General features: G+C 39.6%; 3 protein-coding genes and 1 pseudogene across 6 annotated transcripts; 3 read left to right on the top strand and 1 right to left on the bottom strand.

Moving 5' to 3' along the window:
• The first annotated feature begins 1,687 nt into the window (after positions 1-1,687).
• On the top strand, positions 1,688-23,241 carry VIL1 (villin 1). The gene is made up of 20 exons (XM_081143431.1): positions 1,688-1,730; positions 5,422-5,506; positions 5,813-5,887; positions 6,644-6,840; positions 8,124-8,232; positions 8,396-8,506; positions 10,131-10,333; positions 10,476-10,554; positions 10,696-10,794; positions 11,482-11,635; positions 12,198-12,298; positions 12,387-12,524; positions 13,145-13,303; positions 14,137-14,316; positions 14,814-14,959; positions 15,697-15,841; positions 16,238-16,426; positions 17,894-17,962; positions 19,083-19,223; positions 22,360-23,241. Exons 2-20 carry the CDS (start codon positions 5,432-5,434, stop codon positions 22,471-22,473), a joined length of 2,484 nt encoding a protein of 827 aa, XP_080999557.1. The 5' UTR covers positions 1,688-1,730; positions 5,422-5,431; the 3' UTR covers positions 22,474-23,241.
• A 4,475-nt stretch (positions 23,242-27,716) lies between these two features.
• Positions 27,717-92,078, bottom strand: USP37 (ubiquitin specific peptidase 37). 2 transcript variants are annotated; one of them, XM_081143429.1, is made up of 25 exons: positions 91,881-92,078; positions 87,576-87,671; positions 85,992-86,215; positions 80,944-81,115; positions 79,675-79,775; positions 76,611-76,789; positions 75,918-75,992; positions 72,004-72,101; positions 71,171-71,255; positions 68,301-68,459; positions 61,165-61,296; positions 60,609-60,732; positions 59,923-60,113; positions 56,223-56,340; positions 54,859-54,938; positions 52,302-52,466; positions 50,451-50,516; positions 47,614-47,755; positions 44,102-44,357; positions 38,390-38,556; positions 35,150-35,210; positions 31,407-31,522; positions 29,710-29,779; positions 29,283-29,421; positions 27,717-28,574 (listed from the first exon to the last, which is right to left on the bottom strand). In XM_081143429.1, exons 3-25 carry the CDS (start codon positions 86,145-86,147, stop codon positions 28,487-28,489), a joined length of 2,940 nt encoding a protein of 979 aa, XP_080999555.1. In that variant the 5' UTR covers positions 86,148-86,215; positions 87,576-87,671; positions 91,881-92,078; the 3' UTR covers positions 27,717-28,486. The 2 variants fall into 2 exon arrangements, with proteins under 2 accessions (XP_080999555.1, XP_080999556.1); XM_081143430.1 differs by lacking the exon at positions 50,451-50,516 and having other exon boundaries at positions 27,723-28,574.
• A 164-nt stretch (positions 92,079-92,242) lies between these two features.
• Positions 92,243-118,808, top strand: CNOT9 (CCR4-NOT transcription complex subunit 9). Of its 2 annotated transcripts, none has more exons than XM_081143185.1 (8): positions 92,243-92,669; positions 103,476-103,655; positions 104,872-104,987; positions 107,085-107,194; positions 113,777-113,886; positions 115,978-116,076; positions 116,292-116,383; positions 117,924-118,808. In XM_081143185.1, the coding sequence occupies exons 1-8, from the start codon at positions 92,646-92,648 to the stop codon at positions 118,090-118,092; spliced, it is 900 nt and encodes a 299-aa protein (XP_080999311.1). In that variant the 5' UTR covers positions 92,243-92,645; the 3' UTR covers positions 118,093-118,808. The 2 variants fall into 2 exon arrangements, with proteins under 2 accessions (XP_080999311.1, XP_080999312.1); XM_081143186.1 differs by lacking the exon at positions 117,924-118,808 and adding an exon at positions 116,687-116,861 and having other exon boundaries at positions 92,279-92,669.
• On the top strand, positions 108,821-109,554 carry LOC308559884 (developmental pluripotency-associated protein 4-like; annotated as a pseudogene). The gene has a single exon. The product of its transcript is annotated as a developmental pluripotency-associated protein 4-like (transcript).
• Positions 118,809-122,041: the final 3,233 nt, after the last annotated feature.

Genomic DNA, 122,041 nt, shown 5'->3' with positions numbered 1-122,041 from the left:
TAAGGTTGGTGACGTGCCTGTCATTTATGGGATTCTCTAGTCCACTTTGTTGCTTGCCTTTAATTTAGCCTCATGATTTGGGGGGGAGGAGAAGAATGTATGCTTTTAAAAATTGTTTCCAATTTCTTTATTATTCAAAATACCAAAAATAAAAAAGTATAAATAATAGTAAAATAGTATAACAATAAACACCAATGGACTCAAGAATTCTCATTTGCTGTGTGTGTGTGTGTGTGTGTGTGTGTATTTGGAAGTAAGTTGCAGATATCATGATATACAGGACAAAATATTTAGTTTATCACTCATCTCCTAAGAATGAGGACATTCTCCTTCATAACTGTAATACGGGGCCTTGTCCCAGTAGCTCAGTTGGTTAAAGCATGGTCCTGATATGCCAAGGTTGTGGGTTTTGTCCCCAGAAAACATACAAGAAGCAACCAATGGATTGCCATGGGACAATTAAAATGAAGTTGTAAAATAACATATAACATGCCACAGAAAAAAGTACATATATGTAGATAGATCAATCAATCGGTCGATAAATATTATAGACACATACTACACACCCAACATATGTCCTGGACAATGACTTGAAAGAAATGCTACAAAATAAATCACTAACAGTGATTTATCTGTAGATTACCTCTGTAGTGAAATTATAGATGAGTTTTTCCTTTCCTTTTTGCCTTTTTGCATAATTGAGTGAACATATACTTCTTTTTATTCACATAAAAAGGGTGTTATTTTAAAAAACAAAACTCACTTGCAGTGTGTTTACTCCCCTTAACAGACTGTGGGTGAGAGCACTCACATGTGCACACACAGGCACATATGTGCACACGTAGAACATTTGGTCTCCAGAACTCAGGAAGGCGTGGTCAGGAGGAGGGGCAGCCCACTTCGTCTCACCCTCCAAAGGACCAGAGTTCAGAGGTAACAGGAGAGTATCTGTAGGGATGGAGGCTGGAGGGCAGCGGCCCAGGATGCTGAATGTGTGGGCAAAGCCAACTTCCACACTTGAGACGGTTACCCTCCTTTCCCACCCTGAATGAGACGGGCCCCCTATCATCAGGAGTCAGAAATGGAAACCGTGGCTGCTGGGAGAGGGTGGCAGACAGAGTCCAAAGGCACTGGTTTATGGCAGCTCATAAATACTCCAGGTGGAGCCTGAAGGGAGGGGGGGGCAAGAGGGATACTTGTGCCCCTTCTGAGCCAGTGTCATGCCAAGTATAAGAGACCTCTAGGGGTGCCAGGGTCCCATCTGTCCTGAAGACCCCCCAGTGTGAACCCCTGGCCCTGCATCTGTGGATCTAAGGGGTCCCTTGCCTCATGAACCATCCCCCCAAGGAAGGAGGGAGGACTGTTGAGCCCCCTCATCTGGGTTGGTAGGAGGAGGCGCCTTTCCAGGTCAGTGTTATCCACCTGCCCTGAGGGCCTGGGCTTTGGGCAGAAATGCACACTATCCCTGGGAGCTCTCTTGGGAGCCCAGGGTGAGGCACATGGGCTCTGGCTGTCAGGCTGTCGCTGGGCTCCTGGCTCCCAGGGACCTGGAGGGCACCTGCTTCCCCACCCCCTCACCCATTCTCTCTCATGGGGCCCTATCTTTCCTTATATGGTGAGGGCAGTTCCTAGAGGAGGGGGGGGTGGGGACAAAGGTCGCTCTCCTGCAGCCAGCCAGCTTGCCACAACTCCCTGAGATTACCCAGGTGGCAGCTGCCTTCTCCAACCAGGTAAGGAAACCCTGCTGGGACACACGGGAACCATAGGTGGTGGGAGAGGATAGGGTCCCCTGCTTTTCTCTGGTAACGTGGGGCCTCCTGGAGCACCTTGGAGCTACAGCATGAGGGGGAAGCTTGGCACTGTGGAGCCTGGGAAAAGCCCGTGGCTTCCTTGGTTTCCAAAGAAAGAATGGTGCAGGCTCCACCATGGACCCCTGCCTCCTGCTAGTCTGCACCCAGCTCCAGGTGTCAACCATCCCGATTGCCCTGAACTGAGGAAATCCGGAGATGCAGAACTTTTGGACTTAAAATTCCCACAGTCCTGAGCAAACCAGGACTGATTGGTCACCCTGACCTCACTCCTCCCGTCCCACCTCTTTACCCATTTCTTTTTAATCTGAAATGGTTTCTTTCTCTGTGCCACCATTCCCCTGACACTCCTGGGACCTCAGGGCTCTTGTCTCTTGGATCCTAGTGTGTGAGCCACAGACATCAGGGACTGAATGGGCAAAGCAGAGGCAGGGGGCTGGGCACTTGTCCCTGGTCCACGCCCTGCACCTCTGCCCCATCTCCTCTCCACCAGGACCTGTTGTTCCCTTGGCCTCACCATACGCTGTGGCCCCATTCAGCTGAAATGGGGGGAAGGCAAGAGACAAGTCCAGACTGGAGTCTTGGGACATACTGACCACCCCCTTCCCAGGAAGCCTGCTCAGGCATCCTCAGGTCCTGGGGGGCAGAGTCTGCAGGCTGCGGGGCTGGGGTGTGTCCACTCCCTCCGTTGTTATGGGCCTGGGGAAGCAGGAAGGCGTCCTTGTTTTGGGGACTGCCACATCGCTGTCCAGCTCAGACCGCGTAACTGAGGGCTAAGCGCAGTGACAGCACCCCGGGCTCTCTGGAGCCCGAACTCTGAGGACAGCAGGGCAGCAGAGGAGAAGGAAAGATGGGACCCGGCCGGACAGGAACCCTAACTCCCTCCCAGGCCCCAAGAAGGTCAATCCCCTTCCATTCCATAGTTCAGTCTTTCAGCTTCATATATGCTGAGTACCTACTGTGTGCTAGGAGCTGGGGGCTGCACAGACAAACATGTCTAGATCCTTGGCCTAGAGGACCTCAGGCTTACAAACAGGTCATTTCGTCACCGTGTGGTCAGGCGGCCAAGACAGACATCTGTCCAGATGCGCTGGGGCTCCTGATAAGGGGCCCCGAGCTAGCTTGAGGATTCTGAGACGGGCTCCTGGGAGAAATGAGACCTAACCTGAGTCTAGAAGAACGTGTGTCAGCCAAGTGAAGAAAGGTCTGGAGGGCTATTAGTAAAGGGAACAGCAGGAGCAGGACGCGGAGGGGAGGAGGGGAAGCAGCAGGGGGGCTCTCAGAGCCCCCTCCCCATAATCCCTTTGCCCCCCCCTGGCCATGAGGAGGCTCCTCCTTATCTGTCCAGGCTGCTGGAGATCCCCAATCCTGATTTTTCTCTAGGGAGGGAGAGTGCCGGCTTTTTCAAGTCCCTGCTCCCTGGAATCTCCTCTCTGATGAGCAAGAAGTGCCTCCTCGTGTCTACCCTCTATTCCTCTTGCTGTTCACTCCTAGAATCAGAGCATGTCCCTGGCATCTAGTTGACTCCCCCCCACCTCATAGATGAAGAAACAGGGTCCATGTTCACACAGCTAGTGAGTGTCTAAGAATCTACCTTGGAGAAAGGGGGATGTTGACAAAGGTGGTGATTAAAATAAAACAAACATTCTCTTACTTTGTACTCAAATTGGTTCTACTGAACCAGGAGTCCTGGGAGCCCTGGGGTCCCTGTGGGTTGAACTCATGGAGGAGGTCACAGCCAGCAGGGACATGAGGCAAGACCCAGGCACAAGAGGCTCCTACAAACTACCCTGGAAATTAACAGGTGGCCCTGCTCTGCTGGAGGGGAGCTAATCAGATGCTGGGCAGGGAGACCTTGCCCCCAAACTCCAGAATGCCAGGCTAGGGGTCACCCCTCAGGACCCAGAAGAGGGAGTTTCTGAGCAGTAAAAGGCCAGGTCATTGTCCCAAGAGGTGACTCAGAATCAAGGTGCAGAGATTAGATAGAGAGATTCCAGGCTGTCATTTCGAGGCTGGATCTGTGGGGGCCACCTGACCTTTCATTCATTATGAATCAGTTCAAGGAGTGCTCACAGAGGCTAAGTCCGTGCCAGGCTGCATGGTAGGCTCGGTGGGGAGGGGCAGGGATAAGAACAATTGGGGACAAGTGGTCCTCCGCCCTGGCTGGTCTGAATCACTGGGGAGTTTTAAAAGCACCCTCCCACCTCTCAGAGGGCAGAAAATAAAGTACCCATGCTTGGGCCCTACCATGGTCTAATTACATCAGAATCCCTGAGGGGGGGGCATCATTATTATTTAAAAGTTCCCCAAGTGCTTCTGATGAGCAGCTGAAGTGGAGAACACAGCTACAGGTCAAAACCCAAAATGCCATAAACAGTACCATAAAAGAAGCTTGGGGAGGGGAGGTTTCTTCCAGCTCAGTGGGTGGAGGGTGGTTCACAGTGGGAGGCTTCATCATTCATTCATTCATTCATTCATTCATTCATTCATTCATTCATTCATTCACGAATCCATCCATCCACCCACCCACCCAGCAAAGCCTGCACTGGGCTAGATGCTGAGGACTCAGTACTGAACAAATAAACCTGACCCTGCCCTTGTGGAGTCTACATCTTGTCGGCACCAACAGTGATTGAGGGATGTTGGGGATAGCTGGGAAGGAACAGGAAACTGCTGCATACACTTTTTTTTATTGTGGTAAACCACACAACATAAGATTTACCATTTTAATCACCTGAAAGCATACAATTCGGTAGCATTCAGCACAGTCACAACATTGCACAACCATCACCATCTATCTAGTTCCAAACTTTTTCAACATCCCAAGTGGAAACTCCATACCCATTAGCAGCGATTCCCCATTTCCCTCTCCCCACAACCCCTGAAAACCATGCTCTCTCTATGGATTTGCCTATTCTGGGTATTTCATATAAATGGAGTCATAGAATACAAGCCTTTTGTGTCTGGCTTCTTTCACTAAATATAATGTATTCGAGGTTCATCTACATTGTAACATGTATCAGTACTTTTTATGGCTAAATAATACTTCGTTGTGGGAATATAAAACCTTTTGTTTATCCATTCACCTGCTGCTGCTGGACCCGGGGATGATTGTACCTTTCGGGCCACTGTGAGTAATGCTCCTATGAACTTCATGTACAAGCACTTGTTTGAACACCTGTTTGTCGAGTGTTTTGGGTGCACACTCTTTTCAGCCCTTATTGTTCTTTGCTTTCCTTTTTTAAAAAACTGTATGATTTTTTTTAACCAAGCATGGCTTTGATGAAAAATTTTCATGAAGATAAATTGTTTGGGCCAGATCAAAAGGGCCTTGAGTGATAGGCTCAGGAGTGTGGGCTTTACTCAGAAGGTGATAAGGGGCCAGGGTAGATGTTTGAGGAAGAGAGTGACAAGATCAGAAACGGGTCTCGGCCCTGCCCTCGGCCAGTCAGGGCCCAAGTAGGGAGCCAAGCCCTGTCTCTTCCCCCAGGTCCCTGAGCCCTGGCCTCCTGGCACTGTTGGAAGCTCTCAGGGCTGGGCTGGAAGAGCAGCACCTGAAGCTCAGGGTGCCCCCGGCTCCTCAGTCCTTCCTCTCACACCTCTTCCCCCTTAGGCTCATTGCCATGACCAAACTGAGCGCCCAAGTCAAAGGCTCCCTCAACATCACCAACCCTGGGGTACAGATATGGAGGATCGAGGTAAGGTCTGCGTGGGGGTGGGATGGGGGGAGGACCGAGGAAGGACCTAGGATTACTTTTACTGTCCCATCCTTGCTGGTGTGGGAGCCCCTGGTGCCTGTCCCCAAGTGCCCCTCTCCTCAGGCATCAGCCTCTTTCTCCTGCTCCTTTGCCCCCTCCCCCCCTCACATCCCTTTTCCTCATCAGCTTTGTCATCCCTCTTCCTCCTGGCTCTCCGCCTCTCCCAACTCCTATGCTTCAGGGAGGAGAAAGCCAGGGGTCCTGGGGGGCCCAGGGCAGCCCCTCTGACTTCCCTTCTCTCCCTAGGCCATGCAGATGGTGCCTGTTCCTTCCAGCACCTTTGGCAGCTTCTTCGATGGTGACTGCTACATAGTCCTGGCTGTGAGTGGGGGTGGGCAGGGGAGCAGAGAGCAAAGCCCACTGTGGTGTCAGGGAGGAAACTTGAGGTGGGGCGGTCAGAAGAGCTGGCCTGGCTTCAGCCCAAGACAGCCCTCCTCAGGTGTGCCCAGGCGCCCAGCTTAGTGGCAGCTCGGTAGGATCAGAGATGTAAGAGCCTTTCCCTGCCCTTGGGTCACTGAGCTCCCAGCTGAGGCGACCTTCTGCGGATTTATAGTCCTGGGGACCTTCTGAACTGGTGGAATGTCACCCTACCTTGAGTTTACATTTCCAAAATTCACAGTCATCTTCCTATCACCTTCTTGGTTTGGGCCACATCCTGGTACTACCTGCACTATTAATGCATTTGTATTGTTTCTTATATCACTCACTTTTAAAATTTAAATACATTATTATTTTTAAAAACCCCTCTGTATCATTACTGTAAGTCAAAAGCAGTGTCCTGTTCCCAAAAAGAAAGTAGCTATACAATATTTACATAATAATTTTATATACACATTTGTTTGTATAGCACCTCATTACCCCATGAACCTCTGATGGTCCATGCGCATCACTTTGGGAAATGCTGCTATAGTCCAGCCAAGTTATTCCCAAGAGGAGATGAGTAAGGCCCCGAGGGGAAGCCACTTGCCCTGTCTCAGAGGCTCACCTGTGGCCCCAGCAGCATGATGCAGAGCAGGGAGGCAGGAGGCGGCTGTGGAGCACAAGGTCTCGGGGGCATTGGACATCCCCTCTCCCTAGATCCATAAGACTGGCAGCAACCTGTCCTATGACATCCACTACTGGATCGGCCAGAACTCCTCCCAGGATGAGCAAGGGGCGGCTGCTATCTACACCACGCAGATGGATGACTTCCTGAAGGGACGGGCTGTCCAGCACCGCGAGGTCCAGGGCAACGAGAGCGACGCTTTCCGCGCCTACTTCAAGCAGGGCCTTGTGTATGGAGGGGCACGCTGCGGCCTGGGGAGTGGGACCAGGGCAGGGGAGGAACACCAGAGGCTGAGGACAGAGCTGGAGTTGGGTAGGGAGCCCGAGGCTGTGGGGGAGCCCATGAAGGTGATTTGTGTTTACTTTTCCACTCCCCCAGCCCCATTTCTGCTGCTGCCTTGTCCTTGGTCTTCATCCTTTGGCTGCCCAAATGCCGTTCTGAAATTCTGTAACTCTGTTTACCATGAATGTTTGTAAATCAGCCTTCAGGGCATCACATCAAGTCTCCCCTCTAACTAACCTGCAAATGATTGCTCCTTCAAAGCAGTCTTTTCATACTAAAAACCCCCATTCCCAGCTTTTTTTGAAAAAATCTGACGTTCTAGCCACTGGACTTTTCCCATGGAAACACATGGTCAGGAACCAGTTGCTACTGATCTGTAGTATAGAGTTGGAGCTCTCCAGTTAGCCACAGTCCCCACCCCTCCCTTTTGCCTGGCTGCTTCCCTTCTTCCCACATTTACAACAGCATTCACTCCTTTGGGCATTTGAACTGGCACCTCTTTTATCTTAGTCTGCTTGGGCTGTCATAGCAAAATACAGAAAATACAAAAAATAAAAAATAGATTAGATGGCTTAAACAACATAAATTAATTTCCTCACAGTTCTGGAGGTTGGCAAGTCCAATATCAAGGTGCCAGCTGATTCAGTTGCTGGTGGGGGCTTTGCTGCTGGCTTGCCGATGACCACTTTCTCACTGTGCCTTCACCTGGTGAAGAGAATGACATTCTTCTTACAAGGGCACTAATCCCATCATAAGGGCCCCACCCCCATGACCCCATCTAAACCTCCTCTAAATCTATTACCTCCCAAAGGCCCCATCTCCAATACCATCACACTGGGTGTTAGAGCTTCAGCATATGAGTTTGGGAGGGGACACAGTTCAGTCCATGGAACCTACCTTCTTTTCCTTCACTTCAATCCCTGCTCTCAGAGCCCTGTACTGTCCTTCCACATTACCATGCACCTGTCTTTGAAGGCCTCTCAACAGGGGAGAGGCTAGAGTTCAAACTTCCTGGAGGCACTCACTGCCAGGGTCATGCACATGTAGGTAATGCACCGACCTTTCACTTGCATGACCCCGAGAGTGAATGTGTCCTTAAAGCTTGCACCTGAGGTGCCTCATGCACCTCATCCTTGTCCCAGCCCCAGCTGTCAGGTGGCCCTGCCACAGCCAGGCACCTTGTCACACTTCCCAGCCCACTCTCTGGGGTCACATCACCTCTCTTCTCAGAATCCGGAAAGGGGGCGTGGCTTCCGGCATGAAGCACGTGGAAACCAACTCCAGCGATGTCCAGCGGCTGCTGCATGTGAAGGGCAAGAGGAATGTGATGGCCAGAGAGGTGGGCATCAACCAGAGCCCTAGGGCATGGCCTTCTGCCCCCTCGCAGCCTGGGTGGGGGACAGAGGCTGAGGAGGTGTGGGGGGCTGGGAGGCAATGGGGAAGAGGTGACAGAGGGTGGAAGGGGTCTGAGTGGGGTCTGTGTCTTCCCCATGGCTCTCCAGGTGGAGATGTCCTGGAAGAGTTTCAACCGCGGGGATGTCTTCCTCTTGGACCTTGGGAAGCTTATCATCCAGTGGAACGGGCCGGAGAGTAACCGCATGGAGAGACTCAAGGTAAACCCTGCCCATGCAGCCCCCTCCCCCCAAGCCCTGCTGCACCCCACCTACTCCTGCCACCAGCCCCTGGCCTCTCCCAGACTTCTGCGGCCCCAGCCCATCCCCATTTCCCCAGGCCTCTCCCGGGCAGGTGTTTGAAGGTGGAGCTGAGTCTCCATGTGTTTGGGGACAGGTATGCATGTTGGAGTTGGCGTTTGTGCACTTGTGGCTAATCCCCTGAGATTTAATGGGTTCCTGCTGTGTGGCACACCCTGTGCCAAGTGTTTGGGATCCAGTGGTGAAAGAAGTGGGCAGAGCCCTGCCCTGGCTCTGGCCTCCAGCTGACCATCCAGTGGAGGAGACAGACATGAAAGGAATAACAGAGAAGTGAGGGGTGGGGCGTACAGCTCTGGGGATTCTGGGAAGACTCCTGGGAGTTGACAAGTGTGGGGAGAAGGCCCTAAGGCAGGAGAGAAACGGCTGGTGAGGGGGTGCTGCCTGAGTGACCAGAACATGAGATGGAGGTTCAGGGAGCTTGGAGAGGAGGCGAGCAGGTCTCATAGAGGCATGTTATGTGGCTAGAAGGCTGTGTAAGAGAGTTGGGATTTGTTCTCAGTGCCCGGGAGGCTGTTGAAGGCCACCTGACTTCTGAGTGACTAAAGAGGGTGAAGGGGCTACGGGGACACAGGGAGCCATTTGTCCATCAAGTGAGGAGTGGGGCAAGTGCCCTGGGTCCTTGGCCTGGGAAGGTAGAATCCACTGGACTTGCGTGTTGCTCGGCGTGAAGAGAGAGGGGTGAGGCAGAACTCAGAGCGTGCGCTTGAGCGATTAGAGGTATGGACGAGTCCCATTTACTGAGCTGGGAAAGATCAGGAAGCAACAAATTGGGGAAGAAAATCTAGAGTTCGTTTTTGAACATCTTAAAATGCGGCTCTTATAGAAGTTGGGTAAATAAGGTGAGAGCAGACAACTGGGCTGGAGACAGAAATATGGGCCTAGGTGAGATTGACGGAGGGAGAGAGAGGGGACCTGGGACTCAATGCAGCAACTGAACAGTTGATGTTGGGCTGAGGAGAGTGAGCCAGGGTGTGTGTGTGTGTGTGTGTGTGTGTATGTGAGCACATGAGACTGTTCACCCTGGGGGTGTGTCTGTGTGTGAGGATGGGAGAGATTGTGCTGTCTGGGTGTGTGTGTTTGTGCATATGTGTGTGTGCACATGTGAAGCTGTGTGTGTATGTGCACATGTGAATCCATGTGTGTATATGTGTGTGTGTGTGTGTGTGCACATGTGTTTGAGCATGCTATGGGGCAAAGAGTCTGAGTGCTACGATCTTCAGAGCTCAGCTTTGTCCAAAACTGTGAAGTAAAATCACAAATTTGAAAAAAATATCAAAAAAGAAGCCCCACCAACTCCACCTGAAACACCCTTCACCAGTGAGGAAATCTGCCCTCCCAGCAGGTTTTCAGCTGGTTTCCTCACATATACCCTAAAAGCCTGGTACCCTCAAAGGAGAAAAGTAGGGAGGTGCCTCGCTCCGTGGGGCTGCTGCAGAGTGGGCTGTGGTCTCCCGGCCTGGTTTGGGGTGTGGATGCTGCCCTGTCTCCTGGCAGCTTCCATGGGTCACTCGGGGCTTCCCTGCAGGGCATGACCCTGGCCAAGGAGATCCGAGACCAGGAGCGGGGTGGGCGGACCTACGTGGGCGTGGTGGATGGGGAGAGTGAGAAGGCGTCCCCAGAGCTGATGGACGTCATGACCCATGTGCTGGGCAAGCGGAGGGAGCTGAAGGCAGCCGTGCCTGACGCGGCGGTGGAGCCCGAACTCAAGGCTGCCCTCAAGTTGTACCAGTGAGTGGCCACCATCCCAAACTTGACACCATCCCAAACCTACTGCCCGGGCTCCTCCTGGGTGGCGGGGGATGTCCTGGGGGCAGGGTGCCAGGCTGAGGGTGTGAGACCTCCTGGTCTATGCTGTACCTTTGTCCTGCAGTGTGTCCGACTCAGAGGGAAAGCTGGTGGTCAGAGAGGTTGCCACGCGACCACTCACTCAAGACCTGCTCAATCATGAGGTGAGAGGGTCTGGAGGCCCCCAGCCCCCCACACCCTGCCCAGGCGGGTATGGGAGGGAGGCTCTCTGAGCCAGCAGCTCCTCAGCCCAGCACCGCCACGCCATCAGGCCCTCATTCTGGGTCTCCCTCTCCCACCTTTAGGACTGCTACATCCTGGACCAGGGGGGCCTGAAGATCTACGTGTGGAAGGGGAAGAAGGCCAATGCCCAGGAGAGGAAGGGAGCCATCAGCCAGGCAATGGTGGGCATGGGGTCGGGGAGGAAAGGGGAGAGAAACAGAGTCCAGCAGGGAGAGGGGAGCAGGGTCAGACTAGAGGCCTGAGGCGGCTCCAGGCCTGAGCCAGCTGGGGGGGTCTGAGGGTCTGTTCTGTAGGCATCTTGGGGGTTCTATAGGCATCTTGGCACCAGGGAGCCAAGCACCAGGCAACATGGGGGCCTCCTTAAGATTGAGCTCCTACCTCAAGCTGGGTTCTGAGAAGGGAGGGAGAAAAATGGAGGCGGTCCTTCCCACAGAGAGGATGGGGCCAGCATGGGGCCAGGTCAGAGTTTGGGGTCATTGTTGGGCTGGAGTCAGGAACCCTAACTGGCTTGGGGTCAGTGCTGGATTGAGGATTGTGTTCAAGATTGACGATGGGCTGAGGGCCAAGGTTAAAATTGAGGTGGGGTCAAGCTTGGGGTCAGATTTAGCCTTGATGTGGGAGTCAGAGGCAGTAGGTTTGCGGTGGTGTCAAGTTTAAGGTCTGGTTTGGACTTGGGGTTGGGGCCAAAGCAGGGTCAGCACTGGGACTGGGGTTGGGTTCCAGTTTGGGTTTGGGACCAGGGGTAGGTTTATAGTTGGGTCTGGTTGGGATAAGAGCCAGGCTTTGGCTTGCACTGGGGGGTGAGGGCTATGGGGGGACACAGCCCCAGCCACCCCCTCTCTTCCCAGAACTTCATCAAAGCCAAGAAGTACCCCTCGAGCACGCAGGTGGAGGTGCAGAACGATGGGGCTGAGTCTGCTGTCTTCCAGCAGCTCTTCCAGAAGTGGACAGTGCCCAACCGGACCTCAGGCCTGGGCAAAACCCACACTGTGGGCTCCGTGGGTGAGGGCCAGGCGAGGCAGGACAGGCTGGGAGCTGGGAGTGGGGCCAGGAGAGCACCCAGACCTGCCTCCTGCCTTCCTTCCTAGCCATGCCTCTTCCATGTGCACTTTTACCCTGGTCTGGGCTCCCCAGCTGGTGTGGGGACACGGGGGGGGGGGGGGAGGGTCTTGGATAAACTCAAGAGTTTTCACAAATCGGAGCTGAGAATGACTTGCCTTTCATTTGGAATGGGGTTGGGTCTCCCTGGCAACCAAATAGCTCAGTCTCTCACCAGACAATATTGGCTGAGGGCAAGCTCAGTGCCAGGCACCTGGGGCAGGATAAAAGGTTGTCCCTCTCCTGCCTCCCCAGGGGTGTCCTGGTGAAGCATGAGTCTTAGGGACAGGGAGCTATGGTCTGTATTATAACTGCCATGTGTAACCTTGGGTAAGCTACTAACTCTGGTCTTGGTTTCATCACCTATAAAATGGGTCTAAGGATTATAGCTACCACTCAGGGCTGTTGTGAGGACCTGGGGGACTTGAGCTAGTGACACTTAGTGCCACGATTTCCTTCACTCCAGCCAAGGTGGAACAGGTGAAGTTCGATGCCACATCCATGCATGTCCAGCCTCAGGTGGCTGCCCAGCAGAGGATGGTAGACGACGGGAGTGGGGAGGTGCAGGTATGGTGAAGGGAGGGAGGCCTCCCCTGGGTGGGAGGAGCTGGTGGAGCCTGTCCGGGACCTTACACTAGCCTGGTACTGGCTCCAGATGTGGCGTATTGAGAACCTAGAGCTGGTGCCTGTGGAGTCCAAGTGGCTGGGCCACTTCTATGGGGGCGACTGCTACCTGCTGCTCTACACCTACCTCATTGGAGAGAAGCCGCACTACCTGCTCTACATCTGGCAGGTCAGGTCCTGCCCACCCTGTCCAGAACTCATCCAGCTCAGCTCCAATCCTACTATACCCTTACCAAGTGGCCTCTTTGTGTTGAATATTCCTGGTGATGGGGAGCTCACCCCTTTTCCATTTTGGGACTGCTCTGGCTGTGAGACCCCCCTGACACTGAGAACCCCCATTCACAACAACCCTTTTTTCTTTTGTCCCTTTCAAGTCTCCTTTCCCATTTCCATGGCCTCTTGCACTTTCCCTTCACCTGCTCTGACTGTGGGTTTCTGTGTCAAGATGTGAGGGAGCAAGAGATGCTTGGGTGCTGGGGGTGAGTGGTGTGGTAGCCGTGGTGCTTCTCTGAGAAAGGTACAGTGAGGAGGAGAGGTTGGAGGTCAAGGCTGGGGTTGCAGGTAAGTCAAAGCTGGACTGGGTCTGGGAAAGGATGGGGTGTGGGCTTGGGATCAGGACTGAGATCCGGGTCAGGTTGGGTTTTTGGCTGGGACAAGGTGAGGCTTAATGGGAAGACAGTTGGGTTTGGGGCCAGGTCAGAATTGGGGATGGAGTTGGCGCTGAGGTCAGGGATGGGTCAGATTCAGGGCTTGACCTCATCCCACCCCTTCCATTCTGCTCATCTCCAGGGCAGCCATGCCAGCCAGGATGAAATCACAGCCTCTGCCTATCAAGCCGTGATCCTGGATCAACAATACAACAATGAACCGGTCCAGATCCGAGTCCCGATGGGCAAGGAGCCACCTCATCTCATGTCCATCTTCAAGGGACACATGGTGGTCTACCAGGTGCTGGACTGAGGGGGCCTGGCAGCACTGACAACTGAGGCGGGGTGGGCATCCAGGAGATGGGGGGTGGGGATCTGGGATGGGGGCAGGGCTGTGGGTGAAGCTCATTCTCCTTAGGAGGGGACTGTTGAGGCCCCTTTACTGATGTGGAACTGGTAATAGAAACAACCACTCGGTGCTTTTAAAAAATCCACGTAATGAGCACCTAGCGTGTGCAAGCACTGTTTCTCTCTACACCCAACTCTTCAAATCTTTTACATGAAAAAGGAAGTTATTTTGGCTAGATTTGCCTAAACTATGGAATCTGTCCAAACTGCATTGGTGCCTTCCAACATCATGAAATAAATTCCACATTCATTTAAGCAGCAATCTGTTTATTGAGCACCTACTAAGTGTGCAGCCCTCTGCAAAGCACCAAGCAAGTGGGTAGAAGAATGCTTAATACTGTTTATCATCTTGTTGGGAGAGCTGTGAGCTAAGAGCGCGAGGCACCATGGTTAAATGCCAGTAATACAAGTTGAGTTCCAAGGGGGATGTGAATACTGCAGTCTGGGAGTAGGCATGGAGCTCCTGGCAGAAAGAGGGTTTGAAAGAAGCCTTGACACTGGGGTCAGCTGAAGAGCTCAGCAGAGGTATAAAGAGGGCATGCAATGCAGGGGGCACAGCAAGGAAAAGGCCAGGAGGAAGAGATCTGTGGGGAACAGTGATGTATCAGCAGACCTGGAGGGCAGGCAGGCCCTGCCCCAACCTCTCTTCCTCTCGGATTCTCTGCACCCCTCTAATCCCCCCTAATCTTTACTAAGTTGCTCCTGCTTTCTCCTCACACCCTGCAGGGAGGCACCTCCCGGGCTAACAACACAGAACCTGTGCCCTCCACGAGGCTGTTTCAGGTCCGGGGAACCAGCGCCAATAACACCAAGGCTTTTGAGGTCCCAGCCCGGGCCATGTCTCTCAACTCCAATGATGTCTTCATCCTCAAGACTCAGTCCTGCTGCTACCTGTGGTGTGGGAAGGTGTGTGCAGGCCCCCAGCCTCAGAGCAGACCTGGGTCAGGGTGGGAGCCTCTGGCTGAATAGGCCCAGCTGCCTGTAGCCCTGTCCCTTCCTCCACAGCTCTGGGTCTGGCCATCCTCAGATTCTCTGCCTCTGTCTGAGTCAGTCTCTCATCGTTTGTCTCTAGCCACCCCTGTCTGTCCCAGTATTGATCTGCCTTTATGTCTCTCTCACTATCCCTGTCTAGCTATCTAGCTCAGTAATGACTCTCAGCCTCTTGTACTCCTTCTCCTGCCTTGTAAGAAGAGAGAAACTTCTATTGTCTCTTCTGTCATTCTTTGGGGTGTCAAGGACAGAGGACGGGAGAACTGTCCCTGAATCGGCAGTGGGCTGTGTGCTCGGGGTCCCGATCCGAGAGCCCTTGCAGATCCGGAGCTCAGTGAATGTGGCGGAAGGGTGGGGGTCAGCATGGCATTAGAGATGGCCTCCCCCAGCACATCCACCTCCCTTTTTCCCAGGGCTGCAGCGGAGATGAGCGGGAGATGGCCAAGATGGTCGCTGACACCATCTCCCGGACGGAGAAGCAAGTGGTGGTGGAAGGGCAGGAGCCAGCCAACTTTTGGGTGGCTCTGGGCGGGAAGGCACCCTATGCCAACTCCAAGAGGCAAGTAACTATGGGGTCCCTCTGCCTCCAGCTCACTTTACAAGGCTGGAGAGCCTCCAGCACCTCCACCCCATGGCCCAGAGCCTGCATCAGGCATGGACTGAGGGCCCCCTGTGCCAGGCCCCCAGGGCCACAAGATGAGTCAGGAGCAGTCCACGCCCTCAGGGTCTCTTAGGCACAGGAGCTGTGTCTATGCTGCTTACCACGGTCTGCCTGGGGCCTGGCGGGGTGTTTCCCTGGCATAGAGAGTTCACAGCCATAGCAGGTAGCTCAAAGAAAGGGGCGAGGCTATAAGTTTGCCCTTTGGGAAGAAGATCTCAGAGCCCATCCAGTTCCTGCCCTTTGAGGTTGACATGGGACCTGATGCTGAGGAGCACGAGCTGTAAACCCTCTTTCAAATGTCTTTTCTTAAGATCCATGACCCCCAGTTCAAAAGCAAAGGGGCGTGTACTGCGGTAGCAGCAGGAGGGATAGAGGGAAGGTATCAGAAAGAACTGCCTAGCAGGACTAGAGAAGAGCCACTGAAATGCATGTCCTGGAAAATCGTTGGGAATTTCTCCTGTGGAGCCATCTCAGGCTCTTGGGTGGAGGGGGAGACTTTTGTGTGATCAGAAGAAAGAGCATTTTCCTAGGAGGTGGGCTTTCCAAGTTGGAATCCCTCCCTCAGGGCTCTGTGTCCTTCATTCCCCTTCCCCACACCTTCCTCCTGCCAACACAGCCTTCTCTCCACCCCTCAGACTACAGGAGGAAAACATGGTCTTCACCCCCCGGCTCTTCGAATGTTCCAACCAGACTGGGCGCTTCCTGGCCACAGAAATCCCCGACTTCACTCAGGATGACTTGGAAGAAGATGACGTGTTCCTGCTCGATGTCTGGGACCAGGTAGGACCTCGGCCTGGCCAAGAAACAGCAGCATTAGGGACAGGGAAGATTTGACGTTTCCTTGGCTCCTGGGAGTGGCGTTACGAACACAGGAACCTAAGAAAGAAGGGGGCCCGAGGGGCTGCTGTGTGAGATGTGTCTTTTCCCAAATCCAGTTTATTTCACATGGCAGAGCAGTGTTTTTGAGGGGCTTTGGCTCTGAAGTCACATAATTGTAAAATATCCAAGTAGAGAGCGTCTGTCCAACCTCCTCATTGCCCAGATGCAAAGTCAAGGCCAGATGGGCCTGTCCAAGGTCAGGTTCCACTGCTGGACATCTGAGCCCGGGGGATCTGAGGCAGAGCCCTGTGGGCCAGGAGGGCTGGGGGGACTGGCAGAGCTCCCGGTTCTCCACAGGTCTTCTTCTGGATCGGGAAGCATGCCAATGAGGAAGAGAAGAAAGCTGCTGCCACCACGGTGCAGGAGTACCTCAAGACCCACCCCAGTGGCCGGGACCCTGAGACCCCCATCGTTGTGGTGAAGCAGGGACACGAACCCCCCACCTTCACGGGCTGGTTCCTGGCGTGGGATCCCTTCAAGTGGAGTGTGAGTGGCCCCCGCGCATCCTCCTCTGGGTGGCTTCTTCATGGTTCATCCCGAGGGCAGGGCCGACTCCAGGCCTTTCTGTTCCGTGGTGATAGACAGTGTGTGATGTATTTGTAAAGGGGTTAGAGGGGCCTTAAAATGAAAAGTAATGCTGCAGTAAGATTAAGACCCCTGGTGAGGGTGAGGGAAGGAAGTCTAGCAAAACCATGCTAATGACAGTACCTTGCTCGTACACTACATTCGGCTAAAAGCTGTTGGACCTTATTGGTAAGAGCTGTACTGACTACTTAAATTTAAATTAATTAAAATTAAAGATTCCATTTCTTACTAGCCACACTTTAAGTGCTCAATGGTCACATGTGGCTAGTGGCTACCATATGGAACAGCCCAGAAAGAGAACTTTCCATCATCATAGAAACTTCTATGGGACAGCATTGGTGGGTCCTCATGCCAGATGAAGAGACATGTCACTTCTAAAGGACAGACAGACATCTTCATGGCACTAAGTTCTAAGCAAAATGGGTCACATGTGTGGTTCTTACCTGAGAGACAGTGACTCAGACTTCCCCAGGATTTTCCTAAACTGGCCCCAGATACAAGCAGAAAGCAGGTCCTCAAGATGGAGCCCCAGCAAAGGTTTCTGCAGGAAGGAGGAAGGCTAAGGTTAGAATGAGTGCTGGCTTGGTGGCTTTGGGTATGCTAAGTTGGCACAACAGATGAGGTTAGGGAAACAGAGAGCTTTGATTAATTTCCTCAAATACATTTAAAAAATTCAGTGGTTGATGGGCTGAGTTTAGTCTTGAGGATGGATTAAAACAAATCTCAAAGCTGCAAGTCCAGGAGCCAGAATTTCTTAAATTCACATCATCAGTGTCCCAAATCAACAACTCTGGCAGGCTTTCCTCATCTCAGGTCTGTGCTGGTTTCTCTCTCAGACTTCATTCATTCATTCATTCATTCATCCATCAAACGGAAGCTCATAATGTGCCTTGCTTGGGGCAGGCCCTGGGGATATGGAGATGGGGCTCCTCATGGAGCCTTGGTCCCTTCTACTGCCTTCACTCCTCTGTGGCCGGGTTCCCTCCAGGCTCTAAGAGGAGCCTCCCAGTTCTCTAGGACCCCTGAGTCCCTCAGCGCCTATACAGTGTAGGCAGGGTTCTTACAGCTTTGAGGGGCTGCTTGCATGGGCCTCTGAGGGCAGAAAAAGATCATACTCCTCCAATCCCATGTTGGGCTGAGCAGGGGCAAATAACCCCGTCCCAGCTTTTTCTGACCTGTCAGCTCCTTCAGTGCCAATCCTTATCATCCCATCTCCTTTTTCAGGGACCCCCCTCCAGCCTTCTCCTAGTCCCCTCTTCCCTTTCTCAGCCCCAGGCCTTAGCCAGCTTTCTTTCAACTCTTGAAGGAAAATGGTCTTTCCTCTCCTCTGCTAAGAACCAGCCTAATTGTTACTTGCTTTATGTGCAGAATGCCAAATCCTATGAGGACCTGAAGGCAGAGCTTGGCAACACTGGGGACTGGGGCTGGATCACTGCTGTGAGTATGGGGCAGGTGATTGGGCCCTGCGGTGGGCATCTAACCATGATCAGACCTGTGGGGGCTGAGAAAGCTCCAGAGAAGATGCCAGTGTCCTGTGCTTTCTTTCCACCATTTCCTCCCACATCTCATGGAAGTTCTTGCTGTGTCACTCCATTGTCTCTAGCTGTTTTGTGTTCTCTATTCCCTAATGAAGTGATTCCCACATTTTATAATGCATAAGAGGCTGGGTGATGGGGAGCTAGGGGGTGAGGGAAGCATATTAAACTGCAGATTCCAAGGTCTCACTCCCAAAGATTCTGGTTTATAAAATTGGGTTGAGACCCAGGAATATGTATGTTTTTCTTAAGGAGTCCAGGAAATTTGATGGAGTTAGTCCGTAGATGACATTTGGAGAAACAATGACTTCTCTACTATTGTCACCCTTAGGATCCCTTCTACAGGCAGAATAACTGCAACCCCTTCAATATCTCAGCTAGTTACAGAAATGTATGTAGCCTGGAGGCCTGGGATACGGAAATGTGAAAGCAAAACCTTTCCTTTAAGAAGTTCATCAGGCTTGCAGGTGAAACAAGACCAAGTAGACTCTGCAGAAATGTGTCCAGAACAAGGGAGCGATTTCCCAAGCTCACCAGTGTAATCAGCAGATAACATATGGCTCCTCAGCCCCACCACAGGCTGAGAGAACCCTGTGGCATTCATAAACCCTTTTTACTAGATTGATGGTATAGGCAGGAAAGTATGGATAGGTCAAGGCTATGTGACTTTCCAGGTGACAAGTCCACAACAGATAAGAGAAGGAGGGTCATAAATATCCAAGGTAGACTTCGAACATCTGGGGGAAGCCATGGAGAAGTTCATATGTCATAGAACAAAGGAGTCATCATGAACCACTGGCTTTGGTTGGATACACACCACCAAGCTTGAGCTTGTGGGTCCAATCCAATGTGCTGTGTTCTTATGAGTGTGTGTGTATGTAAGTGGGCTGGTGTGGGGTGTGGGATATGGAAGGCATCTTGAAGGAGGTGCCCTAAGATAAATGTTGACTTCAGAGAGAAAGGCAGCCTGGGAGGCAGCCACAAACCAGCCAAAGTAACAGTGGTTTCCTTTTCTCCCCTAGGAGATCACAAATCCTAAACAGGACGTGTTTAATGCTAACAGCAACCTCAATTCTGGGCCTCTATCTGTCTTCCCTCTGGAGCAGTTGGTGAACAAACCTGTGGAGGAGCTCCCTAAGGGTGTGGACCCCAGCAGAAAGGAGGTGGGTTAGACTTGAGGACATGTTAAGGCCTCTCCATTCATTGGACAACACTGACTGACTCCGATTGCACCCTGCAGATGACCAGGTGCTGGGGATGACCTGGTGAACGAAACATCCCTGGTCTCTACCTTCAGGCGGAGTTGCATCTCAGTGCAGGGAGAGCTCAAAGGAGCCTGATTACATTATTTAATTTCAGTGGAGATGGTGCCGTGAAGTGTTACAAAAAGGAAACTGGTTTAGTCAGAGAAGATTTCCTTCTGAAAGGTGAACAGGAATTATTCAGGCGGAGCGGCTATTCCTGGAGAAGGGAACAGCATGCACAAAGCCCAGAGGCAGGGAGTAAGCACAGGGTGGGGCAAAATGCTAATGCTGTGTGCGAGCTGGGGTGGGGCAGCGGGCCAGCTGAGCAGGGGTCAGGAGCTGAACTCAGCAGTGCCTTCTATAACATGTTATCGATGGTGTGTCATCCCAAAAGTGGAAGGGAGTCATCATGGTTGAAGCAGGCAGATGGCAGTCAGGTGTATGCTTTTAAGTGGCCACTATAGCAGCTCAGTGAAGAATGCATTGGAAGGTGGAAAAAGCAGCAGCCGAGAGTTAGGCTGAGAGGCAGATGGGAGCTTAGAATAGGTGGTAGTGAGGAAGGTGATGGGAAGGAGACGGTTTAGAGAAATATTAGGAGGTAAAATTAATGACACTTGGTAAGTACCAGATAAAGGGTATGAGAGAAAGGGGAAAACTGTTATTCTCTGAGATTAAAAAAACAATCAAAACAAACCCTGGGTCAGACTGATCTTAGAGGGTGATCATGAGCTCAGTGGAAGCCATGTAGTTTGAGGCACCTGGGAGATATCTGGGTTGAAATATGTGCTCGCTGGGCAGGCAATTCAAAGGAGCTCCAGGGCAGACCCATCTGGTAGCTGCAGCTGCAGCCTGTGTGGATCCCTTGAGAGGAGTTTGGCAAGAACTTGTTAAAAACACATTTCTAATATTCATTCCCACTTCATGGAGATCCAAAATAGACTTCAAATCTAGCTTGATGGGGTACTGAAAGAAAATTTACTGTGTGTGTTATAAACCATAAAGAAGCCTTACAAATGACTTAAGAAATCTACAGAAGAGAGGTGCCTGATTTCTCTAAGAATATCCAAGTCTGTTAGGGGTTTGGGCCTGATATGCACGGGAGTGTATTGTTCCCAGAGCATGTGCAGCCTGCCCTTCACCTTGGAGACCACTTTCATGCATTCTCTTGCAGATATGCCCATCTGTGTCCTTACTGTAATGCTGGGATGATACCAATATATTATTTGTAATAATAATATTACAAATATTATTTGCCTAGCCCCTGGTACATAAAAAGTGCTCTACAAATGTAAGCTGTGATTATCACTGCTCTTCTATTCCTGAGAAAACTCAGGTCCAGAGAAGGGAAGTGACTTTCCTAATGTGACATAACCATTTAGTAGCAAAGACAGACCAAGAACCAGGTCTTCTGAGTCCCACCGTTACCATGGTATCATGTAGCATAAAGAAAGGATTTCTAAAGGGAAGGACAGCCAGTGTTACTGAACCAGGTGACTGGCAGGAGGCTAAATGGATTGCTAATTTTGAATGAAACAAATAGAACGAACACAACCCCAACAGAGTAGAAGCAGTCTAAGAAGTCTTAGAGCCTTTTAAAGAAATCAGTTGTTTGTTGCTGATTTTTTATCATGGGAGTAGCATACATTCTTGTGGGAGAGCTGTGGGTTCAATGCCAAGTGGGGAGGGTGGAAGAGGTCTTCAGACCTCTGGCTGCTCCAAATTCAAAAGTGGAGCCAGTGACAGTGAACAGCGGGCTGGTGGGTCTGACTGCAGGCAGTAGCAAGAGCGTAATCTAAGTGTTTGAACACCAGTGAGTAAGCCACAGAGAGGCGGATGTGGGCATGGGTGAGGCCGGCAATCAGCTGGTAAGACAGCAGGGTTCAAGAACAGGATCAGTGGAAAGATACAAGTCCATTGGGATGGGCAGTCTCTGCTATCTAGCCCAGGGTCAAAGTCCACGAGTCTCCACCAAGCTGCAGAGCTGGCCTGGGTGGGACAGAGAGGGCACCTAAAGCCACTGGCGAAGAGGACACTGCAGACAGTTGTGAGGGACCTGGAGGGGAGGGCAATGCTACAAACAGTCTTGGGGTGGGCAGCTCTTCCCTATCCACTGATGCCCAAGCCGCTCATATTTACCCTTCTTCCAAAACAAGGCACTCCACTGCCCTGCCTGGGGGAGTGGGGAGGGCTCCCAAGAGCCTTGAGGAGAAAATGCCTCTAGGGGCTGGAGGCAAATCTAATGACAGGTTAGAGAACTGGGGCATCAGAATCACCTGAACTTGAAACCCAGGAGCAGGTGTTTGCCATACCAAGCTGTTCAGTTCAGGGCTCTCTGGGGGAGTAGCGAAGTGTTCCCCAGAGCAACTCCCCATAACTGAAAAGAAACCCACTTCTTTCACCCCACCCTGTTTCCTCCTGGTCCCTGGGGGAGCAGAGATAAAGGCTGGTGGGTGATGTTTTATAGCAGCCTTAATTTGGGGTTCTTGAGTGTGCCTTGAGGCATTTAGCTTGCCTTAAACAGTATCACTGCCATATTAGCTGGGAGCAAGGTCATTTCAGGCAATCCCCTCATCTTATGGCTGAAGATACCCAAGGCCCAGAAAGGTGACTCCTAGCTGGAGGTCCACTGTTTGATAAGGAGGTAGATGAACAAGAGACCGTTTCCACTACCCTTTCATATATATTATTTTCACCTCCATAAAAGCATTATAAAGAAGTGAAAATTGACTTTTAAGAAATTTCTCCCATTTTATAAAGAGGAAAACTAAGACCTGGAAAGCAACTCTTTAACCAAGATAAGTAATGTCCCTACTTATTTCAGGGTTACTGTGAACTTGACCCTGGTCAAAAGCTCAATCTCTCTCATGTTTGTTAGTGTCCTTTTTATTACGTTCCCAATTCAGGGATCAAATTACTTGGACTTCAATGCCACTGCCTCTGCATCCCTTCCCTGGCTCTCCTAACACTGCCTGTTTTTACTCATCTGATTTTTATACCACACCTATGTGACTCAGTGAGTAAGAATGTGACTTTTGGCCTCTGGTCCCTGTTCTAGGAGCACTTGTCCCTTGAGGATTTCACCAAAGCCTTGGGGATGACTCCAGCTGCCTTTTCTGCTTTGCCTCGATGGAAGCAACAAAACCTCAAGAAAGCCAAAGGACTATTTTAAAAGTAGCTGTGGCTGTGAAGCAATTTTGTTTTGTTATTACTGGTATTAATACTTTACTAATTGAAAATTTACACTTGTACCTGTGAACAGCAGTCTGTGGCAATGCTTCTGTTTACTAAACTGTTCCTCCAAGGAGGCTGTGGTCCCAATTTCAGCTCTCAAGGTGGTGGCCATATGATTTTACTCACATGTGGGATATAAAGCTGAAATTCAGACAGAGACAATAGTATTTTAGTTACCAGAGAGAAGGGGGTATGGTCACAGAAGATGACTTGACTTTGGGTGGTGGGCACACAATGCAACATACAGATGATTTATCATAGAAACATACACTTGAAACCTATATAATCTCATTAACCAGTGCTACCCCAGTATATTTAATTTTCAAAAAGTAAACTGAAGAAATGAACCTAATTTCACGTTCTAAAGGTATCTGTACCTACATGCTAACTAGGACGTTCACTTACAGAGGGCACAAGGAAATGAAAGTGACTCTCAATCCCCCTCCTTAAAGAAACTGAATCAAATGTTATGATCATGGGCTCTGGAGTAAGTGCCCCTCCATTCTCTAACCATGTAAACATGTCTTTATTTTTCAATTACAGCTCACATTCAACATTACATTGGTTTCAGGTGTACATTATTGTAGACATATAATTTATGAAGTGATCCCCCTGATAAGTCTAGTGCCCACCTGGCACCACCCATAGTTATTACAATCTTACTATTTTCCCTGTGCATGTAAATGTATTTTAAAACTGACACTCCAAAAAAAAAAAAAAAAAGATGGCAGTTGCATTATTTCTATTCTGGAGTGTGGCATTACTTTAACCATCCTGTTTTAGAGCTTCCCCTTCTTAGAAGAGCAGCCAAACACTCCAGGGAACACTTGGTCTAGTCTTCCACAGGCTTTTTATCAATGACAGATGGGCTGAGGCATTTTTCAATTTTACATCTTTCCCAGAGGAACGGTTTTTCCTTTTCACATATGCTTTCCTCATTACCCTCCTCGGGTGGAAAGCTGAAGGGGATCCCTTCTTTGAAAGAGTTCAATGGCCTTAGTAGGAGGTTTCAGAACTCACTAACCTGTCCCCAGTGAGAGCACCACATACATTCACTGGGTCTAGGCTTGAGGCTTAGACAGGTAAGCTACGCAATGCCATTTCACTCCCTCTCTGGTACTCTGAATAAGGCAGAGGAAGAGCATAGCCAAGGCCAATGCTGGGTTTATAAACTATTATTCAGAACCTCTGCAGTTTCCCTGGCTCCTCAGATGAAAACAACGGGAACTCACTGAGGGCACACGTTGGTTTACCATCCCATTTCCTTTCGGGTTTAACAGTGCTGCATGGAAGTCCAAGTTTGAAGGCCAACAGAAAGTGATTCCCACAACTTCAACAACTGTTGTTAAGTGTCTGCAAGAATATGTCCTTTTCAGAAATAAGTTGAACCAACACAAGGTTAATAAAGGCTTTAATTTCGCACACAAAGAAACTCTATGCATAATTTAAAAAGGAAACCAAAACAAGAAAAAACTGTAAAGGATACAGAGGAACAGTTCTGCTAAAACACAGATAAAGTGCCGCTCCATACAAAACAAAACATAAAGAATTAGAATCAGAAGTCACTCTGAACACAAAGAAAATCACCTCACAGATAATATGGCCCAAGCTGCCAGCAAACCTGGTAGTGGCTCAATTAGGCAAAGTGTAGGAAGCTTACTTCTGTTTTCCTTTCTGTAGCATAAATAAATACTAACAGGCCAGAGCAGTCAGAGGGAAGGAAACCTGGGGACCAGAGGTATGTACAACCACATGCGGTCACTCTTCGCACCCCCTCCCCCATTCTTGAAACAGAGCAGTCCAGTTGACTGCTCTTGTTTTGGCATTTTGGCCTAATGAACTTGGGTTCTGATCCAGACCCTCAATCCACTCTATTTCTTACGCCAGTGTACACTCCTATTCTTTGAACCTCTATACTTTAAATCCAATGTTACCTAAATCAATTGCTTATATTCATCCTGGCACACTTTTTATTACAACTTCAAAACCTCAGACACTTAGCACACATGGAAAGGAACACTTACTGTTCATAAATATGATACAACCAAAGAGACTGCCTGAAGCCTAGTAATCAACACATGCCATAGGAATCAATGATTGTGGTGTGAGACACAGCAAAAGAATTGTCACACAGCTCTCAAGGCCTAACAAACTATAGTTTCCCAATTAAAAACAAAATTTCTTCAGATGCTAGTAAGACCTATTACTAGAGACAAAATTAGGATTTTGAAATAATGCGTTAGAAAGATGTTAGAGGTCAGAAATCTGGTTTTCGTACACATTTAAAGAGAGCAATTACTCAGTGTAAAACGATGGGGGAAGGAAAAAGACATCTGTTTTCGGGGGACACTTTTATGTGACTTGTAACTGGTACTGGGTTGTTGCTTTTTCTAAAAATCTCCATATAGATACAAGATCCACATGTACTTGGAGATCTAGCTGTTTTCCTGACTTAAAACACTGCCTAAGGGGGTCAATTAAATCAAACAGGGCAAAAGAAAGACTGGATGACCAAAAGCATCACTGTGTCATTTCAGAGGAGAGAGAAGAGTGAACGAGAAGGGTAATGTTTTCATTTAATATAATCTCTTTTCAGATCACAAATGAGTTTATAAACTACCTTCTTTCTGCGTTTCCGCCCCATCCCCCATGCTCTCTCTACACTCACAACGATCAACTAACTATATATGAGACACTGCCAAGAATTTCTTTAAGTGTTTTCAAAGTTTTCATTATACAACTATATCTATAGCTGTAACTATATTTATATAGTTATATAATGGTAACCACAGTATGGAAGGGTAAGTCAAGTCAGGAATTCACTTGCTGAGGTTTTAATTCTTAAAGCTTCTCTTTTAAAAGAATTTTACACTAGATCAAAGAGAGAAAGAAATGTGTAGTTTAATGTTTGCCTCCTAGAGTTAGCTGATATTTAGGTATCACTGCACACTTCTTAAAATGTAAACACATTTACATTTGTTACATTTGCTACTGAGCCATTAAATCAGGCCTCCAATTAACAGAGCATGGCAAGTAAACAAATAGTGTTTGGAATAAAAATATAAATAGAACAAGTCATCATGGGTTTGCTTCTTTTCTAGCCTGTTGAAACAAAACTTGTGAGTGTGCACACACACATAAATATTTTGCCCACAAAACAGTCTATCTTCTCACAGGCTTAAATTATAGCCATGGCTACTAAAGTGATGAGAGAGAGCATCTGGCTACATGCAACCTTCCAATTCTCCGTTATATCATTACCTGACAAAAATCAGTATGTTTGAATTTCAGTTTTCCCTTTCAAAAAATCCAATTAAGATCAGTTGTGTGCAGAACTAAGTGCTGTCAAGTTCCAATTCAATGTCCTTTAGAGTAATGTAACCACATGTGCTATTTTCAATAGGAAAGTTATTGTGCAGGCTGCCTGGGACTGAAGCACTCTGTCCCTATTTAAGTTGTCCCTTCTTGGCACAACATACCAAATGCTCCGCCCTCCCGATTCTGAGCAAACTGATCATACTGCACAAAAAATATTACCTACTTATAATTTTTAAATATATACAGTCAGCTCAAAAACAAAAACCAAAACAATGAACTCCATCAACATGGTCCAGATAAAATCTCCATCTGTTTAGTTATTCCTTCACTAAACCAAAACAAGAAAGTAACTTTGAAAAGGAGTAATAGTTAAAGGAGTAAAGGGAGAGGAGAAGACTGAGCAGCTATCAATGAACAGCTATCAAGGAAAATTCAGTGAGATAACTCATCTACCCCAGTAACCTGTATTCATTCAACTAACAAGTCCTGCCCAAGGCATGAAGATGAAATTGAATTAGGTTTCTGAGCCAAGAGTGCTTCTAAACCGTACACCACACACAAGCTATGAAAGGCAAGTCAACGAGGGAACTTCATGGGCAATCTAGGCTTATGGCATTATTTCTCATTTTTTTTAAGATGCCCGAATGTACCCCTCACTTCAAATCATTCCCAATCATTTTTAACATCGCCTCTCAAAGCTCCCAAATACAGACACAGGGAAGAGAAATAATAAATAGCTAAAGAATTTGATCACCACTTCACTTGTATGAGAAAAACCAGTTATTTTTGAGGGGAAAAAAAAAGGCTCCCCAGTGGAAATAAAACATAAGCAGTTAATTTTTAAAAGAAATATTTTCCTCTGCTTGACACTACTACTGCATATCCTACCACCGCACCATTTGGAATGTTCACTAGAGTAACATCTAAGTAAATGGTAAAAGGCAAAGCTTTTATCGGTAGTTAAGCAAAAGTACTGGGGCTGTTTATAATCTAAAGATTCAAAATTTTAGAAAAGGTTACTACATCAGAACACATCCAAGTTTCAAGAGTGGGGCTGGAGCTCTCTTAATGCAATTTTCCAGAAAAGATGTTGCATCTTCTGTGATAATGAACTTTACAATGTTTTCTCCCCTTGAAAACCAGATATGGTTTTCTCTCTACTTCCAAACGCTAATCTTGTTTACAACAAAAGGAAAAAAGAAAAAGAAAAACAAAATAGTGAAGGTTTCAGATTGCTGTATTTAACTCTGTATGATCCTAATGATCCCTAGGCTTACAAAATTATTTTTTGGACAGAATTCTACTCTCAAACTCATTCTTTATATGGTTTCAGAAGCTGCTTAACCAAGCTGATTATGTCAGCTAAGTGACTAATGCAGCAATTAATGCTGTACTTCCACTAACCTCAACTCCAAGCACCTAAAAAGTAGGATAAATACATTATGCACCTTTGTTATGTTAGTTCTTGGGATTACCTAAACCAATCACACTTTAACTCTCACCCTGTTTTAAGGGCAAAGCCAGACAGCGAATGGTTAAACGTTCAAGCTCTATCCTCTAGCTCATGTATTTATTTCACACTGTAGTAGGGCTTTTAGCTATAGTGGTCCAGAGCTTCAGCTTTTAACACAAGAACACTCCTCTTGACCACTCTGTTTGAGAGACAGAGATCCTAGCATTCTTCCTCATCCTTAAGGATCCTTGCTGGGGAGTCCCAACTGGGACAATATTATTTTCCTACCTCTTAAAGTTTTGATTGAACTCAGATAGGATAATGCTTGCTCCAGAGAAGAATGATACAGGAAAAAAAAAAAAAAGATTCTATCTTCTCCACTATAATGTAAATGATATACAATGAACATAGTGTGTGAAAGAATCTCTTTAAAGAAAATACAAAGTGTACAATAAATACCAATGTGGGACCTTAACACATTCTAAGCACCAACAACAATCCATCATTTCTTGGGACTGCATGTAAACAGCAAAAGCATTACAAATCCATGAATTTTTTTTAAAAAAGCCCCCCAAGTCAGGTGGCAGAAATGCCCCTCCTTTGCAAGGAGGACAAGCTGTCATTAGTGTAACACGGAGAGCTGGTTTTCCAGTGAACTTTACTAATAAGAAACACACATGAAAGATTACACAGACTTGAGTGAGACTACTCAAGGAACATAAAAGCTAAATGCCAACTGATATGTATATCTGCACACATTTCTCAGGTGAATGGGCTCTTGGACAACTTCATTTCTTCTCCAAACTGCTGTGCTACTGATTTTGAGCAGGTATACTCTGGTGGCTCATCCTAACTCTTTAAGGCTCCAATCATTCCACATATATGTGTGTATGTACATATATATATATTTACAACAAGAATTTCTAAGACAAAAGGAAGTGCTACTCTCGTAGGAGAAAAAGAGGATAATCAGCTATAGAGGTGAGACCAAAGTTTCCATAAAACAGTTAGCATGGAGCTTTCCACATAATTGCAATTTCTGTCTTTTGGTTTGGCCCTGAGCTGTTTGTTGCTCCTGCATCAAGTAGAGTTCAAAACTCTCTTCAGGCGGAGGAAAGGTGAGATGGCTGACAGTAAGGGAGAGTATGCAGTGCACACTGCCAACCCCGGGGTTTGTTCCTCATGAGGCCTGACGAGTGGTCTTCCCCACTTCCATGCTGAGTGCCTGAGAGTTCTTTTCTGTTTCCAGCAGCTCATCAAAGATCTCCCTTAAAATAAAACAAAAAATAAGCATTCAATGAGCAAAGCCAAAGAACAGACAGAAAATACTGATAAAGCCTGCATAATCCCATTTGATCACCATCTTAACCCTAAGTGCTAATTGTTTTTTTTTTTTTAAATGTCTTTACTGATTTCAGAGAGAGGAAGAGAGGGGGAGAGAGAGAGAAACATCAATGATGAGAGAGTCATTGATCGGCCGCCTCCTGCACACTTCCTACTGGGGATCAAGCCCGAAACCCAGACATGTGCCCTGACCAGGAATCGAACCTCAATCTCCTGGATCCTAAGTTCGATGCTCAACACCTGAACCACGCTGGCCGGACCCAAGTACTGATTTTTGAGAACACTAGCAAGAGCCAGCTTTCATAAAAATATTATGTAGTTTCCATCGATATAACTCAGATCTTCTAGTTGATACAACTAGAAGACCAAAAAGGTTTATGCTAAGACACAGCTTCTATCATAAACCAGTCTTAAGTTCCATACCTAGATGCGACTATGTGATGAGTAATTAATGCTGAGTTAAGAGAGAAAATATTCTGGACTTATAAGGAAATAAGACATGAGCCCTAAGCAAAGATAACAAAACCAAAAATTATCAACCAATTAAGTGATGAGAACATTTTATTTTTAAAGGAAGAAGAAAGAGTTGGGTAATTTATAGCCCACGGCTTCAGACTGGGAAAGTTTCTTACTTGTGCATATAAAAGAAGATGTAACCACTCCGATCCCGATCGCTCTGCACGGAAGCCTCTTGGATTTTAGATACCTCTAGGTCATTATAAGTAAACCACGTCTGCTTCTTAATGTCATACACATCACTAATGTAATGACCTGAAATAAACAAACTTGAATTTTTCTCAGGTACAGGAAGTTTCAGAGACAGAAACAGCCACCCTATCTAACTTACTCCCACAGAAGTTTCTAAAAATCATTCAAAAAACAAGTGTGAACATTTAAGGGAGAAATATACTACACCAGGACAACTTTTTGACAAAAGACTTCAAAGTTTTTCTTGAAGATTCAACTTTTACCTCACAAAGCTAAGCACAGAGCACCCTAGTAAGGAGGAAATGCTGGCTACTTCACTTATTAAATGCTGAAATAATTTTGCCCATTTACCTGAAGAAGAAGTGCTACCAATGTGACTGACCACGCTGATGAGCCGATAGGAATGAGGAAGATATCCTGTCTGGAAAACAGAAGTGGGCATGACTTTTAACTCCTCATTGGAATAAAAAGCAAAACACTACATTTAAATGATCAAAGTGGACATGGTTGAGAGTGTGTGTGTAGTCAGATTCAATAAAATATACAGTGGTTGGTACTGTTCACATCTTTTGACCCAAGGATTCTACTCTCACTTAAGAATGTATCCAAAAAAAAATAATTCAAAAGAAGAAAAGAGTACATGTATAAAATTTTTTACTGTAGCATTATTTTTAATAACAAAAAGTTAGAACTAACAATAGGCCCAATAATAGCTAAACAGTTAGTGGTATAGCAACTCAATACAATACAGTTATTTAAAAAATACAGTTCAATTCAGTTATTTAAAAAATCATGTGGGTCACCAACATAATAACTTGTTTTTCAAACCCACATAAACGCACATAATAACCATAGATCTATAAAAATAGGTATGTTAATGGTTAAGTACTGAAAAACAGAATGAAAAGATGAAGAGATGCTATGAGGCTATAGGGGTTATGGGTGAATATTTATATTTTAAATATTTCTAAAAATGCTATTAAAATATTGTCAGTAAAAAAATAAAACAAAACTGAAAGATATTCCTGCACTGATGCAGCACTATTAGCTACAATTTGGGGAACAAATATAGCTATATGTAAACCAGAAATCATTAAAATATTCATAAAATTAAAATAAATACTATATTCATTTGAGGGATATAGCACAGCCATTAAAAATAAAATGCTTATACTTAGTCTTTAACAAACAGGATAAAAACTGTACTAATGTTATGGCTTTTTCATTAAATTTTTTTTTTTTAATCCTCACCCAAGGAGCGAGGATATTTTTTCCATTGATTTTAGAGAATGGAAGGGAGGAGTGGGGGTGGGGGGAGAGGGTGGGAGGAGGGGAGAGGGAGGGAGGGAGAGAGAGAGAGAGAGAGAGAGAGAGAGAGAGAAAGAGACAAACATCCATGTGACAGAGACACATCGATTGGTTGCCTCCCACACACTCCCCGACCGGGGCTGGGGATCGGATCTGCAACCCAGGTACGTGCCCTTGCCTGGGAATTGAACTGTGACCCTCCGGTGTGCAGGCCGACACTCTAACCACTGAGCAACACTGGCCAGGGCTATTATGGCTTTTTAAAAGCATATGTGGGGGCATAGGGATGAGAAAAGAATACAGTAAAACGTAAAAGTAGTTTAGTTAGGACAGTTGAATCCTGGGTAATTAAAACTACAAAAAATTTGAAAAACAAGAAAAAAGATAGATGAAAGATTCCAATGTGTTCTAGTTAACATTATTAATTCAATAGTTTTTACAGTTTCGGTAGAACCTGTAAGGTGATTTAATACACATATGACTTTGAGAGCCATATTACTCAGTTTTACCTAACTGCACATAAGGTGGTCAGGATGTATTTCTGTTTTTGTTCCATTTTGTTTTGAATCTTGAAAGAAATGAGGAGCAAAGGACAAGAGAAAGTGAAGACCACTTGATGGCTGCCGAAGGGGCAGAAATGCACCTGCAATGGAAACTGACAGTGGGGCCTGTGAAGATGAAGAGCAGGAGCAATATTGACCATCTGACCAGTGCTACTCAGGGAACAGAATGTCACCTACCTCAGCATTTCTCTTCAGTTCCTCAGCTTCAGCTTCTGTGTACTCCATATCCAAAACATCCTCATTCCCAGAGTCCTCATCAGAACCCAATGAATCCAGAAACGAGTTGTTAAACTCTGAAGAACACAAAGACAGAGTTTTGTAAAATTTCTTGGAATAGACATAAAGAGATGATTAGGAAGGGGAAAAAACAACAGCTTGAGTACACATTTTATCACCCTACGAAAACAACACACATTATTATTAGGGTTCCCATTTACCCAGCCCACCCCGGGGACCAACAATTCAAGTACCAGGTATCTGGAAAAGAACTGCTCCTTTTCCTTTTAAATATATTTATATGAAAGGAATGTAACTCACATAAGAAATAAAAGTGAAGAGGAGAGTATAATTTTAAAGATAATTCAATTTTATTAAACTCGATATTATATAAACCATTCTGAAGTACACGGTGCATATTGTAGGCAACACCAGCAAAAATAAATTATCTCACAGAAAAGAGACTATAAAAAGGTCAATATCCTTTCATTCCCTTTAATATTAAATAATCTTTTTTTAAAAACATATCTTTATTGATTTCAGAGAGAGGAAAGGGGGGGGAGAGATAGAAACATCAATGATGAGAGAGTCATTGATCGACTGCCCAGCCCGCAACCCAGGCATGTGCCCTGACAGGGAATCGAACCCTGATCTCCTGGATCCTAGGTCGATGCTCAACCACTGAGCCACGCCCAGCCGGGCTTAAATAATTTTTTTGAAATTTAACAAAACTAAAGAAAATTCAACCTTTAACTCTTAAATTTCACACAAAATACATTATACAAACAAATCCAAGATCCATTTTTTTTCTTTAATAATGTGTTTCGACTGGAAGAATCATCTTTATAATGGCTTTAAATAATCACAGGAGCATTTGTACATAAATGGCTCTTTGCTTTAAAATATAGTTAATTCCAATAAAATCACAATATAGAGTTGTTTAAAGGAAATTAACATCTAAGAATGGGAAGAACAGGAAAAAATACTATGGCCTCAAAATTCTGAATTTGAAAGTAGATGGGTGACAGACTTAGCAGATCCGAGAAAGCCAAAGCCAAATCCTAAGCCAGTAATAGAAAAAAATTGAGAACCAATCCAATTTACATCAACGAATCTTCAAAAGACATACAACTTGGAAATACCAGGTACCTCTGAAACCGGAGGCTAAGCAGGGGATAAAAATAAGGATTAGGTGAAAGTTATTTGAGAAGCAGACTCCTAGAATCCACTCTGCCCCTTGCCATGCTGCTAGGATAAATACAGTCTGGAGCTTTCTTCCGTGGAGAGGGTACAACGGTCTCTGGATTGGGGGTGCCAGGCACGGGGACGGCCATGCACACCATACTGAAAGCAGGAGTAAATGACAGCCTGCACAGTGAAGAAGATGCACACATATCCTCCACCGCAGCCCTAGTCCTGTACTTGGCTTTCAGAACTCTGGCAGCCACATCTTTTACCTCCAGGCAAAGGCAAGAGATTAGAAAACCCTTCTTTAGGAATCTGACCAGCCCAAAAGAAAGGATAAAATATTAACCTCATCCCCCAAACAGTCCCACCCTATAAACTCAAAAGTTGACTAGCCCAGCTATGCATGTGTTCAGTGTCCAATCATCTTTTAGTCCCCTGTTCTTAACCATGAGCTGACAGTCAAGGATTACTAGACACCTGAGGAAAGCCTCTAACAAGAAATATAAAGACCATAATAAACAGAGGACAGAGCAATCTGGAGGAGAAAGAAGCTATTCAACGATAGTAAACTTGAAATAAACAAATGAACTATATTTAATATCCTCAGAGAACTGAGATGGTATTATTTCCGTGAACAAACCAAGCCAAAACAAACAAAAATATAAAAAAGGAACATTCACAAAACAAAGCAGTTTTTTAAAATTAGGAATATAGAAATAAAAACATTCAAAAGTAGTTTTGGAGTTGGAGATAAGGTTGGAAAAAATTCTCACAGAGTAAAATGACAAAAAGATGAAAAACTGAAGAGATACGAAAATTTAAAGGACTATACTAGGAAGTCTGGATAATAGGAAGAGAAAGAGAAGAAGGGAGGAAATCTGTGAAAATTCCTTAGAATTCAAGGACATGTTTCTAGATTAAAATGATTCATCAAGTGCCCTGCAAAGCAGATGAAACAGATCCACATCAATGCATATCACTGTGAAACTTCACCACAGCAAAAACAAAGAGAAGATCCTCCTAGCTTTCAGAAAAAAAAGAGGTCACACCAGGATAAAAAACGAACAGCTTTAGACTTTTCATACAGCAACCCTGAAACAAGACTTTTCCCATTGCCCAGCAGCATGAAATTGGCAGGAAACAAAGCTTTCACAATGACTGCAAATCTGGAATTCTATAGTTAGACAGACTATTAATAAAATACTAGAGCAGAATAAAACTTGCACAGTTCCAAAAAAATCTAAGTCAAATCCCATCTTTTTGAAGAAAACTATTAGGGGTGGTCTCTACCAAAGTACAAGTAGACCAAGAATGAAGAAGAGTGAGAGGAGGAAATGGGGAATTCTAATAGAGGAAAGAATCAGAGGGAATTCCGAAGAGAATGATTAGGGAGCTCTTAGATGGCTGTGCATGGTGAAGAGGGGGCAACCAGTCCAGACTGGAGCAACAGGACTTGACACAGCCATCATCACCACCATAGTACCATCTGCTTCCTGCACGCCCCCTACTAGGGATCCAGCCCGCAACCCAGGCATGTGCCCTGACCAGGAATCAAACCTCGATCTACTGGATCATAGGTTGATGCTCAACTGCTGAGCCATGCTGGTCAGGTGATAGTACCATCTTTTTAATCTGAGGACAGAATGCCTGGGTGAGCTTAGCTTGAATTCTTATTTGTAGTTGTCTCAACCATGTCTCAAATTCTTGCTCTTTCCTCCCTGTCATGGTATCTAGACCAGCCTAGAACACTCATTTTATATCATCAAAATATTCTGCTTTGATCTATTTCTGAAAGTTGGAGGAAGACCACAATAATCTTATAAACAGAAAATAAAGAGTTAGCTCACTTCCTGTGATTACATGTCCCTGTGGATTTGCAGCGCCTGGTTCATATATTAATTCTGCCAAATTCCATGACTATGATGAACCTTATGCTTCTGAATACTCACTCATAACTGCCCACTGACTTCCCCAGAGTGAGCTCTTGTAAATTCACAGGGTAACTGAAGCCACCTTATCTTTTCCCAGGAGTCTTAACAGTGGAAGTATGGCTCTTTCGTCTAGATGGGTTACAGACAAATACTACTTTTTTTTAAAAAGCAAGCTACTAATGAATACAAACATTAGAATAGTGGCTCCCCTCCCTCCTGGGAGCACCTCCATGCCTTTCCCTCCTCTTCCCACCAGGTGCTTTACTATTAGCTTCCTCACTCCCAAGCTCCAAGGGTCCTCCCTTTGCCTCTATAACTTGTTTCCTAAACCCATTTCTTCTAGGAATTACTTCTTCCACCTTTGTAATTCAACCAAATAAATGTTCTCTTACAACAACAAAAAAAAAGAATAGTGGCTCCCTCTGGGAGGGAAGAGGAGGGAAGGGGCATCTAGGTAACTTCTAAGGTTCTATTTCTTTACCTGGGAGGTGTTCAAATTTGTTGTTACTAAAAACAAACATTTTACATGCTCTTCTCTATATGATACATTTCACCATTAAAAAAAAATTAAAATAATCTGCACACCTTGAAGGCTTAACTCTGTAGCTCTTTTGAGGTCGTCATCTTCTTTCTGTTCCCAAGCCTCCTAAAGGGACAAGAACGAAACTCAGGTACTTAAACAGGTATTGATTAAACTTACTTAGTGATGATAAAATCAGTTCCTCTAGAAATAGTTGCTAATATGTTCCATAATTTTGTGGATGCTTGGAATATGACCTACTGAAGGATGTGGAAAAGTTCTTTACTTTTTCCTACAATGTCCTCCTAAAACACAACCTTGGGGGTTAAAAGAAAGGCTTAAATGCCATCTCTTCTAGTCAGTGACATTTGGCTTGCAACCAAAAGCCATTCAATGTGACATTAAATCCCCTTTCTTCTTCCATGTATGAAATACCTGGCATATATAGCAGATACCTTGCAAACTGCTCTCTTTTCTCTCCTCTGATTTACAGTATTTACTAATATCCATGGTATAAGTGCTCCCACCGTGGCCAATTTAAGCTACCAACAAGACACTGAATGTAGTGTTGGAAAGAAGTATGTATGGCCAATCTTTTTTTTTCTAATCCTCACCTAGGACATTTTCTCCATCAATTTCTAAACAGTGGAAGAGACGGAGGAGAGGTGGGGGGAGAAGAGACAGAGTGAGAGAAAGAAACATCTATGTGAGAGACACATCCTATTGATTGCCTCCCTCACAGGACCACACCAGCTTGGACCAGGGTGAGGAACCTGCAACCAAGGTATATGCGCTTGACCAGGAATCAAACCTGAGATTTTTTTTTTTTTTTTTAATTTTTAAACATATCTTTATTGATTTCAGAGAGAGGAAAGGAGGGGGAGAGAGAGAGAGATAGAAACATCAACGATGAGAGAGTCATTGATCGGCTGCCTAGCCCACAACCCGGGCATGTGCCCTGACCGGGAATTGAACCCTGATCTCCTGGATCCTAGGTCGATGCTCACCCGCTGAGCCACGCCCAGCCGGGCAAACCTGAGATTCTTGAGTCCAAGGGTCAACGCTCTAACCACTGAGGCAAACCGGCTAGGGCTGTATGGCCAATCTTAAGTAACCAAAATGTGCTGAATGCAGAGTTGGAAAGAGGTGTGTATAGTTGGCTTTCCTGAGCTGACAGTGAGCTGTGATTCTAGTATACCACTGACCTGAAGTCTATGACAGCAGGAAACAATATTTCCACAAGATATTATTCACAGATTTCTACTTTTGTTCTTGCTGAAGAAACCAAGACACATTAGATACTTGGTAAATACTAATGAATGCTATTGACTGTTACTTTTCTAATACATCTGAGGTTCTCTTAGAAAAATTAGTACCTCTGAAAATGTCTCAACTAGAGGAATAATTACAAAAATAGAAAAATGTTTACGATAAAAATTTCCCTCATCTTCGCATAAAAGATAACTTATAAACAATACATGAATAAAGAAAAAAATATAATTTAAGCAGAATTATTTTATACTTTCCTCAATTCTGGACTTGTTTTTAAAGTTACTAAAGTATATGAGAAACTTAGAATGAGCTATTCTGCATAGTACTGGGAGCAATAAATACTGTGTTTAAGAAAGCAATAGATATTCTCTAAGAGGAAATAAGATTACTAAAATTATCCAAGTATATAAAGTCTATGCTGAAACCAAAAAGAGAGTCTTCTAGTTATTAATAGAATATACAGGCATACCAACTAAAGAAACTTCATCTTATAATCCTAGCCTCACACCTGAGGAAAATACAGGGTTGGGTAAAAGTAGGCTTACAGTTATAAGTTTGAGAAACACAGAGTTTATTCTTGTATTAGTATTTATTAATTATTGTATTATTTTCCATATGAACAACTGTAAACGTCTTTTGCCCCACCCTGTAAGTTAGTTTTAACTGGGTCAGCTGACAGGAAATACTACCAGGTACTAGTCTTAAGAAATCAGACCTCACCCTGGCCGGGTGGCTCACTCAGTTGCATCGTATCATACACCAAAAGGTTGCAGGTTTGATGCCTGGTCATGGCACATATGGGAGGTAACAGATCGATGTTTCTCTTTCACACTGATGCTTCTCTCTCCCTCCCCCTTCTTCTCTCTCTCTAAAAAAAAAAAATCAATAAACGTATGCTTGAGTGAAGATAAAAAAAGAGAAAGAAATCAGGCCTTGGTCTTTTACATTAAAACTAAGTTTTCTAAAACAAATGATCACTACATATTACTTGTAAAGTAGTTGGGCATATATATATTTTGATGACAAGGTAGCTAGGGAGGTACTTCTTAAATGGTTTTAAAGTAGCAGTTTTCAACCTTGGCTGCACAATAGAATCAAGGGATGAAGTTAAAAAAAATCCTAATTATTAAAAAAAAATAAGAAAACTAAGAAATCTAGATGCCCAGATCACAGCCCAGATCAATTACATCAGAATTTTTGAGAGGCAGAACAAGCCAGGCATCAGTATTCTTTAAAACTCCCAGGTAATATTAATATGCAGTTAAGCTTGAGGCCCACTGTTTTAGAGAAATTAGATTTCTTACCTGATTGTTTATAAACACTAAAACTGTGCATTCATTCTAGGGGGTCTTGGTAAATTTTTATTACTAACATGATTTGGATTGCCTAGGATTATACAAGCATGAAAACATCACATTTTAGTCAAATACCTTGATGACTGCAACAGTGCAAATCAGCCAGCTTTAGCAAATAACAAACATAAAGAACTAAAAATTAAAGAACAGATTACTACATAAAGAAAAGAGCAGATAAATGTTAACTATATGGCTAAAATCTAAATTTTGGGTAACATTCCTAAGAATTTTATATTCAAATAATTCATAGGAAAGGACTCATATTGTGAGAAAATGACCAAAACAAATACTTTGCCTTAAAATATCAATGATAAAACCATGGTATTATACTAGTTGTTTCTACAGCTTGCAAAATAAGGTTGGACTAGGATAATCTCTAATAACCCATTTTGCTTTAGCATGCAATGAATTATTGTAATGGGTGGTAACCAACAAGATATTTTGTTGCATTCGAATTTTCAAAAACAGAAAGACTATCAGTGTTTCTGTTTCAAACCCAATGCAAAGCCCCAAAGAAGTTCTTATTTTGTTTTGGTGGATCAATGACACTGTATTCAAATCACCTGGAACAATGCCTGACACATAGTAAGTGCTTAACACATATTAGTTATTATTATTACTATTCTATTTCTTGGGAAAGGTAGGGATGGAGAAAGTAGCAATATAAATCTCTCTTACTTGCTCCTGGAGGCTCTGAGCCAACGCCTGTTGAAGCTCTTGTTCTTCCCTTTCACGGTCCATATCATACTGCTGAAGCCAATCAACCTCTCCTTGAGATCCTTCTGGGGTTTTGTTTTCTTTATTCTCGTCACAGTCTTTAGTTATCTCAGTAAATCTGGCTGGATCTGAGAAAACAGAACATAACATAACTGGGAAATCCTCTCTAATAAACTGAAGTCTCTGGACTTAGAGTGACATCTACTGTTCAGAGAGTAATTTACCCCAATCTCATACACAGCTCGCTTGGGACATACAATTTCATCTTACTACATGTAGACTAGGATTTCTCAATCTCAGAACTATTGATATTTTAGGGGGGACGGGAAAATTTTTTCATAGTTTTGGGGGCTGTCCCATACATTGTAGAATGTTTAGCAACATTCCTGGTCTCTATTAACTAGATGCCAGTACCACCTTCCCTCTCTAGTTGTGTCAACCAAAAATAGCTAATGAGATTTCCTCATTTATTACAATGTATGTTAAATGAGTGTTTTTGCATTAATAATCAAGTAAGCCTTGTACATATTCTGAATCAAGAATTCTATAGCACTGGTGGTACGGCTCAATTGGCTGACCGTCGTCCCATGCACCCAGAGGTTGCCAGTATGATTCCTAGTGAGGGCACATGCCCAGGTTGTGGGCTCTATCCCTGGTGAGGGCATGCAGAAGGCAGCCAATTGATGTTTCTCTCTCTCCTCTTCTCCTTTCCTCTCTAAAAAACTGAATAAAAACATATTAAAAAAAAAGTATATATATGTAATATGTAATAAACACATGTACCACACAAGTATATGACAATGTATGTTTCGAACATTTGTCCAAGGAGATAAGAAAAAATTAATCATCAATTTCTTTTTGTTCGTTCTCAGTCTCTAGACTATGGCTAGCTGGGATAAACAGTACGGTCATGATTTTGTTCTGGTTATTTGAATTGTGAGTGCAACAACATTATCATTTTTTTTTAAAATGAGGCTTTTATTTATTTTTAATTGATTTTAGAGAGGGAGGAAGGGAAGGAGAGGGAGAGAGGGAGGGGGGTGAAAGAGAGATATAAACATCAATGTGAGAGAGACACAGTGGCTGCCTGACCCCCGCATGTGCCCTCACTGGGGAGCAAACCTGCAACCTAGGTATGTGCCCTGACTGGAAACTGAGCCCTTGAGCTTCTGGTGCATGGGACATTGCTCCAACCAATTGAGACACATTGGCCAGGGCTCATTACAATTTTTAATACTGGCAAGTATTAAAGTTATGTGGGGAGAAGAGGACTTTATCTACCTACCTACCTATCTACCTAATCTCAAACACTTTACCAAAGCAAAAATTTTCAGCTTAGCAAGTTAAGAAAATTCTTGTGTTAAAAAAAATAAAAATTTAACTGATCAACAATATTACCTTTACAGGTTCATTTTATATAGTTTTAAAGTCAGTACATGCTCTTTACCTGCCCCCAAACTGCATTTTAAGCATTTAAATGATAGATACTTTTCTACAGCACAGACAACTCTGAAGCTTACAGCATCTTGGTTTTAGACTCTTTAATCAGCAAATAGTCATCACTTTTTAACTGTATTGAATAGCTGACTAAATATTTACTACTAAAACTAACTCAATATTCCTTAAAAGAGGACAAGAAACTCAGGATATATTAAATACAGAAAGCAGTATGATCCCAATTTAAAAAAATTATACTAGAGATGAGATGGCAATACTTTCTTCCTGTCCTCCATTCTGGGAGAAATGATCATTTCCATGGCCAGAAAGGGGCAGCTCTGAAGCCTACATGACTCTGCCCATCCCTCTGGCCTTAGCTTACTGGACCAGGAATAAATATTTGAGTCAACCAATCAGATTACTTCTAGAAATTTGGAACTGAGACATTCAAAGTTAGATGATGTTGAGCATTTTAAGGGGAACATAGATTTGGGAGTTGAGGCTTCTATTTTAAGGCATAAGATGAGTATTACTACTTTTATTATCAAGTCATATAAAAAAGGTGACGGGTACAATTTTTCTTAACCAATAACTTTCAGCGTTCAATGTACTAATGTACCTCACACAATCCAGGAATTATACTACCAATTAATCCATGTGATAGCAAACAAATCAAGAAAGTTCACACTGAGATGCTAAAATTAATATATATTTGTCTTTAGGACATATTACCAGATGAATACAAAAACTACTTAAGATCTATGGGAACAAATGTGACCATAAAATATACTTAAAAATTCCCCACCTGAGGATATTTTTTCCATTGCTTTTCAGAAAGAGAGGGGAAGAGGATAAGGGAGAGAGAGAGAGAGAGAAAGAGAAACATCATTGTGAGACAGAAATCAATTGGTTGCCTCCTGGAGCACAGGCCCCAACCTGGCTGGGGATGGAGCCTGCAACCGAGGTACATGCCCTTGGTCGGAATCGAACCTGGGACTCTTCAGTCCACGGGCCGACACTCTAACCACTAAGCAAAACTGGCTGGGGCATGAAAAACACTTTTAAGGAATTTGCACAATGGATTAAAAGGGAACTACGTGCTAAAACTCAACATTCTCATACTAAATATTTCATCTGCCTCTGCCCCCACCCCAACTAAAATCTGCTCCTTTACTACATTCTGTATTTCAGTGAATGGGATCACTGTCCACACAGATGTTGTTTTTAGACAGAAACCTAGGAGTCATTTTTGACTTCTCATTTACCCCTCATATCAGATAAACATTCTTTCCTGTCTCTTGAATCCATCAACTTTTTCTTTTTAATGCCAAAACTTTGACTTAGGGAACCATTGACTTTTGGTCTGGACTACTGCAATAACTTACTAACAGGTCTCAAGATTACTTCAGTTCTTCTCTAATTTATAAGCTATGCTGCAGCCAGCATGATCTTTTTCAAATACAATTCTTTATCAAATACTTGTTTGCTTAAAATTATTCAATAACTTCCTAAGCCTTTTGAAATAAAAATCCAAACTCCTAAACATGGCTTTAAGCCATGTAAAAACTGGTGACTACATAACTCTCTAGTCTTATCTCCTGCTTTTCCCCCTTGACACTATGCTCCAGTTATATAGCTCACTTTGAACTTTTTTTCTGTCCATTAACTTGCCACGATCTTTCTCATATCTGGGCCTCTGCACACATTCTTCCCTCTGGCTAGTGTTTGGAGACAGTAAAACCTTACTTAGCCAGTATTCAGTTGATTCATGAGCCAGCCAATCTCTTCGGTCTCAAATATTTATTGGGAATCTACTATGTGCCAGGTACCGTTGTAGAAGTCAGGGATATAGTGATAATTAAGGCAAGAGGGCCCTTGCATCTAAGGAGCTTCAGTGCAAAGGCTCTCAAATGAGAATGAGCTTATCAGCATATTTGAGGGACAGAGTGTGTCAGTATGGCTAAAACAGTAGAGTGAAAGGGAAGAAAGTGAGATAGCCTATGTAAAAAACTTGGGTTAAGTGTAATGGGAAGTCACAATAAGTTTTTGTTGTTTTTTAAAATATTTTATTTATTGACTTCAGAGAGAGGAAGGGAGAAGGAGAGAGAGAGAGAAACATCAATGAGAGAGAGTCACTGATTGGCTGCCTCCTGCATGCCCCCTGTTGGAGATGGAGCCTGCAACCTGGGCATGTGCCCTGCCTGGGAATCAAACCTTGATCTCCTGGATCATAGGTTGATGCTCAACCACTGAGCTAAGCCGGCTGGACCACAATAAGTTTTAAGCAGAAAAGTGACAGTGTGGTTTATGCTTCAGAAAGATTACTTTAGCTTCTTTGTTCATGAAAGAAGGTCTGTAGGGGGTAAGAGTGGAGGAAAACACATTAGGAGTCAGTTGTGGTGGCCCAGGTGAGAGATGGAAGACTAGAGTTGTAGCTATGAAGATGCTAATAAATGGCTGGGTTCAGAACATATTTTGTAGGTAAAGCTGATTGGACTTATTGATGGACTGAATGTGAGGTATAAAGTAAAACAAAAACTCAAGGGAGACATATTTTTTGGCCTGAGCAACCTGATTTATGGGAAGGCATATTTGGAAGACGGAGATAAAAATTAAATAGCCAAACGGACATTTCAAGTAGGCATTTCAACATATAAGTTTAAAGCTCAGGGGAGAGATCAAGGCTAGAAATATGAATTTGATATTTCATCAGTATGTGAGGCTGTGGTACCATATGAGATCACTTAAGGAGAGAGCTTAAGTAGAAAGGAAGACACAGCAAAGGACAGTGTCCTGGAATACTCCAACAGTTATAGTTCTGATGATGAGCAGCTGGTTTAGTAGGAAGAAAAAATCTCCAACAAGCATGGTATGATGGAAGCTCACAGAAAAACATTTATAAAGTTTTAAATGTTAAGAAGGGAGTGTTAGATTGTGAAATACTGCTAATGTAAACTTGATAAACACCATTTTAGTGGAGTAGTGAGGATGAAAGCCCATTTGGAAAGGGTTGAGGAGAGAAGGGGAGGCGGTAAAAAAGTAGAGAGCATGAATTAAACAATTCGTTCAAAGAATTTTGCTGTGAAGGGAGAAAAGGAAGGGGGCAGTAGCTGAAGTATAGCTGAAAGGGGGCACATAACATCCTAAGAGGGTTTTTAAAAGATGGGTGAAACTAAGGCACAACAGAAATAACTTAGAAGAGAAGAAAGACATGATGCAGTAAAGAAAGAAGGTAATTTCAAGAGGGAAGGTCTTCAGAAGGCACAAGTGAATGAGATTCTAGATATGAATGGAGGGACTGGCCTTAAATAGGAACAGGGATGTTTCCTTCATAACACCAGTGAAGGCTGAGTTTTCATCTGATTGCATCTATTTTCTTTGAAAAGTATACCACTAAGTTATGAACCTAGAGTCTGTGTGAAAGGAAAACTGGAGACTAGAAGAAGAGATCATGAAGACTGTGAAAAAAAACTTACTAAGGAAGTATAACAAAACTAGTAGCATTTGGTGCCCATTTAATAAGAGTGTACTCATGAATTTGAGAAAAGTCTAGTCAGCACAGTTTTGTGATTTTCTCCAGCCATCTTTAGCTGCTTAGGTGCAGGCATAGAATAAGAAGCTAGCTGAGTTGGGAGTTGGGGTTTCATCAGGTGACTGTGAAGTAAGAAAAGAGAGAGAAGATAAAAGAGTATCACGATATGGCATATAGACTGGGGAAGGACCTGATAATAAGAGTGAGGTGATGAAGAGCAAAAAAGTAGAAGTCAAAGGACTGGAAGTCTTAATAAGATCAAGTAACTCTTGAAATAATATAACAATAGGAATCTGCAGGAGTCCTGGAACCAATCTCCCATGGACACTGAGAGACGACTAAACGCTAAAACTTGGTACAAGTTCAGATATAGAAAAATGAAGACTTATACACATTTCTGGGAGAGCAATGGTGAGAGAGAAGTGACCAAAAACTGATACAAACATTTATTAAATGCACGTAAGAACACTAACTTTTCTTTTGATGTACACTTAAAGGAATATGTCATATTTTACTGTTAGCCTCTAGGTACTACTCACATTTCTTATTTTTTAAAACTGTTATAAAAAGGCATCAAAATATTAACTCTGTTGTTATAGATTATATAGATCCAGCTCGCACCTCCCATTAATTAGAAGTCATTTGTCACCATAAAGCTTTGGAATACAGTTGTCTCCGTTAGCAGTTATGTTCATTAAACCTACCTGGCTCTGTGATTGCTTTGGGTTTCTCAGTTTCCATAGGTTCTGGATTTTCAGGCATTTCTTGAATATCATCCTCTGCAAATCCAGTATCTGGGCTGCTGGTTGGTTTATCATCATCTTCATGACTCAGAGATGGTGAAGCTTCTCTCTTACTTATCTCTAAAACAGCTGCCAGAAGCTCTTCTTCATTCATTCCATCAAATCCTGAGTTTTCTAATTCAGACTTATCAGGCTCTATTTTGCATGATTTTGAATCCTGAAGAAGAGTGTTACTTTTAGAGGAAACCTGAATACTTACAAATATAGCAATCTTAGAGTTTAAAGTGAGAAGTTTATTTTATTTCTAAAAAGTTTCCTTTCTGTGATGCTTTTGGTTATTTAATAATCAATAACCAGTATATAAACTCACTGACAAACCTAATATTCTTTTAATAATAAGTACGTAAGAATACATGTTTCTTGGTTACAGTAAGTGTTAAGTACATTCTTTGTAGAAATTTGGAAAATCCATAAAAATAACAAATTCATTCAAAACCCATCAGAGATAATACTGTATTTTCTTTCAGACATATGTGAATTATACTGTAAATATTCTGTCACTACATTTAATATTCCTTTTAAATGTTGGCAGGTCTTATTCTTTTTAAATAAATGAGTAAAATAAAAAAATACATTATATAAACATTCAGAAGTTATTTTCACTACGGGGAGAATTTCTGACTTTTTATGATTTCTCATTCAAGGTGATCAACCACAAACTACCTCTAGCTTTATTCTATTTTAGTTAATCCTCACCTGAGGATATTTTCTCCACTGATATTTTTTAAAGAAAGCAGAAGGGGAGGGAGGAGAGAGAGAAAGAGAGTGAGTAAGTGAGAGAGAGAAACATCAGGTGAGAGAGACATCGAGTGGTTGCCTCCTGAACGAGCCCTGACCAGGGCAGGGGATCCAGCCTGCAACAGAGGTACGTGCCCTTGACCTGCAATTGAACCTGAGACCCTTTAATCCATGGGCTGACACTCTAATCACTGAACCAAACAGGCTAGAGCTACCTCTAGCTTTAAAGTAAGATGGGAAACAAGTTAGAACAAAAAATTACTAAAATATCTTACCAAAAGAGAGGTTTAAAATCAAACAGTTGCACAAGATGATACAAACTCCTAGAAAAGCTTGTATCTCCAAAGTATTAACAATCATTTTGTGTCAAGACAGAAGATAATGTAGCAGCTATGCCTTCACATACATTATTTAAACCTTTAGTTTATGTGGTTAGCTTGTTGATGTAAAACTTTTACTCTGGTTCCACCATATTAACAATTCGCACCAAAATAGACAAGTAATTATTTGAGGACCAATATGTAAAAGTAGCTTTGAAGGAAGCCCTGGCCGGGTAGCTCAGTTGGTTAGAGCACTGCCCCAATATGCCAAGGTTGTGGATTCAATACCTGGTCAGGGCACATACAGGAATCAACCAATGAATGCATAGATAAGTGGAACAACAAATTGATGTTTCTCTCTCTTTCCCTACCTCTCTCTCTCTAAAAAATCAAGCAATAAAAATTACAAAAGAAAAGATGTAGTATGTATATTATTCAGCCATAAAAAAGGAAGAAAATCTTTAAATTTTCAAAAACACAGATGGACCTTGAGAGCATTATGCTAAGTGAAATAAGTCAGAGAAAGACAAATACCACATGGTCTCACTTATATGTGGAATCTAAAAAAACTAGCAAACAAAAAAACCCCAAACTCACAGATATAGAGAAGATAGGTGACTGCTAGACAAGGGTGGTGTGTGTATAAAATGGGTGGTGGGTAGAAAGGCAAAAACTTCTAGTTATAAAATAAATAAGCCCTGGGATGTAATGTGCAACATGGTGACTACAGTTAATAACACTGTATTGTATATTTGAAAGTTGTGAAGAGAGTAAATTTAAAAGTTGTCATCACATGAAAAAATTTCTTTTGGTAATTATGTATAGTGATGAATGTTAAACAGACTTACTGTGGTAATCATTTCACAATATATACAAATATCAAATCCTTATGTTGTATACCTGAAACTAATGCAATATTATGTCCATTACATCTCAGTAGAAAAAAAAGTCTCAATCCATCTTTAAACAGACTGGTTTTGTGGCTACAGAAAGCACACTCTAAAACTAGTGTTTGAGACTTTCGGTCAAGATGGTGGTATAGGTAAACGCGGTACTTGCATCCTCCCGCAACCGCACTGAAATTACAACTAAGCTACAGAACCACCATCACTCAGAACCACCTGAAATCTGGCTGAATGAAAGTGCTACAACTAGGGAATTAAAGAAGATTGATAAGGGTGGGGACGTGGAATGGGCTGGTCCCACATCCATATGTGGCAGGTAAAAATTGGGATGGATATCGCGGCTACAGAGGTCCCTCAAGGAGCGAGGGGTCCCAGTCCTACACCAGGCCCCCCAGCCCAGCATTCCAGTGCCAGGAAGAGAAGTCCCCACAACTTCTGACTATAAAAACCAGTGGAGATTGAGGCTGAGGGAGAAGGAAGCTGCTGAAGTCCCACGCAGTTCCTTTTAAAGGCCCAAATGTGGACTCAGACTCACTCTTGCTTGGCAGCAGCTTGAAAAACACAAGAGACATACGGGAGGAACTAAACTGGCTGGCATCAGGGCGAGAGCGAAGGGGGCAGCTTCCTCCCAGGCAGAAGTGCTGGCAGCGGCCATTGTTCCTTTGATGAGCCCTCCCCCCACGAAGCAGGCAGGCGGGCGCAACATCTGAGACTCCATCAACCAGGCTCACAGTTTGGCCCACCACCCTGGTGATTCCGAGACTCTGCCCTACCCAAACTGCTTCCAGTGGCTCTTCTATACGAATGGTCTGTCTTGGCTCATGCTTCAGACTGTCCTAAAATCTCTCAAACATGCAGCATCTGGCCTCAGAGTGCCCTGTACTTCTCACTAAGTGGCCCCAGATCCGGCACTAGCAGCAAAAATATGAACAAAGTGGCAATAAATACATACCTATCAAAAACTGAATATAAAATCAAAATAAACAAACAAGCAGAACAGAAAGAGACTCACAGATACAGAGAATACTTTGATGGTTGCCAGAAGGCAGGGAGGTTGAGGGGCTGGGTGAAAAAGGTGAAGGGATTGAGAAGTACAAATTGGCTGTTAGAGAACAGAAATGGGGATGTAAAGTACAGCACAGGGAATATAGTCAATAATATTCTAATAACTATGTATGGTGTCAGATGGGTGCGAGATTTATTAGGATGATCACTTAGTAAGTTATGTAATGTCAAATCACTAGGGTATACATCTGAAACTAATATAATAATGTATGTCAACTGTAATTGAAAAGTAAAAAATTAAATAAAACTAGGGTTTGAACAGATCCACTAAGTTTATGATCTATCTTGTGTATTAAGTTTGCTGATGTTGGTGATAAAAGTAATTTGTTTGGACAGTAAGAGCTACACAAATCTTTGTCAGATAGTCTGATAACAAATCACTTACCTTTTCCAGGTCTTCCTGCTGTTGTTCACAGCCTGACACTTCACAGAGTCTCTGGCTAAGGGCCACAGAGCGTTTTAGTTCATCCTCACTGTCTGAATCAAGGCTCAAAGCCAATGAGCTCTTGGATTTGAAGGAGAAATTCCTGTAATTCAAGGGGAAATTAAAAACCTATGTAAGTTCGATAAATAAACATTGTCCTTGTTATTCTTTTGATACATAAATTCCAACATAAAACAAAAGGCTTTTCCTATATGGAAAATAATGTAACAGAAAAAAAGAGAGATAAGGTATACTTAAGCATTACCTTTGCCCCACTTCAAAAGAGTCATGCTTTGAAAATTAGCTCTTATATTATTATATATCATCAGTAAACCAATCACTCTGTGCCTTTTTCCTTGTAATGATCAGCCCCAAAGATGTTTGTTATTGTCTTTATAAAGCAAGTACAGTACTGAATGCATGCAGGCATAGCAATGAATAAATGTTTTTGACAACAGAGCATGAGAACTAACTTTTGATCTTTCAATTTATGATCCATGTACTTTAAAATTAACAGTAACATTCCACTTATCCACTTGTATGTAGGCTAGACTTCTGGCAACCTCTACCTTCCAAACAAAGGGATTCAAAAGTAAGAAAAAAAGGCTTATGAGGAAGGCAGCAGTTTCAAAGCCCAAGTACTCTTTAGACAGGGGCCCTTCTTTCCCAGGAAATGATGTATAAAATGATGTAGCAAGTTCATCAAGAAATGAGAGCTAAGAAACGAAAGAGAATAACCACAAATAGGGCAATAAAGAACTATAATGTCATTTAATGTAGAGGTAAACCGTCTTGTAGGATAATGCCATCTGAGGGCATTATCATATTAAAACAGTGCAGTAACTGATACTTGTAATATTGATTCTAAGTCATTACAATATATTCAAATTATCTTCAGTATAGTTTACTTAAGAATATAAGGAATTCTGTAAGGTTACAGAGTATATAACCACCTAAAATGGTTAAAAAAAAATTTAACATTAATGCTTAAAAAGGCAAGCTTCAGTTATATAAAAATTCATTTATGTGAAATATCAAATATTCTTCAATGATGCTAGATAAGTAAGGTGTTACTGTGTTGGCTTCCAAGTGAGCTGAAAATAAATTAAAGAAAAAAGTGGTAAAGGTCAAAGAGCACAAACTTTCTTTGATGGAGGTTAACATAAATTCATATGCTATACTAAAAAAAAAAAGTAAAATGGAAATCAGAAAAAAGGCCATCTAAATGTGAAAACTATACATAAACATATAGAATGATGGTACCAAGAAATAAGAGGCCACAATGGAAACCAGGAGAACTGCATAGCAATGTAGATCAAAGAAAAGAGGCAAGTGGTCAGTGATAAGCCCAAACATAGTCTGTGGCTGAGAGCAGCCAAGATATCACTGCACTCCAGCCTGAACACTTGAATAGCCTCCCATTATGTCTTCAAAAGGGTTTTAAAGTATAACTTAGAAATAGCCAATTAACCATCTTAATTTCTCATTTCTGATTTCATGCTCACCAAGCAAAACTGAACATATTAATTTGTTTATCCACGTGAATACTTTGCTGAATGAGGGTGACACCTGGCTACCAATATACCAGGGTCAAATGTGATGACAAAGGACACTGTAGAAGAACCAATGGTATTCTGGTTCATAACTCAGCCTCTTTTAAGTTTGATCGGCATGACAGGTCTTCTAGGGCCTAATCATCCTTTATTGACCAACTCTCAAATCCTCACATCAATAGACCCTGGAGAACAGATGACCATGCCAAATATAATGACGCTCAATAAAACCATCTCTTTCTTGAAACTACAGTGATCTGGTACATAAAGAGTGCATTCCATTAATAGTTACTATATTCACAGAAGGCAGCTTGCCTGTAGTAATGAAAAATATTCATCCTGTAAATGCATCACTTGCTCACTTTCTAAGCAGCCAAGTGGTATTGCTCATTTGTATCTTGAGAACGGGCAAGAGTATTCATATCGGTACCATTTCAGATTTCTAGTCATGTTAGTCATCTGGTTTTAATTGCACTGAAAAATAATTAACAGGAGGGAAAGAAAATAGCAATTCCCAAATGTCATTTTATGGTTATATAAGCCCCCCCAAAGCCCTTAAACAACAAAAGTGTCTCTTTTCTAAAGGTATGTTGGGACATCAAATTTTTAGAAAAACTAATTTTAAAGACCAATGACAAGCAAGTCATTTAGAATTGCCTAATCAAGAACTATGGTTCTAGTTTAATCACAGAGGAGGTATATTAAAAAAAAAAGTAATTGCTTCCCTTCTTGGACAAACTTTTGGTCTTAAGCAAAAAAATAAAATAAAACATTTGTAAAATAGCTACATTCTATGTGTGTGTTTGTTTTTCTGTCTACTTTCAGAATAGCTTCAGTTCAGTGTCTAAGACAAGATGTCCCAGATATTTTGGGATCTCCATGTGTATCTTTGAGGAATGGTGCTTTACACCAACAAGGGTTATTGCAGCCCTTAAATCCTTAAAATTCCTCATCATCAATTTCTAGAAAAGTAGGTTGAAAATATTACATGGTAACAGATGATTTAAGAAGTTTTAGAACAAAATTTTGAGAGGATCATCTGAAATTGCTTCACTGTTAAAAACTTGTTATATCCCAGGTTATAGTTTAAAGCAGATTTAGGAAAATTCCAAAGTATAGAAATACCGAGCAGTTATCATGCAAAAAGAGAAACAATAAAGAAAAGGGGAGGGGATAATCTTGGGAATTAGGGTAAGCCAAATCCTTAAAAATACAAATTTTGGGTACACAAGAAATATAACTCACTTTGAAGGTGTAGAAGGGCTGGTGATGCAGGAATTCACCATTTGAGAGGCTTTCAATGGTCTAGAACTATCAGAAAATTAGAAAATATATAATGTATACAATTACATTATAATAAATATATATTTAACTTATAAAATGAATTATTTTGTACTATAGATCCTTATATATCCTCTTGAAAAGCAAACAATTATACTACTTTTACTAGCAATAGAGGCCAAAAGAGAAAACAAAATACTATCTCTGGTCTCTCCTCGATCCAATGACCTAAATACACAGCATTGGAAACAAAGTCAAATATAAATGAAGTCACATGTAACACATATGAAAAGAACTTGGGAAAAATTATCTTGTCTTAGTTCTTTACTGTTAAGCAATAAGATAGTAATAGCTCTCATTTTTTGAGGACTTACTAGATGTCAGGGACTGTAGTAAGAATGAGTGTATTTCACATCATTTAATGTTCACAACCACCTTATTGTTTTCCCTACACATAGGTCAAGGAGTTTGTCCAAAGTCTTTAATTTATATTGCAGAGTCAGATAGCCTGGTTTCAGGCCTGTGATCATTCATAAAGAGCCTACACTGATAGTTTGAAATAGTACTACTGCCAGAAAGAGTAACAACTCTACCAGCAGAGGGCAGCTGCATTAAGCAAAAAAACAAAACACAAAAACAAAAAATAACCCCCCCTCCAAAAAACCCCCACATCTATTCCAAAGAAAGGCCACAAGACAAAATCCAGAAACACTAAGAGTGTCTGGGACATGTCTTTATTAGTAGACCTGCTAAGGCCTTTAATATCAACTTATATGATCTAGTATACATTTCAATTATTAACCCAAGGAGAAATACATTTTTACAAAACTGTATCAATTCACATTAGCAAATATTCATTCACTTTCTCAAATGTCTATTATTCCACTTTAGCCAAGAAACCTGGCTCTTCCAGTTACTAACCATGCCTTTAAGAAAATTAATCTCCTTGGGTCTCCTCTGTAAAATTAAATATTTAGACAAAATCTCTAAAATCCTTTTCACTTTTAAAGTTTTAAACTTTATGACAAAATCTCTAAAATCCTTTTCACTTCTAGTTTTAAACTAGAGTTCGAGTATAAAAATGAACAACAATATATGGCTCCAAAGTAATACAAGTATGCAGAAGAAAGAGCAATATTCAGAGAAGTCCTAAGGTTTCCCAGCATATATGATGAAGCAAAATCAAAATTAAAGGTTACTTCTTTTCTCATGTAAAAATTTCTAGGAGCCATTGAAGTTCTTTACTCCCACTGATAACAATACATTTATGAAGACACAATCTATTTTTGGACCCTAGCATGACATTCAATATACTGTTTCCCAAATTTGGAAATCCTAAAGAGCCAGAAAGGCATTTATTAAAAATATTGATTCCCAAGTCCTACCTTAGATCTAATGAAACAGAACTTCTAGAGGAAAGAACACAGGAATCAGTATTTTGGTGTTCGGGTGATTCCTATGAGCATGCAAATTAAGTTTATATTCCCAACATGTATCAAACTGTCTTCTAGTGATCTAAAAGCTAAGAGCATTATCTAAAATGTAACTTACTGTGAAAGGCAATTAATGTACTTGGAAGAATTTTGTATAAGCATTTTATTACTTCAATTTATTACAATTACTTCAATCAGGCAGTAATTTAACACAAAATCCCAAAATAAAAATCTCCTTCTTGGTCTGATTTTACCTGGGAGCTGTGTTATCTATCTAGCTGAGTCATTCTTTTGATCAATACTAAAGCCTTTCTACTTTATTATCATTTTAAGCCTTTCATTTTAAAAATGAAGGCAGAGAAATTCTCTCTTAAGGACTTACATTGCCATATGTGCGCTCCAACCGAGGGTGAAGGGTGGTTTTGTATTTTCAGTGCAATGAGATGACAGGGTCAGGTATCTTGGAATGATGACTTGCTGTCCAATCTTGTTGTTAAGTGAGAGAGTGATATTGAAGCTATATCGCTTCAAATGAAGAATGAGGATCCTGAAAACAGGAGATGATGGCATTACTAGTTTGTACATAATAAAGGTAGCTCTCTTATATGTGAGAAGAGGTCGCAGCAACTAACCATGTCAAATAGTTCTGATTTAAAGAACACATTTGACTAAACTAAAGATTTGGCCAAAGAACATTTACTGAATACCTGCCATGTGCTAGGCATTGTGCTAGGTACTAAGAATACGAATAAAAATAAAACACTGACATTGGGTGGATTTAGGTAACTTATAATGTTCCTAGTAAAACAAGATACACCAAAAGAATCCCACATCAGAAAAGAACACTAAATTTTTAAATGCTAATACTGATAATTGGGTTAAGTTCTTAAGTTATTTACTTCAATGTTATATAGTTTTAAAAAAATAAGCATTATATAACCACTGATAATTTTAAAGTGTTAAAACAGCCCTATGTTTTATGGTAAACACTGATTTTCTTCAATATGATTTATGACAAGAATTATTCTTATTTCAGTAGTACTTTCTCTGAAAAAAGCTAAGAGAAATAGAAAAATTTTCTCTACTTAAAAGTTCTACAAAATTTCACGGCACATCTGGTTTGTGGGTCTGAAAAGGCTTTTAGATCTGTAAAATCACCTCTTTTTAGTTACTATTGTGGCAACCTTTCACCTCTGATACAGAACATACTCTTTGTCTGTTGGACTAGATATACTTCACAGTGCACAAGAACACTTGAACTGGATTTCAGAACTCTAATGGGAATAAACCTCAATTCTAGGCAAAAATAATGTCTGATTTACAGAAAACTGTTTCGTTTCTTACCATATACATATAACTTCATCACAGAAACCACAAACTCAAAAATCTACAAATTAAAGTTATCAACTGTATTTTTCTTTGAAAAAGTATGCTAGAAATCATAACCTTTAAAATCACAACTTGAAAAAATACAAGGATACAACTGATATGAAGAGGTTAAAAGTGATAACAGATGTCAAATATTCTAAGTTTTCAAATAATCATACCAAAATAAAAGGTTATATGAAAGAAACAGGTGATATAGTTAAAATCACTGATTTAAAAAGATGAGGTGGACTAGAAATGAACAGATTTTATCAAGGTATCAGACCCTTCAAGAATAATAGACTGGCTTTAATAGTAAAATGAACAAAAACAAAGCAAGTCCAATATTAGGGTTTATGATGCAAAGGCTTCTATTTTATGTAAGTTTGGAATAAATTAACCTTTAATATATGTGACCTACCAGACAAAAACCAAGGAGGAAAATTCCCCTCCATATTTATTTTTTTTTCCACTTGAAAGACCAAATAGCTAGACAACTGGGAAGGGAACAGACATTCAGCTTGCCAGGTCAAACAAGCATTTTTAACGGTACACCAGTTTCCTTCGTTAATGACAGCTGGTAATAATCTTTTGCTTTAATATTTGTTCCCCCACCCTCCTGCTTCAAAACACTCACAAATAGCAAAGAACAAGTCTCTTAAAAGTAAGAAATATAGACTATGGTCAACATAATAGTGTTATGATTTAGCAAGTCATTTCTTTTTAAAAAAGTTCATTTTCTAGAAAGAAGCAGATTATAGATTATAAAAGAACTGGTCTCTAGGGGCTAGGTTCCAGAAACTACACACTTAAGTCTTAGAAAAACTGAAGCTAATAAAAGAAAGTAAAGCACTCTCCAGGCAAAGTGCCATATAAATACTTAATGTTAATAACAACTTTGTTTGTGGTTGAGATTTATTCTTGGAAAGAACTAAAAGCTGTCCTATAATTCACATAATTTTTTCTAACTACTTTGGTTTTACATTTGTTTATAGAAAATTAGTATCATTCCTAATTCAGAATTAGTATCATTCCTAATTCAGAATTAATTAAATTAGTATCATTCCTAATTCAGAATTCTTATTACAGAAAACTTACCTTGTAAGATCCTCTGAATAAGTTGTAAGAAAACTTACAACTTATAAGATCCTCTGAATAAAGGCATATAAATTGCAGAAAATTACTCTTCCTATTTTATTTTCACGCACACATATATGTGTCTGTAGAGACTTTTACTAAAAGTTTGGGCAAGAGAGGGAGGGTCTACAGCACAACACAGGACAAAGAATTATAACTGAATGTTATACATTACTGAATTAAATAACTACTAGCGATTCCCTATCATTATTCCAGAGTCTCACGAGACAAGTCCTCTTGTTGCCATCACTTGGGACTCGGAAGTTCCTTCAACATTCCAATCCTCCTGTCTTCTGCATTCTAGCTTTCGATCCTCTACCCTCTTCATACCTCAGCTCTGCTGATCTCCTTTACCAATCCATTCTGGTAAACCTCACTTATTCAGTAATATTTGTAAGTACTTTAAAGAAGAAAAATGAAAGAGCAATTAATTTTACCTGGGTAGCCTGTTAAATTTGTGTCTGACAAGAGCACACTTCCCACTACACTTCTCACAGGAATACTCAAGTTCTTCTGCCTGTAAAAAGACAAGAGCAAAAAATAAAGAAACATGAAGTTGAATTAACATTATCCCATTAAATGCTACTAATCTTCTCTGGTCATACTATTTCAGTGGAATGACAACTCCGACCAGTTTAATTGTGTCTAGAGTCACAAACCTTACTAAATTAAGACCTAATCCTCAAATATAGTATTAATATCATGCCCTATTTCAGAATTCCTTTTTTTTTTTCTTTTACAAAGGAAACATCTCAATTTATGACAGTAACTAGATTCTACAGTAGCAGATTCTCAACCTTTTCCCCATGAATACATATATAAGAACCACTGCCAAGAGTATATCTAGACTTAACATTTGGCCATAGCAGAGATAAGATCACCTTCAGGTTAGGCGGAGTTCCTGGTCTGTTAGGTGTAACTCTACCCCTTTCTTATAATGGAACTCAATCTTCTGGTAACAGCCCACTAAGAACAACTGCTCTAAAAGGACCAAAGTTTGGGGTAGATATCATTACCTAGAGAAAACTGAAACAAGAAATCCTTAAAAAATGGGGGTAAAGGTACATAAGAAAAGCTTCAAATTCTACGATAGTAATAGGAATAGTAAGGAATGATTAAAACAAAAAGAAAAGCAGAGTATTTATCTTTGGGTGGAGCTAAACGTTCATCATTTAAAGAACAGAAGTTTTTTTAACCTTAGGAAGACAATTCTGCCCATTTGCTACAACAAAACAAGAATCACTATTATAAATACAAAGGGTGATCCTGGCAAATTTTCATCAGTTATAAAGACTGCTACACAACAGGTCCAATTATGCCCCAGATCATCTGTAACAGTGTATGACAGACACAAATATTTATTTACAGCTTTGGAAAAACATGACTCTTCCGTGTTGTTTCTAATAGGGTACATACAACCTAACGAAAGCAAACAGTATGTTTTATTCCTCAGACCTTAGTATACTCACTTATAGAGTCTCCGATTTTAATCCACAGTACCAAATTTTAGCATGTGTCACTTTCTATGCTTCAAATTAATAGCTGTTTACAAATAACTGCTTCTAAGGTTGTTTAAAACACTTGCTGTTGAGTCAAATGTATAATCTACTTAAGCAATCAATTTTCTTCTTCAATGAGTTAACAATTAGATTTATCAAGCTTTTAAAAATATCATTGATAAATATTTCTCATATTGCAAGTACTTTTGTCCAAACTCTGCCTTAAAGAAACGAACTTCAAGTATAATTATCTGTGATATATAAAATTTAGTTATGTAAAAATACCAAAAGATATTACTTACCCTAAAGAAAAGATCAAGAGAATCTTGAATTGAACGTGGAGGAAGTGGCTTTTTCCTTCGAGGAAGGTCGATGGAGAGGTCATTAAACTGTTCTCTTTTGGGAATAATCTCTCCACATCTGTAAGAATAAAAGATAACAAATGTAAGCATGCAGAAGCCTAACTGCAATACAAAATAAATACAAATATACTTCAGAAACACTGTTCCCACACAGAACTTGTCAAGTATGGACAGACTATGACTAAGCATAAGAAATGTACAACATTTAAGACATGCTTATTTTAACACTTATTAAATCAACACAGGTAAAACCTCACTTGCAAGTATTTAAATACTTTCTTGAAGTGTAAAAAGGCCCTGAGGTGCCAGGATCCTGGCATTTTTTTAAAAAAAGGCAAGAAGCTAGTTTGGTTAGAACAAAATGAGCATGGAGAAGAGTGGTAGGAGATGAAGCTAGAGTTAACTGGGAGAGAGGGGTTGTTCAAAGGCAGATCATAGGAAGTTTTATAGATCATAGTAAGGATTCAGCTTTTATTTGAAGAGCTATAAGCAGAGCGCTGACATGAACTAATTTCCATTTAAAATGGATTACTTTGACTAATGTGTTTAAAATAGACTACAGAGAGACAAAGACAGAAACACAGACCAGTTTAAAACGAACCGCAACAATCCAGGCAAGAGATGACAGTAGCTTAGTCCAAAGTAGTGGCAGTGGAGGTGGTAAAAGGGCTCAGATTCTGGATGTATTGTGAAGAGCTGAAAGGATTTGCTGACAATTAGATGTAAGGGTACAAGAGAAAAAAAAAGAGTTAAGAAATACACCACATTTCTGGAACTGTCATTACTGCGATAAGGAAGAGTGCAGAAGGAGGTTTTTTTGTTTTGTTTTTAAAAAAACATGTCTTTATTGATTTCAGAGAGAGGAAAGGAGAGGGAGAGAGATAGAAACATCAATGATGAGAGAATCACTGACCGGCTGCCTCCTGCACACCCCATAATGGGAATGGAACCGGCAACCCAGGCATATGCCCTGACCAGGAATCAAACCACAATCTCCTGGATCATAGGTCGACGCTCAACCCCTGAGCTATGCTGGCCAGGCAGAAGGAGGTATTATGGGGATTATTAAGTACTTAATTTTAGATATTTTAAGTTCTTCAAATGAAGAATTCGTAATTCTTCATATCTGAGAATATATCAGTATATTGAGATGCCATGTAATAACTGAAAACCAATCAATTTAAACTATAATAGTTTTAAAAAATAGGTACATTTGGTAAACTGGCTAAACTAACTTACAGTCAGAAGGGACAGAGGGAGGCTATATATGGAAAATTACAATATGAGGAATAAGGTGTATGGAGTCTTTCTTCAGCCAGAAACCACTTTGTGGTTAAAGAACTGTCTTAAAGAAAATTACTAATAAGTTAACTAAGGCAAGGCCTTCGAGGAGATAGTTGTACCACTGCAGCTGTGGCCCTATAGAACCTTTTTGTCTACAGACTTGCCAAACTCCTGGGGCACTGTTCAACTTGACTGCCTGGTGTGCCTACATCTTGTGAACCATGTTACTTCATGCACTGGTGCTCACACCTCAACTGCACACCTGACATTTGGGTGTTGCACAATTGGAGTGATTGAATGATGCTGTTTGCAGTGCAGCAGCCACCTTTTTGATATGGTCTTTTTTCTTCCTGTGGCCATCTCTATCAGAGGCAATGGAAATTTTCCTATCAAAAGAAATATGGTTACCCTGGCTGGTGTGGCTCAGTTGGTTGAATGTTGTCCCGTGCACTGAAAGGTCACTGGTTCAATTCCCGGTCAAGGCACATATGGGAGGCAACTGGTGGGTGGACGTTCTTCTCTCTTTCTCTCCCTTCCTCCCTCTAAAATCAATAAAAAAAGTATCCTCAGGTGAGGATAAAAAAAAAAGAAAGTGCACTGGAAGAAAGGGCAGGATGGCTGTCTATCATATTATTAATTGCTGATGGGCTCTCTAGCTTTTACAACATGAGCTGTATTAGTAAGACCTGGACGTTTTCTTTAAAAAAATAATTTATCCACTGGAGGCAAAAGGCTGAAGAAACCATCAAGGTAAGAAATGTCACAGACCAGTGATGCAAAACTACTGTCTTTATAGTGTCCACATTCCACATGGCTGTTTAAAATTCTAGTAAAAAATACTAGAAAATGTTCAAGTACTAAAAAATGTTCAAGCTGAAAGAGACCTCAGTGAACACTACCATTTTGAGCAACCTAAGAAAAACAGACAAATATGGAAGCCAGAGAATGGAGAGCCAATATATAGGTGTTGAGTATTTCTAAAAAAAAAAAATTCCAGAACAAGCGGAAGAAAAGCACTATTTAGAGAAGAGTTCCCCTGAACTGAAGAAAACCCCAAATCTTCAGATGAAAAAGCTCCATCGTGTTAAAAGCAAAATTAACATCAAGTGTCTATACTTAGATGTAAACTAGTGAAACTGTGAATTCCCAACAAATAAGAAAGATTGTCAGGAAGAAAAAGATTACTCAGAAAATCAGGTTTCTCCTAAGTGACAGAGAGTAACAAGATACAATGAAACAGTATACATAGTATGTTGAGGGCTAAGGCTTTATGTGACTGAATAATTCTGTGTTAAGTCATGTATGAAAGCCACAGAACTAATTCTCACTTATATAGACGCTGTGAAGAATTCCACAATCTTTGAAAAATTGTATTCAGAGATGTACTATCAATAACTGGAAGATTAATCAAAACAGAACCTCTTGATCTGATATACTGAGCATGGAAATTAAATATAGAAAAGAAATGTGAATAACTAATATAAGCACGGTTAAAAAGCATTGCAAAAGTTAGAAATAATTTAAATTTTGATCTATTTTGTAAAAATCCATTTTTAATTTTTTTTTTTTAAAATATACCTTTATTGACTTCAGAGAGAGGAAAGGAGAGGGGGAGAGAGAGAGACAGAAATATCAATGATGAGAGTGTCACTGATCGAGCCCACAACCTGGGCATGTGCCCTGACCGGAGATCAAACCTTGATCACCTGGATCCTAGGTCGACACTCAACTGCTGAGCCGCGCCCAGCTGGGCAAAACCCATTTTTAATCAAAACAGTTTGGTTCAACAAAATAAGCAACTAATAAGGAGTCTTTTCAAGGTAAAAAGAACAAGTATTCCCAAAGAACTCGATGTTCCACAGTGACTAACACACACACGTAGATCAAAATTAACTGCTACCACTAAGGCACATGACAAAGCATTAAGTACTCCTTAGTTCTCATCCCACCAGGTATTTTTACAGAACGTAACACACAAAAAAGATGTTTGTTTTTATGTTTTCCCATGACATAGAAAGGAAGGTAAGATAAGAATTAAAACCTTCAGAAGAGTTTCAATCACTTGCTGTAAATAATTAAAAGGAGCCCGGCTGGGCGTGGCTCAGTGGTTGAGCGTCGACTTAGGATCCAGGCGATTGGGGTTCAATTCCCGGCCAGGGCACATGCCCAGGTTGCGGGCTCCATCCCCAGTGGGGGCGTGCAGGAGGCAGCCGATCAAGGACACTCTCATCATTGATGTTTCCATCTCTCTCTCCCTCTCCTTTCCGCTCTCTGAAATCAATAAAGATATATAAAAAAAAAAAAAAAAAAAAGAAAAAAATTAAAAGGAAAAAGAGGCTTCTTGGGGACTACTTACGCTTTACAGATAATGGAGTGCTGAACCTCAAACTCCAAATTAGTAATAACAGGGCAAGTGTATACTCTAGTGGCTGAAATATCTGGTAAATTTTCTTCTCCAGGAACAGATTCAGTCTTCCAAGTTTTATTTAATTTTTCCATATCCTCTTTCAGCTGGTCTAAGCACTGACTTAGAAATTCATGAGCATCCTAAGAAGGCATAACATCTTTAATCAGACCAAAATATATTTTGTCACAATAATAGCTATCAATATTGTGATTTATAAAACTAAGCACTTGGAAATCAATAACATTATATTAAAAAGATCGCATTTACTCTAATGATTTACTTTACATATTTTGTGAATAAAAACAAATGATGAGTTTTATATTCTTTACTATCAGTGAGATTAGCATGAATAATTGAATCACTTCTTACTTTGTTTTTTTAAAAAATTAAAAAAAAAAAGCCTTTGTAGCTAAAATAGTCCAAGTTCCTGTACTGACAGACCACATCTGTATTAAAATATGATAAATTACACAGAAGAGTCACATTGAACCTTACCAGAAACCCTCAGGTTTTTCAACCTGTGATGAACACAACATATGTATACAAATCTAACTTTAAAATAAAAAGCAGGTAACACACGAAGGTCATTTCAATTTCCCCTATCTCCAAAGTGGTTAAAAATAATTGGTACTTACATTCTGCATATAACCAGAGAATCTCTCTGCTGTAGCAGAAATGGCATTTTTAACCTTCTTGAGTAAATCCTTTTTAGTCTCTGAATTGCAGATATCTTTTTTAACAAGCAAGTGTGCAAAGCGTCTGGCAAAACAAAGAGACCAGTTTAGCATGTTTTACAAAACACTGAATTAGGTATGGTATTTTAAAGACTATTAACATGGCACATAAAATTTTAAGTGTCTAAAAAACTCCATTATTCTGCCCTAGCTGGTTTGGCTCAGTGGTTACTGAAGGGTCCCGGGTTCGATTCCAGCCAAGGGCACATACCTTGGTTGCAGGCTCAATCCCGGCCCCAGTGGGGTGCATTCGAGAGGCAATCAATTGATCTCTGTCTGTCTCTCTGTCTCTCTCCCCCTCCCCCTCCCCCCCCTTCCACTCTCTCTCTGAAAAGCAATGGAAAAAAATATCCTCCGGTGAGGATTTAAAAAAAACAAAGCAAAAACCAAAAAAACCCACTCCATTATTCTATAATCAATAAGGTAAAAGGTTATTCAGTAAGTACATAACAATTACCTGATAAGTGCATTGTGTGGAATTTTCTTCCATGGAATACCTTGCTTAAGCAAGTCATTTGCAAATGACTGGAGTGAAAATAGGGATTGTAAAATAGCATTCATATAGCAGGTATTTCCCAAGTTGGAGAAGCTGAAAATGAAAGAAATAATACTTTTGAAGACAATGGTAGTTCCTGAAGTATGTTCATTAGAGCAGGGGTTCTCCAGTAGATCATGCATCAGAATCACCTAGAGAGCTTATTAAAATACGTCAGGGGCCCAAGTCCAGTTTCTGATTCTGGATAAAGAACGTGTAAGAATGCATTTCTAGCAGGATGCCAGTTTATGGTGATGCTGCTGATTTGCGGACCACACTATGAGAACCACTGAATTATAACATTATAACAACTTACTTTCATATCAAGGAAAATTATACACTTTCAAATGAACACTAAAAAGGACTAGGGACTTTACCCAAATTGCTATTTGTTCTTAGTAAAACCACTAAGTCATAGAATACAAGGTAGGGCAAAAGTAGGTTTATAGTTGTGAGTACAGAAAAGTTTATCCTTGTGTTATTATTTATTAATCATTGTATTATTTTCCATATGAAATGTAAACCTACTTTTGTCCCACTCTGTGTAAGTTGTGTTTAGCTTTAATGGGTACTACCAAACACTTTTCCAAAGTACCTATTTTTAAAAGACTTTTATTCAGAAATATTCTCAAACCAGGAAAGCTGTACAAGAATATTCTTTATCCAGATTCACCAATTGGTAACCTTTTGCACTATATGCTCCATCATTTCATACCTATTTTTTCCCCCTGAACCATTTGAAAGTTGCAGAAATCATACCACTTTAGCTCTAAATACTTCAGGGTGCATTTCCTAAGAACAAAAACATTTTCTTACATAACCAGAGTACAGTTACCAGCATTATAAAATTTAATGCTAATAAAATATTCTTATCTAATATACTTGCTTTAATCCAGTTTTGTAACTTGACCCAGTAAGATTCTTTATAGCATTTCTTTCTCCCTAAGTACAAGATTCAGTCCAGGATAACATAGTGCATTTAGTTTTCATTTCTCTTTAGTATTCTTTAATCTGGAATAATTCTTCAGCTTTCTTTTTCATGACATTGACATTTGTGAAGAATATAGACCCCCATCCCTGGTATTTAATGAAATGTTCCTCATATTGGGTTTTCTATTTCTTCATGAAGAGATTTAGCCCAGGCTGGAAGAGCACATAGTAATGCATAGTGATACTGTGTCCTCCCAAGAACATCACATCCAGAGGCACATGGTATTTCTGTGCTGCTCACTGATGATGTCAACTTTGAACATCCTTGAGAACTTCCACTTCACACTATGAGAAAGTATCAGGGTATGGAATTATCCTACTGCCATAAACAATGAAAAAAAATGGACAAAATATTGGACAATGGGAAGTCCAGGACTGTAATCCTTAAGAGAAGGGAAACAAACAGTGTGAGCTGTACTATTATGCAGGATTTCAGCCTGGAGGCAATTTGTCAACTGCAGTCTAGGCAGAGGTACCCAAACAAAACTCAGAAATCTTACTAAGTTAAGATGTTAGAAATGGGAGTGAGAGGATGAGATTGCTGAAATTTCTGGACTCAAGCGAAGGGAGCTGTGCAAAGGAAGAGCTCCAGATATCTGCATAGAAGTCTGCTTGAGCATTCAGCTGAATACCAACCTGTGCACGTTTAGGGTGAAACCTCATGACACCAAGCAGGAAGCACTTCAAAGAAAAGAATAATTACTCAGGAACTATAGCTAAATAATACTCAGAGCTCATGCAGGACCTAAAATTGTTTGAGTTCCCACTAGTCAGAGCAGAGAGACAAAGACCTAGATGAATTCATGGGGTATTAGTAGAGACCCAAGAGGGGTCATGCTTTAGGGAAGGAACTAAATTAGCCTTGAAGTAAAGGTCATTCTAAATTTGACCCCAAAGAACTTAATCACAAGTCTTAAAACAATCAAACCCAATCGCAGACAAGGATATTAAAAGTCATTATAAATATGCTTCATGTGATCAAGGATGTGAAGGAAAACATAAACATAACGAGGAAAGAAATGGAAGACATTAAAAAGCCCCAAATTAAACATCTAGAGACGAAAAACAAAATATTTGAAATGGAAATTTAACTGTATGAGATTAATAGCATATTAAACACCAAAGAAGGAAATATCAGTGAACTTGAAAACTTAGCAACATATCAAAAATGAAGTATCTATATACTTTAATATGTAAAATTTATATATTTTCTATGATAATTTAAAATAAAATACATGTGTATACTTTGTAAAATATTAAATATATAATTGTATTTTATATAATATATAATCTTTTATGTCCTTACACAGTCTACTTTATTAAGCATCAGGACTGCAACCCCTATTTTATTTTTAATATATCTTTACTGATTTTACCGAAAGGGGAGAGAGAGAGAGAAACATCAATGATGAGAGAGTCCTCAATGATAAGCTGCCTCCTGCACACCTCCGACTGGGAATCGAGCCCGCAACCCCGCATGTGCCCTGACCGGGAATCAAACCTCGATCTCCTGGATCCTAGGTCGATGCTCAACTGCTGAGCCACGCCCAGCTGGGCGGCAACCCCTATTTTAAAACTTTTAAAACACTGTTCTAGGGTTATCTCTAGTATACAGCACACAGTTGAGTTTTGCTTTATAAGCCAATTTGAAAATATTTTTATTAAATGAGTTAGCCCATTCACATTTCTTGATATTACTGATATTTTTGGATTCAACTGTCATTTTATGTTACACTTTTACTTACCTATCTGGTGTGTTTTAGAAATATTTCTTTTTGTTCTAAGAACTATTTGTACTTTTTTGTTTTAGTGGTTATATCTGTATTTATACTTTATTATAGTGCCCTTAACCCTCATTTCTTAAGCCTAGTCTGTCCATTTTATATGGCATCCTTTGACTCACACCGACACAATATACTATTCTATGTTTTCACTATTGCCTCTCTCCTTCCATTTCATTTTAGTTAAAATTATACTCCTTTGTCAGAAGATTTAATCCTTCTATATGTGTTCCCACTACTGTTTGAGTCTTAGCTCTCCAGCTGAATATATGGAATGCTCAGTATTTATCTTTTGTCAAGGTCTCCCTCATCATCTCTTGGTTATACTCTTTAGAGTCCTCAGGAAGAGCCTTCTTATATAGTATTCTGAGTTCTTCCACTTCAAAACTTATTTTCTTCAGCTTGCATACTTGAAAGCTTGGGTTGGCATAAAATCTATGTTCATTCTTTCTTTCACTAAGCTGCTTGAAAATGCTTTGAATGATGACTTTGAGAAGTTTGGTGTTTACTTTTCTTGCCCTCATCTTTAAAGTCTAATTGTTGTACTAAGACATTATCTTTTTTTTTTTTTTTAAATATATCTTTATTGATTTCAGAGAGGAAAGGAGAGGGAGAGAGAGAGACAGACAGAAACATCAATGATGAGAGAGTCATTGATAGAGCCCACAACCCGGGCATGTGCCTCGACCGGGAATCGAACCATGATCGCCTGGATCCTAGGTCGACGCTCAACCACTGAGCAACACCAGGCCGGGGGCCCTAAGACATTATCTTGATCATTCAATTTTCTAGGTACCTGGAGAGCTTTTTCAATTCATAGACTCAGTAATTTTATTTCTGGAATTTTTCTTGGGTTATAGTTTTAAATACTAGTTCTATTTCATTGTTTTGATTTTTTTGTTCTTTTGTTAATACTCACCCAAGGATATCTTTTCCATTGATTTTTAGAGACAGTAGAAGGGTGGGAGGGAGGGCAGGGAAGGAGGGAAGAAGGGGAGAGAGATAGAAACATCGATGTGAGAAACCCATAGATTGGTTGCCTCCTGCATGTGCCCCAACCAGGGCCAGGGATATAACCTGCAACCCCATGCAGGTGCCCTTGACTGGGAATCGAACCCTTGACCCTTCGGTGCTCAGCTGACACTCCAACTACTAGGAAACACTGGCCAAGGCTGTTTAATGTAATTGGAACCTTCCTGGCCTGTCCAAAAACTTTCTCTCTGACTATTTATACTTCTTTATCTCATTTTTTCCTCCTTGGATATTTTTGTTTTCCTTCAAAGACCCTTATTAAATTTTCGTTTGAATTTATTTTCCCTTGGGGAACTTTAATTTAGACTTAATTTCTAACATGTTGTCTTTCTTCTCCTCTATGTTTTCTGAATTCAAGCAACTGTCATTTTCTTCCTGATTGTCCATTTTGATCCTTAGTTTGAATTCCTGATTCATGGTGCTTTTTTCATATCTTCAAATGCTTATGAGGATATATATTCGGTTTAGAGTGGAATATAACAGTTTTCTTGCAGTTCATGTTGATTTGGGGGTAGGATTTTTATTGGCCTTAATTTTTTGATTTATGTTTTCTATTTTTTCCCTTACAATTCTGTATGGAAATGGCCTGTATTTTTTATGTTCTTATTCATTTTGTGGACAGAGTTCCTAATTCAAGCACATCCTCTTCTGTTAGTTGAGTGCAGTTTCTTTAATGGGTTGGGGTTGTGGTTGTGGTAGGAGAGGAGGGGTCGGGATGTCGTGTTTACTTTTTATTTCAGAATGATCCTTAATATTCCTCTCATTTTTTTCTTTTGGTTCTAAACCAAGTCTCTAGATTTGGCTGATTCTTTCCTCTACAAGAAATGCTTCTCTGAGACGGTTACTTCTGATACCACTTACTTTCAAGCCTCTTCCCTGTAATGAGTGCTGTGAACTACGAAGATCCAGACCTATATTCACTATTATAGTAGTTAGTATTTGAATTTCTCTTTCTTAGAGTAATGTTCTTTCTGTTCTTCATCTAAGTCTTCTACTCTTACATATTCTTTTTCACGGAATCTCTTAAGCATCCCGTTCCGATCAGCACCCACAGGCTAAAAACAGTAGGAAAATGGGAACACTGCTGGAATTTTTGGTCTGCTTCTCTACTTAGAAAGTAGATTACGCATCATTTTCAAGAAACTTGATGAAGGGATGAACAAGATTTAATGCCAATCCAAGCTTTCAAGTGCGCAAGCTGGAGAAAATAAGTTTTGAAATGACAGGTGATGGTATTCTTTGTCTTCTAGTAATGCTGAAGGGTTATGTATGTGTTTCTTTGCATTCCTCATTCACTTTTTGTGTTTTGGAGGATTTGTGAGGACCACTGGAAATAAGTAGCCTCCAATACCCCCCTAGACCTGGCAGCTTTCTACTCTGTTTGTTTGTTTGTTTGTTTTTTAAGGAGTCCTCTGTCCTTAATACTTAGCCTACTTGAAATAGTGCACTGTAAGTCCTGGAAGAAAAGTCTAAAAAAAGGAAAGCTGTATTTCTAGAGATGAGTACAGGTACCATACAAAAATTAAAGAGGCTGAAGGGTAGACAGGGAACCTGGAGAGCCAAGGGTGAGTAACTCATGAGGACATCAAAAGACTCTGAAGGAGGTGAATGATAGAGACCAGAAGTAGACTATAAAATAAACAAAAGGAGGCAATAAAAGTGAGACAAATAAGATCAAGGTAGACAGAGACAAAATCTGGATGAAAAATGGTCACAAAATGGGATACATAAGACTAATGTAAGAATGCTATCTAGTAAGGAGACACCAAGATAATAATTTGAGGCAGACCAATCAGAATGAAGAACAAAGGAAATTAAGAATTAAACTGAAAACATTTTAGAAGACAGAGCAGAAAAGAAGAGGCTCAAAGAAAAGAACAGGTAAGCAGAAAAGTGAAATGTTTTCACTGCAAATTTTATGTTGTTTTCTGCTAAGATGAAGCATATAAACTACTATAGAGAAGCCAAATTGGCAAACACCACTCATTCAAATAAAAATATAATCTGAAAGCTGGTAGAAAAACACAGTAATTTGAGTAAGATTAAAAACAAACAAGCTGGTAGAGCAATTTGATGTAATCAAAAATTTCAAGTGCCTTCCTTAATCTTAATAATTCCACTTCCAAGAATATACCCTACAGGAAAGTTCCAACAAATATTAAAAACATCATGCATATAAGAATGTTCATTCTAGCCTGGATTATAATTGAAAAAAAGGGAAATCTAAATGCATATTAACATGGTTGAAAGTTACATATTAATAATGTGAGGATGCCCATGATTAATGTGGAATGAAAAAAAAATGAGGGAAAAGAGAAGAAACATAGCACAGTGGTTAAGAATGCAAGTGGAGTCCAACGGCAAAGATTTTCTACTGATGTACTACTGACTATGCATCACCTTGAGCACGTTAATGAACTTCTCCAAGGCTTAGTTATTACTTTATCTATAAAAGGAGACTTTTAATACATCTAGCTTCACTGAGCTGTTGAGAGGATTTAAAGAAAAAATCCATTAAGAAACACAGCACACAGTATCCGGCACATAATAAACACGTTAGGTAAGACTGCTACTATTATCATTATTACACTATGCTCTTACTTTTGTGTTGAATAAAAATATATGAAAGGGCTGGGGAGGATATAAATAAAACTTAATGCTGAAGCATCTCAGTAACAGGATGAAGTGTATGGGATTGGAGATTACTCATTCTCTGCTTTATGATGAGTAATATATATTCGAAGTTCAAAAATCGGACCAAACAGTGAACTTATTATGTATAAATATGATAAATATTTAATCAGTGAGCAAATATTTTATAACTATAATATGACTCCTTTCATCATTATTTTTCACCACAATCAAAACATACTTCAGCCTGGCCTGTGTGGTTCAGTGGTTAGAATGTTGGCCTATGCACTGATGGGTCATGGTTTTGATTCCTGTCAAGGGCAGATACTTGGGCTGCAGGTTCAATCCCTAGCCCAGGTTGGGGTGCATGTGGGAGGCAAGTAATCAATGTGCCTCTATCACATCAATGTTTCTCTCTCTACCCCCCTCTCCCTTCCACTCTCTCTAAAAATCAATGGAAAAATTACCCTCCCATGAGGATTAACAAAAAACCAACCAACCAGCCAGCCAGCCAGCCAGCCAGCCAGCCAGCCAGCCAGCCAGCCAGCCAGCCAGCCAGCCAGCCAACCATACTTCAGTTGAATCACTTTACAAAAACAAAGCAAAATGAAGGAATTTACCTACCCCTGCAGTTGCTGCTGATGAGAGGAAAGGGGCATTCTTGGTTTGTTCCAGCCAGTATAATCTTGATTACACCTCAGTTTTTTAACAGAAAGAGGAACTGGCTGAGGAAGAAATCCTAAACTTCTTTTGGCAGAGGGAGTTTGGCTTGAAACATTAGTCCTATAAAGAATAAAAAATGAAGAAGCAAAAACAATTTTGAAAACTACTTCCCCCCCAGCAGATTCAGAGAAATAAATGTCTAAGAAAAAAAATCTAAATTTGGGGAAATATCAGTAATAATGATCACCTGAGGAAAAATTCCATAAATCCACGCCTGTTGATAGAGCACTGAAGAAGCATTTAATACTGTACCTACTTAACCTACAATCAAAATAATCCAAGTTAACAGCTTGAGAAAAACTATAAATAAAGTTTTATTTTTAATTCACTTTTATCCAGGAAATGGATATCATACATTAGTTTACCTAGTCTTAAAAACATTTGGGCAGTTAACTTTTTCCACTGTTACAAAAAATGACACAACCAATACTCTTATCCAATCTCCCTGAGAACTTCCTCGTTTATATGCTGAAAAGTGAAGATGTTAGGAGTATATCTAATTTTCATTTTTAATTTTCCTAGATAGTGTGATTTTTTTCCAAAAAGGCTGTACCAATTTTTATTTCCACCAGTAGTGAACTTCCATTTCTTCACATGACCTCCATTACATTATTACCAATTCGATGAGTGACACATGATCTCACTATTTTATTTTCCTGATTACTACTGAAGTTGAACATGTTTTTATAATTGTTTACTCTTCTCTAAATTGCTTTTTGTGCACCCCTGGGTTTTACACTGGGTTCTTAAAGATTTGCAGTTATTTACATAGTCTATATTTTAATCCTTTGTTTAATAGATATCCTAAGTTTCAGGTTTTGAATAGTCAAGTTTATCATTTTTCTTTTACAGTTTCAGTTTTTTGTCTTGTTTAAGACTCATTCTGTAGCATAAGATTACAGAAATGTTTTCCTATATTTTCCCTTAAAAGTTTTAAGATCTGTTTTCCCTCCTATTTCCCTCCTCTTTAATCTGCTTGGATGTTTATTTTTTTGTATGTCATGAAGTAGGAATATGATTTGCTTTCTTATAAGGAAAAACTGATTATTTCCAAACGACTTACTGTCTGGCTAGGCCATCTAATAGCCACAGTTTGGTTTTGTTACTTTAAAAAAAATTGTGAAATAAGTTACTTATACAAAAAAGTGCATAAAAATCAAATGTCTACCACTGTGGTGCGGGATGTCAATAGTGAGGGAAGTTGCATACATGTATGTGGGGTCAGGAGGTTTATTAGAACTCTGTACTTTCTGGTGAATTTTGCTGTTAACCTAAAACTGCTCTAAAAAATAAGGTCTACTAATTTTTTAAAAGGTGAATGTAGAGCTTAATAACTGTTATAAAGCAAATACCTATGTAACAATCATTAATGTCAAAAAACCCCAAATGCCTCTTCCCAAACAACCCTGTTCTTCTACCCTAAAAGTTATCATTAGCTTTCTCAGTTTTATCCCTTTCAATGTAGTCCTAAATACTGTAGTTTGGACAATGCAGGGTATATTTGTTTCCATGATCATGTCTTGACCTCCTTAGTAGTTGCCTCGGTTTGGACCTCTAATTTGCATAGGACTTTGTTAGAGGTTCAGAATTCTTGCCCTTATGAAGAGAACACTAAAGCAGATACCAATCACTGCAATTCCCATTTCTGTGTATTTGCTCTCTGCTCAGGGAGCATCAGGCAAGCAGTACATTTATGGTTTTGCTTTGGTTTACTAGCACAGAGAGCAGTTGTAGATATCCACCCTCACGTAGCTTCATATAAGAAACCAAGTTCTGGTCTGGGTTCATGTTCAGTTCCCAATCTCATGCTAGTTTTGAAGACCCAGGCCTAAATAGTTGACTCCTGTCTATATTTGCCACGTGCCTTATGGAGTCAGCCTTTACTCAATATTAGTTTTGTCACTGATCTGGAAATTTCCCCCCATCTTTGAGTGCAGCTTTGCATTAAAAAAAATTTCCCCCCTCAACCAGTGCTATGTGCAATGAATATGCTCATTTTATTATTTTGAGAAGAAATTTGTATTGTATTAATAAATAATTTGTAAACCAAATTTAGGACTTTTTAAAAAAAACTTAAGATTCCTTTAAGATCCTTCTAATACACAGAAGCCAAGCTTCCTCTCTCTTAAATTCAAATAACTTAGTTACATTGCCGTCATAAAGTGCTTGAGATACCACCCAAGGCCTTATATACCTAAATATACATTATCAAATTCTTTACTTCACCTTAATAATTTTATATAAATAATCAAGATGTTTTTAGCACTTTGAATTTTCAGAAAAGACCAAAATAAGACTTAATAGGTCATTCATTACATACCACATTTATTATATAGCACCATTACCCTCACTTTTTACATTTACCATTTCATTGCTCCTCTGTGCTGCATTCTGCAATCATACTTTCTTGACAAGTGCTTAGCTACTGTCTTATATATCTATTAAATCTCAAAAAATTAATCTATATCTATAGACAGCAATTAAATTTTTGACTAGTCTTTTCCAAATGTTGAACTAAAACATTTGTAGAGTACTTTCTAACTAAAATGTCACGAGTCTATGATTCTCATCAATTTTGTTTCTTAAATTAGGGTATTCACTTAGTTTACTTAAAGATGTAATAAGCTTTAATCATGTTGAAGTTAAGGTACATCTTACAAAAGCTGATGTAGAAGAGAGGAAAAAAGGTATTCATGCATAGCCTATCCCGTCATTCAATATTCTGAAGAGAGCTCTTCAAGTTCTTCACAGGGCATATAACCAATGCATACCTGTCTAGATTAGTGCTGCTGGAAGAGTAGTCTTTGGATCCAGATCTGCTGCCATAAAAAGAGGATGACTGCAAGGGTAAAAGCCCTATAAAATGAACACAGGAACAATTTAATTCCTAAATCAACCACTGAAGTTCAATTAATAATAAAATTATGCATCAGGCCTGTTTATATGTAACTCCCCCTTTTCATCCAAGTTCTATAAATGCTGAAAGACAGAATACTGTGGGAGAGGCTGTGATAGCCAAGAATACTCTCCTGGCACAAGTTAAAAAACTATGTTTCATTTATTCATTTTGAACAGTATTGCTGACTCCTTATCAGGAAAAATCAGAAATTTCTCATTTACATCAGCCCTACTCTTATGTCCTTCCTTCTAACCAATTATTTATTTATTTATTTTTTTGTATCTTTATTGATTTCAGAAAGGAAAGGAGGGGGGGAGAGAGAGATAGAAACATCAATAATGAGAGAGTCATTGATCAGCTGCCTCCTGCACGCCCCCAACTGGGGATCGAGCCCGCAACCTGGGCATGTGCCCTGACTGGGAATCAAACCCCGATCGCCTGGATCCTAGGTCAACGCTCAACCGCTGAGCCACGCCCGGCCGGGCTAAATAGGGAAGATTCTTTGTAAACAGTTCCCTTATAGTCCTAATACTTTAAAAGTATTTTAGCAGAGTACTGGATACAAACTGGTACCCAATAACTAGTACTGAATCATGGAGTATTCCTGAACAACACAGAGGTATGTCCCAGTGCCGGGTTTTATTTATAATCTATATGATATATCATATAGTAAATGAGTATCTTATATAAAGACCAAATACTTACCTGATGTCCTATTCTCTTCCGACTGTTTCAAACTCAGCTGCTTCTCTCTACTGCTGGTTAAATACTTCCTTGAGGGATCTGTCATAGCCTTGTTGTTCCTACAGTCAATAATTTAATTCAATATATATAGGTGTGTAAAGATACAGTTAATTTTAAATAGCTGTCATTAAAAAAATTTACATTTTAAGTGATGAATTCATGGATTTGCTTGGAAGTTAGGCTACAAAGTGTTAAAACCTCAAGAGGTCAGAACTTAAGCAAATGAGAATCATGAAAATAAGCTTTCATTACCAAGTCAAAACCCAACCCAAATCTATAACCCTATTAATTAAGCAAATTATGGAACATTCTATTTTTACAAAAGTCAAACCAGAGACAGCAAGATTATATAGATTTTCTGAGTCAAAAGCAAGAGCAGATGAAATGATTTAGTTACTAAAAGACCAAAATAATCAATTAAGAAGTAAACTATTCAAGCTTGATACTAAATAGGTTTAAAAAGTAAAACAAATAAACAAAAACATTCTTAAAGTCTAGATTTGAAATGCTATTTACTAAATGTCATTATCACTTAAATTCATTGTGATTAAACTATTTTAAGTTCATGAACACAAAGTTAAAATTTCTTTTTAAAAATATATCTTTATTGATTTCAGAGAGAGGAAAGGAGAGGGAGAGAGAAACATCAATGATGAGAGAGTCATTGATCGGCTGCCTCCTGCACGCCCCCGCCTGGGGATAGAGCCTGCAACCCGGGCATGTGCCCTGACCGGGAATCGAACCCCTATTGCCTGGATCCTAGGTCGATGCTCAACTGCTGAGCCACGCCCGGCTGGGCCAAAGTTAAAATTTCTTAAGCCCCATTTCCATTATTCCCAAATACCTAAACCTATATAACTAAAGTGGGTCCATCCAAATAAATGCTCATGCTTTGATTAAAATTTTACTTTAAGAGAACCATTATGAATAAAGCCTGTAGCAGAGAAATTAGATGCTCCACCCAAATTCCCTTTGACCCTATTTTTGTATCCTTTCTTCCACACCAATTTAGGTATGTTTTTGATATAATATTCCATTATTTTGGTTTCAGTAAGGGATCGTCTGAGATCATAGTAATGCTTTATTTCCTGTACTTCACTGTCTTGCTGACCAGATTCCCTTCCTGGTAACTCCTGGGAATACTTCCTTAATAAATCACTTGCACACTAATATCCATTTCAGGGTCTGCTTTCTGGGGAACTTCATCTACAACAGCTGGAACTAGGAAGCACACTCTAAGGACAGGATTCTGGAATTGGATCACTTGTTTGGTAATGGCAACAGAAATCCCATTGCTGATAACATCTGTTATCCAGTGTATCTATATTGAATTAGGATGGGATACAATGAAAGAGAACATGGCTCTTGCAATATCTCTAGATATTTAAGAAATGTGGTAGAATGCACAATGAATCTTGATGGAGTTATAGAAATGTTCTAAAATTAGATTATGGTGATGATCCCAGAACTCAATAAATTTACCAAAAATTATTGAATTGTACATTTAAAGATGAATTTTATGGAATATAAAAATGTACTTCGATAAAGTTGTTTTTAAAATGTCCCAAATTATTCCCTTTCTTATATCTACCACCACCATTCCCAACCCCCTAAGAAATGCAATTGCTTCTAATTCTCAAACTGAGAAAATAAGAGGTAAATGGAAAAGTAGTTTGTGAAAAAACTTTAATATTAATATTAGGGGAAACTGGGTGAGGGGTACACAGGAATATTCCACTTAATCTCTGTAACTTTTCTGTAAATCTAAAACTATTCCAAAATTTAAAAGTTTTATTAAAACGAACAAACAAAAAACCCCCAAATTATTGGTCCAAATTCTTTCTGGACCCTATAAAAGCCTGCTTGTTATACCTTTAAAGAAACTTCTACTAGATTTCTATGGAAACTTCTTTCAGAACAACACCAGGCTACAAGGTGCATGGCCCCAAAGAAGAACAGTTTCCAAAACCTTCAGCTATAGCCTTGAATGGTAACAAAGAAAGCCTACCAAAGGACAAAGCCAGGAGTCATATGAAATACAATGAACAAGGATTTCTGCCAGAGGAAAGAACAGAGGCCGCTACATGGGCTAATCAAGAATTCACTCCCCTGTCTTCACAATATCTGCCAAGCAAGATTTTATTGCTGCTATGGAGCAGTGACTCCTCCAGTTTCCTATTCTTGTCTTTTCTAAATGTAAATTTTTACTGTGAATATCCTGTGCCTGCTCCAGCAATGTACAAGCACACCTCATTTTATTACATTTTGCAGATAGTTTTTTCTTTTTCTTTTACAAATTGAAGGCAAGATCCACTGCCAGCAAAAAGATCATGACCCACTAAAAGCTCAGATAATGGCTAGCATTTTTTTTTTTTTAGCAATAAAGTATTTTTAATTAAGGTACACACATTGTTTTTTTAAAGACATAATGCTATTAACCCACTTTCTAGACAGTGGTGTAAACACATTATGCACTGGGGAACCAAAAAACTCATGTAATTTTATTGCAATATTTCCTTCAGTTCAGTTGTCTGGAACCAAACCTATAATCTCTCTGAGATATGCCTGTATAATGATACGTGTAGGGAACGCAGATTAATATGCCTTTGTTTCTAGGGACCAAAACATAAGGCACATGGTCCAAAAGATCTGATGGAAAGGACTGCACATAACCCAGAGATTCTGGACTTGGAGCTGGACACAAGGACTAAATGAGACTTGGAAGTTGTCTCTATTAGGATGAGGTAAGAGTGTTCTATGTATGGGAAAGTAATAAGCGGGTATTTCTGTGGCTAGAAGGGCAAACTACGACGGCCATTTAGTTGTCCCCAAAATAACCATTGTACTCTTCCACCATTATAAAATTTGGGCTAGGCATATTTACTGGTCTTCCTTATAACTTGATACAACCATATGACTAAGTTCTGGTCAATGTGATAGATATAAAAGTGGTATATACAATTTCCAGTCTAAAGGAAAGCTGTATGCCCTTCCTTTTCTCCTTTCTTCCTTCCCACGAACAGGAATGCAGAAATGAAAGTGAAGACTGAAGCAGCCATCTTGGTTCACAAATGGAAGTTTATTAAGGACAGTGGGCCAACAAGATAAAAGGAGACTGAGTCCATGGTGATTGTAGTTTCAGATACCACGCCAGTCCTATTACCTGCCCAGATTTTTACATGTATTACAGCAGCAGAACCAAGATCCCAATTAATATATAAAGTTTCTTCAGCTTTTCCTTTATGGTGATCTCTTGACCTCGAATACCAGTTAACTATCAACTGATTTTTGTTAAGGTGTTAAATGAGGTATTAACTGATCACTGTGTAAAATAAGTTTTCTCCCCCTAGAAGACAAAAAAAAAAAAAGACCCTCCCATGAAGGAAAAAGAGGATGCGAGCTGGTGACTGTCTTGTTGCAGGTGTATACTTTTTTGTTCAACCAGGAAAATAGCTCTAAAAGATTGATGTTCCATGCCTAGAACCTATGTAGGGTATACATCCTCTTACCCCTAAGCTAACTTTTCACATGAATAAGGTAAAAAAAATTTATAAGTAAAGGGAAGAGGGAAAGAGGGGGTTCACACTGAAAGAGCAGATAGCAAGATACACTTATTTAGAGTTCTTCAGCTCTGTTCTTCTTCTAAGTATTGCAGATTAAAAAAAAAAGCTACAATGGGAGAAGTGCAATGAAATGATCAAAGCAATAGCAACGGTCAAATTCTCTATTGAGCCTAGAATCTATCACCAAAATATTTTAAATTTTGCTCTTCTATCTTCGGAATCCCCATAAATTGAACAATCTTCCCTAGTGGTTGTAATTACCAATACAACAAACACTGATCTAGGGCCTTAAAGGCTCTTAAAGCAACTTACGATGATGAATCATTTTCCTTAGGGTAATCTTCATTCAGCTCTGAGCCAGACAACATTCTTTTCCTCTTTTCAGTTCTATAGAAAACAGAGAAAAAGACCTTATTTTAAAAAGTCAGAACTCATACCATTAGAAAGTATATAAACTGCCCTAGCTGGTTTGGATTAGTGGTTAGAGCAACCGCCTGTGGACTGAAGGGTCTCAGGTTCGATTCTGGCCAAGGCCACATACCTCATTTGCAGGATCGATCCCTGGCCCTGCTTGGGGCGCGGGTGGGAGGCAACCATTTGATGTGACTCTCTCACATTGATGTTTCTCTCTCCCTCTCTCCTTCCCTTCCACTTTTTCTGAAAAGCAATGGAAAAAATATCCTCGGGTGAGGATTTAAAAAAAAAAAAAAGTATAAACCAACACACTCAAGGACAGGTACTGTTACTACTGCTATCTAATTCTCTACACCACATGTAAATTAATATACTGTATATCCGCATACTCAGTATGTGTCACTGACATAAACCACATAAGACGAATACTAATTATCTACCAAAAATGCACTCTATACTTTCTTCTTCTAACACACTTGATTCACTAGACAATCTCCCTCATTCTCAAATTTTTTATCTTTCTAAAAGGCCTAAAAGATATTTATAAACAGGCACAACAAATGACTAAGAAAGAAAAAATGTCTTTCATACCTATTTTCTAATAACCCTGATCTAAGAGGTGTTGATGTAGATGTCAAAGAGGGAATCGTCCGGGTGACAGTTATTCCATTTCCTGCTGTGGTCTTAATGGATCCTCTACCTGGATTACCAAGAACTTTTCGATATGGAGTATCATCTTTAGTTTCCAAGCTTCCTCTTTTTGAAGAGGCCTGTAAGAATAAAGTTAAAGATAGCAAATCTTCAAATTAATTGGCATACTTTCAGACCTGTGATTCTCAAATAGGGAACTTTAAAAAAATACCCACAACTAGAGATCCATTTCCAGAGATTATAACCTAACTGGTCTGGGAACGAGGCCCATTCATCAGTATTTTTTTAAGCACTCTAGGTGATTCTAATGTATGGTCAGTGTCATAAATTGAGCAACACTTTTTTCCCTATTGTACTCTTGGAAATTTCAAAATTCCAAAGCATACCTAGAGGCAGAAGGGAATCTGCTATGAATTACTGATTTTTTTTTAAAAAAGGATTCATATACACAAGACATTGTTCTAGTGACCAGGATGAAAATAAATCTTTAGAGAAAAAATCCAATTACAATTATGATAAATTAAAGTGATGTGTGTGTTATGTGTCGTTGAGTGGTCTCCAACTCCTGGCAACCCTATGAATAAGTGATGTACACAATGTACTGTCCTCAATTATCCTGCTCAGCTTCTGTAGACACATGCTTATGGCTTCTTTTCTGGTATCAATCCATCTTATTTTTTGTCTTCCTCTTTTCCTGCTGCCTTCTGTTTTTCCCAGTATTACTGTCTTAAAGTGACACAGATGTGACAAAAATGAGCAACAATGACATTTGGTTGCCACAAGTTAAATGCCAAGTCACATGTACATCATATGACTTATGAAGGGGTTCCAGTTTGGAAGAATGAAACAAACATATATAATGATGGGGAAAATGAGAGTAATATAGAGATCACTGGCAGAAGCCAAATAAAAAACTCTACTATCCTAAAGACAGCAAGGACATTTAGAGAGAAAACAGCAATTAAAAAATACAGGGTGGGGAAAAAGTGTGCTTACAGATATTTGTATGGAAAATAATACAATAGTTAATAATAATACAAGAATAAACTCTGTGTTTCACATACTCACAACTGTAAACCTTCTCTGCCACACCTTGGGAAAGGGTGCTTTCAACCAGCATTCTGCCAAATTTAAATTTTATAGCTATATTAAGAGCTATGTGATTTCTCAATGAAAAGTTATTTCCAGTAACTTTCTACAGAATTACAATCTTAGGATAGGGAAGAAAAAAAAATCTGAGGTCACCTGCATAAACTATTTAAAAAATTAATTTTCAAATGGGTGATACAGTCTCAAGATTTAAAAATCAAAATATTACTATAAAAACCATATACTGACAAGTCTCATTATCACCCCGATGCTATACATCCATTTTCCCACTTCCCATTCTTCTACTCCTTGTAAGTATTCTTTTATTGTGCCTTTACTCAATATTTTAATTATATTTAAAACATTTTAACTATATTGAAAACAACCCTTAAACATTTAATTCTTTTTGTTATACAAAAGGTAGCATACTATATGCAAACTGTTTTGCGTATTTTCAAGCTTATTTGACCCCTTAGTAAGACATTTTACATTGCACATATATGCAAGTAGAACTGAAACAAAAGTTTCAGAAACCAATACATATCCTTACTACGTATAATACCTTCTCTATTATTTTCTTTCCTTTTCTATTCTATTCTTTCCTTTTTTATTTCATGCTAGTCACAACTCACAAATCAATTTTATAATCCCAGTAATGGAAATAATTATTTGTGAAGTATAAATATTTGCTTCTGCTATACATGATCATGCTTACACATTTAAATATTCCAACGGTTTAAATTTCTACCTATAAGTGGATGAATCTCAAAGTAATTATACTGAGTGAAAAAACCAGACCAAAAAACAAAAAATTACATTAATCCCATTCATATAAACTCTAAAATATGCAAATTAACCTATAGTGACAGAAAGCAAATCTGTTGTAGCTTAGGGATAGGAGCCAGAGAAGGAGAGGGAGGGAAGGACTATAAATGGGGAATGGGAAACACTTAAAGGTTATGGCTATGTTTACCAGGTTGCTTACGATGATTTTATGGGTAGGTATATGTAAGTCAAAAGGTTTTAAACTGAACAATTATGTGCAATTTACTGAATGTCAATTATACCTCAACTAAAATGTAAACAAACAAAAATGAAACCCTATCCTATATATATATACACACACACATATACACACACAAAAATAAAAATGGAATTTTATTAATTGCTTATCCCAGTAAATGAACTAGGTAACCACCTGTCTGCACAGCCAAATAAAATTAATCAGTTTCAATTAAGAGACACAGGACTGCTCAATTGCAATAATGCACAGCAAGTCTCATGGCAGGCTGAATAATATTTATGAAAGAAAAACTATTTAAAAAGCAAAGAGAAGACTCCAACAAAAGAGTCTGGTATCACACTGTGTAATGGCAAAGTTCATAGCATAGAACAGACACAAAGGGATCACAGAAACAGTAGCAGCAAACACTGATTGGGTTGTTCATATATGGTATTTACATGCATTATCTTACAGTAACCCTTAAAACATTAGTCTCAATTTTACAGATTGGTACTAGGGTTCAGGATACTTAAGGAACTTCTCCAATGACCCACAGCTAGTAAGCATCAGCACCAAGTCTCAAGCCCACATAACTCCAAAGCTATGCTTTTAAAAACTATACTTTATTGCAGTTCATAAGACATGAGACATCGAGCAAAGGTTAAATTTACAGTTCAGTAAAACTGTACATAAAAAGGGAAGAATGTGATAAATTTTAGAAAGACTTCCATAAAAAATAGTTGGAGAGACTGAAATAACTAAAATGGTAAATTTCAGGTATGTGAAAATACCCTTGTGACAAAGCCAGAATTATTAGGCATTACAGTCTAAATTCTACTTACTACAATTACCTTACAGAATGTCTATGATTATCATTTTTTTAAAAAACTAAAAAGATTCAAATGAACATACCTGATTATCTGAGTAAGAAAGCTGCCTGTTGGTTTCCTTCTGTGAGGTCCTGCTGCCCAGAATAGCTCCAAAACTACCAGACCCCTGAGAAGTTTTCATGGCTAGTGCAAAAAAAAAAAATTCCCAATCACTTATTTTAATAAGGCGATTTGTCATTATTATTACACAATATTGCAGAAATAGAAGCAGAAATAAATTAAAGTGCTTATTAAGCAATTCATTCTGAACAGAAAGTACATCTGATATAAATAGTAATTAAAGTTTAGAGCTAGAGTCTCAAGTAAAAAATAAAAATTTGGGAACATGTAAAAATTTGAGAACAAAATTTTAAATGCAAAATGAAAATGCCAGAAATTCTCCTATATCAATATTTGGTAATTGATACCATAGAAAAGTGAGTAACTGTGTGTCTATGGCATGAACACTGACATTAGATGCCAATAAAACATGTCAGAACCAGTGACAAATATATTTCTAATAATGTATACTCCAAAACATTCTCTGTAAGTTCAGCAAGTGCAATACATGGCTTCTATTCCAAAGAAACCAATGCTAGTTTAAATAACATGCAAGATATTGTATAAATATGAATTGGTATATACTTAAAAAAATATTTTATGCTTAATTTAGTCAATTCCCAATGATGATCATTTGGAATGCTTTAATTTTCAAAAACTGAAAACAATACTGAATGTCCTTTCACATCTCTTACACTAATGGTAAAATTTCTGTAGGAAAAACTCAGAATAAGAATTGCTTCGGTAAAATAAAGGATGCTCTGGCTAGGACTATGCTGAACAGAACTGGTGAGAAAGGGCATCCTTGGCTTGTTCCTGATCCTAGAAAATCTTTATATTAACTTTTCATTATTGCGATGTTAGTTGTGGGCTCTCACATATGGCTTTTATTATACTGAGGTAGTTTCCTTCTATTCCTAGTTTATCGAGTATTTTTTATCATGAAAGGGGGTTGAATTTTATCAAATGCTTTTTCTGCATTGAGATGATCGCGTGGGCTTTGTACTTCATTCTGTTAATTTGGTATATTACACTGACTGATTTTTTTTCATATCTTAAAAATCATCCTTGCATTACAAAAATAAGTTCCACTTGGTCAAAGTGTGTAATACTTTCAATGTGCTGTTGAATCTGGTCTGCTAATATTTTGTTGAGGATTTTTGCATAAATATTCACCAGGAATATTGGTCTACAGTCTAGTAATATTCTTTTATAACTGCTAATGTCAAACCTTGGGATAATTAGTGCTCACCTGCATTAAGTCTGTTTTGATGGACTGCATCTAGAAACAACCTCATTTCCTCTGCATCCTTACTTGGTACTTTGTCAATAGATAAGAAGCTGTTATCTTGTAGCGTTAACATTAGGCGGCTTTGTTTTGCTCCACTGGGTCGAAGCACCACATTTTTAATGTTATGACTTAGCTGATTAACACAAAAGAAATATGATCTCATTAAAAACATATGATAATGTATATAAAAAGTTGTATAACGAATACTAAACTTTATACTTTACCTGAGGATATTTTTTCCATTGCTTTTTTTTGGGAGGGGGGGAGAAACATTGATGTGAGAGAGACACATCTATTGGTTGCCTCCCGCATGCGTCCCGCTGAGGTGAGTGCTCTTGACTGGAATCGAATCAGGGACCCTTCAGCCTGAGTGCTAATGCTCTAACCACTGAGCCAAACTGGGTAGGGCTAACCTTTATACTTTCTAAGTTACTCTTTCTTACTTTCTCACATTAATTCAGTGTATTTTTTCTTACTTTCTCACATTAATTCAGTGTATTTTTTCCCCGCAACAAAAAATAGTTTCCATTTCATGACACATTTAAATCAAAGATTTCACTTTTAGGAGAGGCCAACACAGTATTTAAATGTATTTTAAATACTAGCAGTTTTGTTTTTATGGTAGGGAATTGCATATTTTCAGGTATAGTTGCAAAGGTATAAAAACTAGCGAGTTAATATTCAGAGTCTAGATGGTTTTACCATCATCAGTTTAGAAAGCAATAGTGAATTAGGGGCTTTCTTTTTCTTTTAAACAAAAGCTTGTAAGATAATTGGCAAATGGAGTAAGTAGCTATAATGTAAAAAGGACATATTAATCCAAATTATAATCCTCAAAAGAATTCCACCACTCAAACACACATGGAAACAAAATTTTACCAGTGTTAAGAACTTCCTTTTTTCTTTTTAACTGTCTAAACAGGCTCATTTAACTTATATTCAATCACAAAAAAACATGAGCACCCTGGAACTATCTTAGCTTACTTCTCCCACTCCCCAGAACTAGTTCAGTAACTTGTCTTATACTCCTCCAGACTCTGGGTATGTGCTCTAAAGTGATAACTTTTCTATTCTCTTGGCTGAAATTTTTCCAAGACTAAATTAATAAATTTTACAGTTTATTATCTAAATAATTCCTGCCAATCAGGCAAACTTGTTCTTTAATGTTCTTCCTCAGCAGGCATATACAAAGGTTGGTAAAGCCGCCTTTTGCTGAAGACATACTCTCTGAACAGCATTAAAAAAGGGAGTAATAGCACCCTGGCCGGTTTGGCTCAGTGGTTAGTGCTGGTCCAGGAACCGAAGAGTCCTGGGTTCGATTCCCATTCAAGGGCACGCACCTCAGTTGCAGATTCCCTGCCCTGGTCCAGGCGCATGCAGGAGGCAACCAAATTGATGTCTCTTTCTCACATCGATGTTTCTCTCTCTCTCTCCCTCTCCTCCTTCCCCTTCCACTCTCTAGAAATAGGTGGAGAAAATGTCCTCAGGTGAGGATATAAAAAACAACAAAAAAACACATAAAGTAATAGCATTTCACTTCTTAATTAGGAAAAATTGACCTCTGTCAATTTTTAGATTAAGAATAAAAAAACAATTTTAACAGACTTAATTTATATTTCAAATATAAGTGATATATAGGTCTTTAATTCATGTCCTTGAATAGAAATTTTATCACAAAACACAATAACTAGTTTCAGATGCTTTAACTCCAAAATATAAAGGAACAGTTTATTATCAAAAGGAAAACATCACATAAAACCATTATTTCAAACAATATACCATTTTTTAAAAATGAAAGTTAAGCCCTGGATGGATAGCTCAGTTGGTTAGAGCACTGTCCAGATACTCCAAGATTGCGGGGTTCGATCTCTAATCAGAACACATACAAGCAACCAGCCAATGAATGCATAAATAAGTGGAACAAATTGATGTTTCTCTAAATATAAAAATGAAAATTAAATATAATGAGAAACATTTGTTCATTAACAAGGTGAGAATAATCTTGAACTTGACCACTTCAATAACTGAAAAAACTATGTAGACTCACAATTTTAGTAACTATCCATATGGTGAGGCCTCCCAACTCTTTCTTTAAGTGCAGAGCTCTCTGCTGGAGTTCCAGTCCTGTATACCTAATGCACACTGGACACCAATATCTGAATGCCTGATACCGCAAACAACTCATCTCTCCCTGTCCCCACACCCCAATCTTCTCCTCTACTCCCTATCACAGAGGACATAAAAGGGACTGCCATCCACTCAAAAATTTGGGAATCTTCCCCAGGTTCTTTTCTCTTTCACTCCCAAATATGAGTTAAGTCTTCTTGAAATCACTTACATCTACCCTTTCCTCTTCTTGCTTCTCCCACTGTCTTTTCCTTTGTTCAGAACTTTCATTCCTAAACTCTCACGATAATCTCCTACATGTCCTTATTCTCCCACTATTTTAAAAAAAATGCTTCTACTGATTTTGGAGGGAGGGAGGGAGGAGGGAGGGAAACATCAATGAGAGAGAAACATCAATCAGCTGCTTCCTGCATGCCCCCTACTGGGGACCAAGCCCACAGCCCGAGCATGTGCCCTGACCAGGAATCAAGAGGCAACGTCTTGGTGCATCAGTTGATGCTCAACCATGGAGCCACACCAGCTGGGCCTTTCACTATTTCTTGAAAGAAAGTCATGTGCTTAGCCCTCAAATAAAACTGAACTCAAATAAAACAAGATTCTTGGCTCCTTAGACTCTAAGCTACCCTTAGTATGACAAATAAAATATTTCAAGATCTGGTTCCTATTTGGCTCTTCAGACTCTATTTCTGCTACGCACTACCTACTGTCCATTTGTTTTAAAATAATTTTCTGGTTCTGAATGTTGATTCACACTTGCACATTTGTCCATGTATAGAAATCACCTCTGTGTTCCCTCTACTGTGTTTGGCAAATTCCTATTTATCCTCTAAATCCTCATAGCATAAACCACTTCCTTCTTTATGACAGTACCTTTGAAATATTTTTCTACAATCAGAAAATTTTACTTTTTAAAAATTTAATTATAGTTGACATACAATATTAGTTTCGTGTGTACAACATAGTGATTAGACATTTATATACCTTACTAAGTAATCACCACAATAAGTCTAGTAACCACCTAGCACCATCCATAGTTATTACAATATTATTGACTATATTCCCTATGCTGCACTTTACATCCTGTGACTATTTTTATAACTGGTAGTTTGTACATCTTAAATCTCTACACCTTTTTTCCCACCCTCCCACCCCCTTCCCATATGGAAACCATCAGTTTGTTCTCTGTATCTGAGTTTGTTTCCGTTTTACTTTCTTTATTCATTTATTTTGGTGTTTACTTTAAGATTCCACACATAAATGAAATCATACAGTGTTTGTCTTTCTCTATTTTCACTATATACCTTGTAGGTCCCATCCATACTGTTGAAAATGGCAAGATTTCACTTTTTAATGGCTGAGTAATATTCCATTGAATACATATATAACACATCTCTTTGAAATATTTTTACAGCTGAGAATGCATTTAAGTTTGAAAGGAAAAGTCTCATTCAGCTCTATATTCTTAGCCCTTAGCATAGTACCCACCGCAGCAATTTGTAGGTGGTTAACAAATGCTGAATGCAAACTGATGTAGAACTGAGATAAAGTAGAATCATGCGCCTAAAGATCTATGTTTGCTTAAGTATTTAAATATTTACTCAGTGCTAATTTGGGCTGAGGACTGAAAAATCAAATCTCTATTTGGAAAAAGTCTTTCACTGAGATGGGTACTTAGTAGATAAATGTATGTGGCAGAAATTACTATTGTCTCTACTATCCATGTCACCATGTCATTCTTCTAATCTATTCAATAATATCTTTACTGCTTACAGCTCTTTTTGAATTTATCTAGTAGGTCTTCCTGTTCTCACCAGTAGGCCCCCATAAAAAAAATATCTTTGATACACAATATCATTAGTAATTTATTTTCATAGTTGAAAAGCAAAGGTAAATGGAAATTTTACCTCAGCTTAGGTTCTCAAGCACAAAGTTTTATAAAGTGCTTTAGAATGAATATACTGTTGTATAATTTAATTAACAAATACAGAATTTTAAAGTACAGAAAAATGTAAGTGAAATATTATGTTCTTAAATTTAACTCATATCAAGATTAGGTGGTCTTGGCTATATAAGATAAACAGTATAGAAGTGAAAACAAAATTATCTATTTTTTGCAGTGATAAAATAATGAGATCCTTTAAAAGTGTGCAATGAGCCCTGGAGTGTGGCTCATTTGGTTGAGTGTCATCTCATGCACCAAACGGTCATTGGTTCAATTCCTAGTCAGGGCACATGCCTGGGTTTTGGGCTCCACCCCCCCGGGTAGGTGGCGTGCAGGTGGCAGCCGATAGATGATGTTTCTTTCTCACATAGATGTTTCTCTCTCTCTCCCTCCCTCTCCATCTCTCTTCCTTTCTCTCACCAATCAATAAAAACAAATATTTTTTAAAAGTCTGCAATTAGAAGAAAATAGCAGTAAGGATGGATGACTTTAAATAATCATCCTTGAATGGTCAATATCACCACTCTGGCAGGATTATTTAGAAAGTAAACATTAAGATAACACAAAGAAGTCCTATTAAAAGCTAACACTAAATAATGAATCTATCATATATGTTAAAGAAAAAAAAATAACTAAAGTTATCCTAATATGGTTTTTAAAATAGCTTAGATAGTATCCAAACTCAGTTCCTTTTATCTTCTTCCAACTAGCTTTCTTTTCAATAATGGTGACTACTTCCCACTGTTTATTACACATTATCTATAATGCTGCTGAGTAATTTATAAAATATGAATATAACAGTACCAGTGTCCCGGAAATAAAAAACAAGAAATATTAATCTAGTAGGAGGGAGGGTTACCATATACTCGGTATGGCACAGAACAGCTATTCACTAAAGGATGTGATGGAAGATCTATTCCAAATCAAAATTTGGTAATACCTGAAATATCCTTGGAATTCCTCCAGTGTTGTAGTGAACTACTAGGCTGATTTTATTCTCTTTTTCCACAATTTCAAAGGAACCTTCTTTCCATTTTGTAATCCCAGTCTGCATACTTCGAATTCTGATAGGACCATGTATCTTCAAAGGAGACATACTTTCTTCAAAAATAAATTGCTTCTAGCCAAATTATAAAGCAAAAATACACCTTCACCTGACAGATTCTAAGAAAGAAAAATAAAATAAAAAGTTACAATTTACTAGTGATTAAAATAAAAATTTGAAAGAGACCATTTAATGAACCATCTTATGTCCTTTTCTTCATTTCTGTAAACCATATTTTATAAAGCATCCTCAAAGACCTTGATTAGCTGGATGGCACAGGTAAGAAAGACAACTAAAACAGTCACTCATGTTGAGTGTCTGAATCTAACCATCATTTAGTTTTTCTGCATGTTCTCTTTGCCATGTGTCTTCCATCTGTGTCTATTAGTGCTTGAATTTTGCATTTTGCACCATTAACAAATCATATTGCTGCCACTAAGGGCATGTCAATTGGTAATATTAAAGATTCCATCCTCAATGTGACCAGCTTCTACATTCCTTAACGAATGCTGAAGTGTCCTGAATTTCAAATATAAGTAAAAAAATATTTCCAGTCAGCCTACTATTTCTTAGAATGGAATTTCTCCCAAAATATCAAATCATATCACCAAGTAGTCTAAGCATATCCACATGTATAGAAGACATTAAATGAATACAAAACTATAAGAAAAATCAAATTAGTTTAACCTCCTGAATTATTTGAGAAAATCATTTATTTTCTAGGGAAAACAAATGAACAATAAAATCTGTCTTCCTAAGAACCAACTATCATTTATGTTTGATATTACCATTCGTGGAAAGACCCTTTACCAATTTTATCCACAACAAATATTCAAATTTCCCAAATGAACTTCTAATAACTTAAAAATGGCTTATAACAATAGAATGTATAAGACTCTTGAAACTAGCTTAACAAATGTCAAGTAAATACAATTTTAGTAATAGCACAGAATGCTATCAAACAGTATGTGTATTATACAATTCTACTTCCACATACCTTCCAGATATCTTTATGATAAGTTGCAGATCAAATCACATCACACACAATGTTGTTGTTTTTTTACAGTATTTTTTTTTTTTAATAATATATCTTTATTGATTTCAGAGAGAGGAAAGGAGGGGGAGAGAGAGATAGAAACATCAATGATGAGACAGTCATTGATCAAGCCTGCAACCGGGCATGTGCCCTGACTGGGAACCGAACCCCGATCGCCAGGATCCCAGATAGATGCTCAACCACTGAGCCATGCCCGGCCAGGCAAACGCTCCTATTTTAAGTACTGCTTTGAAAATATCCTTATCCAGAAGGGCATTCTGTGGTAAAGAAAGCATGCTAAAACATAAAATTGTTACTACAAAATAGAAGAACAGTGTCAATTCTTCCCAGTATGCATACTCTTGGAAATATGTATCTAAAATAATAACACTACTTACTTTTCAGTGACTTTTACTGAAAAACCCTAGTTAATAACAATTCACCTTTATTCTGATGCTCGTGCCAAAGGCAATGAAATCTTCTCGGGGAACTGCTCATATTCTGTAGCTATCCCAGTTCTTCGGAAGCCATCAACTCAGCTAAAGAAAATATAAGTGTGTCTTTTAAAAATAATGCAATTCATAAAACTTAAATTATTGTTAAAAGTGACCATTTATATAACAAAGATTAACCTTTTCATTATTTAAAAACCACAAACATAACCTTACTGAAAAAAATTTAAAAGACAATGCTCCAGATTCTTTCTCTCTTTCCCTCTCTCTCCCTCTCATACACACACACACACACACACACACACACAGAACTTTAGGGATCTGTGTGCAAATTGAAGGACTCCAGGAGGAGCTGCACCTTGATCCATGTGTGTCCTGGTTTATTTATTCCTGCTACATTTTGAAACTAAGAAGGCAGAGCAAAAGAATACATCCTTTGTTAACTTTATAAACATTGTTACACAATGTTTTATGTCTTCAAATACCACTTTCACCATGTGCTGTTACAAATTTTAAAAGGTTGATAAATTTAGCTTTTACTTTTTTCAAAACTAGTTTTACAGGTTTCTTTCTCAAATTTAGCAGCTCTAAAATCTCTCAATGCCTTCTTGAAAGCTATAACAACTTTAAACTCATTTGTTCACTTACTAAAAAATCATTTATTGAGCTACTCCAATTTGATAGCACTGGGGTAGGCATACAAATGTGGAAATTATACAGTCCATGCCCGCAAGAGGTTTCCCTACACTTGTCCTTCCACCATCATTCAGGCAAAAAATCGTAGCATCAGCTTTAACCTCATTCTCATTTATCTGAAACCCAGTTTTTTCGTAATTACTACCCTAATTCAGAAATGCATCCCTTTGCCACCACTCCCATCTAATATTTATTACACAACATTTACTAAGCACAGTGCTAAGCACCACACGTGCATTTATTTTCACATGAATCCTAAAGAACAGATATTAGTATCTTTATTTACAGATGAGGAAACTTAAGAACTTAGATAAAGTAATTTATCCTTGGCTACAGAGTCAGTGAGAGACAAAAGTCAGTCAAATACCACGGAACCTACATTTTAACCACTACCATAATGCATCCTCATCAATGAAAGTGGTTGCAGCAACCATTTTCCAGTCTCCATTCCCTCAGGATTTTTCCATCCAATGAATCCTTTACCCTTTCTAAAAAAACTACTTTTATCTCTTACCAAAGAAAGTACAGTATGCGCTAATTGTCTCCTTAACTTTTTCCCTGAAGGGGGAGAAAGGTAGGAGGACCTGTCCTATCTTTCTTTGTACTCCTGCAAAATAACAGGCACTTTGTAAATGCTAAATGCTTCCCATTGATGTCAATTTCCTCCCAAACATTTTAAAATTATATTGTGTTAAGAATACTTAACATGAGATCTACTTTCTTAACACATTTTCGAGTGTACAATACAGTATTGTTAACTAAAGGTACAATGTTGCACAGCATATCTCTACTGAAACTTTCTCTCAAATGTTTTAACAGCTCATCATTACCTACAAAATAAATCTAAACGCCTCTGTGTTTGGCATTCATATACTTCCTGTTTTATTTTCTACTTCTCAACAAAAATATTTTCTACATACACACAAATTACTAAATTTTAATATTTTCTTCCACATCCACCACCACCAACTTACTTAAAAATATGACATTTTCCTTTATCTGTTTATGAAAACATCATCCTCACTGGTCTCATAGTTTAAACTGTTGTTGATATATATAAAGCACTGTTCTAATTTCTAAGGGCTCTTTCTTAAAAAAATCCATAAAACAAATGCGCAGAAATAAAATTAGTGTCATGGCTGAAACAGAGGAGGTAACTTAGATAAACTTTATCTCCACTTCAAAAAGTCTAAAATCTGAATGATTTTATGACATAAGAATGTAAAATCATCTAAAGCTGGGGGAAACCCTTTGAGTTTTCCCTTTTGTGTCCTCTGATTTGTCTGCAGAGTGAATTTTCAAATGACAAAGAGTATCAGTAAGCTGGTGCTTCCAAAAGACATGATGGTTCTTAAAGCAAGCTCCAGTTCACTTATTCATTTAACAAATTTTTGAGAAAGACAAACAAAATAAATTACTAGCTTATATTCTAGTAGGTGACAGACTTTAAATAGTCACACAAATAAATATGTAATTACAAGTTCTGAAAATTGATATAAAATGCAGGGCATGATGAGAGATTATAGCACCTGATTTAAGACTTGGGAGTTAGAGGTTAGAAAGTATCAAGAGGTTTCTCTGAGGAAGTACCACTTAAGCTGAAAACTGAAGAATAAGTTAAATGAAGGATGGTCATGCTGGAACAATCCAGGCAAACAGAACAAAACGTGCAAAGGCCCCGTGATAGAAAATAATTTGGTGTGACTGAAGAAATTAGCAGTGTGACTGGAGTTTAGAGAGGCAAGGTAAAGATGAAGCTAGTAAAGCAGGAAAGAATCAGGTTTTGCAGAATTTTGTAGACCATTGTAAGGACTTTGAATTTTACCCTAAATGTAATAAACAGTGATAGGAAATCCACTGAAGAGCTTTAAGCAGAGAAATGACATGATACTGCTGAATGGACAAGTGACATGGTTTGCTAGGGTTTCGGGAGGAGAGCAAAAGGAGCAAGAATGAAAGAAAACAGGGCAACCAGATAGGAAAGTATTGAAGTGATTCAGCTTATAACAATTAAAATAACAATTAATGCTTACTGGCTATTTACTGTATGCCATGTGCTTACTATGGTTACCTCATTTAATCCTCATAACAATCCAGTAAGGTGATGTTGCCATTTTACAGATGAGAATACAGGGTACCAGTGACATTAAGTCCAGGTGAATGAGGATTGTGGCTTGAACTAGAAAAGTGATACTGAAGATGTACAGAAATAGATTCAAAACATATATTGGAAATAGAATAAATAGAAGTTGAAAACGGTATGAATACATGGGATGCAGGAGAAGTCAAGTGTCCAGCCTATGTAAATGTATAAATGAATATATCACTTAATGACATGGGATTACTAGAGGAGAAGAACTTGGGCATGGAGGGAAAGATTAAGACTTTGGTTTTTAGACATGTTATACTTGAAATTTCTAAGAAAAAAAATTAAGCTGAGATTTCAAACAGACAGGGGCTATTTAGATCTTTAGCTGAAAACAAAAGTAACAGGCTGGAAATAAAAATTTTTAAGTCATCAATATACAGGTGGAATTTAAATTTAATGTAATGTTTATTACATTAGGGACTGAACCCAAATATTCCATCTTACTCCATTGAACATCTCTTGCTATGATCATCAACTACTTTGATTTCACCAGGCTTCTCAATCCTCATTCAACTTTACCTTTCAGCAGAATCCAACCCTACTGATTCTTTCATCTCTTTTACAAGACTTGTCTTCCTCTATCCAGTTATTAAACGCCAAGAATCCCTCAGGGCTCCATTCTCAGTCTCCTTCCTTTTTAGCACTATACTCTCTTTAAGCAATTTCATCCAGATCCGTAGCTTTGATTACCATCAATGTGGCAGATGACATATATACATTCATCTGTATGCCCAGCCCAGAACTCTCCTTGGAGCTTCTACCCAGTATTTCCAACTGTCTACTTGACATCCTCTCTTAGATATCTCTTCCAGTTAAGATACTTCTCAGATACTGTCACCCCCAAAAAAGGCATTTACAGACCCAACTTTTTTAAAGAATTACCGCAAGACCGTTACAGGCCAACTTTCCAAAACACAGGATTTTGTCACCAACTATTATTTCCTTTCATGGACCACGAACGAAAAGCAAAACAGGTAAACTTGACAACCTGGTCTGATGGCTAGAGTCAGGGAGCAACCAAATGCACGACAAAAATACAATCCATGCCTTTTAGTGAGATGGTTAGGAGAGGAATGAAGGTGAAAAATTGTCAAGAGTGAAAGAGTACCCTGTCCGAGGCCCGATGGATGTGCGGCAGCGGCAACCTAAGTTCCCTTTAGAGATAGCAGGCCTCGTTAAGGGGCGAGTGGCGGACGGCGACAGCCCCCAGCGAAATGGGGCAGGTTCCGGCTGCGGAGGGAGCGAGTGACAGTCAAGACCAGGTCAAAGAAGGAAAGCCTAGGGAAAGACCCAAGTGGAGGTCGGGGGTTCGTCGAGGGGATGGGGGCAGGCTGAGCAGCAGCAGGGCGAAATCCAGAAGACTGAACGCCGAGTGGGCGGACCGCGCGGGGCAGGGGGGAGGGGGCCTGGGGAAAACGGCTCAGTTGAGAAGCTCCCTGGGCCCGTCTTACCTGTGCCTGCGAGTCCGGAGCCCCGACAGGCCTGCCGGAAGCACGGAGTCCGCGCGAAGGAGCAGGAATGGGAGTTAAAGAAGGAAAGGACGCCGGGCACGAAACAGAACTACGGCTCGCTTTCCCGACTCAGGATGAGCGTTTGATGGCGGGAACTGTGACCACACGCACCACGCAACGCACGCACGCACACTCGACGCGACCGGGCGAGGCGCATGCGCGCAAACCTGCAAACCCCGCCCCTCCACGCCCTCGCTCCGCCCCAGCACCCTGTGTTGTCTCGCGAAGGCAGCTCTATCCCATACTGACGGTAGTACGCATGCGCATTTTCCACTTCACTCACTTTCGACTTCCCGTCGTTTCCCCGTAGTCGGCCCGATGGGGCATGCGCACTACTTGTCCTCCCTGGATTGCTCGGCTTTTCCCGCCCTTCACTGGCCTCCGGAGGAGGGTCGGAGTTCACGTCCCTCTCTGGGGAATATCAGCGGGGGGATACGGGGACTAATAAGTGGCGGATGTCCTTTAGGTCTTGAATCTTAAGAGGCAAAGGACATACTTTGGGATTAACTCCACTGAGGGCTAAGAGGCGGGAAGAAATTGTGAGAGGGGTCAGGGGTGAAAGGTCATAGGGCTGTGACGGGGCGGAGCGAGCTGAAGACCGATGGCGGCAGCGGCGGTTCATCACCTTTGGCGGCAGAGGCGCTGAAGTGGGGACGTGGGTCGGGCGCGTCCGGCGGTGGGCGTAGAGTGGCTGCCGCTCCCAACATGCACAGTCTGGCGACGGCTGCGGTGAGTGACTGGGCCGCTCGGCCTGGGCCCAGAACCCCTCTTTAGCCCTGCGTTTCGGCCTCCTAGGTTCCTGTGTCGAACCTGGAGTCCAGCTGCTCCTGCCCTCAACCCACGAGGCCCCAGCCCCTCTCCTCGCCGCGACTTGACCGTGGTGGAGCCAGCCCCCACTTTCCTCGTCGGCCGGCTCTCGTGGCTTCTAGCGCGGCGTTTCGCGTCCTTTTGCGGCCCCGGGGCCTGGTCCCGCACCCGGAGCGCCTCTCTCGTGGCCGGGACAGGCCATTCATTGCCTGACCAACAGTTTACTGGTGCCGGTTGCGTCCTGGGCATCGACGGCGATTAGGGGAATTCCGTGAGCAATCTGACAGGGCCCAGGGCTCTCGGAACTCACTGCCTAGGCACATCTCAGCGGGAAGGAAACGGCTTCTAGTTCAAACCACATGCTTTACAGATGGCAAATCTGAGACCCAGGATTATGTCTGATTTATGGTTCTCTGTCCTTAAAACCTTACCCCACACATCTCATTTTATCAGCATGGTCTTTTATAAAAAACGGACCGTGTAATTTACCGTCTGAAGTAATCCTATGGCTTCCCATTGCATTAAGATAAAATCCAGATTCCTTGCCATGACATACTAGGCCCTCCCTGGTTTTTACCCACGTTTACAGTCTCATTTTATGTCACTTGCTCAGTGGGCTCCAGTTACACTGGCTACCGTTGCATCCCTTCTACCATCCCTTCTAGTGCACTTTTCTGCTCCAAGGTGCACTTTCTGATCTCTATTCCTGGATGCTCATCCTACTCCCGCCCCTTACGTGTGTAGACATACACACACACACACACACCATGTGGGCACAAGTGGCTTCTCTTCCCTCAGGTCTCTGCCTAAATCTCCCTGGAGTTGGCCTTCCCTTACCTTTTAAAGTAGTTCTGTAACACATCTTGGTTTGCCAAGTATGTATCACCTTGAACACACAGATGGGATTCTTAGATTCATCTGGGCATAGGTGAACAGGAGCACTGGCCTGCATTTGAAGAATGTTGACAGGCAGAATTCCTCTCTGGAATGATCTCGTTCCTATTTATTTTTTCTTTAAATAGCTCTGACTAAAGGGTAAAGGGTACCAGTTAAGGAGAGTAGAGCAAAAGCAATCTCATTTTAGTTGTCAGGGCTTTACAGATAAATATCTTATTAAACACAAAGCTCAAACTATCCATTTCTGCCTGAGTGATCCCTGCCCTTGCCAAAAAAAACAAACAAACAAGTAGTTATGTAACCCCCAACTTGTCTCTGTTAAAGTACCCTTTACAGCATTGACTCCAATTTGTAATTTTTGTATTCATTCACTTGTTTGTTGTCTCCCTCTTGAGGACAGACAAGTATCACGTGTCGTGTTTACATGGTTACCCCTGTTCCTGGCACAAAGTAAGGACTCAAATACTTTGCTGAATGAGTATAGATGACGGAGGTGGCTAATGGGAAAACGGGACCATATGATTTGAGCACACTCTTCTAAATGCCCAGCCCACTTTTTCTGTTTCACCAAGGAGAAGCGACTTAGGAGAGGGTAACATACTGAGACTGCATTATTAGGCAAAATGACTTAAGTACCAAATAGAAAACCAAAAAATTGCCCTGACTTTAAATATAAAAAGTAAGCTTACTATGATTAGGCTATAGAAAACTGTCATTTCCAGAGCCAGTGGCATCTCTGCGTCCTGTCACCATGTTTCTAAGTGTTCGCGACTATTCAAAGTGTAGAGGTACCTTTTATATGTCTCAGTTGGTGTTTGCAGTTTCCCAGCTTTTTTCTTCTCCCAAATTATAATTTGGAAGAAGCAAGTCAAGATGAGGTTGCTGCTGCTAGGAGAGGAGCAGGTTAAACACAGGATTATTGTCTGTCCATCTCTCAAAATCTGATTGTGTCTTCTCCACACTTTGATACCAAGCTGCTCTTTTCCCTGTGCCTCCCCAAACTCTATACCTATTCAGTTCCTTTTATTTTTATTTGCTCCGTAATGCTTCTTTTGAACAGCCAGTAAAACTGTGTTTCGTTACTTATAAGAAGTACTGAATTCATGTTTATCCAATTAAATTTACAATACCTTACATTTATAAAATTTGAACTTTTAGGTACACTTTCACCTGTTACTTTGTTTGGACCACACAAAAGCTCTGACCAGTTCCTTTGTACCACTCATTCACTAGAATATTTGGTTAGTGAGGAGATTGAAGCATAAAAAAGTTGAGTGGCCTCTTTCCCAATCCTTTGTGCCTTGTATTAGACTAAACTGCCTGTATTATTCTGATCTGGGTCAAGGGACAGTAATGGTGTTTGTCACTCACTAGTATAATACTTGCAAGAGCGCCTGCAATAATCTAAGCCGCTTGAGAAAATGCTTACTTTGTGCCTAATGATGAAAATTTGTATTTTTGTGTACCTTTATGTATCTCTTTTTAAAAAAACAGGTAAATCATCACTCAGCTAGGGAGACATTACTATCAAAGAAGAATGTAGTCACATGTGAATGCAGGACATCATAAGAGGGAGAATTTAAGATAATTTGGGAAGTGTCTTAAATTTTCACTCAAGTAGTATTTTATTGTGCTAGAAATGCATAGTTTAGTAGACTCATGGGATTATTGATTTTTTTAGAGAGAGGAAAGGAGAGGAATAGAGAGAAAAATTGATGAGAGAGGAACATCATCAATCGGCTGCCTCTTGCATGCCCTCTACTGGGGATGGAGCTTGAAACCTGGGGATGTACCCTGACCGGGAATCCACCCAGTGACCACTTGGTTCATGGGTGTCAAGGCTCAACCACTGAGACACACTGGCCGGGCTTGTGTCATTCTTTACAGAATACATCTTAACACCTTCATTATTGCTACCATAGAAAAGAATTTCTGTCTCACATCTATTAAATAAGGACACACATACCACATGGGATTATCTAAAGATTAAGAATACCGAAGTACTCAGTGGTTGGCTAGGTTCACTTACTGGTGAAATGACTTGCTCCCAGATTCAGCCCTGGGACTCAGTTCCATAACAGATCACTTTGCAATGGACCTCACAGGTCGCTTCAGATTTGTAGAACTACAAACCTTCAAATTCTGTGAGTTTCTGTAATGAATGTTATGCTAGTGATCTAAAACAGCCAAAGGTAAGCCTTTAGGAGATGCATTGGGTATGCATTTAAAAAAATTTTCCTCACTGATACCCATTGGCAGTTCTCACATCGGTAAACTCTTGCTTTTCCATCATTTTCCACCTAAGGGGCAACATCATTAATTACTTTATATCTTTTGTTGAAGCTGTGCTAGATTCGGAGACACCCTCCTCTTTGTCAGGTAAAAAGAACATTGTGCACTCTGAAGGATCTAATTCAGATACTGTCTCCTTCCATGTCTCCTGTTGAAGTTTTAAGCAGATTGCCTAATTTCTCTTTGCTTGCTCACTTCCATTTTTAAAAAGTTATTTTGAAGAACATTCTGGCCTGTATTTTATAAAGATAGGATAATTAAGTTAATTTATTATTTCCCTTTGGCATTATTAAAAAGTGTGTATTTTTGGAATATCATCATTTTGTAGACATTCAAAACTAAACGTTGAGTCATCTCCAGACTTGGGGGGAAAAATCTCTATTTCAGTCTAATTCCATTCTTTGTTTATTCACTGTTACATATTCATTGGTAGGAAACCAGCAGCTATTTTTGCTGTTAAACATAATATTGTATTGATAGATTTGTCTATTTTCTGTTTAAGAAAACCATCAACATCAGTTTTTAATTTTAATCATAGGAGGTAAATCATTTCTTATTTATGGGTAAATGTGGGTTTTTTTAATTTCTAAATATCCTTTTTCTTTTCACATTAAGTGTCAAGATCTTTCACAGAGAGAAAACCAAATATCAGTAACCTGTGTTTATGACACTTGGTAAATCTCTTGCCTGTGTTAAACTTTGTTGAAAGAAAAAAGTTACTTAAAGGACATTTTCCATATACAAATCATTAAAAAGAAAAGAGGAGAGCGATTCCCTCTGAAATGTTGACAATACAAACATTTATTAACACATCTATTAAAAGGAAAGGACCACTGACATTAAGTGAGTTATAACTAATGACACAGTTATATCCAATAGATCTTGTTTGTAATCTTGGAAGACAGTATTGAGGAAGATAATAGTCCAAATCAGATTCTCATGACTTTATGTTTCTGGATATGTAATTGAACTTACTGTTTAGCCAAATCCAACTGTTAGTGAGCTATATTATACATAATATAATATTAAACTTAAAGTTCTATATCAGGTTCTTAAACATTTTCTTCAACGCGGAGAGATATTTGTGATTTCAATCCTATAAACCAGGTGGGGCTCACTGATTCTAGAGAGAAGTAGACTAGATTTTAAATCTAATTCTGCCATACATTCACTCTGAATTTGAGTATGTTAAACCTCACTGAACCCATTTCCTTTTAGAATTTTGAGAATAAAGGGAGGTGATTCACAGTGACTGACTGGCATGGCACATAGTATGTTCAATAAATGTTACCTCCTATAAATAGCTTCTAGAAAAGGCAAACCTAATCTATAGCAGCAGAAAGCATATCTCTGCTTTTTGGTTGCCTAGGGCTGGGTGTGGTGGGGCTTATTAAAAGGACTACTAGAAAACTGCATGGGAGGTGGGTAATTGAAGTGGTGTGTATCTTGATTACGGTGATGGTGACTCGGGTATATAGATTGCTCACTGAAAAGTTTTATTGTATGCAAATTATAACTAAAATATTTATTATTTTTAAAGAGCCACTTAGATTAGGCTCTCACTTATAACTAAGAACTAAATAATTATAGCTGACTGAGACTTTGGTAATTATTTAATATAGTTACTCATTTTACCATTGATAAAACTGAGGCGTGGAAAAGTAAATGACTTATCCTAGGTTACACAATTCTAGAAATGGCAAAACTGTATTTTGAAGCCAGGTCTGGCTTCTAATCCAATGTGCATTCCACTTATGTACTTCTATAATTACTTGCAAATCAAGGTCTTTCCTATTCTTTAACTTGATAAACAGGTTTTTAATCGTGGGTCAATAGATGGGTCGGGGAGATGTCTGTGAATTCCCTGAAGTTATGTGTAAATTTTGTGGAAAACAAATGTGCAAAACAATTTGCAATTGCATATTTTTCTGAGGAAAAGATTCATAGATTTCATTTGATTCAAGAAATGTTAACCTCTGCATTTGTGGTAGTATCCTGCTATCATTGTTAATGTGTTTAAGTTAGGTAAGTTATAGATGATTTTGCTTATCAGCCACTGGACAGTGTGTGCTACTAGACTGAGTTCCGTATGAGCCACAGCCTCAGAAATATAATTAGTAACTTATAAATTAAAAGAATTGTAGCAATGGAATTAGGAATCTTTTTTTAAAAAAATATATCTTTATTGATTCCAGAGAGAGGAAAGGAGAGAGAGAGATAGAAACATCAATGATGAGAGAGTCATTGATGGAGCCCATAACCTGGGCATGTGCCCTGACCGGGAATACGAACCCTGATCGCCTGGATCCCAGGTCGACGCTCAACAGCTGAGCCACGCCCGGCCGGGCTGGAATTAGGAATCTTTAGAGGTATCTTTAAGTAGAGAATGGGAAGAGGAGGAAATCTGCTTACCATCATTTACTCAGTTTCATCAGTTGTAAAATGAGGACAATAACCACATTGTTGTGATCATTAAATGAAATCATGTTTTTTAAAAAGTGCAATACAATTCCCTCTTTTTCCTCATCCCCCCCTTTCACTGCCCACTCCCCTTTAAGAAAACATCAATTTTCAAGTTTTAATATTTTTGTGAGAGGTGTGCCTAAATGATCTTTGGGATTCAGAAGGAGAGTAAGATACATTTTTGGATTTTGCTATCAAGATCAAAGAATGAAACTAGACCACTATTTTACACCACTCACAAAAATTAACTCAAAGTGGATTAAAGACTTGAATGTAAGATCTGAAACAATAGAATGCATAGAAGAAAACAGACATATATAAAGAACTCACAAAACTCAACAACAAAAACAATTGATTAAAAAATGAGCAGAGAATCTAAATAGATATTGTTCCAACGAAGACGTATACAGAGGGCCAATAGGCACATGAATAGATGTTCAATATCATTAATATTAGGAAAATGCGAATCACACCACAATGAGGCATCACGTCACACCTGTTAGAATGCTCCTACTTTAAAAGATAAGAAATAACAGGTGTTGGAGAGGATGTGGAGAAAAGGGAACCCTTGTGTGCTGTTGGTGGGTTTGTAAATTGATTTAGCCACTATGGAAAACAGTATGGAGATTCCTCAAAAAGTTAACAATTGAACTACGATATGATCCAGCAATTCCTCTTCTGGGTATTTATCCAAAGAATATGAAGACACTAATTTGAAAAGATATGTTCCCCTATGTTTATTGCAGTATTATCTACAATGGCCTAGATATGGAAACAACCTAAGTGTCCATGGACAGAAGAATGGATAAAGAATATATATATATGTGTGTATATTCATACACACATGCACACCTATATATATGAATACTACTACGCCATTAAAAGTATAAAATATTACCCTGGCTGGCATGGCTCAGTTGGGCATCGTCCCATGCACTGAAGGGTTGCCAGTTCGATTCCCAGGTCATGCCTGGGTTGTGGGCTTGATTCCCGATGCGGGGCATGCAGGAGACAGCCACCAGTGTTTCACACACCAATGTTTCCTTTCCTCTCTCTTTCTAAAAAAAACAAAACAAAACAAAAACAACAATAAAAATATTTGAAAAAATATATTTATAAAATATTCCCATTTGTGACATGAATGAATCTTGAGGTTATTATGTGAAGTGGAATAAGTCAGATGGAAAGGACAAAAACCATATGACTATTCATGTGGACTATAAAACAAAAAAGATACAAATAAAATGAAACAAAAACAAATTCATAGGTACAGACAACAGATTGGTGGTTACCAGAAAGGAAAGAGAGTGGGGAGAGGGTGAAATGGGTAAGGGCGAGGGTCAAATGTATGGTGACAGGTGGAAACTAGACTTAACGGTGCTGAGTGCTTGATAGTGTTTACAGATATTATAATGTACACCTGAAACATATAATGTCATTAACGAATGTCACCTCAATTAAAAAAGATAACAGTGAGATGCTGGAGTTATCCATTGGAGTTTTGTTCAGGGATGATGTCCAAAGTATTTTATCAGTTGTCTGGTAATACGAATTAATATATACATCAATATATAACTCAAAATTGTAAAATACTTTCTTTTCTCCAAAATAACTAAACTTCCATGTGTTATAAAATTGTTGATATACATGGAGAAGGGGTGTGTGTGAGTGTCACTATCATTAGCTAAATAATGCCCATCTGAGCCATAATTTAACAGATTATTTCACTTACTTTGCTATTAAAATGATGGTTATTAAGTACCTTGTAATCTCAACAAGTAGAGAATTTCTCTGAACATTAATGATATTATTGTTCATGGTGCTGATTGTCTTCAGATTCTGCTGAACTAACAGCAGTAACATTTTAATTTTAGTTCTGAGATTTTTATATATTTCCTATCTCTGTTGTCTCAGTCACAGGAAATACTTTTTTAGAAAGTCATCTTAAATCAGACCTCATTTTCCAGGCAGGTGAGAAACAGCATTAGCAAAGCAGTTAAGAGTATGGACTCTGGCCCCGCCAGGGGTGGCTCAGTGGTTGAGCATTGACCTAGGATCCAGGTGATGATCAGGGTTCGATTCCCAGTCAGGTCACATGCCTGGGTTGCGGGCTCGATCCCCAGTCTGGGGCATGCAGGAGGCAGCTGATCAATGACTCTCTCATCATTGATGTTTCCATCTCTCTCTCCCTCTCCTTTCCTCTCTGTGAAATCAATAAAGATATAAAAAGAATTAAAAAAAAAAAAAAATATGGACTCTGTTGCCAGACCACCTGGATTCAAATCCTGGATTGCCACTTAAGTTTTAAGTAACTGCTTCTCAGTTTCCTCATCTATAAAATGAGGGTGGTGATAATACATATTTATTTAGGACAGTGCCTAACAGCACTATATATGTTAGCTCCCTTTATATTTTAAGAAATAATTATACTCATCCCATAACAAATAGGTATTCAGTAGGTTTAAACTAACACCTGCTAATAAATTGGCAAAATTCAATAGGGATGATGAAAAGGAGGGTCCCTGCCCCCAGATATTTCCTAGTATCAAGCTGCCTTCCCATTGCTAGAATGGCTACAGAACCACAGCTGAGAAGGCCATATTACCACCCACCTGACATCCCTGCCTCTCAGAATCGAATTCTCATGGAGGCTGCAGCTCCCACAAGTACTCTCAAAAGTTGGAGTATTGCTGGCAGCAGGTGGTCATGGTTCTAGGGAACCAAGTAGACACCAGGCATTGACCTTCAGAGTGCCAGCACCATTCAAGAGGCACCATCTTCTCACGGGAGTCAAGTCAGCTCTGGAAATAGCTTATGTGGGGGTGTGATGTTCAGAAGCCATTCTGACTGGTGGCTACCAGTGCAGCCTGGTGTTTACCTAGGGCGCTCCAGGGCTGAATGGGGTACAAAGGTACTGGGTACAAATCACAGGCTGGCTTTAGTTGATGGTATCTGGGTGACTGACAGGACTTTGGGGAGAGTTGACCAGAATGAACAATGACCAATCAGGATAGATACTGTATTGCTAGAGCAGTATCTGTGATGCCCTCTAGTTACTGGGTTGTGAGTTGTTCACGAGACTGGGCAGGAAATCCAAAGATAAAATTTTAGTCCTTGTTTCCACTGAGCTTTTAAGGTGATGTAATACTCTAAGCATATCCTATCTTCTGGTGGGAATTACATTTCCAAAAATATTTTTTAAGTTGAGGGCCTGTCTATAGTAGCATAGAAAGGACGAGTGCTTGGACAATTCTGCTTTTGCTGTAGGGAGCAGAGAAACCACCCTGTTCTTTCCACATCATATCGTTGCTTTAGGAGCCTGTGTTTGCTTAAGGAGTATCATTGATGGGAGTCAGAAAACAGCTTTTAACAGATTACTCTAAGGCAGCGATTTTCAACTGGTGTGCTGCCAGAAATTTTAAAATATGCAATACCTGACCATTTAACCAGGGGCACTGACCTCTTTTCCCTTAGACTGTCAAAAAATGACAACAGCTAACCCAACAATAGCCATCTGGTGTAAATGAATCAAGTTTATATACTCTTTTTGTCAGATTGGCAAAAAAAATTTTTTTTTTTGGTGTGCCACAGAATTTTAGTAATGCTTTACGTGTGCCATGAGATGAAAAAGGCTGAAAATCGCTGCTCTCAGGCATTTAAAGAAGACTTAAGTTGCATGGTGTTTCAGTTCACTTAGCAGAACACCTTATGGTTCATTCTGTCAAGCAAGAAACATGATAAACGTTAAGCTAAAAGCTTATAACCAAGCTTCCATTTATAGAAGCAATTGTTTATCTTAGGTAGAGTGAATGTGAATATACCTCAAAGTCTAAAGACTTCAGTCTGTTCCTCATCTTTCCATCTGTGCAATGGGTGGGTCAACATTCTATCACACTAAGATGTAGTGGGAACATGTAAATGCTGTGAGAAGCTCTGAAATACGCACCTTCATACTTGTGTGAGTTGAGCAGGTTTATTCCCCTGAGCATAATGATCTCATCTGCAAGTGTAAAGCCCTTCTTTCTATCTACCTAACTTTTTCTTCCTCATATTTGGGGGGAATTAAGTGAGAAAATATCGGACATAAGGATAGAAATCACCATGAATTTGCTAGGACTTTCTGGCTGGAAACAGCAATGGTAATCATTTTTCTAGTCTACCATCTTATTTTCCGGATAAGAATAATTAAGCGACTTACCTAAGGTCATAAGGCTATTTGACAAGTTTAGAGAATTATAGATATCCTCAATTTGGGTGAATATTGTGATTCTTTAGAACAATAAGGAAAGTATGTTCTATAGGTCTATTTCTATTGTTCCTACATGAGTAACTAATGAATGATTCTCAAAGGGGAGAATCGTTAGAAGGGGCAGCTTTTCCAAATTACATAGGTTTTCTCCTCCATGGAGGGGGGATGCTGGACTTACTGGGGAAGGAGCAGCAATGGGTGGAGTGGGTGTAACATTTTTTCCCAAAAAACTATTATAGGCACTTGGTAAAAAAAAAAAAAGAAAAGTTTATGCAAAATATTTTATTGTACACAATGAGAAGTAAGTCTCCCATATAGATTTCAAACTTAGAGGTAACTATTATTAATAGTTTCTTATGTGTCTTTCTAGAAATGTTACATGTAAATGTGTAAGAATGTGTATTTAATGGAAGCATATATGCTGTTCTACACCCTTTTTTGTTGTTTTTGATTTTTTAGTATATAAAGGTATCTTTTTTTTTTAAAGGACATAGTATTTTATATAAAGGTGTACCCATACATATTTAACCAGTTACTTAGTGATAGATATTTGTCATTTCAAGTTTTCTGCTTTTAAAACAGTGCAATAGTAAATATCCTGGGATTTCTTCAGTATAGCCCAATAATTCCTAAACATGGAATTATTAAGGGCTATGTGCAATTTAGATTTTGATTAATTCATTTAGTTTATATCAAGTGTATATATTTAGAAAAGCTCTCTTGGTATTCATGAAAACTATATTCCCTCTAAAGCACTACTGTAGAATAAGACTTGATTTTGACTCTAATGAAACTCACTTGTTTACTTTCTTGTTTTCAACTTGAAGCCTGTGCCTACTGCACTGGCTCAAGTGGATAGAGAAAAGATCTATCAGTGGATCAATGAGCTGTCCAGTCCTGAGACAAGGGAAAATGCTTTACTGGAACTAAGTAAGAAGCGAGAATCTGTTCCTGACCTTGCACCCATGCTGTGGCATTCGTTTGGTACTATTGCAGCACTTTTACAGGTAGGTATATATCCATAAGCTTCAGTTGAGTTCTGTTTGTCACACTTGTAACTCTGCTTTTGCCCAGATGATTTTGAAGACATTAGTAGGATGAGTCTTTAACACATTGTTTGCGGGTAGTTTTTATCGCATACTCTACTACCAGTCAACGTAAAACGTATAAATACATTTCCCGCATACAATGTGTTAAACATTGGCATTTGCAAGAATCTGTTGTAGAAAAGCCTAAGGTACTTGTTAAAATGCAGACTCTTGGATCTTACCCAAGAGATTTGGTTTCTTTAGTCTGGGATTAGAATCTGTACTTTTAAAGGCACCTCCCCTGCTCTCAGGTGATTCTGATGCAGGTGATCGAAGAACTACACTTCGAGAAACACAGCCTTAGGAGTTCTGCAGGACAGTTCTACATGATAGTGACAAGAAAGTGGAAAGTAAGGTTTAAGGGACTGCAAGGCATATGTTGGGGAAAGAAAATGTTAAAGATATAACAGTTGTAGGATTAAAGGTGATTACTTGTGCATTAAAGAGTAAGTGAAATTCATGTCTGACCAGAATGGTCATTGGTGGGAAATAAATTGATATGCTGTAATCTAGGAAATGATCATCCTTTAAAGTATTGTCCAAAATACCTAATATTTAGATTAATTTTTCAGATATATTGAGTCAGTTCACATTCTATCCCTACTGCAGGTAGCCAAGAATCTAATCTTTCTTATTGGAATATTTTCTTTGTAAAACTTTTACAATTAAAATAAATGAAATTATATTCAGTAAATCATCACCTTTTGATAGAGAGTACATATATTCATGTACCCATATACTCATGTACCCATGTTCTTATCTTCTTCCTTTTGCAGTTGTTACCTAACCAAACTCAAACTCCATTATGGGCCACTGTCATTGATTTACTGACACTTTCTGGCCAGCTACCTCATCACTGTAACTTAAAGCAGGGTGTTGACAAAAAGAGGGATTATAAATGTAAGAGTTCCTCAAAAGTGAAAGCCTCAACAGATGCAGGATATAAAGAAAGTGTCAGTGACTATAGTTGCCTCCATAGAAATCTTCCTAGAGACATGTAGAAATGTCACAGATAGTTTCAGTCAAGTATATTTCTGATGAAAGGATAGGAGCATATTTAAGTTCTTTGCTTTAATATCATGGGAATTAATTTTATGGTAAGTTATTCTTTGTTTATCTGGTTTCCATTTTTTAGGAAATTGTAAATATTTATCCATCTATCAACCCACCCACCTTGACAGCACACCAATCTAACAGAGTTTGCAATGCTCTGGCATTACTGCAATGTGTGGCATCACACCCAGAAACCAGGTAAATGTTTTGAATGAGTCTGTTTGGGGAGGTTTGTACTGAATGTGATCTTTAAGTTTTTCTGAATGATGACAGGAGGGGCATGCAGTAGAGTGCATGTGTGTGGGTGTGGATCTTCAGAATCCACATTTACTTTTTGTTTTTTTCCTGAAGAATTTCTGGTCTCTAATTCACTGTATTTTAGTATAATAACAGTATGGTATAGTTTAACATGTCCTTTTATAATTAACTTTTTAACATGGTAAAATACAAATAACATAAAATTTATCATTTGAACCACTTTTAAATGTATAGCTCAGTAGTATTAGTACATTTATAATGTTCAACCATCACCACCATCCATCTCCATAACTCTTCATCTTTTAAAGCTAAAACTCTATACCCATTAAATAATAACTCTCCATTCTCCCAGCCCCTGGCAACACCATTCTACTTTCTGTATCTATGATTTTTACCACTCTGAGCACCTCACATAAGTGGAATCATACATACAGTATGTGTCTTTTTGTGATTGGCTTATTTCACTTAGCATAATGTCCTTAAGGTTCATCCATATTGTAGCATGTATCAGAATTTCCTTCTTTTTTAAGGTGGAATAATATTCCATTGTCTCATACACTTTTTACCCATTCATAGCAATGAATTTTAAAGTAGTGGTATTCACATCTCAGGAAAGGCATATAGCCACTTCTTCCTCTTGAATCCATGGTAGGCATCACAATGCCATGTGTGAGGTAGTGCATGGCACTTAGTAAATATTTGAACCCAGCACTTTTTGCCACCAAACCCAGGTTTGGCATCAGAATCTTTCTTAACACAGTATTCTAGGCAACCTTTGTAAAAGATGAGAATTGGCATTCAAGTCAAAAGGGAAATCCTATTTAGGAATCCACTTTGTGACTTTTATGGCCCTAAGATACTTAATAGTCATCTTTAAAGTGTTTCCTTTCTGTCAAGTTTCCTTATAAAATCTGAGTGCTAGGATGGCACTGACCTTCCAGAGCTTTAGAGAAGTTACTAAGAAAATTATTTTTAAGCACTTAAGAAAAACGCAAGAGTACTTTGAGTGTTAAAAATTTGGGGTTTTAGCTCTCCTACAAGATTTAACTATAAATAATATAAAGTAATAGATTGATTCTATATTAGTTGCCTGACTAAGTTGCACATTAAAATGTCTTTAGAATATTTAGTGTATCTGAAATACTCTAACAAAAAAAGTGTGCATTTAAGCATAGCAGATAAACCTGGTAATGGCTGCTCTGTTGTCTTGGTTTATAAGGTTTTATCTGACTATACCTGTGAATATTGTTATTTAGCCATAAATTAGATGAGAAAAGGCATGTAGGAGAATCTCTTGGACACTTGATTGCATTTTATGGCCTTTTTTAAAAAATTATTTCTTAATTGATTTCAGAGAGAGGAAGGGAGAGGAAGAGAGAGATAGAAACATAAATAATTAGAATCATTGATTGACTGCCTCCTGCATGCCCCCTACTGGGGATCAAGCCTCAACCCGGGCATGTGCTCTGACCGGGAATCGAACCTTGATCTCCTGGTTCATAGGTCAGTGTTCAACCTCTGAGCCATGCCAGCTGGGTGGCCTATTTTTTTTTAAATCTACAGTTAGATATTTTTAGTTTTTAAGGTACTTGGTGCTGATAAGAGGGAAAATCATGTATTCTCTTAATCATTGGCCTAGACTAGGGTTTTTAAATCTTGCCACCATTGGTGTTTTGAGCTGGATAAGTCTTTGTAGTGGGAAAAGGGGGGTTGGAGGGGGCTGTCCTGTGTATTGTAGGATGTTTAACAGCATCCCTGGCCTCTGTCTACTGGATGCCAACAGCACCACCTCATTTGTAACAACCAAAAATATCTTCAGATGTTGCCACATGTCCCCTGGGGTTGCCGGGATGGGAGGGACAAAATCACCCCAGCTGAGAACCACTGGTCTATTCTAATGACCAATAACAATCTTTCCTAAAGATTTCTGGGTCAGTCAATGTTATAGGCCTTATAGAATTAACCATCTGGGAATTTGAATGTTTAGAATCCTTAGAAATTAATTCTGGGCTCTGAATGATTATTTTTTTCTTCCAGGTCAGCATTTCTTGCAGCACACATCCCACTTTTTTTGTACCCCTTTTTGCACACTGTCAGCAAAACGCGTCCCTTTGAATATCTTCGGCTAACCAGTCTTGGAGTTATTGGTGAGTCATTAGGGTTGTTTTGCAAGCCTGAAGTCCTAATTTATACTAGTGCTCTTAACTTGAATGTTTTGTCTGGCATTTTCTAGCTTTTGTTTACTAATTGATTTTGTCTTTGAGATTGAGTCTATTTTCAGTAATGAGTATCAGAACATGGTGGCTCTTATCAAGTACCATTCTGAGTATTGTTAATAAGGCCCAACATTTGGGATTAAATTCAGTATATATGTAGAAATGTTTACTGGAATTAGGGAGAGTAAAGAACTTCAGTCAACAAATAGAGTATAATTCTAGGAATAAGAATTTGAGTTTGTTTTTTTGTTTTGTTTTGTCTTTCTCACTTCTAAACTGTTGCCCCTCAACTCCAAGCGTTTATCTTCTGTTTTACCTAGTTAAATTTTTGCATGCTCAAGTTAATGTTTCCATATAAATTTACTATGGGAAATGTGTATAAAATACATTTTACCCAAAAAAATAATATATATGTATCAGCTATTTCAGACCACGGCCTCCTTGGTAGTAAAGAACTGCTTTTGGATTTGTGAAATGTAAACACATTCAAGATTTCTTTCCCAGTTACTCTTCCTGTTTTCAGTGTCTTATAGTTTTTGCTTACATACTGACCAAACAAGAACATTGATCATACAAACATTGTTTTGTTAGGTTATTATTTTTATGTTCGACCTGTCTTCACATGCCTATGGTTATAAACCATGAATCAGGAAGAATAATTTAAAAGTTTGTTATCTCTAAGACATATTTCTGGGACATTTTATTCTACTTTTAAGGAGTCACTATTCATATACTCCAAATGAATGTTACTGGTTTTTACATCTCCTCCCAAGTAGTATTCTAATTTGTAACTTTTTTCTAATATATCCTTTTCTGCTTTTAAGCTATACAAATTTTTCATGTAGGATTTAAAACATTATTTCAGCCAAAAGAAAACATTTATATCCTTCATTCTGATTCAAATCATTCTATTTCTGCTGTGTTTTTTACCATTGATGTTGGATGGTACATTTATGAGATTGTAGGTTAAGTTAACTGTGGAAGATGAATAAAATAGTTGGACATTATTAAGCCAGTTGTTCCCCCTTGCATATGTTTTCTGAAACTCAGTTTCTCTAAGTCAGTTGAGAAAACAAGCAGGAGGTGAATATTTGGACGTAGATTATTATTATTTTTTCTTTCTTATAGTTCAAGAGTTATCAGACAAGTTTGAATATAAATGAAATGATACATAAGAGAAATTAGAAAACACTTGAAAATGAATAAAAATTAAAAATAGCATATCAAAATTTGTACAATGCAAGTGAAGCAGAGCTTAGAAGGGAATTTGTAGCATTAAATATTAATATTAGAGAAGAAGAGAGGTCTTTAATCAAATATCTTAAGCTTTCAATTTAAGAAACAAGAAAAAGGAGCAAGAGAAGTAAGACGATTTTCCTTTTATCAACCTCAACTTCTTTACTGAGTATGGCGAATGCAAAAGGCAAGAAGTGGAACTCCACAAAGAAGTTGGGGGGGGTGGCTTGCAAATTTCAACCAGTAGAAGCTAAGGAGGAACATCATGCTGCTGGTGAACCAAGTATACATAGAACCTCAGGGAAGACTAAACGGAAGTGATCTGTTAAAGATGACAAAGCTTCCTGTTCACAAAAGATGATACAAGACAGTAAAAGAGTAAGCCTTCAAAAGAAGAGGCTAATTCCTCCATTGCCCATTAAATTGCCACTACTTAACCTGCTTCACTGAGATACTGTGAGGGCTTGGCGCCAACAATTAAAGCTGAGCACCAAAGGCTTGAAATTGGAAGCATATAAGAGGCTATGTGAATATGCTTACCCTAATCAAAAGGATATTCCTGTCACAGCAAAGGAGGCCAAGATCTTGACAAAATCACAGAGAAAATTGAAGATGAAAAGGGGAAAATGACTCTGGAAAGATTTGATCTTCCTGAAATGACTGCTCCCCTTGAGGAGAAGGTGCCTGCTCTCGAAGGGGTACTGCTCTCCTTGAGGCTATGGACAGTATTTTCGGAACTTCCACCCCAGATGCTGTGTTTGCCTTCTGCAGCGGTATTGCAACCAGGACTGGGGAGATGGAAACAGTGGCATCACTACAGGAGGCCTCTGGTATCAGGTGGTGTGTGATCCATGGGCGAAGTTTCCCTGCAGACACAGGGTTGGGTTCAGCTACAGTTTTATGTTGGGCAAGCCTAGGTTCCTGAGAAACAAAGGAAAGTGTCTGCACTCTTCTTGCTACCTGCCTGCAACTTTCCACCCCCACACCTGGAGGACAATATGTTGTGCCCCAAAGGTATTTATAGGTATAAGGCTTTAATGAAAAGCCTCCAGTGAGATTATAATGCCAAGAAAAAGAGTACAGCTATGATTATAATTCATGATAGAAAGGTGGCTACAATCAACTCCAGGATGCCACTGACAGCAGAACTCCAGGCTGCTTGACACCCTTCATGTTTCCTGCTTATAGGGCTCACAGACTGGTGGGGAGCAGATGTTTTACCCTAGTCTCCCAACAGTGCCTGCTGCTTCATCTGTTGGGATACAGACATTTATGTTTTAAAATGAACACGCATTTCACAAATTGTCATTCATTGCAGTTAAGATGAAAGTCACTCACACCATCAAACGTTTACCCATCTGAAACAATTGACCCCAGCAGCTATTTCACAGCAGGAACTTAAAGTGAACGTTGTGAAGGGAGTGAAGAAACAAAAGTGTACTCCCGTGCTGGGTTCCTTTCTCAGAATTCTGACTCCTTTAGGGGGCTGCTGTCTTCTAAGTTTAATAACTTCAAACTGCTGACTATCTTAAGCCAAAGGAAAAGCTGTTATTTTCACCATTCCCAAAAAACACATTCTTAATATACAAAACATTTTTCAAAGTTTTCTTAACCTGAGATTTCTATGGTGTGTCTCTAGGATAAAAATACAGGGCACTTTGCCAGTATTATTTCCAGTTGTACCTTTTGTATATTTGTGTTGTTTAAAAATGTTCAAGGTTACTTCTGAGTCATAAATACGTAGTATGTTTAAAATGTGTATGTAAAATAATTCATCTGCTGTGTTTCGGAAACTTTGTTGTATGCAAATTATTGTTAATATTCTGAACTCAGGATTAAGCCCAAAGGCATGGTTATTAGTGGTCATTTTTTCAGTCTAATAAACAATATATACTTTTAAAAAAAAGGAGCAAATTAAACCAAAGCAAACAGAAGGAAGGAAATAATAAAGAACAGACATCAGTGAAGAACAGAAAAACAATAAGTAAAATCAAGGAAACCAAAGGCTGATTTTTAAAAAAATCGAAATGTAATTTACATATAACATTGTATTAATTTTAGGTGTACAATATGATATATGTATATATTGCAAATTGATTACCACAGTAAGTTTAGTTAACATCCATCACCACACATAGTTACAATATATTTATGAGGTTTTTTGAGGACTGTTATCTTAACTTTCAGATACACAAATCAGTATTGTTACTACAGTCACCATGCTCTATAATACATCCACAAGACTTATCTATCTAATAACTGGAAAGTTGTACCTTTTCACCATCTTTACCCATTTCAGCTACGCCCCAATTTTTTATTTAAAAATTTTCAATAAAATTAATAAACCCCTAATGAGAGAGAGTGAGGGAAAAAGAGAAGACAGTTTATAAATATCAAGAATGAAAGGAGGTATGTTATAACAGACTGCAGACACTAAAAGGATAATAAGGCAATACTGCTAATAACTTTATACCCATAAATTTGACAACTTGGATGAAATAGACAGAATCTTTGAAAGATTGAGCCTGCTAAAGCACACTCAAGAAATATAAACTAAATAGTCTTATATCTATTACATTATTTTTGTAGTTAAAAACCTTCCAACGTAGAAAACTCCAGGCCCAGGTGGTTTCACTAGTGAATTCTATCAAAAATTTAAAGAAGAAATAATACCAATTCTACAAAACTCTTCCAGAACACAGAGAGGAGGCTTCTTAACTCTTGGCGAGGCCAGCATTATTATAATAAACCCAGAAAAAGACATTATTAGAAAAAAAAGCTATAGGCTGGTATCCCTTATGAACATAGATGCAGAAATTCTCAACAAAATGCTAACAAATTGAATCTAACAGTATATAAAAAGGATTATCATGACCAAGTAAGGTTTATCCTGGGAATGCATGCCGGCTCACCTTTCAAAAATCAGTCAGTATGATTAACTATATCAGGAGACTAATAAACAAAAATAATGATCATATCTGTAGTGTGTTTTTTTAAAGCCTTTGGTAGAATTCAGCATTCACTTATGGTAAAAACTCCAGCAAAGTAGGAATAAAGGGGAGCTTCCTTAATCTGATAAAGTACAAAAAATAAAAACAAAAACCTACAGTTAAGATCATAGTTAATGTGATAAACTGATTGTTGTCCCCAAAGATCGAGAGTAAGGCAAGGATGTTCATTGTTAACATTCCTGTTCAGTATTGTCCTGGGTAACCTAGCTGGCACAATAAGGCATGAGAAAAAAGTAAAGGGCTTACAAATTAGAAAAAAATAAGACTGTCTTCACAGATAACATGATTAACTACATATAAAAATCTTGCAGAATCTGCCCAAAAAAGTGACTAGGACTTGAAACCTACCATGTATAATGGCACCAAAACATGTGAAAAACTTGGGTGTAAATCTTACAAAATATGTGCAAACTGTGTAGCTAAAAACTGAAACAATGATGAAAGTAATGAAAGAAGGCCTAAATAAATGCAGAGATATACCGTGTTCATTGATTAGTATGTCAGTGATTCAATATTGCTGAGATGCCAATTCTCCCTGAAGTGATCTATAGATTTAGAGCAATTCAAAAAAAAAAAAAAACCAGCAGGATTTTTTAAATAGAAAACAAGCTCAACCTAAAATTGATATGGAAAGCAAATGAACTAGAATATCCTAACTTTTTTTTTAAAGGACAAAGTTGGAAGGCATACACTACCTGATTTCCAGACCTACTGGAAAACTGTAGTAGTCAAGACAGTGTGGAATTGGATAGACTTGTAGATGAATGAAACAGAATGGAGAGTCCAGAAATAAACCCACACAGATATGGTCAATTGATTTTTGACAAATGTGCAGACAATTTAGTGGAGAAAGGATAGTCTTTTCAATAAATAGTGCTAGAACAACTGGATATCCATATTCAAAACAGTGACCCATGATCCATACTGTGTACTCTACAAAAATTAACTCGAAGTAGATTTTAGACCTACATGTAAAATCTAAATGAAATAGTAATTTGATATCTACTCTAGGCCATATTAATAAATTATGGTATGTGCTGTTTGCTATGGGGTGTATAGATGTAGCATCTGTAGATTACTAGTTTTAGGTAACACAGATTCCTTACTCTTTCCTAAGGTGATTGTTTTTAGTTATTATAGGTCCAATTAACCAAGCCCTTTCATATAAAGGCTTAGTGATGTATTGGGCAGCTTAGGGAACAGTCATTTGTTTCATGGGGTTCTGCTTCCCTGTATACAGAATGGAGATAATACCAATGAAATGTGTCAGTCACCTGGTCAGTGGTGTCAGTTTAGAGACCAACAGAATAATAGAATTGGGATGAATTTTAGAAATCATTTGTTTCAACTATTATTTTATAGGTAAACAGGCCTACAAAGGGAAGGTAACTTTATCAAACTTAAGTAAACTGTTGTGGAACCAGGATTAGAATCCAGGTGTGTGTGTGTGTGTGTGTGTGTTTCTTGTTTGGATATTCAGACAATGTTTGTTCTCTTTGAGGAAAGGGGGGCAGTTAATAATCAGAAAGTAATGTTTATTTATGTGCATTGGTGAAGTAGGATTTAGGCTGACACCATTTCTTTGCTATCTTGGAATTTGCTTTAATACTGATATAGAATTCTTCTGTTATCTAAAATAAATGGAGACTAGATGATGATATTATCATATGACTGTCTACCTAAAGTGATAAAAAAAAATGATGTAGATGACTGAACTGCTGCCAACTCTGTGATGGACCAAACTTGGTTCCTGATCTTTTAGTGCTGACTTTCTCCTCCCCGCCATTTTCTTTTTTTCTTTTCTTTTCTTTTCTTTTCTTTTCTTTTCTTTTTTCTTTTCTTTTTTCTTTTCTTTTCTTTTCTTTTCTTTTCTTTTCTTTTCTTTTCTTTTCTTTCTTTTCTCTTTTCTTCTTTTCTTTTCTTTTCTTTTCTTTTCTTTTCTTTTCTTTTCTTTTCTTTTCTTTTCCCCCTCCCCTCCCCTCCCCTCCCCTCCCCTCCCCTCCCCTCCCCTCCCCTCCCCTCCCCTCCCCTCCCCTCCCCTCCCCTCCCCTCCCCTCCCCTCCCCTCCCCTCCCCTCCCCTCCCCTCCCCTCCCCTCCCCTCCCCTCCCCTCCTTTTTTAACATGAATACAACTCTTGATTCTCTGACATATGAACCACAGTTTGTGTTCTGTGTTATTTAAGTTTCACAACTAGCTGGATGAACAATACAAAGTTAATTTTAATTGGAAACCCTAACAACTTTTGTTTGTTCCTATTTTCTTTAGGAGCTCTGGTGAAAACAGATGAGCAGGAAGTAATCAACTTTTTATTGACAACAGAAATTATCCCTTTGTGTTTGCGCATTATGGAATCTGGAAGTGAACTTTCTAAAACAGTATGTGCTTTTAACTTAATTAGATTCTACATTATGTTGGCTCTTGAGCTACTTCTTTATGGTGGATAGGATAACTATTTTGGAAAGCTGCTTGGCAGTATCCACTATAAACATAAGCCTATTCCATGACCCAGCAGTCCCACTCTTAGGAATATACCCAAGAGAAATGAGCTCTCATGTACATCAACACATGTACAAGAATGTTTATAGCAGTTTTACTCATGAAGGATAAATTGTAGTATAGTCACAAAATAAACTGTACAATAATTAGAAAGAATTAACTGCTGATATATGCAACATAGATTATTTATAGGCATTTTGTTGAGCAAAAGAAGTCAGATACATGTGAGTTCATACTATATGATTCCATTTATGTGAAATTCAACAAAACCAATAATGGAGATTAGTCAGAATAGTGGTTACCTCTCAGGGAAGGATATTGACTGGGAAAAGGCACAGCAAATCTGCTGGGGTGCTGGAAATGTTCTAAATTTAATCTGGTTCATAAATGTGTACATAGGTAAAAATTCAAGATACACTTAAGATTAGTGCACTTTGTACACTTTACACTTTTTATTGTATATATGTTTTTATTGGTTTGCTATTGCTGCTATAACAAATTGCTACAAGCTTGGTGGCTAAAACAACACAAATTTATTCTTGATAATTCTGGAAGCCAGAAATCGTAAATCAGTTTCACCAAACAAAAGTCAGGGTGTCAGCAGGCCAGCGTTCTTTCTGGAGGCTCTAGGGGAGAGACCTTTCCTTACCTTTTCCAAATTCTAGAATTGCAATCCTTGACTCACGTTCCCCTTCTCCATCTTCAAAGCCAACAGTATAGCATGTTAAAATCTCTCTCTACTTCTGTCATGTTACCTTCTCTGCGGTCGAATTTCCCTCTCTCTCCCTCTTATTAGAACACTTGTGTTGCCCTGGCCTTTGTGGCTCAGTTGGTTGGACATCATCCTGTGCACTGAAAGGTTGCTGGTTTGATTCCCGGTCAGGGCACATGCCTGGGTTGCCGGCTCCGTCCCTAGTAGTGGGTGTGTGGGAGGCAGCCGATCAATGTTTCTCTCTCCTCCATGTTTCCATCTCTCTATCCCCCTCCCTTCCTCTCTCAAATCTATAAAAACATTAAAAAAAAATTTAAAAAGACCATACCTGGATATTTCCAGGATGATTAATACACATACACACACACACACCTCCCCCCAAGATCCTTAACTTAATCACATCTGTAAAGTCCCTTTTGCCATATTAGGTAGCATTCAGAGGGTTTGGTGATTAGACCTGAGTATCTTTGGGGGCCATTGTTAGCTAACCACAATGTTATACCCCAGTAAAATAATAAAATTAATTCCCACATTTGGTTCTGATGAGCAGCCAAAGAAGAGAATCATTGTAATAACTGTTTGACTTGAATTAAGCTAGTATTTTTAAAATTTTTTCTATGTAAGAGTTAATGAGCTTAAGTTGAGGATATTCTTTACTATTGGAATAATTTTTGGAGGGAGGCTTAAAAATCTTATTTCTTAAAGGTCTTTTTAGAATAGGAAAAGCCTTACCTCATTTGGAAAAAATGAGGCATAGCTGAATCTCTAAAATTGTCTTGGGCCGTGGAAAAGCGAAGAGGCTGTGTATTCAAACTAGTTCTGGATCTCAATTCTGCAACTTAATAGCTTTGTCACTTGGGACCTTAACCTGGCAAGGTATTGATTATCAGTTATACCTGATACATAGTAGGTATTCAATAACTGAGAAAGTTTCTACTTTTTTAAGAATCTGATAATTATTCAGAGCCTATTCTTTTACATATGTAAAATGAGAATAACAATGGTACCTACCTCATAGGTATATAGTGAAAATACGGCATATTTTATGCCTTTAGGAAAAATTCTGGCAGATAGTAAATGTTCAGTGTGGTAATATTTATTAATTTTTTTTGTACTATGTATAACTCGTCAAGTAAGATGTATGTAATGCAAGGGTCTCTGCTTCATTTTCTGATTCATGTTATTCCTGGGAGATGAACAGACTGTTGGAAGACAAGTCTGAGTAATGTTTTGGACTCCTTAATTTTTTTTTACTTAGGTTGCCACATTCATCCTTCAGAAGATCCTCTTAGATGACACCGGTTTGGCTTATATATGTCAGACATATGAGCGTTTCTCCCATGTTGCCATGATCTTGGTGAGTTCTTTTATCTACCCTTTTTGCAACTACTTCTGACCATACTGCTTAGTCCCTTTACAGCTGACACTAAGCAACTTCAGTCTTCCAACTAGAAATAACAACCCTGAACCTTGTATAATGATTCTTGCAATATTTGATCTCTTACGTCAACTAGGATTATTTTGTGTTTTGCGGTTTTTTTTCCTACTCCACCCCATTTTTTGGGGAAACAGGGTAAGATGGTCCTGCAGCTATCCAAAGAGCCTTCCGCCCGTCTGCTGAAGCATGTAGTGAGATGTTACCTTCGACTCTCAGATAATCCCAGGTAAAAATTTACAGGATTTCTAGGACTTTGGGGAAATACTCTGGTGAATGGTTGCTTCATCCCATGGCATAGCTTCTATATCTTTCGGACAGGGAAGGGATATAACTATATTTAGTTTATCTGAGGCAGAACTTGATTAATTCCTTTTAAAGTCTGAAGTCCTGAATTTTTAAAATCCATTAGAATTTTATTTTCCCACTATAACTCTGTACCCTACTCTAAAATTCCATGGAGTTCAGATAGTTCCCAGGGAACCTTAGGATACATTACTCCTGTGATTTGAGCTTTCTATTGCTACTCTAGGTGGTCAGAAAAAGAAGAATATTTTCAGAGATCTCTTAAGAAAGGAACAGAGCCAGGAGAGCTCTTGATGTATTTTCAGTTCTCTCCTTGATTCCTGTAAAGTCCTTGAGCTAATTATTTTATCTCCCTATGTTTATAATCTTTCTGCCAGAAACCATATATTGTAGGTATAATGCATTTTAGAACTGTTTGACCTTTTGCCTTGTAAATCCATAATTCATGCTGAAAGCCACTTGCTCAGATTTTGCTAAACCACATAATGGAGTGATTTCTGTGTTCCCAGGAATGGAAATAACTTGATTTAAATTGAACTCCTGCCACTGAGGTTATTCAAGCCCTAGCATTTCTTCGACCATTTTGTCCTGTTCCTTAGTGGTTCCTATTTTCACCAAAGTTTGAAAATACGTTGATTTGAAATTCTACTTGTACAGATTCATAACTGCTTAAAACTGCCTATACAGGGGTGGGCAAAAGTAGATTTACGGTTGTGAGTATGTGAAATAGTGTTTATTCTTGTATTACTATTAATTATTGTATTATTTGTCTTACTATTATTATTTGTATCCTTACTTACGATTTATCTTTTAGATAATGGTGGTTGGTAATTTAACCTACTTTTGCCCACCCCTGTAGTTAACAGTCATCTTTTGAGGTGTTCAGATTTGACTTTCTGTTGATCAGCTTTTAAAAAAAATAAAACATTTAAAAGTTCATCTGATAGTTTTGCTACCATATTTTTGTTGTGTTTTCCCCTCACCTCTTATTAAGGGTTTTAACTATGAAACTGAAGCAGTTTTTGGAAGGACACAAATTTATATTAGTTTAGGATTAAAGTATATTATCATACTATGAGTCAGGTCATATGCCCTGTTAATGTACTGACTTTGGAAATGTTTCACTTACTATAAACCATATATTTCTGATATGAGTATATTGACCATATTTACTGTAATAAATCAGAAAGCAGTTTGAATTGAAGTAAACTATTGTACCATTTTATTCCATTTTCCTTTGTCATGAAATTCTGTACTGGAGCATCATTGTGAAAATGTGTGCAGGCTACAGATCCTAGAAATCTCTGAGCCTGTGCCTCATATAAGCCTTTAAGAATTTTATTGGCTTCTTAGCCATAGATTCCCAGGATTCTATATATTTCTGTCTAATGGGCTCTTCCCTGTCCCCCAAATGTGGGTTTATTTGTTGGTCTCCTTGGTTGGTTTGTTTGTTTCTGATGTAGGGCACGTGAAGCACTCAGGCAGTGCCTCCCTGACCAGCTGAAGGACACAACCTTTGCCCAGGTGCTAAAGGATGACACCACCACGAAACGCTGGCTTGCACAACTGGTGAAGAACCTGCAAGAGGGCCAGGTCACCGATCCCCGGGGTATCCCCCTGCCCCCTCAGTGATCCTCTCCTATCTCCTCCTACTACACCCACAAGTTGGGGAAGGGAGGAGGAACCTTCGAGGAAAACAGCTCAGGTTTTATTGCCGACCGGGAATAGACAACCTCAATGCTGAACTGCACTGGAGAAAAGGGGGAAGGTACCCCAGCTGAGGTGTATGAGCTACCATCTTCAGGCTGCCTTGATGACCTGGGCTCCCTCTGCTACTCCCAGAAAATGGGCTCCTGACACAGCAGTCTGCCACCACAGCCCCAGGAGCGTGTCAACACCAGCAAATGCTGTATTTGCAGCATGCCCAAGACCACCCTTCTCCCCCACCTCTACCTTGCCACTGGCAGGGAGAGGAGACAATGGTGATAGCAGCAGCACTATAGGCATGGTGAACTCCTGGGACCAAGCCATGTGGCGTTTTTGTTGTTGTTGTTGTTTTGCCTTCCTGGAAGACTCAAGATGTGTCTCTTCATTCCCTCTCTCAGTATTTGTTTACTTTGGTGTTTGTTTGTTTTTAAATCTCAGAGAGAGAGGTGTATTTAGTGGACACAAGCTGTAATATTCAGCAAAACTTTGTCAGTTGGCAGTGTTTACAAGTCTGTTAGCTGCATAAGCTCAATAAAAAGTTGGTCTGGGCATAACATCCCCTCTAGCAGGCCAATAGCTGCATGAACTGTTGGGAGGAATGGGAGGCAGGGGAAAGGGATAATGCCAAAGGACAGCAGGAGCCCTCCGCCTATTTCCCTTCCCTTTCCCAGTCTTCTACCCTCAGTTCTGGATGCCGCAAGGACCTTAACCTTGTTTTTTGCTTCAGCTGCTAGCTTTTCCAAATCTCAGTGCTTTCCCCTTTTTTCATTTTCCTCCAATTAAACTTAAAACAGATGTCTTAATTCATCAGGCTTTCCTAGAAGGGTATTATATTGAGGGAGGAGAGACGGTGGTGGATCTCACCTTCAAGTCCTCAAAGATCTTTTCTGGAAGACTTTTAAAAGGGAGGTACCTGGGATTAAGATGATAGGCTACTTGATCCCATTCTTTGTTTTAGTGTGAATTTCTGCAGCTCCATTTGTCTTCATGATTGTACTTGAAGCAGTATTAGCTGAATTAAGTTCATTTTATTCAGATTTAAGATGGAGGGCTGAGTCCATTATCTTAGTCCGCTCAGTCTTATTTTTTTTTTTACACATTCCCTTTTGATCTATGGGAATTAAAGGGTTGCCACTACAATGTTTTTCACTGCTCATAATTGTGTTAGAGAATCCCCCCCTTCCTTCTCTGGAGCTTTAGGTGACTCTACTCACAATCCAGTGTAAACTGCCTTGCTTTGCCCCAATCCTTCCTCCTGCTAACACCTGCTCTCTCTCTTATTCCCATCTCCAGTGATAGATGGGATTGTTAATCCAACTCCAGAGAGAGACCAAGTGTTTTCTGTTCACATCTCACACAATTGAAGGTGTCTCTGAACAAGTTTCGGAAGGGTCCATAAGGGGCAAGCTTAGAGAAATCTGTGCAGAGGCAGTTTTGCCAACACAAGGGCTCTTTCAAGCCGACTTTCACAAAGGGAGCCGGCCTTGTTAGTTGGCTTCTGTCTCTAATTTAGAGCCAAGAAAGTTGTAATTAAGTAGCCTAGATGTAGGAAGGGTAGGATAAGCACTTATTCCCCTGCCTTCCAAACTGAAGAGGAGAACCAAGCCAGCTCTCAATAATCTCAAGCCTGAAGAGAAGAGGTCTTGGAGGAACAGAAAAAGCATGAACTGGATAGATGTCTTGACTCCCTTCAGCCCATAGTGTATCTGGAGAGTCCAGCTAGGGTAACCCTGATTTTTGCCAACCACCTTCCTGCTGAGCCAAAGTTTTCTCATTCCCCCTCTGCTGGGGAAGCAGCTGAGGCCCAGGGCCTTACTCCCTGGGAAATTCTCCATCTTTCGGTGCATTGGCCATATTACTGTGCCAATAGTGTCTTAATTCTTGTCCCATCTATTCTCAGCTGGCCTTGGGCCCCACATAGGAGTTGCAGGGGAGGGATAGAAATGGGTATTATTTCTTGTAGTTGATCCTGATGTCATGTATATATAAAGAGACCCCTCCCCTCATTGTGTGTTTTTCATCCCTCGCATTCCCTCAACAGGATTGAAATAAAATATGCTTCTGTTTTTATAAAAATTTTTCCTTTAAACTGGAGATTTTATTTTGTCAGTATAGAGATATCTAGGCACTTTGGTCAGATGATCCTTGTCACCCCTGCCTCTACCTTCTGTCTACCTCCACAAACACACTGCCCTGCCAAGAGGGCATTGACGGTTCCTTTGTAGATAGGTCATTTGGGAGAGTCTTGCTGATGTATAAAAGCTGTTTGGGAGACTAGGGTGGTGCCCTTTATCTGATAAAGTATCTCTTACTGGAACAGAACCTCACTCCTGGCTGTAGCCAGAACTCAGTACTGGTGTGGGAGAGATTTCTGTAAGTAAAGAGGTAACACTTGAAACGTTTTATCACAGGCTTTAATACTCTTTTTTTCCTGGGGTTCAAGACTTAGAGCACATCTTCAGAGTTGTTTCCATGCCTCTTCATGACTCTCAGTGGGACAAAGCCAACCTCTGCTTCCAGCTTTTCCCCAAGGCTTTAGAGGGCCAGTGACTATTTCAGTGGTGGAAAAGGGAAAGGAGAGGCATTGGTAGCCTTCAGAGCATGCCTTTCTTTTTATCCACATACATGATTTCCCTGCTTACTATTCCTGCTGCTCAGTGGCTGGGAAAGATGCAGCCACTTTGAAAGCATTGCTATCAAAAGCCTAAGAAAAACATCTGGAATAGGAAACCACAGAATGAAATGAGATTTTTGAGTGTTGTGGAATTTTTAAAATTATTTTATTTCAAAAGAGATACAGCATAAACTGAACAACACAACAAACCTAGCATAATTGACAAATAGAACACTATCTTCCAAACCAACAGCATGCAAACACACTTTTTAATTACACTGGAAATATTTTACCAAAATTAATCATAACTGGACCATCAAGCAAGCCTCAAAATTTTTTTTAAAAATTAATAGAATGTTCTCAGAACTGAACACATAGGATTAAGCTAGGAAAAAGAAAACTGAAAAGTCCCTGTTTGAAAAAACAGGTAGTACAAAGTAAGTCAGACAAAGAACAGCAAATACCATATGGTTTCACTTGGATGTGGAATCTAATGAACGAGCTAAAATAGAAACAGACTCAGATACAGAAAACAGACAATTGTCAGAGGGGAGGGGGCTTGGAGGCTGGGTGAAAAAGGTGAAGGGGATTAAGCAGTACAAGTTGGTAGTTACAGAATAGCCACAGAGATGTAGATTACAGCCTAGGGAATATAGTCAATGTGATAAATCTGTATGGGTCCAGGTGAGTACTTGAAGCAGCAGGAGACCGCTGTAAATTACATGATTTTCTAACCACTTTGCTGTATATCTGGAACTACTATAGAATAATATTGAATATAAGCTGTAATTGAAAAATAAAAACATACAAGGGGAAAGGGAGTAGGAGGACGTAGAAAAGGGTATAGGGGGGATAAGTGGTGATAGACTTGGGTGGTAAGCGCACAATACAATATACAGATGATGTATTATGAAATTGTACACCTGAAACAATTTTATTAACCAATGTCACCCCTATTAAATGCAATTTTTTAAAAATGTATAATCCTAAAAAAATAATCAAAAAGCAAGTAATACAATTCTGAATAACCCCAGGGTCACAGAAAAAATCACAAAAGGAAATTAGAAAAAAAAATTAATTGAATGATAATGAAAATATGCCATATCAAAACCTGCGATATATGGGTAAAGCAGTACTTAAAAAAAAAAAAGATACATTACCTTAAATTCACACATTATAAAAGAATGGTTGGTCAATGATCTAGGTTTTCATGTCAAGAAACAGAAGAGAATAGCAAATTCAAAAAAGAAGGAAGGATAC

Source organism: Miniopterus schreibersii (genome assembly GCF_964146895.1).
Source record: "Miniopterus schreibersii genome assembly, chromosome: 7".
NCBI classification, from domain to species: domain Eukaryota; kingdom Metazoa; phylum Chordata; class Mammalia; order Chiroptera; family Miniopteridae; genus Miniopterus; species Miniopterus schreibersii.
Note: the sequence above shows the minus strand (reverse complement) of the source record. Positions and strands in the feature narration are given on the sequence as shown.

Coding starts and splice junctions, on each gene's coding strand:
- CNOT9 (XM_081143185.1), top strand. CDS start 92,646: ATGCACAGTCTGGCGACGGCTGCG. Junction 104,988..107,084: donor GCATCACACCCAGAAACCAG/GTAAATGTTTTG, acceptor TTTTTCTTCCAG/GTCAGCATTTCTTGCAGCAC. Junction 116,384..117,923: donor CGACTCTCAGATAATCCCAG/GTAAAAATTTAC, acceptor TTTCTGATGTAG/GGCACGTGAAGCACTCAGGC.
- USP37 (XM_081143429.1), bottom strand. CDS start 86,147: ATGTCTCCTTTGAAGATACATGGTCCTATCAGAATTCGAAGTATGCAG. Junction 79,776..80,943: donor TCAAAACAGACTTAATGCAG/GTGAGCACTAAT, acceptor TTTTTGCACTAG/CCATGAAAACTTCTCAGGGG. Junction 61,297..68,300: donor CATCAGCAGCAACTGCAGGG/GTAGGTAAATTC, acceptor TTTCATTTTCAG/CTTCTCCAACTTGGGAAATA.
- VIL1 (XM_081143431.1), top strand. CDS start 5,432: ATGACCAAACTGAGCGCCCAAGTCAAAGGCTCCCTCAACATCACCAAC. Junction 5,888..6,643: donor ACTGCTACATAGTCCTGGCT/GTGAGTGGGGGT, acceptor CCCTCTCCCTAG/ATCCATAAGACTGGCAGCAA. Junction 10,795..11,481: donor GAGCCATCAGCCAGGCAATG/GTGGGCATGGGG, acceptor CTCTCTTCCCAG/AACTTCATCAAAGCCAAGAA.